General features: G+C 45.1%; 1 protein-coding gene across 6 annotated transcripts; it reads right to left on the reverse strand.

The window, feature by feature from the left end:
• Nucleotides 1-690: 690 nt before the first annotated feature.
• RAD51C (RAD51 paralog C) lies at nt 691-98428 on the reverse strand. Of its 6 annotated transcripts, none has more exons than XM_073574388.1 (9): nt 98032-98422; nt 80635-80872; nt 68836-69002; nt 64992-65120; nt 61092-61223; nt 49928-49994; nt 39222-39282; nt 14910-14970; nt 691-3272 (listed from the first exon to the last, which is right to left on the reverse strand). In XM_073574388.1, the coding sequence occupies exons 3-9, from the start codon at nt 68884-68886 to the stop codon at nt 3162-3164; spliced, it is 612 nt and encodes a 203-aa protein (XP_073430489.1). In that variant the 5' UTR covers nt 68887-69002; nt 80635-80872; nt 98032-98422; the 3' UTR covers nt 691-3161. The 6 variants fall into 6 exon arrangements, 5 of the variants coding, with proteins under 5 accessions (XP_073430489.1, XP_073430478.1, XP_073430491.1 ...); XM_073574377.1 differs by having other exon boundaries at nt 64992-65125; nt 98032-98419; XM_073574390.1 differs by lacking the exon at nt 98032-98422 and adding an exon at nt 97117-97252.
• Nucleotides 98429-144179: the final 45751 nt, after the last annotated feature.

Genomic DNA, 144179 nt, shown 5'->3' on the forward strand with positions numbered 1-144179 from the left:
TTACATTCTAATAAAAAAATAAATTGGGGTATATTTACCTTCCAACGTCCCGCGCTGCATTCCCGGGCCTCAGCGTTCCCAGTAATGCCTTGCGAGACCTGTGATGACGTTGGTCTCGCGTTGCTATAGCGATCTCACGAGACCGCTAGAGTAACGCGAGACTACGTCATCACAGGACGTTGCCGCAAGGCATTACTGGGAACGCTGAGGCCCGGGAATGCAGCACGGGACGTCGGAAGGTAAATATACCCCTATTTTTTATTCTTTTTTTTACAGGGGTATGGTACCCAGGGCCTGGAGGACAGTCTCCTCTCCTCCACACCGTGGGTACCAACCGCACGAGACGCTTAACTTCGCGCATGGTGGGCATAGCTACATGTGGGAAGCGGTTCTCATGCATTCCTATGGGTGCTGAATCGCGGCAATTCTTTGCGATTCCGCACAAAAGAATGAGCATGCTGCGATTTTTTCCGCGATGCGATTCCGCCACGGAAAAAAGCACAGCAATTGCACAGCATGTGCGGAATGCCATAGGAATGCATGGGGGGGCGTTGTGTACAAGATTTTTAAACGTTTTTGCGCCGAAAATCATGGCAAAAACGCTTAAAAATTGCATCGTGGGCACACAGCCGCAGACAGGATTGGAAGTATTTACCAAAGTATAACTTTAAAAAAAAAAACACAAAAAAATTAAAGAAAAAACATTTCATTTTGATCAAACACCTCATTTTATATATGGCCACAGTGTTTTCCTTATTTTGAATTTTCCATGTACAAAGGTTTATTAGATTAATACCCTCGAAATCTGTTCTTCGAAAATAAAAATTCTAACATCATTTTAATAAATGCGTGCTACACAGAAATAAACACTTACTCCAAAAGAACAATATTTTTAGCACAATTTTTAGACATACAACCATATTAGCGATTTTGAGCATTATTATCATTAAAAGGTTTAGATTGATGACATAACTTTCCTATTATTTGAAGAAAAAGTATCTGTTTTTTCTCCATGGTGGTATTATTGCTCACCTTCCTTCAATTAAATGAAGCTGAAGAGCAAACGTTGGTCATGAAATAGAGTGGCGCTGTATGTGTGCGAAAAAGAACTGTTTATAATCTTGTGCAATATCTTCAAAGAAAATACTGAAAGTATTAAAGGGAATCTGTCAGCAGATTTTTGTTATGTAATCTGATAGGAGAACAATGACAGGGCCAAAGACCCCGATTTCAGGGATGTGTCATTTGCTCAGCAGCTTTCTGTATTTTAAATACAATCATTGTTTTATTAATAGGAGATTACCACTGCTGGATAAGGGTCCCGTTACATTTAGCAATGTAACAGCGATCTCGACAACCAGGGCTGTGGAGTCGGAGTCGTGGAGTCGGAGTCGGTGCTCATTTTGGTGGAGTCGGAGTCGGAGTTGGAGTCGGTATAAAATGGACCGACTCCGACTCCTAAAATATATAATAAATTGGGTACATTAGTTCAATGCAGGATGTGCTGAATATTTTTTCATAGGAGTTTGGGAAAGTTATGAAATGTCCTATAAATGGCTGTTATATTCCTGATCTAAGGCTACATTCACACACAGCATTTTTCCTGTGTTTTTTGAGGATACGTTTTTCAGCTGCAAAAGCTGATCATCTTTTTAAAAAAACTGCATCACCTGAAAGGTTTTTGAGCTCATAGATAATGTTTTCAATAGCAAAAGCAGATTAGAAATCTGCTCTATCTATCCATTTATCCATATCTGTCTATCCATATCGTATCTGTACCAAAAAGAATGAAAACCGGGTAGTACACCAATATATATTCTGTTCTATCTAAATATCTTGATTATTGGATCATAAAAATGATTAAATGTCTGAGGTTCACATTGTGCTACAATAAATTTTTCACTTAAATATAAACAATATGTGTGGGAGTCGGAGTCGGAGTCGTGGAGTCGGAGTTGGAGTCGGTGTAAGGGAAATTGAGGAGTCGGAGTCGGAGTCGCAGGTTTGGCTTACCGACTCCACAGCCCTGTCGACAATGATACAACCCGGTCAGGATCGCCGATGCATCGCTAAATAGTCGCTAGTGAGCTGCCAAATAGGCAGATCTCACCAGCGACGCAGCAGCGATAAGCGATCCGTTGGCAGTTGTTGTTACCCTTCACACCGCAGCGATAATGACTTCCGCCTGCGTCCATACGTCGCTAGTCGGCGCCAGCAGGACGCCAATGACGAAAAAATGGCCCAGGACATTTGAGCGAGATCAGCGATATCAAGCAGGGGGGCCGGTCACAGGTACGCGTCACACAAAGCGAGATCGCTAGCGATATCACTATTGCGTCACAAAATCGGTGACGCTTTAACGATATCACTAGCAATCTCGCTATGTGTGAAAGGCCCTTTACATGCAAGCCAATCCAGCTAATCTATTTAACCCAGACCCCACCTCTGACAATGTACAGTGTGCAAAGTTTTACAATGCTCAGAATTCAATTCATTGCACTGCTACATCTACAGCAGAGAAAACAGGGTTTTATAAAAACTGCACCAAGCAGTACAGAAAGTGTTATATCGCTGGGTTCAGGTTCTCTGCCCCTACATCATGCAGCACTCAGATGCAAAAGGAAAAAGATTCCTTTAAGGCCCCAATACACATTAGATAACTGTCGGCCAAACGATCACTTGACTGAAAGGCATCTTCTCTGACTCCCTTATACATAGAAACGGTCGGCTGGGCTGATTTCTCCTATTTTCTCTATGAAACAGCCCCTCAGACTCATCTGTCAACGGATTATCACCACAGAGGCCAAAACAATTCCCATTGGAAATCCAATAGGCCTGATCCTTCTCTTGCCAACATCTGATGGGGGAAGAGTCAAGAAGCCCCAATACACATTAGATTGTCAGCTGATCACATCCTATAGGTGGGTTTATCCGACTTTAGACAAATGTGTACAGTGACTTTAAGATAATGTTACATTCTTTAAGTAACTGGTGATCATATATGTAAACACATCTTGGTCTTTGGTCTTTTCATTCTTCAGTAAGTGAAGAGCACAACTAAAATCTAATCAGGCAATTCATAGAATTATACAAAAATAGTCATTTGTTTATAAAGAGTGTTTGAACAAATCCAGTTGTTGCTTCGTCAATGAGATCTGAATTTAAGTCTGGAATTCCTGATCCTCTTCCCTCGGGCGCTTGCGTGGGTTTATTTCAGACTTTGATGAACTTGTCTCTTGCTCAACAGTTTGTACATCTCGAAAACCTTTGTGCTATAAAAGGCAAAAAAAAATATTCATGAAAAAATTAAATTTAACCAAAGGGTACTTTCCCATAGGGCAAATATGCATATTTTTCAATGTAGAAGAATAGCAGCATTTAAAAGAGACCTCATGACAACTGAAATTCTGGAGTATATAAATGTATAATGCAGATATCCCCCCCACAGAAAACACAATAGCATTTCTGCAACGAGATTTGTTGCAAATTAGTGGAACATACTGTTAAGAGAAACTTGTTTTTGGTTAAACAATTAAACATTTCGACTTTCAAAGACATATAAGCAATAAAATAAAAAATAAATAAAATAAAAAGACAGATTTCCTTTTCATGCAAATAATACCATAATACTAATATAAATGCACAATGTATGTCTAAAGAAAACAACACTATCTGGCAAAGGAAAGGAAGAATGAAAGAAAAGTTCACGTTGGGACTGCCAAACCTTTTTGGCACCTGCGTGTTCCCAAACAGACTTGTTGCTAGGGGTGCACTTCCTTTCAACCCCATATAAAAGGCTATAGCTAATTGGCAGTGCATTGATAGCAACCAGTCTCACATGGTGCAAAATGAGATCTGTACTATGGTGACAGGTTGGAAGGCAGAAAGTTTCTCAGGGAATGCTATTCTGACATAGTAATCTAAAAATACACATAGAGGTGTACAAAATATAAGCTTCCGTCCATTTTAGATAATAAGATAGGTTCTCCTCGTCAAGTACGCGGGGCGCGATTCTTCATAGCATTTTTGCCAGGTTTTTTTATGCGTTAATAGTTCTCAATTAGTGACTTTTCGATTAGCAACAAATTCATCCAAGGATTTGAGCCACGATTAAAGTTGTCCCTTGTGGTTCAGTTAATTTTCCAGATGATTTAGACTGATACATCCAAGGAGACTTTTTAAAAGGTTGAAAACCTCAAAAAGAGGAAAAAAATCCTCCAAAACATTCAGATACAACCAGACAGGCCTAAATGCATCTGTACTAATACAGGGTGCAGTGGACCCAAGTAAAATGGCAGCTGCACAGGTGCATAAATACCAAATGAAACAGCCAGCCTGCAGTCAGGGATTTGCCGTGTGGTACACCAGTGCAGAAGAAATAATCCGCATGTGGCAGGGTTCACACAGGGAATGCAGGGCTCTTAGTAACACCATATAGGGGGGCTGCCCAGTGCCAACTAGAATGCATCCCGTGTGAACAGAGGCCACAAGTTTGCAGAACCATTTGGGCCCAACTGCACCATGAAAGAAATATAAAACGTTCACAAAAAACATATCAATATATGTAAGGTATTGGTTGATATTGTGGCGCCCCTGAGGGTTCAGTCGCCACAGAGGTACTGCACCTCCTCCTGAGGTGTGGTACCCCACCATCCAGGTAAGATGGAGACTCCTGACCACGCTCCAACACCTGCACCCCACACCACAAAGTAGTGTAGCAAAGCACCTTCAGCGGTTCCCTGCTTGGAGTATAGCAAAGCACCCATTGGTGGCTCCCTGCTTGGAACACGAAATGTGCTGGGAGGTGGGTGGAGTTAGATTACATTTCAAGAAGCGGGAAGAGTTTAAGTTAGTCAGTCAGTAGTTGGCTGGAGAGAGAAGAAGATCCCTAGAGAGAGGGATAGATGGATGGAAGTGCTGCAGGAGATCCCAGTGATCTGGGTCTGCTGGCACAGGAAAGGGAGAGAGAGAGCAACATAGACTGAAAGCTTGACTCTCCATAGAAAGAAAGGATTAGTATGGAACGTGAGGAGTAAAAGAGAACAGAGGACGTGGGTGAGAAGAGACCCTTCCTAGAAGTTCTAAGCGCAAGGCCGGGGCCCGGTCCCCGAGGTTGTACGGATACTAATGGTCCTGCAGCAGACACCGGAGGAATAGAAGTAGTGACCACTTTATTCCCACACAAGACTTGGGGGCACAACAGCAACTGGATAGTGAGCCGGGACTTAGTAGCAAGGAGTCCCCGAAGCAGGCTACAGCTGTCTGCCGTACATGTAGAGTCCATAGGAATATCAGACAAACTTTGACGCAGTTTGCCAGCTTCCGTATTAAGGCCTTAATATCAACCAATACCTTACATATATTGATATGTTTTTGTGCACTTTTTATATTTCTTTCAGGGTGCAGTTGTGCAGTTGGGCCCAAATGGTTCTGCAAACTTATGGCCTCTGTTCACACGGGATGCATTCTAGTTGGCACTGGGCAGCCCCCCTATATGGTGTTACGAAGAGGTTGTGATCCAGAAGCCCTGCATTCCCTGTGTGAACACTGCCACATGCGGATTATTTCTTCTGCACTGGTGTACCACACGGCCAATCCCTGATTGTAGGCTGGCTGTTTCATTTGGTATTTATGCACCTGTGCAGCTGCCATTTTACTTGGGTCCGCTGCACCCTGTATTAGTGCAGATGCATTTAGGCCTGTCTGGTTTGTATTTGAATGTTTTGGAGGATTTTTTCCTCTTTTTGAGGTTTTCATGTTAGAGTAGGACTGGCAAGTGTAAGGAACTTTTTAAAAGGTTGCAACATTTTTGAAAAAAAAAAAAAATGTTCTCCAGCACCCCCTCACCCCGAGTGATTTTTTTTTTTCTCCAGTTTTACAACTTTCTGGATAGCATGAAACTTTTTGTGCCGAAAAAGGCTACAAACTAAAGCAAATGCCATTTTTTTGCACAAAATTCTTGAGACCCGTGTAGCATTTTGAATAATGTGGCTCAAAAAATGGAAATAAATACTACAAAAAAAGAAAAGGAAGTTTAAAAATACAAATGATGAATCAAGGCCTATATAGCACTTTGAACGTACTGCATTTGGCCTCATCATTACTGCCCTGACTGGCGTATGGGGCCCAATGAGCAGAGGGAGCCCACATAGGGCCCCGACTCTTCTGCTCACCGGGCCCTAGCGGCAGGATTCTGACGGTGCAGTAACTGAAACTGTGTACGAGACGGAGATTCAGTTAGACTATTGCCGTGCAGACCAGCACGGCAATAGTTAAAAGCCACCAGCCAATTGGAGGCTGACAGCTGACGTCAGCGCGCACGTCACCGGCGTATGACGTCATTGTCATTCGCCAGCGAGTCCGTGGTTGAAATGCCTGGAGGGAACATCGCCGCTGGACCATGGACCATGGGGCAGGATGTACAAACTTCACAAACAAAATAGAGACAGCGCTTCACAAGTTGGTGGATTTTACATTTCAAGGGGCTTGAGAAAGATCTTGTGTGATCGAAACGTAGCCACAGAAGGCAGAATAAAGGAGATGTAAAATCTACCAACCTGTGAAGCGCTGTCTCTATTTTGTTTGTGAAGTTTGAACGTATTCCAAGAGGGACTCCTTGCACCTGATGTACGCTCCTATTGTGGTAAAAGTTAACCCTGTGTTGCTATGAGGTGCTGTGGATGTATCTTTCTCTCTGTATGGGGCAACATGTAGTCACAGGGTGCAGGATCATGGGGCAGGATGGAGACATGAGGCAGGATGGAGACATGGGGCAAGATGGAGACATGGGGCAAAATGGAGACATGGGGCAAAATGGAGACAGATGGGGCAGGAACATGGGACGGGATGGAGACAGATATGGCAGGAACATGGGGCAGGATGGAGACAGATTGGGCAGGAACATGGGGCAGGATGGAGACAGATGGTGCAGGATCATGGGGCAGGATGGAGACAGATGGTGACGGGTCATGGGCATGATGGAGACAGATGGGGCAGGATGGAGACAGATGGGGCAGGATGGAGACAGATGGGGCAGGATCATGGGGCAGGATGCAGACATGGGGCAGGATGGAGACACATGGTGCAGGATCATGGGACAGATGGGGCAGGATAATGGAACAGATGGGACAGGATCATGGGACAGATGGAGCAAGATGGGGAAATCATAAGGGGCAGGATGGGGAGTTCACATGGGGGGAGAATGGATACTAATGAGGGCAGGATAGGAGAACATACTGTATGGCTGGAGCCAGGAATGAGACAGCCTGGGGTCAGGATGGGGGATATTATTACCATAGGGGCTAATTAATTGATATTATTACTGCAGTGATGTATTTATTCTATTTTTTAAAGATATAGTTTTAAATGGGGGCGGTCCTGTTACTGTGCAGAGCAACAATGTCGCCTTTTTTTCTTCATCTGGTGTAGTGTAGAAGTTGGGAAAAAAATAGGTAATGTGCTCTGCAAGTGTTGCTCTAGATAACTGTTATCTCCTGCAGAGACAAGCCCTGGCTGGAAGAAGTGATGGCGATATGTGCTAGATTAAGGTGAAAAGCGAAGATGAAGGACTTCGCCTAGAGACGTCACAGGTGAGTCAGTGCGTTACCTGTACACAGTCTATACAATGTATACTATATACAGAGCTCCTGTGTATAATGTCGCTGGTGATCACTGTATTACCTGTACGCTGACACTATATACAGAGCTCCTGTGTATAATGTCGCTGGTGATCACTGTATTACCTGTACGCTGACACTATATACAGAGCTCCTGTGTATAATGTCGCTGGTGATCACTGTATTACCTGTACGCTGACACTATATACAGAGCTCCTGTGTATAATGTCATCGGTGATCACTGTATTACCTGTACACTGACACTATATACAGAGCTCCTGTGTATAATGTCACCAGTGATCAATGTATTAACTGTACACTGACGCTGCATACTAAGTACAGATCTCCTGTGTATAATCCCACTTATGGTAATATTAGTTTTGTGTTTTTTTTATTACTGATCGGTATTGTAGTATTCAGTCACCATGTGGTGGTAATATGTGATCTGGACATGGTGCGGTGGTATTTGTCCCTTGTATGTGATATTATGATATTATTCGATCACTGTGGTGCTAATATGTAGTCTGGACATGGTGTGGCTGTATTTGTTCCTTGTATGTCGTATTGTATATAGGTCACTATGTGTTGGTAATATGGTGTCTGTTCATGGTGTGGTAGTATTTGTCTCTTGTATGTGATATTATTGGTCATTTTAAAAATTGAAAAATAAAAATATACCTAAATTGTATTGGATGTTTTAACAAATGTTTAATACATTAGAGTAAAGTAGGGCTTGGCCAAGAGTCTACCTTGTCGTGGTGGTGGCTTAATAACCTTTTGGCCAAAACAAAAGCTGCTGGCTATATGTGTAATCTGGTGATGGGAACTGTTAATGTGTGATTGGTGAGAAGTGGAGTTTTTCCATGAGAGCGGTGGGGCTGTGGACAGCTCAAGGGGTGGAGTCTCATGGGGGCCCCGAAATTCCTAGTGGCAGCCCTGGAGCTCATACATTAAAGCGAAAACAGGGCATGCAGCTCTGAATGGAAGGACACCGTATCAGCAGACGGGAAGCACACAAACAAGCTTTGCATGCTGATAATGACTCGTTCCTGCAGCTGAATATGCATGGTCCTCATTAATGGTCTGAAGAGACAGTATACAGTATAGTCTCATGGGATTTTGCACATATCACGTGATCTCGCTAGAAACACTGTCCACTCTAATTTCACTGTATCAGATTATGAATATATCACACCCAGTTGACACTCATGGCCAATCTGCAGCCTGTTTTAATATACACAGCATCAAAATTAAAGGGAAACTGCCACATGAAAACCACTATTAGCCTGCAGAAATGGGTTCAATCTGCAGGTTAATAGCATTCTCAAGCTGTGTAGCAGCACTGAAAGTCCAGCTACAGGGAGGATATAAATTTAATTCCTCCAGGCAGCCCTGAGATTTCAGTCATAGATGCACAGCAGGAGAGGCCGCAGTCACCGTTCAGTAATAAGTGAGCGGCGTCTGTAACCACGCCCCTGGAACTGGCTGACAGCCGACTGTGTACTGATGCATTGTAGAGCAGGGGCATTACTATTGTCAGAAAAGATCAGGGGTCCAGGTCTCAAGGCATATGTTTTACAGACCCACCAAACACAAAAATGTAACACCACTGATAACGCAGTGATAACTCTCTGAGTACAGATAATATAGCTGACACCTTCAGTCCTATGCAACACCACATTACACAATGATAAAATGTGAATTAACACATGAAGAAATGTATTATCCTGAGGTTAATTTGCAGGTTAACAACATTCTGAAACTACCGGGGCCTGCACTTAGACCCCCACTGCCGGGAGAAAATGAACTTTATTCCTCCCGGCAGCGGTTGGCTTCCAGTTACAAGGGTGACACAGTCACGGTTTCAGTCACCACTCTATGCGTAGAGAGTGGTGACAGTAACTGCGGCCCCAGCATTGACTAACAGTAGCTCAGCATTAGAGATGGCTGTCAGTCAGTGCCAAGGGGTGTGGTTACTGCTACCACTCTTTATGCACAGAGCAGTGACAAATTGTAGCAGAGCCCCCCCCCCCCATGACTGAAATCTGAACACTGCCAGGAGAAATAGTTAGTTTCCTACTGGCAGCGGGCATCTAACTACAGGCGCCAGGCAGATTCAGAATACCATAAAGCTCCAAGTTAGTAGCATTTTATGAAATTATTATTTATTTATATAGCACTATTGATTCCATGGTGCTGCACATGAGAAGGGGTTACATACAAATTACAGATATAACTTACAGTAAACAAACTAACAATCAGAGACTGATACAGGGGGAGATGACCCTGCCCTTGCGGGCTTACATTCTACAGGATAGTGGGGAAGGAGACAGTAGGTTGGCGGGTTGCAGCAGCTCTGGTGATGGTGAGGCAGTAGCTCCGGTAGTGGTGAGGAGGCAGTGGGGTCATTGCAGGCTGTAAGCTTTACTGAAGAGGTGGGTTTTCAGGTTCCATCTGAAGGATCCGAATGTGGTTGATAGTCGAATTCCAGAGGATGGGGAATATTCGGGAGAAGTTTTGGAGGCGGATGGGTGAGGAGCAAATAAGTGAGGAGGAGAGAAGGAGGTCTTGAGACGACCGGAGATTACGTGAGTGAAGATATCAGGAGATTAGTTCAGAGATATATGGAGGAGAGAGGTTATAGATGGCCTTGTAGGTCAGCATTAGTAATTTGAACTGGATATGCTGAGGGAATGGGAGCTAGTGAAGAGATTTGCAGAGAGGAGAAGAGGAGGAGTAGCGAGGAGAGAGATGAATTAGTCAGGCAGCAGAGTTAAGGATGGACTGGAGAGGTGCAAGGGTGTGAGCAGGGAGACCACAGAAAAGGATGTTGCAGTAGTTGAGGCAGGAGATGAGGGCATGCACAAGCATTTTCGGAGATTGAGGGTTGAGGAAAGGACGAATACTGAAAATATTTTTGAGCTGGAGGCGACAGGAGGCGGAAAGAGCTTGGTTGTGCAGTTTAATGGACAGGGCAGAGTCAAGGGTTACTCCGAAGCAGCGGACTTCCAGTACGGGGGGGAAAGCATGATGTCATTAATTGTGATAGATAGGTCAGGTAAGGAAGATCTGTGAGATGGAGGAAAGATTTGTACACATTGAGTTTGAGGAAGCGAGAGGAGGAGAAGGAGGATATGGCTTATCCGGGATTCTGGACAGCATAGAGGTGACGTCTGAGGTAGAGAGGTAGATCTGAGTGTCGTCAGCATACAGTCGGTACTGGACTCCATGGGACTTTATGCGTTGTCCCAGGCCAAGTGTATAGATTGAGAAGAGTAGGGGTCCTAGAACAGAGCCTTGGGAAACTCAAACAGAGAGAGGGTGGGATGAGAAGGTAGTGTGGGAGTGGGAGATGCTGAATGTGTGGTTGGAAAGGTATGAGGAGATCCAGGATAGAGTGAGGTCTTTGATGCCAAAGGAGAGGATTTGTAGTAGGAGGGAGGAGTATAGAGTATTGTCCGTTCCCTTTAAAACATTGCCGGTATTGTTTCAGTGCTATCAGCACTTGTGTTCCCGGGGCTCTCATGCAGTTGAAATGTCAGCCTAGCATCACTGGCCCCGCTTACTGACAATTCAAATATTAAGAGGAAGTCAGGGCTGCGGCTGCTCTCTCACTTCCTAATGATGTTCAATTTGTCTGAAGGCCTAGCCATGTGAAGCCAGCGCTGGATGTTGGGGAACAGCGCCGGCACGGGATGCGACTATAAGCATTTTTATTTTATAGCTGTGGAACCACCCTGCTGGTTATCAGAACACTATTCTGATATAACAGTTTGACATTTTCCGATTTATCTTATATGCATTATATGTGACTGTCACAAATTCGTTTTTATTATGTGCATGTGTATATATACAGTACAGACCAAAAGTTTGGACACACCTTCTCATTCAAAGAGTTTTCTTTATTTTCATGACTATGAAAATTGTAGATTCATTCTGAAGGCATCAAAACTATGAATTTACACATGTGGAATTATATAATTAAAAAAAAGTGTGAAACAACTGAAAATATTGTATGTCTTATATTCTAGGTTCTTCAAAGTAGCCACCTTTTGCTTTGATTACTGCTTTGCACATTCTTGATGAACTTTTTTGTTAATTATATAATTCCACATGTGTTAATTCATAGTTTTGAAGCCTTCAGAGTGAATCTACAATTTTCATTGTCATGAAAACTCTGTGAATGAGACCAAACTTTTGGTCTGTACTATATATATATATATATATATATATATATATATATATACACACATATATATATATATATATATATATATATATATATATATATATATATACATATATCCATCCCAGAAACTTTTGTTGCCACTTTCTATTACGGCTAGGAACTTGCAGCTCTCTGTCGCCCCCTCCCCTTAACCCCAGGTCAGTCAGGGAACTGCACCTAGGGTAAGTAGTCGCCAGAGAGGTTTCCTTGTCACATGCTAGCTATTGGGCACTCTACAGCGAGGACGTTTTTTAGCACGGAGTACGTGTCGGTTCGATCATAGCGCAAGGAAAACAAAACTAGGAAAATAAAACTAGTAAATTTATAAGTTTACTCCAGAAAATATTGGCAATGTTTACAAAAGTACAAAATATATTACAAAAGGAGACAAAATACAGTATATACAGACAGCTATAAAATAAAAGGAATTAAAATATGAGACTTACTACATTTTATTCACTGGTACAGTATGGTGGCAAAGTCGGGGACGGCTCTGTTTAAACTAGGGGGTATATGTAGTGACCAGAAAAACCATTACTAATGGTACTGCAGAATGCCAGTGACTGACTGTCCGCAGTCTCCAACATCATGTCCGCTCTCTATCTGAAACTTAACCTCTCAAAAATTGAATTTCTTCTGCTCCCGCCGTCTACTAACCTCCCTAAATCTGACATTTCCCTCTCCATGGGTGGCACCATAATAACACCCCGGCAGCAGGCGCGCTGTCTGGGTGTTATGTTTGACACCAATCTCTCCTTCACATCCCATATACAATCTCTTGCCGCTTACACCTAAAGAACATCTCTAGAATCTGCCATTTTATCACCATGGAAACAACAAAAACCCTCACTGTCGCATTGATCCACTCCCGCCTGGACTACTGCAATGCTCTATTAATTGGCCTCCCCATTACTCGACTTTGCCCTCTCCAGTCCATACTTAATGATTGCATTTGTGACACCGGCTCTCCGTCTTGCCTTGGGGGAGGTAAATTATTTAATACTATACTGCCCTCTCCTGCCTTGTTTTGGTATTACAACTTGTAGTACTATGCTGCCCTCTCCTGCCTTAGTTTGGCATTGCAACTTTTTTTTCTGATTTTGAAAATAAATGGCAGTTGGAGATGGTGCGTGTGGGACTGAAAAGGTCCAGTTACGGGTGGTTTTGGTGGTGAGAGGAGGTAGAAAATACAGTGCTGTGCAAATTAATTGGGACAAAGCATTTTTTTAAGTAAAATCATAAGTTGGTTGCCAGTCAGTGATTCAAACCAGTTTTAACAGGCACTCACACCTGTTCAAAGCAGTTAAAACTGGTTTAAATCACTGACTGGTAACCAACTTATGATTTTACTTAAAAGAAATGCTTTGTCCCAATTAATTTGCACAGCACTGTAGGGGCTACTCGACTGGGACAACAGGGAGTTCAAATAGCACCCTTTTCGGAGTCCCCTGCATTTACAGCAACAGGGTGCTGGGACAAGAGAAGGTACTGCAAAACTGCGCAGCAGATTTCCGGATACTCCGATCCGATTACGGTCGGCTGATCCTTCCCCTTCACACTCTTGTCCGCTGACCGGCAGTCTTTAGAAAGACTGCATGGACCACGGCTCATACCACTGAATGCCTGCTCTCTCTCTCCCCATGTGCAGAACACTACTCATACAACACAGGGTGAGGGTAAAACAGTGTGGCAATAAGTTATTGAACCACCAACACACAAAAGCACACAGAACAGATGAAGCAAATACCCAAGATGGTGCAAATTACAGAGACTCACCCTTCCGCTGACTCGCCGGGATTAGAGTTGCTTACAGTGTTGCATACTCCCACCAGTGGCTCCCCGCTTTTGGTGGGCCCCCACAGCGAGGAGGTAACAACAAGCTTAGGATGCTAACCGAGAGCAGTAAGGTATGCGGCCAGGTGACCCAATTGTCCCAACCTGAATTCTTTAAGCAGTCTCTGGGGTTTCAGTGATGGTCAATGAAGCAGTCCTGTCTTCTTCCAGCCGGGTCAGTAGTACCCTAAGCTGAGATCCTGAAGAGTCACAACGACCAGAAGAAAAAGTCTCTTTATATAGTTCTAAACTGGCATTCAACCAGCATCCAGAGGTCAGAGACAGATGTGAATGAGGCCATCATGCATTGTTCAATTATGTAATCTATTTGCATAGTTTGTCCTCCTCTGTTTGGGAATGCCAACAAACTGGCAGGCATAAACAATGTAAGAAATCAACAGATCAGCACTCATCATCGTTTAGTGGCCATGCCTTACTATTTTGCAAAGATAACAGAAGGTAAACTGTGGGACAGAATATATTAGAAAATACAGCAGAAAAAGGGGCAGCACCGCTTACCTGCCCAGGTCTCTGAACAAATATGCACTACAGGATGCAGCCAGCCCATATAGCAAAGATGTTGGCAACACAGGTGCAAAACACTAAATAGACAGCCACTCACAGACTACCCATTAATGGAGGGGGTGACTGCTTAGTATATGTTTGCACAATAGAGGCCTGTATAGGAGACCCTCTTTTGTGGCTTTGCTACCAGCTTAGTGATAGGACTCGCAAGCGTGAGGACCCTTGATGATGGGTTGCAAGCTTTCATATCTTGGCCAAAATAACAACTAATAACTCACATATTTATATGTATTTTGTCCAGTTTATTTTTCAGAGTGCAGCCAAGCCCAGCACGTTGGGTCTTGTATACAGGGGTGTTCAGATGGGATGCATTTTGATAATAAATTAGAGGTAAGTGTTCATCCAGCAAGAAGAGTTAATACTTCTGACAACAGTTTATGATTCTTGGTCTACTCAATTTACAACTGGTATAATTGAGGAGAATTGCTGTGTCGTCAAACCTTAGACTTCCCTGCAGTTTTCCTGCTGGCCTGAAATTGTAATTCAGTACAATTTAAGCTTTACATAAGACAGCATGCTTTATTTTATCAATGTAGTCAAATAGTTACGTGTAAAATTCAGCACTTCTATCTCTCTTTCTATCTTTTGATTTAAATGAAACTTATGACAGTATTTTCCTGTAATAGGATTTATAAAGAATACCTTACCGTTATTTCAAATTGTACAGTGCTAGCTTTTTGACTTGGTGACTTGCATAATGCTGCAAACCTGAAATCGCAGAAAGGTTCAATTTTAAAATATAAAAAGCTATTGTAGAGTATTTAACTTTAGAAATTGTACCATTAGGCCCAACTATAAATGATTAGTCGGCAAAGGCAAAAAATACACTTTGCAAGCATTTGCTTCTATCAATTCAGTTTTAAAAATACATTTTTATAAGTTATCCCATGGGTGCTCATGAGGGCAGCATTCTTATCTAAGTGAATAGTGGTTAAAGGGATTCTCTGGTCTAAATTGATAAGTCTGCAGACACTCTGTGTGACTGCAGACTTATGAATCCCCCCAGGATTCGCACTGTGCACTGCAGGGATTTGCCTGTTTCTGAGCTGGGAACATTGGTAATGTATGTGTTCTGCATACTCCCGGCCAGAGCCCGACTAGTGGCCGCGGCCTCGCTCGATACACTTGTATAGATCGAAGCCATGCCCACTAGTCGACCATGACCACAGGACAGCCGCATCACTACACGGCACATAGCATCGCTCCATACAGATTTATGGAGAACAAACTCTATGTTGAGGGAATTCTTAAGTCTGCAGTCACACAAAGTGACTGCAGACTTATCGATTTTGACCGAACAACCCTTTTAAGAAAACACTGCATATTTGTGTGGCCAGCTCTCCACTTAAGGTACTGTCACACTAAGCGATATCGCTAGCAATATCGCTATAACTAGTGACATTATAGCGATACTGCTAGTGATATCGCTGTGTGTGATACTTACCTACAACCCGCTCCCCCGCTGGTTATCGCTGATCGCGCGAGAACAGGCTGGACTGTTTCACGTTGTCAGCTTCCTGCGGAGAGACGAGCGACAAGCGTGGAGCCGGGCGGGAGGATGCAGGATCGCCTAGTGTGACAGGTAAGTAGCGACCCCCGTCCCCAGCGATGTCGCTGGTGAGATCTGCCTGTGTTGCAGCTCACTAGCGACCACTTAGCGATGCACCAGCGATCCTGACCGCGTGCATCGCTAAGTGTGACAGTACTTTTAGTCTCTTTTAGGATATGGCTAACGAAGTTCTTGTAGAACAGGGGTCAACAGACGATAATCTTCTAAAGGGCTGAATACCCAAATGTCGGACTTCCACCTATTAAACATTTATGTAATTTACCTTTTCATTTCTATGAAGTCATTACAGCACATTTTATAATATGAAACAAAACAGGGAAAACATAAAAGACTAATATATGCTATTTCTTTTTTAGCTACAGAGATTAATAAGGTATGGGTATTCATGACTACAGGAAATTACATAAAAGATAGTTATGTACTGCAGATTTTATTAATGAGAATTTAGAAACATTTTTACAAGCATTTCAGATTCAGATACTCACAGGACCTACACTATGAAAGCTTTGGAGATTCTGTAGAAATGCTTCCCAAGAAATAATTGTGATTATATAATAAATACACAAATTACCAACCATAGACAATTTTGCACTAATTGTCCCCAAGTGTGAAAAGTTGGTAGAGATGAAGTGAATAATAAGATCATGCAGCAATTTTTAATATTGACATAGATCATCTAAATAACACCTCTCATCAAGACTGCTGAGCCAGTATTTAGCCAATTATTTTATGCATAAGGTGCATTTATCCTTGAAATCCCACAGTGGAGTTAAACATGGGAAAATAAAATGTACACCGATGGTGGTCTGAACTTCTAGCCTGAAAGGGAATATCTATATAAAGATTTCCTATATTAGCTCATTTCTATAAATGGCACCAGAGAATAACAATACATATCTTTCTTCATACAGGGGAATCATTAGCCATGATGCTCTTGTGCCCAGGACCTGAGCATTGTAAGGCTGTGTGCCCACGTTGCGTTTTTTAAGCGTTTCCGCCGCGATTTTTCCGCTGCAGAAACGCTTAAAAAACGCTATTTAAAACGCATCCCATGCAATCCTATGGGACTCCGCAATTGCTGTGCCAATGCTGCGGATTTTTCCGCTGCGGAATCGCATAGCGGAAAAACCCGCAGCATGTCCATTAATTTTGCAGAATCACGGCGATTCCGCCGCCATAGGATTGCAGTGAAACGCTCACTTTACACATGTGAATATGCCCGCCATGTGTAAAGTGAGTGCTTCATGTGCAGATGGTACCCAGGGTCTGGAGGAGAGGAAACTCTCTTCCATGCCCTGGGTACCATATTCCTGTAAAAAATAGAATTAAAATAAAAAATAGGGACATACTTACCCTCTGTCGACCCCCGGAGTCTTCAGCGGTGTTTCCCAGGCGTGCTTTACGGCAAAATGACCTTTGATGACATAGCGGTCACGTGACCGCTACGTCATCAGAGATCAATCTCGCAAAGCATGCCTGTGAATGGAACTTGCCGGCAGCGCCGCTGAGGAGATTGGAGGCCGCCAGGAGGTAAGTATATCCATATTTTTTATTTTTTTTAATTATTTTTAACATTCTATCTTTTACTATTGATGCTGCATAGGCAGCATCAATACTAAAAAGTTGGTCACACTTTGCTTGACAAGTGTGACCAACCTGTCAATCACTTTTCCAAGCTTGGAAAAGCGCTAGCATGCTGCAAGCTAAAAACGCTTGCAAAACGCTTGTGTTTTGCGGGAAACCGCATGTGAATTCCGCATGCGTTTTACCCGCGGCGGGGAGTTGCGGAAATGCTGCGGACAATTCCGCAGCATTTCTGCAACGTGGGCACATAGCCTAACATGTTATGTAAATCAGTTACAGGGGCTGCACATGGGGAGAACACATTACCGTGCTGTGTAGCAGACCTGCATAATCTGCTTTAAAGGGAATCGGTCAGTTGAGTCATACTGCCCAAACCACAGGCAGCATGAAACATAGCCAGATTGCACATTGCAGACGGGTATGTTTTCTGTGAATCACTCTGGTATTTCAGAGAAAACTTAGTTTAAAAGTAGTCTGTAACCCCAGAAATGCAAATTAAACAGTTATATAAAGGGACAGCCCTTATAACAATTGTATAAGAAGTATATATTTCATTGCTGTAATGACTTAAAACTCATTTTACTCCATATGCAAATGAGGTGGCTTCAGTGGACCCTTCGCGAGGCCAAAGACTTGAAGCTTGGTGAACCTTTCCGTCCCCTCAATTTGTACACTAAGCAGTTCCCAGATTTTGATGGACAACGCATGCTTGGCCAGAGTCAGCGCTGCCTGAACCCTAATCGTGGCCCTACGCATGCACGCTGACTATGAAGTAGTCGCTGAAACACACACAGCGTGAGGGCAGGTTCCCCTCTCATCATTGCCTCCTGTCTGTGGTCTCTGCTTGCTCCACCCAGAAGTGTTGCTAGGGGTTTTAGAGAGGAGGAGATAATCAGTTATGTGTGCCTCTTGTCTTCAGCACATCACAGAATACATCAATATCACCGCTGACAAATTCTGTCATGCACTGATGACAGGAGGATCACTGATCCTCTCAGTCCTCTCCTGGTCTTTGAAGCCACTCGCTACACTTCAGGGTAACAGGAGGCAATGAGCAGTGTGCTCCAGAAAATTAGAATAATTGTTTAACCCTTAGGGTTCGCTCACACAAGTGTGTAACTCGGACGAGTGCTCTCCGATGTTTATTGGATATCAACCAGCTCAATGCTAGATTATAGGGCAGTACAGATTTGCAATATCTGTTCTCATGCCTATTCGGTACGAGAAAAAAATGGCAGGATGCCGCGACTGGCTCCACAAATTGGATTGTGCGCAGCCATTCAAGTCTATGGGTGCATGTAAAACATCTTGATTGATGAGGACACAGACAATGAAAAGATGGAGAAAATAAGTTCTCGATCTTTTCCGCACCTATGTCTCTCACATGGGGGAATGGGATAACAGTAAATTGACACTAGGCTCAAATTCTGATCAGTGTTTGAGCCGAGTGTCATTACCATAATCACTCCAATTCTCTCGGAAGAGAGAATCATCAATGGTGTGAACGAGCGCTTAGTCCCTTTCCAACATTGGGCGTAATAATACGTCGATGTCGGACATCCTCCCTTTGATGTGGGCTTCAGCGCTGAGCCCATATGTTTCCCGGCACATGTCAGCTGTTTTGGACAGTTGAAATGTGCTTCTAACAGCCGCGGGTGGAATCGCGATCCACCCGCTGCTATTAACCCGCTAAATGCCACTGTCAAACTCTGACAGCGACATTTAACACGAGCTTCTGATAAGCACACCGGAAATCCACCCATCTGTGACACCCATCACGTGATCGCAGGTCATCGATGGGTTGGCATGACAACCAGAGGTCTCCTGTAGACCTATATCTTTGTCACTGCCAGATTGCTATGAGCGCCGCCCGATGGTTGGCGCTCATAGCAAGTGAGCAATTCTGCTACATATAGGCAATCTGTTTATCACCTGTATTATTATTATTATGCATTTAGATAGCGCCATGTGAAAAGGGGAAATATAGACAAGTATAATAAACATGTGTAAGACAAGGGACACACAAGTACATAAGGAGAGGGGACCCTGCCCCCGAGGGCTCACAGTCTACAGGGATGGGTGAGGAAACAGTAGGAGAGGGTAGAACAGGTCATGCGGTGGTTCAGTAGACCGAGGATCATTGCAGGCTGTAGGCTTGTCGGAACAGGTGGGTCTTCAGGTTCTTCTTGAAGGTTTCCGTTGATGGTGAGAGTCTGATGTGTTGCGGCAGAGAGTTCCAGAGTATGGGGGAAGCACGGGAGAAGTCTTTTATGCGGTTGTGGGAAGAAGAGATAAGGGGGGAGTAGAGAAGGAGATCTTGAGATGATCGAAGGTTGCGTGCGGGTAGGTACCTTGAGACCATGTCACAGATGTATGGAGGAGACAGGTTGTGGATGGCTTTGTATGACATGGTTAGGGTTTTGAATTGGAGCCTCTGGGCAATAGGAAGCCAGTGAAGGGCCTGGCATAGGGGGGAGGCTGGGGAATAGCGGGGAGACAGGTGGATTAGTCGGGCAGCAGAGTGTAGGATGGACTGGAGCGGAGCCAGAGTGCTAGAGGGGAGGCCAGAGAGTAGGAGGTTGCAGTAGTCGAGGCGGGAGATAAGAGCATGCACTAGTGTTTTTGTGGTTGAGGAATGAGCGGATCCGGGAAATATTTTTGAGTTTGAGGCGGCAGGAGGAGGCGAGGGCTTGGATATGTGGTTTGAAAGAGAGCGCAGAGTCGAGGATCACTCCAAGGCACCGAGCGTGAGGGACTGGGGAAAGAAAGCAGCCGTTGACATTGATGGATAGGTCTGGTGGTGGGGTAGAGTGAGATGAGGGAAAGATGATGAATTCTGTTTTGTCCATGTTCAGTTTGAGAAAGCGAGCAGAGAAGAAGGCTGAGATAACAGACAGACATTGTGGGATTTCAGTCAGTAAGGAGGCGAGGTTGGGTCCAGATAGGTAGATCTGCGTGTCATCGGCATAGAGGTGATACTGCAAACCGAAGGATTCTATGAGCTGTCCCAAGACAAAGGTGTAGATGGAGAATAGTAGGGGTCCTAGGACAGAGCCTTGAGGAACACCAATAGACAGGGGGCGAGGTGCGGAGGTGGTGTGTGAGAGGGAGACACTAAATGTTCGGTCTGTTAGGTATGATGAGATCCAGGATAGGGCCAAGTCTGTGATGCCAAGAGATGAGAGAGTCTGTAGCAGGAGGGAATGGTCTACGATGTCGAAGGCAGAGGACAGGTCCAGGAGATGGAGGACAGAGTAGTGTCGCTTGCTCTTGGCGGTTAGTAAGTCGTTAGTGACTTTAGTTAGGGGAGTTTCAGTTGAGTGATGCGGTCGGAAGCCAGATTGTAACCAGTCAAAGAGGGAACAGGAGGAGAGGTGGGAGGACAGTTCAAGATATACATGCTGTTCCAGTAGTTTTGAGGCATAAGGGAAAAGAGATATCGGGTGATAGTTAAACACAGAGGATGGATCAAGGGAGGGCTTTTTGAGGATGGGTGTGATTGAGGCATGTTTGAAGGATGAGGGAAAGACACCATTTGTAAGTGAAAGGTTGAAGAGGTGTGTTAGAGATGGGATGAATGAGAAAATGGAAACGGTCTTAGGAGCGCAGGAAAGAGACTCAGACAAGAGATGGGGTTAAACCACAACGCGTTTCGACGGAGGATCCGTCTTCATCAGGTGGAAGTTTTTAGAGATGGGATGAAGACTGTGGCCAAGTTAGGGATGAGGTGAGACGGGAGTGGGTCGAGGGCACAAGTGGTGAGGTGTGATCTTGACAGAAGGGTGGAGAGCTGATCTTCTGTCATGGTGGAGAAGCTGGCTTTTGCAGAACAGGGCTGAGCGGCTAAGAGGGGCATTGGGGGCTGCGGGCCAAAGTTTTGTCTGATCTTGTCGATCTTCTGCTTAAAGAAGGAGGCAAAGTCTTCAGCAGAAATGAGAGGAGGGGGAGAAGGTGCTGTGGGACGGAGTAGAGAGTTGAAAGTGTTGGAAGAGTTGTTTAGGGTTGTGAGACAGGGAGGATATGAGAGATGCGAAGTTTGTTTAGCGGCAGAGAGAGTGGATTTAAAGCTGACAAGGGACTGCTTGTATGCGCTGAAGTGCTCAGTAGAATGGGTTCTCTTCCATCTCCGCTCAGCAGCCCTGGAAACCCGTCTCAGTTCTTTGGTCAGTCTGGTCAGCCAGGGCTGCCTGTTGATTGTACGAGTTTTGCTCTGCGTGAGGGGGCAGCCGAATCAAGTGTTGCTGTTATTGAGGGGTTATAAAAAGTGGCAGCAGCATCTGTGTCATGAAGGGAAGCTATGTCTGTAAGAGGGAGAAGGAACTCAGAGAGTGATTGTAAATTAAGGTGTTTGAGATTCCTGCGAGGGTGAGCGAGTTTATGGAGCGGGGGTTGCACAGTAGGAGAGGAAAGGTTGCAGGATTTGGGAATGTTTAGTTTGCAAAAGAAAAGACTGAGAGGAGACTTAATAGCTGTCTACAAATATCTAAAGGGCTGTTACACTGTAGAAGGATCAACTTTATTCTCATTTGCACAAGGAAAGACTAGAAGCAATTTGATGAAACTGAATGGGAGGAGACACAGACTAGATATTAGAAAAAACTTTTTGACAGTTAGAGTGATCAATGAGTGGAACAAGCTGCCACGAGAAGTGGTGAGTTCTCCTTCAATGGAAGTCTTCAAACAGAGGCTGGACAGACATCTGACTGGGATGATTTAGCAAATCCTGCTTTGAGCAGGGTGTTGGACCAGATGGCCCAGGAGGTCCCTTCCAACTCTACGATTCTATGATTCTATGAGAATTTCAGTAGGTTGTGGTCAGAAAGGGGGAGGGGTGAGTTATTGAGATTAGTGAGGGAACAGAGACGGGTGAAGATAAGTTCCAGTGTGTGACCATCTTTCTGAGTGGCCGCAGAGGACCATTGAGTGAGGCCAAGGGAAGCCGTGAGCGATAGAAGTTTAGAGGCAGCTGGGGTGGAAGTGTCAGTGGGGATGTTGAAGTCGCCCATGATGATGGTGGGGATGTCAGCAGAAAGGAAATGGAGTAGCCAGGTGGTGAAGTGGTCGAGAAAGGTGGAAATGGCTAGTTCTGGGGGGCGGTAGATGACAACCAGTTGGAGGTTGGAAGAGGAATAGATGCGGATGGAGTGCACCTCGAACAAGGGAAGAGTAGCAGAGGGTGGTAAAGGAATTGGGGTAAAGGAGCAGGTATCGGAGAGGAGCAAGCCAACTCCTCCACCACGTTTGTTGCTGGGGTGAGGGGTGTGAGAGATGTATATAGCAGAGGCAATAGGTTTATGGCAGCTTCTAGTCGAGACTATTCAAGCATGCCAAAAGTAAAAAAAAAAAAAAAAAAAAGTTTTTAAAAATAAAAAGAATATAAAAGTTCAAATCATCTCCCTTTCAAAATAAAACATTAAAAAACAAATATACACATATTCTGTATCGCCGCGTTCAGAATCGCCCGATCTATAAATATAAAAAAAGAAATAACCCAATCGCTAATCAGCGTAACGAGAGAAAAATTCAAAACACCAGAATTACATTTTTTTGGTCGCCACAACATTGCATTAAAATGCAACAACGGGCGATCAAAAGATAGTGTCTGCACCAAAATGGTATCATTAAAAACTTCAGCTCGGCAGCCAAAAAATAAGCCCTCACCCAACTTTTTTTTTTTTTAAGCAAGTACACCCATTTACAGTGGCCACATACTTCATATGACACCGGACTCTTGGTGATACGGCACACCACGGCCATAATTTATATAATCTCCGCAGCGGCATATTTTGTGGATTCATGCATTTCCATATTTCTGGCGACATTAATTGTACCTTCTCACAGCATGGTTCCAAGAGCAGCATTTTCTTGTATGCTGGCCCTTGGAAAACTATGTGAAGACTAACGTTCTTCTCTCTTGCGGACTTGTTGTACCACTAACGGTACAGTGATTGGCTTCTGAGTGCCGTTTTGGACTTTTACCTATTTTACTATATTTTACTTTCAACTTCCCAACAACAGGTGGTTGTTGTCACCCAAACAGACAGCTAGAACCCCCCCAAAAACCATGTGTTTAGCGCCAGTGAATTTTTTATGATTTTACTACATATAACTATGGTTTCCAGTCAAAACACAATGTTTCTACACATGACCCACAGTACATTTCTTCAATTTTTTTAGTACAAGTTCTGCACAATGTCTTTGCTTGTCCTGTTGATGGTTATCCATCCATATATTCATGCTTTATCAATGTTATTTTTTCCCCTAAATTCACCTTTGATAAACAAATGGCGAGGCAGTTCCACAAATAATTCTACGTTTCTGAATATTTTAGACATGCTGACACAATTTTACAGCATGACAGTACACATTGTGAAAAGTGCAAAAAGAAAATCTCAGCTAAGAGAATCGTGTTAAGAATGCAAAGTATTCCTGTAAATTCAATCTTGGACAGCGGCATTCTACTCAGCTGAACAAATTATGTATTGTAAAAGCATTTTCACGGCTTTCCTCTTCTGCGGACTCCAAGGCAACTTATTGCAGACAAAGACGTACTAATCCAGAATAAAGTCAGGATGAAAGATGTTTTGTACATTTCAAAGCTGACGCATTAGAAACAAACAAATAAAGGGCCAATTGTTACGTTGCCAGTGTAGCAATATGGAATCGCTGGATTTCTTAATAGTGGCCTCCAAAGAGCACTAATGTGGGTAGTGAATCTTGTTCATAGGTTCAGATTTCAGACTGTTCTGTCGTTATCCTATATACTGACATTTTTGTTTTGCAAAAAGAGACAGAATTAAAGGTAGTAGTGAATAACTTTGTGTTTGATTTAAAGGTAGCAAACAGGATGTACTTTTCTACCCCATTGTTCATGTAGGCTGCAGTAATAAACTTAAGCAACTGTAAAGCTGTTTTCCTGAGTGTCTGTTTAAGGCTGGAGTCACACTAGACGTATAAAAAAAAATGGTCTGTTTTTCACGGACGAGAATTGCACAAATGCTTCATGAACAGTGATCTGTATGTCATCCGTGTGCAATGTGCGGATGCGATTTTTTCACATGTAAGCATCCGTGTGACATCCTTTTGGTGATATTTTCTTGCCGGCTTGCAAAATGGACATATAATGGATCCATGGCCTCAAATATTCGTGAAAAAATATATACAGTATATATGCGGGGAGTCAGCGCAGCCTCAGTGACTACCGCTGATGTCACTTAGGCTGCGCAGACTCCCTGCCTGACCCGCGGTGAACTGACAGCGTGGGTAAATGTTCAGAAACTTTCCCACGCTAATCAGTTTATCTCCGGTCAGGTGGGGAGGCTGCGAAGGCAGCTTCTCAGTCATTCCTCCGTGGTTTACAGCCGGGCCGGTCGCATTAGCACCGGTCCCGGTTGTAAACTATTTAACCCCTTGAGATGGACTGCGGCGTGGGACTTGACTGTACGGCGGACATTTATGGGATATTGTTGCTTTTTTTTTGGACTTTTTACAGGAGAACGATGGCTTCGAATGGATTGGGAGTGTAATAAAGATGTAAAAAATGTGTGTTTATTTATTTCATTAAAAGTCTTTTGTCTTAATGTGTTTTTTTTAACCCCTTTCAGACTACTGGATTAATAATGGAGAGGTGTCTTATTGACACCTCTCCATTATTAACCAGGCTTAATGTCACCTTACAATAGCAAGGAGACATTAACCCCTTATTACCCCATATGCCACCCACTACAGGGCAATGGGAAGAGAGCGGGTAAGTGATGCGCCTTTTCTGGGGCGGCTGGGGGCAGATTTTTTTTAGTCAGGGGGGTCCAAAAACAATGGTCCCTCTCTAGGCTATTAATATCTGCCCTCAGTCACTGGCTTGCCCTCACTGGTAGAGAAAATTGGGCGGGAGCCCACGCCAGTTTTGCTCCGTGAATTAATCCTTTAATTTAACACCTACAGCTCCAAAAATTAACACACACACACTACTAACATTATTAGTGAGGTGACATATAAAAAAAATAATGGATATGCAATGGTTTACTGTATGTAAACCAAGTCTCATATCCTGTCGGGTTCTGTAATGATTTTACAGATGCCGACAATTGATTTTTCACCTATTCTGCTATTTATATCTCTATGAAATATAAATTATATATACGTGTGTGTGTGTGTGTCAAAACAGCTGACATGTGCCGTGAAAGACGTGGGCTCAGTGCCAGAGCCCACATCAAAGGGAGGGAGTTCGACGTGGGTGTACAATTACGCCCAATGTTGGAAAGGGGTTAATGGCATTGTGGAACAACATTGCTACACAAAATGTGAATTTCTGAGAGTACCTTGCTCCCATTGACTATATAACAGTTCTTCCTGTGCCTTTCCTGGCTAATCAAGTAGAAGTCCTTGGTTATGTGCTTAGTCAACAATTTTCACATTACATAATTACTAAGGCAATGAAGTTATTCCAAGCCGTCCATAAATATAGGATTAAAGGGAACCTGTCACCAGTTTTGGCCGATATAAGTGATGGCCATCATCTTTCAGGGCTGATATACAGCATTCTATAATGCTGTATAAAAGCCCCCAACCAGACCTATAAGAAAAGAAAAATAACTTCTATTATACTCAGCGGCGGGGCGGTCAGGTCAGAGGGGTGTTGCTCTTCTTGGTCCGGTGCCTCCCATCTTCTTGCGATGCCGCCCTCCTGCTTGTTTCGTGTGGATGACACGTCCTTACGTCATCCACACAGACTCCTTGGTACCGTGCTTCTGCGCAGGTGTACTTCTCTGCCTGGTGCTGGGACAGGTCAAAGAGTCCATGCACTTGGGGCAGATATACGGCATTATAGAATGCTGTATATCAGCCCTGAAAAGTGATGGCCATATCTCATATAGGCCAAAACTGGTGACAGGTCCCCTTTAAATTCTTCCAATTCTCTAATGTGTATGGGGACGTCTAACCTTTCAACAATAGTTGCTGGGGGGGGGGGTGGAGATAAATTATAAAGAACTGAAACAGCCCTATAACAGAGCTGAAATAAAAAAAATAAATAAAAAGACTAATAAACAGTTATGTCTAGAAATACGTGGATGGTTAGGCTATGTGCGTATGTTGAGTATTTGCTTGCAGAAATTTGTGCAAGGTTTCTGCATCTCTTGGCAGGAAAAACGCTTCGGCAAAAACACGCGTTTTTGTATGCGTTTTTGTACAGCAATGAAGGCTTTTTTGAGCTAAATAAAGATATTTAATAAAAGTTTTGTGATGTAATTTGTTGGTTCAACACCACCTTTTTCATGCTGATGCAGTATGGCATCAGTGTAATGGGATTAGGGCTTGGTGTCAGCAGCTGTCATTGACACTTAGCTCTAACTCTAGGCTCTAACCAACACACACATTGATAACCAGCCTATGCAGGAGCATTAACAGAGCAAAGGCTGTAACGAGACAGCAACTGTTAATTTTAAGGAAAGAAAAAAATTGTGTTGGCTCCCACGTAATTTTAACAACCAGCAGAGGGAAAGCCGACGGCTGAGGGCTGATGTTAATATTCTGGGAAGGAGCCAATAGCCATAAAGGTTCCCTGGCTATTAATATCAGCTCACAGCTGTTTGCTTAGTATTTACTGGCTAGTTTAGAAGGGGACCCCAGAAAAAAAAATGACGTAGGGTCCCTCTATAAAATCTAACTAACAAAGGCTAGGCAGACCTCTGATGGCTGATATTAATAGCCTAGGAAGGGGCCATGGATATTGGCCTCTCCCAGACTATAAACATCAGCTCTCAGCTGTCCCAGAAAAGGCGCATCTGTAACATGCGCCAAATCTGGCACTTAGCCTCGCTCTTCCCACTTGCCCTGTAGCGATGGAAAATGGGGTTCATATTTATGGGGTTGATGTCACCTTGGTATTGTCAGGTGACATCAAGCCCACAGATTAGTAATGGAGAGGCGTCTATTAGACACCTATCCATTAGTAAGCCCATAGTGATATTGTATAAAAACACAGACACCCAGAATAAAGTTCTTTATTTGAAATAATAGGATTTTGGATGCTTACCGTAAAATCTGTTTCTCAGAGTCTTCATTGGGGGACACAGAAACCGTGGGTGTGTGCTGTGGTCACTAGGAGGTTGACACTATGCATGAAAAAAAATGTTAACTCTGCCTCCGCAGTATACACCCCTCCGACAGGCTGTAGGACAATCAGTTAGTGAAAAAGCAGTAGGAGGAGACATTATCATGTAAGTCAGTCATATAATCATTACAGGTAACAAAATCATGGGAGGGCACTGTGTCCCCCAATGAAGACTCTGAGAAACAGATTTTACGGTAAGCAACCAAAATCCTGTTTTCTCTTTCATCTCATTGGGGGACACAGAAACCGTGGAACGTCCAAAAGCAGTCCCTGGGGTGGGAAAAGACAGAAACTTCCTTCAGGTCGGAGAACTCACCGCTGCCGCCTGCAAGATTTTTCTGCCTAGGCTGGCGTCCGCTGAAGCATAGGTATGGACCTTATAGAATCTTGAAAAGGTATGCACGGACGACCATGCGGCAACCTTGCACAACTGCATGGCTGATGCCTTGTTGTGCACCGCCCATGAGGCGCCCACTGCCCGGATTGAATGGGCCTTGACCCCAGCAGGGGACACCCTGTCCTTCACACGGTAGGCTTCCAGAATTGCCATTCTGATCCAGCGCGCAATTGTTGCCTTAGAGGCTGACAGGCCTCTTCTCACCCCATTGGGGATAACAAAAAGCGAGTCTGCCATCCTGAAGGGAGCGGTCCTGGCCAGATAGACCCTTATCGCCCTGACCAGGTCTAGCTTATTCAAAGAACGCTCCAGAGGATCGGTTGAAGCGGTACAAAATGACGGAATGATTATATCCTCGTTCAGGTGGAAGGCCGATACCACCTTGGGAAGAAAGTTAGGAGGAGGCCGCAAAACAACCTTGTCCTGGTGCATAATTAGGAATGGAGGGCGACAGGACAAAGCCGCTAATTCTGAAACCTGTCTAATAGAGGTGATGGCTACGAGAAATACCACCTTCCAGGACAGCAAAGACATCAGAGCTTCCTGGAGGGGTTCGAAGGGTGAACCTGTCAAGGCTTCCAAGACCAAGTCAAGATCCCATGGAGCCACAGGGGATCTGTAAGGAGGGGCCGCATGTGCCACTCCTTGCAGAAAGGTCCTAACCTGTAAGCGGGAGGCCAAATTCCTTTGAAAAAGAATAGAGAGAGCAGATACCTGGCCTTTCAAGAAACTTAGGGTCAGCCTGGAGAAAAGCTAGGACAGATGGCAGGGAACAGAGCATAGGTGTGATGTGATTAGACTCACACCAGCCAAAATGATAATAGACCCTGGAAGAGGATGGCCTCCTAGCCTGGATCATTGTGTTAATGACTCTGAAATGGTCCGAAAATCCTGGGATTAATGGTCCGAAATCCCGCTGCTCTCAGTATCATGGTTTCAACAGCCATGCCGTCCAATTGAGCAACCAAGAATTCGGGTGGTAAAACGGCCCCTGAGCCAGGAGATCTGGTCTGTCGGGGAGTCTCCAGGGGGTGCCTGCGAAAAGATTGATAATTTCTGCGAACCAGGCCCTCCTGGGCCAGTACAGGGCGATCAATATGACCGGCACCCCTTCCGCCTTGATCATTTTTACCAGTCTGGGCAGGAGAGGAAGGGGAGGGAACAGGTAAGGGAGTCTGAACTGTATCCAGGGAATGACCAGCACGTCGACCCCTACTGCTACAGGATTGCGGTATCTTCAGACAAACTGTTGGACCCTTCTGATCTGTTGCGATGCCAGGAGGTCCACGTCTGGAGCCCCCCATAGCTGGCATATCTGACGGAACACGTCCTGGTGTAAGGACCATTCTCCTGCCGCGAGCCCCAAGTCGGTGGCCGTGTTGTCTGTGCTGGGAATGAAAGCTGCCGAAATTGCGGTTTCTGCCCAGTCGAAGATTCTGGATACCTCAGCCAGTGCCCTGGGACTTCTGGTTCCCCCTTGTTGATTGATGTATGCCACCGTCGCGGCATTGTCCGTTTGAATCCGGACTGGCTGGTTGTTGAGGTATCTTTCCAAATGTAGAAGTGCTAGGAAGACCGCCCTCAGTTCTAGAAAGTTGATTGATAGTGAGGATTCTTGCCTCGACCATCTTCCCTGGACCGTCAGGTGACAGAATACCGCACCCCAGCCCAGGGGACTGGCATCTGTAGTTACTACCTGCCAGTGGACAGTGGGAAAAGGCCGTCCCAGATGAACGAGGGTGGAGGTCAGCCACCACTTGAGGGACTCCCTGGTCTGAATGGAAGGGAGGAAGGGGCGATCCAGCAAAGAGATGGACCTGTCCCACTGAAGGAGGATATTCCTCTGTAGTATCCTGGAATGGAACAGGGCAAAGGGTATTGCCTCTGAAGCTGCCACCATCCTTCTCAGGACTCTCATGGCAGCGCGAAAGGATAGAAGCCGGAATTTCAACAGAGAGCGAATTCCCTGCTGGAGGGTAATCCACTTTCTTTCTGAGAGAAAGACCCTCGAGCAGCGGGTGTTGATTACCATTCCTAAGAATTCTAAGCGTTGTGTTGGCGTTAGGTGAGATTTCTCCCTGTTTATGATCCAACCAAACCGGGACAGCGTGTTTAAAACTACCACTAGATTTTTCTGGGCCTGAGCGAAGGAGGGCGACTTGTCGAGATATGGTACCAATATTATGCCTCTGACCCTTAATATAGCTACCATCGCTGCCATAATCTTTGTGAAAATTCTGGGGGCTATTGCCAGCCCAAATGGCAGGGCCACAAACTGGAAATGCTGCTTTTGGACAGTAAAACGCAGAAACATCTGATGTCCTTGAAAAATGGGGACATGTAGATAGGTGTCCCGGATATCTATGGAAATAGGAATTCCTGATTCTCCATAGCCGTAATTACCGACCGAATCGATTCCATCCTGAAATGGCGTAAGCGGACCAATCTTGTTTAGCCTTTTGAGGTCTAGTATGGGACGAACTGAGCTATCCATTTTTGGTATCACAAACAGGTTTGAGTAAAAACAGGCAAAACGTTCCTGCTCGGCAACGGGGACGATTACTCCTGCGTTGAGGAGAGAGTCGATTGCCGCAGAAAACCTTGAGCCCTAGCAGCGTCCTTTGGTGGTTGCGATAGAAAGAAGCGATCTCGCGGAAGCACGTTGAAGTCTATCTTGCATCCTGTCGATACTACCTCCTTTACCCAGATATCCTCTACTGAACTCCGCCAGATATTTCTGAAGAGGAGAAGGCGGCCTAGTCTGGGAGAGGTACTGGAAAGGGAGTTGGACTCCCTGCTGGCGTCAGGCTGAAGTGGCTCTGCCCGGCCCTGACATGGTAGTTCTGCTGTTGGAACTGCGGGAATGCCATGAAGGGGTGGCCCAAAAGGATACCTTCCTCCTATCTCTCGGTGCTTGCGACCTCTGTGGGCCCTGAGCATAAGTGCCTGTCGCTGGGGTACGGCAAAAGGGCTGAGCCCTACATTTGAAAACATATCGAGGAGGCATGGCCTGAGGGAGAAGTAAGCGTGTACCCCCTTGCATCCTTAATGATTTGATCTAACATTGACCCAAAGAGCCGAATGCCCTGAAATGGCAGATTGGTCAGTGATTTCTCTGAGGACAAATCAGCCTGCCAAGCCTTTAGCCAGACCGTCCGCCGGACAGCTACCACGTTACTGGATGCTTGAGCTGCGCAAGACACGGCATCCAGGGCTGCTGATACCATATACCTTCCGGCATGGGAGATTTGATCTGCGAATTCTGCCAGTTGCGCTGGTGGTGCCCCGGCCATTATGCCCTGTCTAAGCCGTTTGGCCCATTCTGTAACAGACTTAGCTACCCAAGCTGAGGTGAAGGCTGGACACAATGTGGCGGCTGTTGCCTCAAGGCAGATTTTGCCAGGGATTCTATCCTCCTATCATTGGGATCCTTTAGGGCTGCCCCACTGGAGGGTGGGAGGACTGTATTGGTAGCGAGTCTGGACACTGGTGGATCCACCGAAGGGGAGGCGGTCCAGTTGGCGGTGAGATCTGGAGGGAAGGGATACGACCTCCTCTCTGAAATCGCCTGGTTGTGTTTTCCCTTTCCCTGGCCAACACTTCCTCAAAATCCTTGTGGGAGGTGAAAACCCTAGAGGGGGACCTATGGCGCTTAAATGAAAAAGCCTGATCATTAGGTTTTGATGTGGCGACCTCAATGTTAAAAGGTCTCATTGACTGTGGCAATGAGGCCCTGAACCATATCCTTGACCTGGGACTGTTCCGGCCCGTACTCAGAACCCTCCTCTGAGTGTGTCTCTGATAATGCCTCGCCTGATTCCGGGGATGAGGACCGGGAGGAGGCAGACAGCCAGAGGAATTCTGGCGGTGAGACCGAGTGAGAAGGGAACCTGGGTTGATGGTCCTGTCTAAACCTTTTACGGTCTCTAGAAGGCCCGAAAGGAGGCTCCTTTGGTGCTCCTATGTCCACTGGAGCCTGAAGTGGCAATCTGTTAAGCGCCGTTACCAAGGTCTCTGGTACCCTGGTAAGGTCGGCCACGGACTTGGATAAGGAAGAGGCCCATCCTGGACACTCGCTGTGTCCCGTGGCGATGCATGGCCCCTGGGCGGCAGGCAAGGTGCTTCCTCCTGCTCCAGGGGTAATGTGGGAGCTCTGATAGGCAAAACGGGGGGCTACACCTGCTCTCTATTGTAGGTGACACCGTAGGTCTACTGCAATCTGAGCAGAGTGGCGAGGACTGACTTGAAGGAGGCCTGACATTGCATTTGGTACATACAAAATATTTGACCAAGGTCACTGAAGCGGATGAAGAGGAGCGGGACTGCTCTCCCTTGGGCATACTGACAGGTTTTACCTGGTGCCGACCATCGGGGGTAAAAAGCGGAGTGAGGGAGCAACCTGTAGTGCAGTACTCACATACCCACAACCTGTGTGCCCGCCGCAGCTGCCACCTGAAGGCTGATGAGGGGGAGAGAGCGAGGTGAACAACCCTGCCAGAAACCTTATGAAATCCCCGCCCGGAAGCGGTGGGCGGGGCCCTGCTCTGGCCTCCTGGAGCACCAAGATGGTGCTGGTACAGGAAGAGGAAGACGGGGGGCGGAGTCTGCCGGAAGCCGGAATCTAGCGTCGGCCTTGCTGGGCTCCTGCTGGAGCCCAGGGCCATAACACCGCCACGGGAGGAGGCTGGAACCGTGCTGCACCGAGTGCTTGAAAGTAAGTGTTGGCTCTTAACATAAGTATAGAGCCCTGGGCTGTAAGCCCGAGTGCGGATTACAGCGGTCACATTCAGTCAGAGCGGCTGGTAAGTGGGTTACACAAAGCTGCAGCCTCTTACCTCCAGTTCACCCAGTAACAGGGGTCGGTTATCTGTATGAAAAGATTGCTGTCCCAAACCTTATCTGCAGGGCGTCTCTCTCGATCATCAGGCTCTGGTGGGCGACTGATGGGAGACGAAGGTCAGGACCAGGAGCTGCCACCTGAACACAAGTCCTGTGTTAGGGGATAGGGTCCTGCCCGTGGGATTCATGAGGATACGGGGTGGCAGTACACACCATACTCATGATCCCGGTGTGGGAGTACAGATGTAGCAGCTCTACTCTGTATCTCTCCATGGTTACCTGAAAAGGTACGATACACATTGAGGTAGGCATGGGTCTGCAAGAGACCCCTGTCCACCTCCTGCTGACACCAAGCAAAACGGATTGTCCTACAGCCTGTCAGAGGGGTGTATACTGCGGAGGCGGAATTAACATTTTTTTCATGCATAGTGTCAACCTCCTAGTGACAGCAGCACACACCCACGGTTTCTGTGTCCCCCAATGAGACGAAAGAAAATGACACAGACTCCTTTAATGAATCTTAATTAAACTATACTTACCAAACGCCTAATCCACCGAAGCCAAAATCTCTTGCAACAAAAATAAAATAATAAGCCACAATAATCCTCACCTGTCTGCAGAAAAGGTAACCCATAATGACACACAACGATCTTGATGACTTTGAGAGCAGTCACTGAGGTAATCGCTCCTGCAGTGTATCACTGTTCTGCAGTGAAAGAGGTCACCGGAGTTCATCAGCTGATAAGTTCCAGTGATCTCCTTTATGGCACCACTGCAGAGTGAGAAAGTTCTCACGCAGCTGTGCCGTAAGTGAGAGCACCAGAGCTGATCAGCTGATGAACTCTGGTGAACTTTCTCACAGCAGCTCAGTGATACACTGACAGGAGATAATCGCTCCCACAGTGTACCGCCTATGGCCTGGTAGAGCAGTCACATCTCCGGATGTGACTGTTCTACATGTTATATCGCCATGGGACACTCGGGATTCCGTGGACTAGGGCGGACAGGTGAGTATATGTTGGTTTATTATTTTGAGTATAATGGGTTTTTCTTTGAATGTGTATGTAATTATTTAACTTTTTTTTTTCAACTGTGAGACTATGTCTCCCATCAGCGGCGCCTGCTGTCACTATTATCAGTGATAGCAGACGTAGCCCGATGGGAGCAGTAATCTTATCAGCCCACGCCTGCTGACCTACGGTAAGCTGTTTACCGCAGGTCACGGCTGCGGGTCGCAGTCACGGCTGCAGGATCACGCTGACATCTGACAGCATGAACCCACAGTGCTCTAACCAACGGTCTTACCCGTGGTAGCGTTACAGCCTATAAGAAAAACCGCATCGGTGTTTCCCATGCTGTCACACAGATGACAGCGTGGGAAACACCATAAGAAGCTGGTAAACGCTAAACAAAAACTCATCAAATCGGCAAACATTTGTATACCTGCGTTTTTGCTGTGGATTTGACTGACTCAACTGAAGTCAATGGGTGAAAAACGCTGCAGAAACACAAAGCATTGGCATGCTGCAGAAAAAAACGCACTGCAAATACTTAAGGAAATTTACAGATTATGTGCACAACCCTTCAGGATTGTCATTGAATTAGCTTGCATAAGGATTCCATAGTGTTTTTGGCCCATTTCCGCATGGAACAAACACAGCGAAAATGCATTATGTGCACATAGCCTTACACAAGATTTGTAATTTTAGCTGTTTACCAAAACATATGCAAAACACAGTTATATAACCAATATGGGCTTAAAGTGCAGCTTGAATTTGAGGTTTTTCGCATACTTCGGTAATTGGAGTAAGGGTTTAGGGATTACAGCTTTTTAAACCCTTACCGATATCGGGCATAATAGTATGCCGATGTCAGACTCCCTCCATTTGATGTGGGCTCTGGCATAGTTTTGAACAGCTGACACTTGCCTGTAACAGCCGCAGATGGAATCGCGATCCACTTGCAGCTGTTAACCTGTTAAATGGAAATCCCGCCCATCGGTGACCCCGTCACGTGATCGCGGGTCACCGATGGGTTGGCATGACAACCAGAGGTCTCCAGCAGACCTCTATGGTTGTCAATGTCGGATTGCTATCAGCGCCTCCCGGTGGTCGGCGCATAATTCTTCTTTCTGGAGTGTGCTGTCTTTCCTCTCTTCAGCAAAGTAAATGAATACAAACACAGAAATGAAGAAACATTTTGGTAAAAAGATGGTGCAAATGATTATACATAGTGCATGAGTAAGGTAAGGAAGGGTTCACATCTGCATTTTGGAATTTCTTTTGTTTGTTCCTGTACAGGAAAAGGAAAATAGAATTTATGTCCAAAATGAATCAGTTGCAAACGGAAGCAGATGGATCCTCTTGATTATTATAGTCTTCATTTGACTTTGACATTAAATCTATACCAGGAATGTAGTTGTGTTGTTGCTTTTGTATTGTTCTTAAATGTGTTTAATCTTTTCGGGTGTTTTTATATGTCATTCAGTTAATATATTTATCCTTTTTTTTGCATAATTCTTCTTTCTGGAGTGCGCTACTTCCATGCATTTGCCTTTCCTCTCTCCAGCATATATCTCTTTAAGCATGGTGCAGCACCTGTTTACAATTTACTCATGTCCATTCATGTAGTGCACCCGTCACCCTTGTAGTTCCCGTTTTCATTTACTAATCACTATGGATCTTTGTACATATACAGTCATGAACCTATGTAAAATCTTATATTTGCTCTGCGTACCATCAGTTTGTCATTCACAGCCAACCATCTCTCCGTTGATGGAGATTGATATTGCAACCATAATCTGGTACATCACCCTTTTTGAAAGGTTTCCTTACTTGATATTAACTGATTCAGCACATGACATACATGTACATCACACGTCAGGTACGTATGTAGGGTAGGGGCTCAGAAGCTGATCTTGCTCCATACATGGCAGGTTGAAAGATATGTTCCACAGCCAAAACCTGCCTCTAACAGCAGCGATTGGCACCAGCTCTGGTTGCTGCTATTCAGCCACTGAGATGACACTGTCAATATTTGACAGACATTTAAGCGATTCATTCCTGAGGTGGGGGTCTCTGAAAGGGAACCTGTCAGCAGGATTGTGCAGAGTAAACTACAGACAGTGTCAGGTCGGTGCCGTTATACTGAATAAAATGATACCTGGGCTGATGAAATCCGTCTTGTGGTTGTTGTTTAATCTTTATTTGTAGTTTTCAGTTAATGAAATTCTCGTGCTCTGGGGCGGGCCTGTGAGGGGTCTTTATGTGGTGCTCTGCTTACATATTCATCTGTATGGGCTTATGATAGGTGGTGGCGCCTATGTTGAAGAAAGGTATGCATATTTTCGTTTTACTTAGACATATATTTTTGTTTAAGAACTTTAAAAAAAAAAAAAAAAAAAAAAATGGCGCCAGTGGCCACACCTGCGCAGTGGCATCTATAGCGTTCAGATAGATGCTACTGCACAGGCGCCATTTTGGTAGAGAGAAAAAACAAAGCATTTTCTTAAACAAAACTATATGGGTAAGTTCACACTAGGCATTTTTTCAGTGTTTTTTTCTGCAGCAAAACCTGATCTCTTGGCAGAAAGAATCTGTAGGAAAAAAACTTTTTCCTTGGTTTTTCTTGCGATTTTTGCTGTTTTTTTTGTGCGGTTTAGGCATGCCAGATCTGTCTCTTGTGCATGCTGATAAAGTTTAGTGTTGGAAAAAAAAAGTTCTATTCTACAGAATCAGGTTTTGGCACAAAAAAAAAAAAACAGAAAAACCTGATACCTACATTTTGGTGCGTTTTTTCACCACCCATTCAATTCAATGGGTCAAAAAAGCTGAAAGAAGTGACATGCTCCATTATGCAAAAAAATAAGCAAAGCACAAAATACTGATGAGAAAAAAACAAGCTGTGTGCATGAGATTTCTGAAAGCTCATAGACTTTGTTGGTAGTGTAAAACGCAGCTGAAAATTTGGATAAAAACGCATAAAAAAATACAAAAATGCTTAGTGTGAACTTACCCTAAGTCTAAATAAAACAAAAACATGCATATAATCCCCCGTATCATGCTGACTGATAAATGTGAAACAACATTAAATTCAGTATGTAAATTAGGAGGCAGATCAGTGAGGGATCAGTGACCTGTTATAAGCCATAATTATGAATATACAGTTAGGTCCATATATATTTGGACAGAGACAACATTTTTCTAATTTTGGTTCTAGACAATACCACAATGAATTTTAAACAAAACAATTCAGATGCAGTTGAAACTCAGACAGTTCAGACATTCAGCTTTCATTTGAGGGTATCCACATTAAAATTGGATGAAGGGTTTTAGGAGTTTCAGCTCCTTAACATATGCCACCCTGTTTTTACAGGGACCAAAAGTAATTGGACAATTTACTCCAAGGCTATTTCATGGACAGGTGTGGGCAATCCCTTCGTTATGTCATTCTCAATTAAGCAGATAAAAGGCCTGGAGTTGATTTGAGGTGTGATGCTTGCATTTGGAAGGTTTTGCTGTGAAGGAAACATGCGGTCAAAGGAGCTCTCCATGCAGGTGAAACAAGCCATCCTTAAGCTGCAAAAACAGAAAAACCTGGTACATCCTGAGAAAGAAAGCAAGCACTGGTGAACTCATCAATGCAAAAAGACCTGGGCGCCCACAGAAGACAACAGTGGTGGATGATCGCAGAATAGTCTCCATAGTGACGAGAAACCCCTTCACAACAGCCAACCAAGTGAACAACACTCTCCAGGAGGTAGGCGTATCAATATCCAATTCTACCATAAAGAGAAGACTACATGAAAGTAAATACAGAGGGTTCACTGCACGGTGCAAGCCACTCATAAGCATCAAGAATAAAAAGGACAGACTGGACTTTGCTAAAATAAAAACATCTAAAAAAGCCAGCACAGTTCTGGAAGAACATTCTTTGGACAGATGAAACCAAGATCAACCTCTACCAGAATGATGGAAAGAGAAAAGTATGGCGAAGGCGTGATACAGCTCATGATCCCAAGCATACCACATCATCTGTAAAACACGGCGGAGGCAGTGTGATGGCTTGGGCATGCATGGCTGCCAGTGGCACTGAGTCACTAGTGTTTATTGATGATGTGACACAGGACAGAAGCAGCCGAATTAATTCTGAAGTATTCAGAGCCATACTGTGTGCTCAGATCCAGCCAAATGCAGCCAAACTGATTGGTCGTCGTTTCATACTACAGATGGACAATAACCCAAAACATAAAGCCAAAGCAACCCAGGAGTTTATTAAAGCAAAGAAGTGGAATATTCTTGAATGGCCAAGTCAGTCACCTGATTTCAACCCAATTGAGCATGCATTTCACTTGTTAAAGACTAAACCAGACAGAAAGGCCCACAAACAAACAGCAACTGAAAACCACCGCAGTGAAGACCTGGCAGAGTATCAAAAAGGAGGAAACAAAGCGTCTGGTGATGTCCATGAGTTCAAGACTTCAGGCAGTCATTGCCAACAAAGGGTTTTCAACCAAGTACTAGAAATGAACATTTTATTTACAATTATTTGATCTGTCCAATTACTTTTGGTCCCTTTAAAAACAGGGTGGCACATGTTAAGGAGCTGAAACTCCTAAACCCTTCATCCAATTTTAATGTGGATACCCTCAAATGAAAGCTGAATGTCTGAACTGTCTGAGCTTCAACTGCATCTGAATTGTTTTGTTTAAAATTCATTGTGGTAAGGTCTAGAACCAAAATTAGAAAAATGTTGTCTCTGTCCAAATATATATGGACCTAACTGTATAAGCAGAGCACCACATGAAGACCCCCACAGGCTGCCCCGGAGCACAAGAATCTTATTAACTGAAAACTACAAATACAGGTTACACAACAACCACAAGAAGGATTTCATTACCCCAGGTATCATTTTAAACAGTAAAACTGTGCCAACCTGACTCTGCCTGTAGGTTATTGTGCACAATCCTGCTGGCAGGTTCACTTAAAGGTGCCCTTTGGCACCTCAAGGTGCAATTGCAAATCTCTGAAATGTTTCCATGACAGCCAGGGGCCTACGGAAAGCCCTTGTCAACTCCATCTTGCTACTACTATGAAGATCAGTATATGAGTGGGCTTCAAATGAGATTTTCACTATATGCTGTGACATTAAAGCAGGAATGACTTTGTCCTGCATGAGAATCCACACAGAATGATGCAAGTGCTTATAGAAAGTCTACACAATAGTGTTCGCACCCTTTCATAACCGACACAGTGTTGACCATTCCTATACTGCTGCATTTAGTCCCATTCAGTGATGACGTTATGTCTTCACTATATACTGCAAAAAAAACCCCTGTAAAATATGTAAATTATGAAAAAATATACTGTATGACTAAAGCAGCCTGAACCATAGCTCCATAAATCTGATCTCCACTGAGGAGTTATAGCTAGCACATATAATGTACGTCAAAGTCTGACCTCTGCAATCTTTCCCAGTGAAGAAGGATACGGTTGTTAGCTGCATGACCCCAGCTCTCACCTGCAGAAGAAGCATATTGCAAAAGAAAAACATCATAAAAAGACTTATCAAACGTTGCAATGAATCTTAGTTACTTAATGGTTATTATAAAGGAAAGTACAGTAATCCCCCTTTCTTCTGGACTACAAGATGTACATTTAGAAAGTATAGGTGTTCTAGCTCTGGGGGGCCCAGCAGTGTCAGATCCCATGACCGCGCCATTACCGACTGTGCAGAATGCTGATAGTATAGCTGCTTGTCAGGGTGTGTGCACATTATGGAACATGTGTGTGGCGAGTGGTGCCACCAAAGTTGAAAACACTGTGGCTGAACTAAAACGGGCCTGGGGGGACATTGAAGAACTGTGTTGTGTCCCCAAAAGACAGGGACCATAATCAGCAGAAGATATAAGGAGATTTTGCATATGACAAAAGCAGGAGAGCACCAGTATGAGGCATCATCACAGGTGTGTACTTGTAAAAGGAGGAATTAAATAAATATGACGGGCACAGATAAGGGCCAATATGTCTCTGAGGCAGTGCAGCTCTCTGCACGCCTCTACTGGAGTGTATGGACACTGCAAGGCCCTGATCTATACCCGTCATATTTATTTCATTTGTTCCTTTATAAGTACACTCCCCTGATGATCCCTCGCTTTAGAGGCTGAAACACGTAGGGAGGGACTTAAGGGTATTTCTTCTTCTTCCAGATATAGGTTCTATACTTGGGTACTGCCCTTGTTAGGGTGGGAGTCACTACATGGGGCACGACAGGACATATCAGTTAATCAGCATCTATCCCTAGCCTCATTTTCCTGTCGCTTAGTTGGGTCATCTCTACTGCAGCGAATGGGTGAGACGTAACCTTCAGTATGCGGCACTGCCACTCCCGGGCACCCTATCAGCATATCACCATTTTATTACCAGTCATTTTTGCATTTGTGTAGTTTTGCCTCTGTCTGAGCATAGCTGTCTGAGCATAGTTCTTTGATTATTGTTAAAAGTCAAGGTTTATTGATGCAATTTGCATTGATACAGCCCTTACACTGGTGTTCTCCTGCTTTTTGTCTATCTGAGAGAGTATTTGGTGCCACCATGAATGGTGAGGACCTATTGCTTGTATAGAGATTTTGCATATAAGTGAGGGGTATTATACAAAAGTAAAAATGGGTAGCAAAATATCTATGTAAGCTCTAAAGTGAGTCAAGATTTGTGTCTTTATAATGGACTGTAATACTATGCAGGAAATTTACTATAAATGGCTAGCTCATTACACAGTAGGACCCTGTTTGTGTAATACTGTCCAATTTGCACAAACTATCTATTTGTGAATTACAGACTATACAATGGACTGGTAAGTGCTATAGGTGTGGTAGAGCACTTAGCAAGTCTCTGCCTCCGAAAATTGATTCCCGAACCAGCACCAGGCTCTCTAGCTTGATTGATAGCTCAATGTTTGTGTAATGGCAGGTACCAGGCAAAGAAATCAGACAGTGAGCTGTCAATCAAGCTAACAAGGCTGAGAAACAATAAGGGATGACAGTGTTCCAGAAAGGCTCTGTCACTCCCATAGCACCTAACACCTCATTTGCATGTAAATGAAAATGCTAAGTAGTCAGCCATGCAGCAACAGATATAAGATATAAAGGTGTCAAGGGAATTACATTTCAAAGATGGTTGATAATCATTTGCATAACAAAGACATACACATAAAAAGAAGTGGAAATCAGACAAAATTAGTTTTGAAATTCAGTATAACAAGAAGATTAATATGCCTTTTTTTCTTACTGAATATTGGTGTAGTCAGCTCAAGGCAACCAGTGCTTTTATAATTAAAAGATTTCCACTCTTGGCAAATTAAATAAGAGACTCAAGACTAATGGTTCCTGTGGGGATTGTGCCTTCTACCTAGTCAATACAGTGTCATTCAGTGAGTAAGTAAGGAAACCCCTGAGGCCACGGTGACTGTGAATGTACTGCGAATAACTATGTTCTGCAGAGACTTGCCTATCTGTCTAAAATATATTGGCAAATGTAAGCACTTTACAAAGAAGGTCACATGCATGACAATGTCAGTATCATGAATAACCAAGCTTTATGGAAGGCGGTGGATGTACTTTCGGTCAGTGAGCTGCCGTGTGCTCAAGACACAGCATATGGCTCCAATAATAACTGGAGTGTCTGCACACACTAGTGTACTGATGGACCATGTGAAAATGCACTGACAGCATGGTTCAGACTAGTGCAAGTAAATGTAGGCAACTCCTAGAACCTGCAGTATGTGCAGGAACACAGAGCCAGTCATATCTGCAATATGCAGTTTTCCGTTATTATTTTTGTATCTATTATTTTAACAAGAATATGGATTCTACTTTATTGCTCTTAAAAAGGGGTCATTGGCAATCACATATTAAACAACACCTGTCACCAGGTCAAAAGTGGCCAGTTTTTGCTCTTCCTTTTTTCCTGTTGGACCACTGAGTATTCCCTATGTTTTTCTTTACTAATGGGACATTACTCAACGGATTCTCTGTGGGACGGGGCTTACCTTGCTCTGCATAATTACCTGTGAGCAACGCCCCCTTGGCAAAGACCTTAAAATTTAGCACTAAATAAAAATGCCCATATCTCTGGATTTAAAAAAAATAAACAAAAAGCCGGATTACTTACCGGTAATGCTCTTTTAATGAGTCCACGACAGCACCCACTGGAGGTATCGGATCCGCCCATTTGGAACAGGAAACCCTACAGGAAAGATAAAAGGGGCGGTCCGCCTTTCCTCCTCAGTTTTACGTTTCAGAGTACCAGAAGGACCGCCAAGGATTAGGCAATGTTCTCTTATTTTAACATCTTTCTTATCCATTATTTGGTTGATATACTTTAACTATTGATATCTTTAGGGAGGGAAGTGAGCGGGTGCTGTCGTGGACTCATTAAAAGAGCATTACCGGTAAGTAATCCGGCTTTTTACTCTTCGCCACGACAGCACCCACTGGAGAGATTCCAGAGACCATCACCTGGGTGGGACCACCGTGCCAAGGACAGTCCTGCCAAAGCTTAAGTCAGAGGTTGATGAAAGATCAAGTCTATAGTGGTTATAGAAGGTAGAAGGGGATGACCAAACTGCCGCCTTACATATAGTTTCAATCGGAACATCTCCCTTTTCCGCCCAAGAAGTTGCCATTGCCCTGGTGGAATGCGCCCTGATGTTCCCTGGAGGATCTTCGTTTTTTGCGGAGTAGGCTAAACGAATGGCCTCTCTGATCCACCGGGAAATGGTGCTCTTCGTGACTCCATACCCCTTCTTACAGCCCTGAAATGAAACAAATAGGGCCCTACTCTGCCTCCAACTGTTGGACCTCTCAATATATTTTAGGACAGTTCTTTTGACGTCCAGAGTATGGAACTTCTGCTCTTCCGGAGTAGAGGGATTTTTATAGAAGGTTGGGAGGAGTATCTCCTGAGATCTATGGTATTTTGTTGCCACTTTTGGCAGGTAGGCAGGGTCTGGTTTTAACACCAATCTGTCTTGGTATTCTTGAAAAAAAGGTGGATCTATTGACAAGGCCTGGATATCACCCACTCTTCTAGCTGAGGTCAGTGCTACCAAGAGGGCCATTTTAAGTGCTAAGTATTTGAAGGGTATTGTGTCGATCGGCTCAAAGGGGTCTACCGTTAGGGCGTCTAAGACCAGATTTAGATCCCATGTAGGGACGGAGGGTATGTGGATTGGAGCTATTCGTTCACAAGCTGTAATGAATCGAGTTATCCACTTGTTGCCTGCTATATTATGGCCATATAGTGCTCCTAATGCCGATATTTGTACTCTTAGCGTATTTACTGCTAAGCCTAAGTCTTTCCCTTTCTGCAGAAATTCCAAGATTGGGATTATCGGAACTTCTGCTGTATGAGGTACTGTATGGAATTGAAGAAATTTTTTCCATATTCTAGTGTAAATTTGGGTTGTGGACTGTTTTCTACTTTGTAGTAGTGTAGTAATTAAAGACTCAGAGAATGCTCTTGTCCTCAATAACTGCCTCTCAAATTCCACGCCGTCAAGTGCAAGCTGACCACTTGAGGGTGGAAAAAGGGGCCTTGGGAGAGTAGGTTGGGAGTCGAAGGAAGGACCCAAGGATCTGTTATTGACATAATTTGCAGCCACGAAAACCACGGTCTTTTTGGCCAGAACGGTGCTATTAAGATTATCCTTGCTTTGTCGTGTCTGATCTTCCGAATTACTTGAGGTAGGAGGATCAATGGAGGGAATGCATACGCCAGGTTGAAATTCCATGGAGCTAGAAGGGCGTCTAGTATGTCTGGGTGATCTGATGGAGATAGGGAGGCAAATGTTTTTATCTGCCTGTTCTCCTTTGTGGCGAAAAGGTCCACCTCGGGTTGTCCCCATAGGGCTACTATGTCCCTGAAGACCTTCTGATTGAGGCACCACTCTCCTTGCCGTAGAGTGTGTCGGCTTAGGAAGTCTGCCTTTTGATTGCTCTCGCCTCTGATATGAAGGGCCGAGAGGGACAAAAAATAGTTTTCTGCTAAGTTTAAAATTCTTGCCGCTGAAGACATCAGAGTCTCTGATCGAGTCCCTCCTTGTCTGTTTATATAGGCCACTGTGGTGGTGTTGTCCAATAGGATCCTGACATGCTTCTGTAGGAGCTGCGGAAGGAAGCTGTATAGCGCATAGAACACTGCAGTCAGTTCTTTTAAATTGGATGAGTACTCGCATTCCTCTCTATTCCACCTTCCCTGATGAAACCCATTCTCCATGTGGGCTCCCCAGCCCTGGGGACTGGCATCGGTGGTTACGATACAGGATGGAACTATAACCCATGGAACTCCTGAACATAAATGGTCATCATCTAACCACCACTCTAGAGAAGTCAAGACTTCTTGTGACAGGGTTATTTTGCTCTGTAAATGACCACTATGTCGCTTATCCTCTTGGAGGATCTGGTGTTGTAGTGTACGGACATGGTACTGGGCCCACCGGACTGCCGGGGTGCAAGAATTTAGTGATCCTAATAGTGACATTGCTCCTCTCAAGGACACACGTGGTCTATCTATAGCTGCTCGTATTTTTTGTTTCGTGAGGGTGATTTTTACCTGAGGTAGTAGACATCTCTGGGTCAAGGAATCTAGTTGAAATCCTAGAAATGTCTGGAGAGATTGTGGATCGAGTCTGGACTTTTGGATATTGATGATCCAGCCAAGGCTCTGAAAAGAGGAGATTGCGTCAGTCACGCGTTCGGTACATTGTTTGACTGAATTCCCAATTATTAGGAAGTCGTCTAAATACGGCACGATCAGTGTGTCCTTTTGGCGAAGGTAGGCCATCACTTCTGCCATCACCTTGGTAAATATTCTTGGTGCCGTGGAAAGCCCGAAGGGCATGGCCGCGTATTGGAAATGACGAATCCTGCCCTCGACTTCCACTGCGACTCTTAGGTATTTCTGGAATCTATTGTGAATAGGGAGATGATAATAAGCATCTTTTAAATCAATCCCTGCCATTACGCAATTTGGGAAAAGAAGCTTTATAGTGGATCTAATTGATTCCATTTTGAAGTTATAATTTTTTATAAATGAATTAAGCTTCTTTAAATTAATAATGGTTCTAAACGTACCGTCTGGTTTAGAAACCAAAAACAGGGGAGAGTAAAAGCCTCTACCCTCTTGTTCCTCAGGGACGTCAACTAAAACTTTTTTAGCTAGTAGGACTCGAATCTCGTCTTCGAGAGCCTTTTGCTGAACTGAGGAATTAAGGTGAGTTATAACAAAGAACTCATAAGGGATCTGAAGGAATTCAATCTTTATTCCTTCCTTGATTATGTTCAAAATCCATGGGCTTAACGTAATTTGTTCCCATTAGGTAACAAAAAATTTTAATCTACCCCCAACTGGTGGGTCTAAACTCTTAATTTTTATCTCTCCTATATGTTGGCCCTCTGAAGATGGTACCCTTCTGCTTTTCGTCTTTCGTGGCCCATCTATTCGTTCTGTCCGACTGTCTTCTTCTCCCGAATGGCCGTCTCTTAAAGGTTTTTCTATAAAATGGAATGGGAGAATCACTGAAGGCCTTTTTCCTCTCTTTTGCCTTGGCGAGAATTTCGTCTAAGGCTTTCCCGAAGAGGAACTCACCCTCGCATGGGGTTGCACTAATTTTGGATTTTGATTGTGCGTCCCCTTTCCAGCTTTTTATCCACAGCGCGCGTCTGGCGTTATTCACCAGGGCTGCCAACCTCGCTGCCAGTCTTAGGGTGTCCGCTGAAGCATCTGCCATAAAGGCAGCTGCACCTCTTATCAACGGGATGGCTGCACGCAGTTTCTCCCTTGACACTCTTTGCTCGATCTGCTGATCTAATTGATCTAGCCATACCAGCATTGATCTAGCAGTACATGTGCTGGCTATTGCGGGTTTGAATACCCCGGTGGTGGACTCCCAGGACCTTTTGAGCGAAGATTCTGCCTTTCGGTCTAATGGGTCTGCTAACAATCCTGCGTCCTCGACCGGGATCGAGGTCTGTTTGGAAGTGGAGGCTATGACGGCATCCACCTTTGGTATTTTAGTCCATTTCAATAGGTCTTCATCAGTGAAAGGATACTTCCGTTTTGAGGCTGATGGGAGAAAACCCCTCTGGTCGTGTTTTTCCCACTCTCTTTTGATGAGGTCCTTAATTGCCGGTATCACCGGAAATGATCTCCTCTTTTTTTCTGCCAATCCCGCAAACATAATGTCCTGCGCGGTTTGGGCTCCCCTTTCCTCTTCAAACCCCATAGTATTTCTAACCGCTTTTACTAGGTTATCTACGCTGTCCAGTGGAAAACATGCACGTCCTTCCATCTCCGAGGATGACGATGAGGACGTGAATGCGGAGCCTGAATTTAACTCCTGTTCTTCCTCTGACTCTGAACTAACAACGACCTGTTTCTTATGACTGGACTCTGAGGGAGTGCTGGCGCGGTTGATGGCTTGTATCTCCTCCCTAATTATGGCTCGGATATCTTTAGAAGATATCGTCGACCCCTGCCTGGTCTCTTTCATGCATTGTTTGCAGAGTTTTTTGGGGTAGGAGTCAGGGAGAGGCTCTGAACATAATGCGCATTCTTTATGTTTAGTTTTTTTCTTTTTTCTTTGACTGAAGTGGGAGGTCAAAGGTAAAGAGGGGGGGGGGGGAGGAGGTTAGCTTAATAGGTAGAGTATATACTTTGCACACTCACCCAGTGAAGCTTAATACCGGGTCGGATGGCTGAGACGGTCTGGATCTGGTTTCTGCTGCCTCGCTCCTGCGGGCAGTCTCTGTCCTGGCGCTGCGGTCCCTGGTGGAATTGCCCCCAGCTGAATCCCCTGCTGGGGCCTGCGACTCCGTGGGGGACGACATGGTTCCATCGTTGCAGCGCTGCAGCGCTGTTTTATCTTCACTCCTGTCGTGCCCCCGGAAGTCGCCCTGTGTCAGGGCGCATGCGCCGCGTCATCGCCATCCTACCCCGGAAGTTCAACCATTACTTCCGGGGTATAGGAGCGTCGGGCGCCGGCCGGCTCCTGCGCCACCGCTACTCACACGCGCGGTTCGCACGCTCATGGCTTCACCTCCCACGCTGTATCCCCACCGATGGGGGGGGGGGGGGTGTTCTGCCTCCGGATGCCAGACCGGCCCGCTCCCTGGTAAGACCGGGCGGCCCTCCCCGGACCCGGTCATCACCGTTATGCCACCAGACGAGGGGGGAGCCGTCAAACGGAATCTCCCCCCACGCTGCTTCCGGACCGCAGCCCCTGCCGTTCCCGAGGAGACCGCACAGGCGGATGCATGGCCCAGGTAAGATCCTGCAGGATCCTGCTCCATTTGGAACAGGAAACCAAAACTGAGGAGGAAAGGCGGACCGCCCCTTTTATCTTTCCTGTAGGGTTTCCTGTTCCAAATGGGCGGATCCGATACCTCCAGTGGGTGCTGTCGTGGCGAAGAGTAAAAAATAGAATGAGAGTATAACATAAGAGTAGAATCTGGCCACTTTTGACCTGGCGACAGGTCCTCTTTAACATTAGTATCCTGTATCCACCACTTGTCTTACACATTAAACATTTTCTCATCATAACATGTACCAATATTCCTTTAACACGATTTGTGTGAAAACATTTGGCAATTTCACCCATGATGGTAATGGTCAGATTCTTGTAGGAATGCACGGACCTGACCCCATGTGGTGGTGCACCATCTTGCTGGAAAAACTCAGGGACGTGCCATCTTCAGTGTATAAAGACGGCAACACATCATCATGTAGCAATTTCAGATATCCAGTGGATTGAGGTTTCCATTGATGAACAATGGCCCCACTATCTTTGTACCCCATATACCACACCATACCATCAATTATGGGTGTCAGGTCGGAGCATTCCTACATGAACAGTTTCCTGGAATGGTCATCGTGGGCCAGTTCAATGGCCACCAAGGTCTCCCGATCTGACCCCCTTAGACTTTTATATTTGGGGTTATCTGAAGGCAATTGTCTGTGCTGTGAAGATACGAGGTGTGCAGCATCTGAAACAACGGATACAGGAAACCTGTGCTAGCATTTCTTCTGAGGTGTTGCTATCAGTGTGTCAAGAGTGGGAGAAGAGGGTTGCAGTGACAATCCAACACAATGGGCAGCACTTTGAACACATTTTATAAGTGGTCATAAACTTGTAAATAACTCATGAAAGAATAAAGTTACACCATTGTTTTTCATGTGAAATAAGTTTGATGTGTCACATGACCTTCTTCCCATTGAAAAAAATAAAGTTGGATCCAAAATGGTTGACTTCAAAATGGCCGCCACGGTCATCGCCCATCTTGAAAAGTTTCCCCCATCCATATACTAATGTGCCACAAACAGAAAGTTGATATCACCAACCATTCCCATTTTATTTAGGTGTGTCCATATAAATGGCCCACCCTGTATATATCAATCTACCCCGCCCTATAACATGATGCCTGCAGATTGGACTGAAATTCCATGGTGAAAAGTGCTCTTTAAGAAGCTTCATGATAGATCAACGCTTTATTCATCTCATTTTACAAAGAAATCCAAAACGGTGGTATAATTTTGTATGATGTCAAACAAGGGTGAAGCGTTTGTTACGATGAGAAAGCATGATTGATATTGATGTTCCAAAAATACAGCCATGTTCTATGTTGAGAACAATGTGAAATACTGCACGATATAAGCGATTCTCACGCCTACAAAGTGTCCTTGGTTTACTATGAAAGCATTCAGATGGGAGTGTCATGCTGACATTTACATTCTCTACAAGAGGCTCTGTGGTTTATGATTGGCAAGTGTCGTGGTACGTGACGATGCACCATTAGCACTATATTTTCTAATAATATGTGATGTGTACACACCAATATATAGTTGTAGGGAAAATTAAATTATCCTTAGGAATTACCTAAAGCACAAGTAACACTGCCTTTCCCAATCCGTCACTGCAACCTAGTTCCTCTGTGTATTAAGGCGCAGTGTATTGCTATGACAGTGGATTGAGATCTCAGCTACCAAAAAGCTAATTCTTTACTGGCCATAAGCTTAATGATACATTGGACTGATGCATACACTCAGAGAGGAACCATTGGGGTTATAATGTGTCGTCTTCCAAGTATCTTTATTGTTGCAAATGAATAATACATGTAGATATTTTATGTAGAGACACATAGGACATTTGTTGCACTTGTGGTACCTAGTAATCTAATTGGAAACATTGCCTAATAGCCACATTAGGTTACAATTTTGAAGATGACATTTCACTAGGTCACGGCACTAAGCTGCTTTTTTTATCCGCCATATGGTTCCAGAGATACGGATCTTTTTATCTAGTGCTAATTTTTATGGTTTTACAAAAGCTGCGTTGCATTACCTTGTGAGAATGCACCATTCATAAAAAAGAAACAAACATTAGCAGCAAATTGAAAGACACAGCATATATTGGGAACGGTTCGGGAGTCTCAAAAAAAAAAAGTAAAGCTTAAAGGAAATCAATCAGCAGGTCTTTGTTCTGTAATCTGACAGCAGCATGATGTAAGAGCGGAGACCCTGATTTCGATGATGTATCACAGAGAGCTGATAATGAGTGATGGGGGCATGGTTAGGCCAGCAAGCACGAGGCAGCCAGTCCAGAAGTGATCATTCCCTGCTGATTAAACACTGAATTTATTGAAATGGGAACACACAGCCTAGTAAGTAACACATCACTGGAATCAGGGTCTCAGCTACTACACCTTGCTACAATCAGAACACATAGCAAAACCCTGCTGACAGATTCTCTTTATAGTATTAAGAACATCAGGAACAATAATATAACTGTCTCCTCCTGACCTGGTGATGGTTTCATACAAAACAATGGTTGCTTGATCCAATGTATAAACTATTCTCTTCAACAAGCTGTTTCTAGGGAAGAATGCATGGTCTCACAGAGGGGCCACACGGGCCCATAGGCACTCTCGTGTTTTGCTATCTAGGACCTGTACACATCATTATGTGTCAGTCCTTAAGCTGAACATACGAAAATCTATTTGTCTTTGATTGGTTTAATAACAAAATTTCCTGCTATCGGGACACCAATATTACTATATATAGCTAATAAGTTATGCTGTAAAATAGAGCTGCTGTTGAAGATTTTATCATACCCAAAGCTGGTACCAGAAGAGATTCACTCAATCCAATTCTTGTGGTCATTTGATTCGTTAAGACTACCTAGAAAAGTAAAGCAAACAATAATTTAGAAGTCAATTATGGTTCACGGTTGCAGACCTAGGTTCATGCATTAGTACAGTGTGAATTCAGGCATGGACATCTTCATTTTACACCATAGCCAGATATCACTATAGCAAATTGTCTGTCATAACACCACTCAGTAGACTTCACTGAACGAATAGTTAAAGCAACAAAACCAGCAATATGATGAAACAATATTAAGCTCTAAATCAAATCAATATTTGGTGGGGCACCCTTTGGCTTCAAAATTGCATCAATTCTTCTACAGTATCTACAGATCAGATAAATTCTATATCTGCCATGATTAATTTAACATATACTAATGAGCTGAGATTTTGTATTATTTAGTTTGGACTTGTTGCACTTGTGCTGCACCAGTGTCTAGTAGCCTTTAGGATCGACTTTGAGAGGTTGCTCACACGAGCGATGATTCTCTCTTCCAAGAGAATAGGATCGATTATAGTAATGACACTCGGGTCAATCACTGATCAGAGTTTGACTTGAGCATGAGTTTACTGTGATCCAATTCTCTCACATGAGAGAATTGTATCACAGCTGCGGAGAAGACGGAAAACATAATTTCTCCATCTTCTCCATTGTCTGTGTCCTCGTGAACCAGACTGCACTTGGATGTCATCCGAGCGCAGTCCAATGATTTGCAGGCACCCATAAACTTCAATGCTGATTCAGTATGAGAAAAAAAACACAGATCTGCACTGCCCCGTGGTATAACATTGGTCCGAGTGCTATTTGATAAAAAATCGAATTGCACTCATCCGAATTATATGTTCGTGTGAGAGATCCCTAAATCTGATAGCAACACGCGCTACTGTTGCCTCAGTGCAGTTTATTCTTTTGATGCGTTGGTACCCATCATTGGACTGTTTTAACAGATTATATAATATTGACATTTTATGTGGCAGATTGTATTCATCATAGTTAGAGCAAGTGCAGACAGTTGTAGATTCTCTGATCCGGGAGAATCGGGATGATTGTGCAAAAGGCACTTTGATCAGAGTTTGATCACAGTGTGATCAGATTCTCTTGGATGAGAAGATGGAAGAAGAAAATGCTCCATCTTCTCCATTGTGTCAGTCCGTGGAAATTGGACTGCACTCAATGGACCATGGACTCATTGACTTGCATAGCCAAATGTGAACTGAATATTGAATCCTAAATTGGGCATGCAGTGATTTTTTTTTCCTCAGATAGACTCTGTGAGAGTAAAAAAAAAAATTGGATGTGCGAGTCACCCCCTAGAATAACATTGGTCCGAGTGCGATCTGATGTTTTGTCGGATGACACTCGGACCAATACGGTTGTCTGCACGAGCCCCAAGTTCAAAGGCATATTCAGCGCCTATGAATCTCAGCGTACATACAGTGGGTACAGAAAGTATTCAGACCCCTTTACATTTTTCAGGCTTTGTTTCATTGTAGCCATTTGATAAATTCAAAAAAAGTTCATTTTTTTTTCTCATTAATGTACACTCTGCACCCCATCTTGACTGAAAAAAAACAGAAATGTAGAACTTTTTGCAAATTTATTAAAAAGGATAAACTGAAATATCACATGACCATAAGTATTCAGACCCTTTGCTTAGTATTGAGTAGAAGCACCCTTTTGAGCTAGTACAGCCATGAGTCTTCTTGGGAATGATGCAGAAAGTTTTACACACCTGGGGATTTGGGGATCCTCTGCCATTCTTCCTTGCAGATCCTCTCCAGTTTCATCAGACCAGAGAATCTTATTTCTCATAGTCTGGGAGTCCTTCATGTGTTTCTTAGCAAACTCTATGCAGGCTTTCATATGTCTGGCACTGAGGAGAGGCTTCCGTCAGGCCACTCCGCCATAAGGGCCGGATGGGGGAGGGCTGCAGTGATAGTTGACTTTGTGGAACTTTCTCCCATCTCCCTACTGCATCTGTGGAGCTCAGCCACAGTGATCTTGGGGTTCTTCTTTACCTCTTTCACCAAGACTTTTCTCCCACGATTGCTCAGTTTGGCTGGACGACCACGTCAAGGAAGACTTCTGGTGGTCCCAAACTTCTTCCACTTAAGGATTATGGAGGCCACTGTGCTCTTAGGAACATTGAGTACTGCAGAAATTCTTTGTAACCTTGGCCAGATCTGTACCTTGCCACAATTCTGTCTCTGAGCTCCTTGGCCAGATCCTTTGACCTCATGATTCTCATTTGGTCTGACATGCACTGTAAGCTCTTATATAGACAGGTGTGTGCCTTTACAAATCAAGTCATATCAGTGTAATTAAACACATCTGGACTCCAATGAAGGAGTAGAACCATCTCAAAGAGGATCACAAGGAAATGGACAGCATGTGACTTAAATATGAGTGTCTGAGCAAAGGGTCTGAATACTTATTACCATGTGATATTTCAGTTTTTCCTTTTTAATAAATTTCTGTCTACATTTCTGTTTTTTTTTCTGTCAAGATGGGGTGCAGAGTGTACATTAATGAGAAAAAAATGAACTTTTTGGAATTTACCAAATGGCTGCAATGAAACAGAGTGAAACATTTAAAGGGGTCTGAATACTTTCTGTACCCCCTGTACTTCATTTTCGCACTATTTTCTATCACATAGATAGTATTTGGGTGACAGTTGATACTTATTAAATGGATATCAAGATGACCTGGTGGTGGATAGGGCAGGTGACATGTAGAATCTATATGTTATTGTTTATGTTCCCGAATTCTGTTTTTTATGTATTTTTCTGTATGTGGGATGGAACTAGACACAATGATGTACATAAAAGGTCACTTGACTTCACCATCTTCCTCTTGAGGTAGCCATATTGGCATGGCAAAACACATGAGATAGTATTACTCACTTGGTATTATATGTGGTTCCATGACAATTGTGTACAAGATAATTGTGTACGGACAATTGTGTACAGAAAATTGTGTACAGGCCAATTGTGTCCAAGGACAATTGTGTACAAGGACAATTGTGTACAGGGCAATCGCCTCGTACACAATTGCCTTGTACACAATTGTCATTGTACACAATTGGCCTGTACACAATTGTCTGTACACAATAGTCCGTACACAATTATCTTGTACACAATTGTCCTGTCACCATTATATGTATATAGACACCGTCCTTTGTTTTCTCTAGTTAGCTTCATTATGGATTTGTAATCTGATGAGGTAATTATTTTTTAACTCTTGGTGTTATTCATAGATGTAGGTGTAGTACAACTAGGGTAATAACCATTAAACATATTATTTATCAAATTTTTCTGGCATGTATGTGTGTCCATCCATCCTTGTCCAGTTTGGGGGTTGGACCAGGACACCTTTTGCCTTTAGACAGTTTTTTTTTTATTTAGATGGTCATATTATCAAAGTATTAATTGTCTTACATTGGACAGACAGCTATTTGTGCGCATTTTTGGAATTTTTTACCTTGTGTTCATACATCTGCTGGCACTCAGATTTATTAGTTGTGCAGTACACACTTACTCTTCTACTTCTATAGATTCCCTTTAAATATTCTTTTTTTGTAGCCTTAGCAAAGTGTCCAATGATAATGATATCAATGACAATAAATCTCCACAGGCCCATGCAGACATTTATCTAGATGTATCATACGCACCAAGCAGAGGGTACGCAGACCACGATAGGAAGCCATTAGCCGTGTGATCATACTGATGATTTAATGCTAGCACTGTGTGAGTAATTGTCTCTGAGCAGCATGTCAATCACACAAACCTTTTCTTATGAGCAAATAACATGCACTATATTGAGGCAAGGGGGTGTGCGGTTCTTTCGGCACATGGCAATATCAGAATGCAATTTTGCATTATTTCTTCGATTCGCAGCTAAAACAGCTAAGACCTCAGCACTATTCAATTGAAAACTTGCCAGGTTATTATCTCTGGAATAATAAATATATTATACAAATAAAATAGAATCTGAGCGTTGAAGAGTAATGGAATAAAGCAGGCATCTGCTGGATCCAAAAGGCCCAATCAGCCGAGGCGATTTACGTGTTGTTTCCAGCTAAAATGTATTTGAACTGGCGCAATGACAGAAGCTATGCATAAGCATGGCCCTTTTTATATCTTCCACATTAGCTAGCTAATCAGGCATATCATGCTGTTAACTCCTCCAGCTCTGAAGCCATTACGCTGCCTGCTGGTATAGCTTGGCTATATTTAGGAGCTGTTAGAACAGCAATTCAGAGTAGAAGAGCTTAGGAGGCTTTGACGAGGGCAGAAAGTACATTTTATTTATACTTCTACAATGCTGCAGCGGGGACACACAGGAGAGCTTTATTTGATGCTATGTGCTTCAAAGAAGGGATTCCTAATTTCATGGTACAAACCCCACACTATTTTATTAGGTCAAATCCGCTTTCTAATTTTAAAGCGGTTTCAAGAGAAAAGTAGAAAACGCTCTTCCATCAGAAAATGCCCAGCGTGAGAAATAAGGGCATAAGATCGTGATATTTCAGATCTCATCCTGTGATTAAACTCAAGTACCTGTAGAATCTGTACCAGCACCAGCTGTACTTTTGGTTCCCCAAAATCCGCTTAAGTAATCCAGCAATAAAAGGTGCTTCAATTATGTAAAACATTTATTCTGAGAATTCAGATTTCAGGAATAGTGGTTTTATAGGGGTGCTGTGCCTATATAATAAGAGGTCAACGGATGGATATGTACAGATGTGAGCGTATGAGCAAACATATGGGGATGATTTACTGAGCAACATGTAACAGAATTTTGCCTTAATTTGAGCCCAATAAATTATCTGACATGCCTTGTCCTAAATTTACTATGTGTTTTATACAAGGTTTTCCAGTTGTGGAAGTGATGAAGAAAGGGAAATGGTCTACATTGTCTTCCTTTGCCCCAACATTGCCTGATTTAACATACTTGTGGACTAACGTAACCCAAGTCATGGATATGCAATATCTATCAAATAGAATGCGTCAATTTAATAAACTTAACACATTTTAAGATTGTCTAGTATAATTTTGCAATTTCTGAAAGATAGGCAGTTTTAGGAAATAAGTCCTGTTAGGCTCATACAACTGAGGTCTCAAGATTTTAGCTCATAGACGAAACAGCAGTATAGTTCTGACCATCTGCAATAGTTAGTAACAGAGAACCCTTGGGACAGAAAATCTTAAAGGTGTGATCCAAAACGAACATGTTAATCCTAAACGTCTGTCACAATCAGTGACATCTGTTTCATAGGATAGGCTAGTCCTAGATCTACTGAGTATGCGTTGGTTGTCAGTATTCAGTATTTATTTTCATGCACAATTCGTCACTTCTCATGAGAGATAGCGAGGGAGCAAACTGTATCTGTGCACTGAGAAGAAAATTGCAGTTACAGGATCCCACCGATTATCCATTGGAATTGATAACCAAGTCATGCTCAGTAGAGAAGGGACTAGCCCAGTCCACGAAATGAACATCACTGATGACGCATTGTTTTAGGGTGGGGAGCAGAGGCTGCGGCAATGACGACTCATTTAAGTCCGATGTTTTCTACGCACTCATAGACTTGAATGGCAAGAGGGAGTGGTGTTGTGAATTCTCTCTCTGGCTTCCCTCTGGTGATTACTGAAGATAGTGGAGCTGGTCAGATTGAGAGCTCTCTTTCTGGGCTCCCTCTGGTGGTTACTGGAGGTAGTGGAGCTGATCTGATTGACAGAGGCTTGCCACCTGATAATGATGAAGACGATTGGAGATCTGGGGTTTCTGATTGGGATTTAAGACAGCTGACTCCCTCGATCCCTGCTGATTTTTTTCCTGTGCCTCCTGAGGTCTGATGTCTCCTGCACTTTCCCTGCATGTTCAGCTAAGTGTTCATTTGCTATTCTGTTTGCATTTGATCTGATTTTGTTTATCTCTGCTTTGTGCGGGTCAGCTTGCTCCGGCTGGGGCTGTGCTGAATCACCGCCCATATGTTACTGCATGTGCCAGTTTGTTTTGTCCCCTTTTATACTGGTCTCTTTTTGCTTTGCTTTCAGAATATACCAGAGTGCTGATATAGTGGGGGGCGAAGTCGTGTGACTTCAGTGTTTTTTGCATCAGACGTGTTGGACTTTTGCAAGGTTTTTTTGCGTGACTGCAGACAGTGTCTTTCCTTTCCTATCCTGTCTAGTCAGTGTGGGCCCCATCATTTGCTCAGTCTATTTTTCTGCCTGGGTTTGTGTTTTCATCTTGTCTCACCGACAAAATATGTTTGGGGGCTATTACTTTGGGGTCTGCTCTGGGGCAGTTTAGATTTCCCCTTTCTTGCTTTAGGCTTAGTTAGCTCTCCGGCTGTGCCGAGGAGTCTAGGATCATCGTAGGTACGCTCCACGTCTACTGCTAATTGTGTGGACAGGATCAGGGGTCTGCATCCGCTTAGTTACCAACCTCTCTGGTTTTCTGTGGCTTAGCCTGGGCCTGCTTTCCTCCTCGGTGACCCATTCATAACAGTGAGGCCACAGTGAGGCAGCAATCTGAAGACAACCTAAGGGTAAAGGCCCCGTCACACACAGCGAGATCGCTGATTTTGTGATGCTACAGCGATCTCGCTCGAACGTCCTGGGCCGTTTTTTGATCGTTGGTCTCCCGCTGGCCAGCGAGCATCACTGCGTGTAACAGCGAGAGACCAACGATCAGCGACGCTGGGAAATGGTTTCCAATGTAAACAGCGGGTATCTAAGAGCCGTGCATACTGGTTTCCAGGGTAAACAGGTAAACATCAGGAATCTATGTGACAGCTCACCAGCGATCAGCTAACTATGTCCCAGCGATCCCATCCACGTCGGATCGTTGGTGGGATCGCTGGGACATTGATGCGTGTAACGGGGCCTTTAGGACAGAGAGAGTGGCCACAAGACAGCAGTAACATGGACAAAAACTACAGTAGCAAGCAGCTGCTGCATTTTTTTTATTTGAATATACATGCAGGAGATTATTCTTAAACTGTGTTCAGATAACAGAACAGTGGCCCTCATTTTTTTTTTTACAATTTGAACCTGAAAGTCCGGATTTTTCTCAGCCCATTTATTGATGATTGAAGAAACCACTGTACTTTAGGCAAATGTCATGCTTTTTCTACCTTTAAGTTGGAGCTCTAATGATGACAAACTGTATATTCTGTGCCTAGCCCATCAACAATAAAAATAAGAATAAGCTCACCACTGCCAGTCCAATATATTCGCTCACTATATGAAGTTTAAATCCATAGGTGGCTTGTCAGCTTCAGCAAGTAATTCAAAGTGAAGAAGGTGCTACTGGATCTTAAAATCATTGGAATCCTGTATTAAATGTTCATTAAAATTAATATAAAAGCATAAACCACAACCCCTGAAGTGATGCAAAAAATATTAACAGAATTATTAATTTAAAATAATTAGTGTAAAATATATCTCAGGCTTTTGCCACAAATCTATCCATAATAAATATGCGGAAAAAGCCAGAGATAATTTGAAATAACAAATCTATAATAAATTGCTGCAGAAATTCAGTCCGTTAGGAGAACAGATATTGAGTTGAAAAATCCAAAATAGTCCTCTATTGTGCAGAGCTTTACACCAGTTTCCGCCCCATCTGATTTTGTTAACCCATAGTTAACCTTAACCTGATAATCCACAAAATACCTGTTTTTCTCAGATAGTCCAGATGTCTTACTGGCTTTAAATGTTTTCACATGGACAAAGAACTCATCATATCTTTTGTGTGATATTGTTCATTCATATTCTTGCACTCCCCATGAGCTTGCTCTTACGTCAGTTGAGTACAATATTGTCCACTGCAGGATAAAGACACAACAGTTTCTTCTAATTGCAACTGAATTCTTACATCATCATAATTATTTAATTTTTGATGACACATATTTACAGATCAAGGACACCCCAATGGGGTCAAAATTTTCTCCTTCACAGTGCTGTACTTGGCATGATGGGAATTTTTTTTTATTTTTTCTCCTGATAATCCATTTTACGATTGTATACTCTGGTACGGTTGTTACATTGACGATATCCTTCTGGTGTGGATCGGCAATGAAGCGGTCATACCAAATTTTTGTAAATACGTGAATAGGAATGAGCTAAATTTAAGATTCACTAACCCAAGTTCAGTGGATCATATTTCATTTTTAGACTTATTATTGAGAGATGTTAGGTCATCAAAAACAACAACTACTATTTATAGAAACCAAACTCTGGTAATTCCACTCTGGAAGCGACTAGTTGCTATCCAAAGCACTATCAAGTCTAATCCATATGGTGAAACGCATAGAGCAAAATGCATTTGTTCCAAAGATCAGTTCTTTGATCAATAAGGCAAGATTATTAACAACAGGCTGCAGAATAGGGGCAGAAATAAAGTTAAAAAATATCCATGAACAACCCTTTTGAATAAAAAGAATACAAAAGAAAAACAAAAAGAATTACAACTCATCTAAACATCTACCATTTTTTTCCACAAGTTATTGCTTGCAATTTAATGAAATCAAAAGGGATTGTTCTCATATACTATTCTTAATCAAAATACCTTGCTTTAAAAAAAAGAAAAAAAAAGAAGACTGACAAAATGGAATTAGTGGTTTTTCTAAGGGTTCGCTTACACGAGTGTATGTGGCGCCCCTGAGGCTCAGTCGCCACAGAGGCACTGCACCTCCTCCTGAGGTATGGTGCCCCACCATCCAGGTAAGGTGGAGGCTCCTGACCACACTCCAACACCTGCACCCCACACCACAAAGTAGTGTAGCAAAGCACCTTCGGCAGCTCCCTGCTTGGAGTGTAGCAAAGCACCCATTGGTGGCTCCCTGCTTGGAACACGAAACGTGCTGGGTGGTGGGTGGAGTTAGATTACATTAAAGAGAGCAAGAAGAGTTTAGGTACAGAGTTGTTGTTCAGTTGGAGAGAGAAGAAGATCCCCAGAGAGAGGGATAGATGGATGGAAGTGCTGCAGCAGATCCCAGTGACCTGGGTCTGCTGGCACAGGAAAGGAAGAGAGAGAGAGTGACATAGACTGAAAGCCTGATTTTCCATAGAAAGAAAGATTAGTACGGAACGTGAGGAGTAAAAGAGAATAGAGGACGTGGGTTAGAAGAGAACCCTTCCTAGAAGGTCTAAGCGCAAGGCCGGGGCCCGGTCCCCGAGGTTGTATGGACACTAATGGTCCTGCAGCAGACACCGGAGGAATAGAAATAGTGACCACTTTATTCCCACACAAGACTTGGGGGCACAACAGCAACTGGATAGTGAGCCGGGACTTAGTAGCAAGAAGTCCCCGAAGCAGGCTACAGCTGTCTGCTGTACAAGTAGAGTTCATAAGAACATCACACAGGAGGAACTCCAGTGTAAATCAGTACTAGGAGTACTTCATTTAAAGGCGCTATAAGAGGAGACGTTCAGAAAAGGTACTTATGTTGGCGGAGTGTTGGAAAGGAGTATTCCATCTGGCCTGGAGGTTGACTGAGTCCCTAACCCGGAGGACACGGCACGGAGGCAGGCACCTGTTTGTACAACAGACTGTGAGTAAAGCTTTGGAACTATATGCCCTGGTGTCCTCCACTCATTCCTGCGCCACACACCTGGCACCACTACATCCCTGTGCCTACACTGCACCATTCCTGCAACACTTATCTACACTGCCCTGGGACTACAGCTTCACCTGTGGGGAGCTATAACATCTTTGCTGCGCCATACCATCAGTCCCAGAGGATCTGCATGCAGCGTCGGGCTAACACCCCCCTTGCCGAACACCACAGGTGGCGTCATGAACCATTCAACTTTATTCCACCATTCAATACCCCCCTTTTACATGGGCGCCCAGCGCCATGGACCGGGTCACCGCTGCTGTGACAATCCCCTCTGAGAGACCGGCCCGGTACCGAGTACCCCACGGCCCTGGGAGGGCGACCCATGTATAACACGGCCGAATGTTATCTGATGTTTTATTGAACAGCACTTGGATGAATGTTATACTATGGGGAAATGCAGATCTGCGATTATTTTCTCAGGCAGATTCAGCATAAGAAAACAATCGCAGCATGCTGCGGGTGCATCCGATGATCAGATCGTGCGCACCCATACAAGTCTATGGGTGCATGTGAAACATCGGACTGCACTCAGATGTTATCAGAGTGCAGTCCAACATCCACAGACACAGAACGGAGAAGTTAATTTCTCCATCTTTTCCGCACCAGTGCTGCGATTCTCTTGTGCGAGAGAATTGGATTAGATGACACTCGGATCACACTCTGGCAGAGTTTGAGCTGAGTGACAATAGCATAATCAGCCTAATTCTCTGGCATGGATGAATTTACGGCAGTGTGAGTGAATTCTAAAAAGGTGGGTTCCAAAGGTGATGCATTGTTTCTAAACTATTTTGTTCCCAATACAACAATACTTGGCTTGCATTACGTGTTATTTTTTAGATGTGGTGTCAATAAATGTAACACTTGCAAATATGTTAACAAAACAAATACATTTTCTGCTAATAATGGCATTACGAATGGAATCCGCTCCTCAATTGTGACACCACATATGTGTTTATATCATGGGATGCATTTGTTGCAGGTCGCAATATGTTGGCTGTACAATACAAAACAATTAAGTCCAGAATTGCTGAATATATTGCTGATATACATAAAATGAAAACTGAACATCTCAGGTGCCGCTAGATATTTTTTAGATGAACAAACTGGCAATTTAAACTTTTTTGGAATTGAAAGGGTTGACGAACGGCGTAAAGCCCTGCTCAATAGAGAAGCCCTTTGGATTTTGCAACTCAATACCCATTCTCCTAACGAGAGGTCGAAATGCGTCAACATTATCATCTTCTCTCCCTTTCACATGCACATGGAATTTAAATGAATTTAATAACGGATTCCAATGATTTTAAGAAAATCCAGCAGTACTTTCTGAACAATTAACTTGGAGACCCACAGATAACAGCGACTGAAGCTCACTGACTCCTATAGGTGAAAACTTTAAATATTTCATACATTTTAAAAAAATAAAATAAAAAGAGGTGTTCTTCAAAAAGATCCATTTTGTTTCTACTTTATAGCATGAATGCTGTTATGGATGCACTTACTGCTAGTTTTTGCTGATTAGCAATGTTTATTAACTGCTGTGCCAACATATTTAGGAGTCGCGTCCGTAAGGAGAGGTCATCAATGGAATGTCGAAAAGGAAAGGCAATGCTATCAATGATAACCAGTTTAATCTGTACAAAAGAAAAAAAGGTATAAAACAGTTACATATAATAACTTTATTCTATTGATAATAGAACAACTTTATGTAGTAGAGGATAGTCAGGATGCTGCCTACACGGTCTTGCCAGCATTGGTGTGTTTGACAACATTTTGTCTAAAAACCTTTTGAAAGTTTACTTTTTGCAGTTTTCAGAGTAGTTCCAAAACAAAAATGTTATATTTTCCAGAAAAGAAAATACTAATCCATGTTGTGTGAACTGGTTCCAGATCATTTTTGTACTTTGTCTGATATCGGCAATTTCCTGTATTTTTCTGGCAGTTTTATCCATTCGTGTTAAAAGGAATCTTTCTGCAGGTTTTTGCTACCTCATCTATGAGAAGCATGATGTAGGCAAAGAGACCCTGAATGCAGTGATGTATCACTTCATTTACTGGCTGCAGCGGTTCTGACACAATCAGCAATTTTGGATTTAGCAATGCAGCAGTGCTTAAAAGCTAACCCTGCCCACACCAGGCTCTCTGTGTACATACTCTATAGACAGTGAGCTGCTTATCACAGGAGGGGTCGGACTAGCATGCATGTAAGGCTGTAGTCTGCACAATGATAATCACCAGGTGACAAAATCTTCATTGTAAGTACAACAGCACACATCTTGAAATGTGGCACATCATTGCATTCAGTGTTTTAACCTCTACTTCATGAGGTGCTCAGATTACACAGCAAAAGCCTGCTTACAGATTCCCTTTAATGTGAAAAACATAAACATGGCAGTATATATGGGCAAGCTCATACGTCGGCCTGTGTGTTTCTATGGTAACAGACTACAAATTCTGTCAAGTCTTCCTATTACCCGCCATCTGTATTCTTGTGAACATACCAAATGTTTGTACATATTAGTAAGGCCACATGTCAGTAGTGATTACTCTGGTCTGTAAAAACATGACTTTTTTTAATTGGTAGGCTGGATTTGTTTTTCTGGTCACTGTGTTAATTTTTTTCTGTGTGTCATCAATTTTTCTCGTATGCAAAAGGAAAAAAAGAAATTGGTTGACATTTCTCAAGCTTCTCCAAGATATTGGTAAGTGAAAGGCTGAGTTCACATGACTGTATAAAAAAATCATCAGTTTCATCCAGAAAATGCAATTTCTCACTTGACATCTGTGTACAATCCATACACAATCTGGTTTTTTTTTTACAGCAGCAGCTATCATTTACAAGACCCTTTACAGTTTCCTTTGGTAAAGAATCGCAATGTATCTGGGAAATAAAGAACAATGTATGCTATACTGTGGCGGGGTATGGCATCTGGTTTTTTTTTGCACACCCACAGACTTGAATGGTGAGTCTCATCTGACACATGGAAGAAGCTAGCGCACACTGTGACATGTGCGCTGCCCCATTCAATAACATTATCTTGGGTGAACACTGACAGCACTAGACTGTCATCAGCGTGCCGTCCCATTTACTTGTACTGGTGAGTTCTGCCTGCTAAAGAGCACAAAGACATGTCTCTTTTTTCTATGTTGTGGGTTACAATTAGTAAGCGGAAAAAAAAACACTGAACATGTGAAAGGACTGAGACATTATATTCTATCCGTTAGCTCTCTTTGAAAGACACATGTATGACAAACACTGGCTAATGACAAAAAGCCTAAAAAGAAGGGGGTGGATGAAAGGAGGGGTGAGTGTCGAATCAGACTACGTAGGGTTTGTTTGTAGTCAAGTGTCATGGAGACACACAAGTTTGTATAGAAGCTGTGAACACAAAACAATAGGGGCTTAATGGGGTTGTCCTGTCTTAAACTACAAGTCTGCAGTCACTCTATGAGTCTGCAGACTTGTGAATCATCACACTGTGTACACTGCATGCTGTGAGGATTCTCCGGTAACGGCATCGGCGGTCATGTGACCACAAATATGTGACATGCATAGTCTAGACCATGGCCCCGATCAATGCAAGTGTATTAAGCAAGGCCAGAAACTGTCTAGTCGGGATGTGACCAAAAGTATGTATATTGCATACTTGTGGTCACATGACTGCCTCTGTCACTGGAGAAGCCCCACAGAGTGACTGCAGGCTTGTAGTTTAGCCCTTTAATAATTAGGACCTTTTTCCAAGTTGCTTCATTTTTTCATTGTAAATACAGTGCAACAATAAAAGGTCTACAAAGTTGTAATTAAGTAGTTATATAGTAATATAAGGTAGCCATTACGGTTTACTATAAGAATGTTAGCAGCCACTAAATTCACCTTTGCGAATACCCTAGGTTAATGTCTGCCTAATCCAAATCTGGGAACTATTAGACCCAACTTCACATAACGACATAACCCTTAAAAACACATGTCATTGCTGTGCTGGTTGAAGTCATCGGCCTATTTTTATCGTCCCTGTCAGCACCGTCCCATGGTGCAGAATTTTTGGGCAACCACTGTTTAATCACTATAGGGCGCTAAGACTTATGTTAGCGCTTTGAAAATCAGCCTTGTGAGAGTGAATTTCCCGCTGTTTGCTGCCGTCACTGACAGTGCTGAAGACTGCAGATTGGGAGGCAGCGATTCGGAATTACAGTGCACAATAAGAAATCATGAAATACATTACGTAAACTGAAAGAAGATCTATTGTCCGATTTGGCTATTTAATGGGGATACATTGATGACTTAAACAGAATTCAGGGATGGGACTCTTGTCCAAGAGTATACCGTTTACTAACTGTGAAGGATTTCTAACTAATAGATTAACATTACTGAGTAGTCCGGTAACACCTCCTCCCCCTGCGATAAGTAGACTTTGTACATAGAGAGCCTGATGTGGCTTGCTTTCTCTGCTCTGCTTCATTGCTAAATCTAAAAGCTCTGATTGTGTCAGAACAGCTGCACCCATAATCTAAGTGATATATCGTTGAATTCAGCTTCTCTTTGCCTACATCAGGCTGTTCACAGATGAGGTAGCAAAAACCTGCAGACAGATTTCCTTAAAACATGTTTGTACTTCATCTTTAAGGTTTTTTTTTCTAAGGATATGTGAATAAGTTCTCACATTTATATAGTCTAGGGACGAACAACTCTACAAAACATCAAAACAAGCAAATTGATAAGTCCATCTTGAATCCTGACCAGATAAGAACACAAAGCCCTTTCTAGAATGCAGATGCTTTAGGAAGTCATCCTCCACCCTCACAATTGGTATCTCCTAGAGAACAGAATCTCACCAAATTGTGAGATTACTTGGTAAACATAAGTAGAATCTACATTTCTCTAATATGGTGGAAAAAAACATATAATTTGCCAATGATATGTATTTGGTAAACATCTTTAAAAAATGTATTTACTATCACATTTGGTGTTTTTTTCAGAAGTGATAGGTACTCTTTAAAAATCGCAAAATTACCGTAATAGCTACATTTTTAGATGACGCATAACATTTGCAAATACAATGGCCAGAGGAGTCAGAAAAATACCTTAGTGGAAAGATGCCTGTTGCATTAGCGCCCTCTGCTGGTGAATATAAAAAGTTCAGTAGAAGAATAGGGGAATCCTACATACCTGCCCTTCACATTGATCCCATTACTGTTTTAAGTAAAATATTGATCTCCTTTGTGTGTATAAACTGGGCAAAAAATAATGCCTGAAAAAATGACACTACTGTAAGAAGACATTGACATACTACGTAGAAATCGAACACTACAATGTGTGATTAAATAAAAATCCCCATTGACTCAATGATTGACAATGATTGACAGTATTGTATATTCTTTACGTTTACACTTGGACACCTTACCTTTGAATGCTGGGCTATAAAGTCTGGAAGGACAAGTATTTGCGCAAGAAGCTCAGAATAGGTATGGCAGCTGAAGTAATGAATGTTTGACAGTATGTTGCTGAGAGTGAACCTCTGCATAGCTAATTTCTGATCTGACAAAATAGAAATAAAAAAAATAAATTGTTCATTATAGACATGCTCTGTCTTCATGAAGTAGAATATGATGCACTTCTATCTGGAAAGGCTCAAATTAGGGGAAGATCAGATGGGTTACTGCCGGGAGTTTTTAAATGCAAGTAAATAAGCTTTATGAGCTCAAGCAGTTTAATGCTATTTTTCATGCTTTTTTTGTGACATCATATTTAGTTTTTCTATTCACTTTTTTTTTTTTTTTTCTATAGTACAACCCATGGAGAAAAATGCCTGAAAATAACTAACTGTCCTATTTTAAGAGGTTTTTGGAGTCTACTAGACAACGATGAAAGGAGTTCTGGTTTGCACATTATGTGCTTGATTCAGACTGTAATTCAGAGTCCTTTGAAGTAGAATCTCCACATATACCCACTTGAGAGCTTATAAAAATTCAGTAGTCCTCAATTTAAAGAGGTATTTTATAATTATCATGCCAAAAACATATGCAATATTCTTTTCTAATGGGAATCTGACATCAGGTTTTTTCCAAGTAGGAGCAGAGACCCCGATTCCAGTACTGAATTACTTACTGCCGTGATACTTTCAGGATTTTTTCTTTTAAATATCACTATTTTATCTGCTGCAAATCTACCAGCAGTTCTCTGAATTCTGAACTCTTAATAATCCCATCCACACCACTGATTGGAAGATTTCTGTGTACACTGTGCATATGTAATGGGGGTGGGAATCCAAATATGTGGTTCATCAGTGTTCTATGGCACGTGTGACCAAATGTCACCATCTGCTGAGCGAACCGAGTAAGGTAGAACCAGAAGATGGAGGAGGCGTTTCTGGAGGGATGAGCCTGAAGAGAGCACCAGGTTGGGTGGTAGCTGTGGCACAATTATCAAATATAAAACGCCAAAGTGCCAAGGCGGGAAGTCAGTTGGCGCCAATCAGTGAAAGCGGGAGGGCTCATGAATGTAGAGGTACAGCGACCGAAAAGTGGTAGAAGACCGAGACAAGCGGAACACCGGGGGCCAAGCACCGAAGCCCAGACTGCGCCGGTCAAGACCCAAAGTCCAGTCTTCGCCAGTTAAGACCAGATACCCAGACGCCGCTGGTCAAACACCACAGAAAAAACGTTGATCATTGTATGGGGTAGAATGTCTGTCGTAGTGACCAAGGGATGTGAATGAATCGAGTAGTTACTTTCAGCGTAGATGTAATGTACAGGGCGAAGGCCGGGTTGATTAAGGGACGGGGATGGCCAGATTGTGGAACACACATAGGGCATTAAGTGACTCGTTACTAAGGACTTGCGGCCTAGCGAGAAATATTGGTGACCCCCGTTAGTGCCAGTATAATAATTAGAAGCGCCTGAAGGATTCATTGGAACCAACGTTTTCGAGAGACGTTCGTGTAGTTACAGGAGAAGAACATAAAAAGCCGTCCACACTGAGAGATAGCTAGATATAACATAGAATAGGATACTGAAATTGTTGTTATCGCTGTTATTGCTACTATTGTGTGGATTGTCCCCCTGTACTCGAACTACTGACTGTTTCCATAATTAACACTTTAATTTCTGTGGTAAAAAGAAATAATTTTAGTTGGTTACTTCTGCTTCATCCTTAACTGCGTGTTGCATCTCAGTAACCTGTTCACACATAGGCAGGAAGCTGTCAATCAGTGGTGGGACTCAGTTATAAAGAGCTCATGAATAAGCTTGACTTCTCGGCTTCAGGTTTACTGGTCCTTCAGTGATAATATACTGCTGATAAAACAGCACAGACTAAGGGCCCCGTCACACACAGCGAGATCGCTGATATTGTGACGCATCAGCGATCTCTCCAGCGATCTCGCTGTGTGTGGCGGGGATCAGTGACCGACCCCCCCGCCAGGTATCGCTGATCGTGCAGGATCGTCCTGAGCCATTTTTTGATCGTTGGTCTCCCGCTGGCCAGCACGCATCGCTGCGTGTGGCAGCGGGAGACCAAAGATCAGCGACGCTGCACGCTGGTATCTAGGGTAAACAGCAGCTAACTAAGAGCCGCGCGGCTCTTGGATACCCGCTGTTTACCCTAGATACCAGCTTGCTCGCTGGTCCTGATCACTGGTGAGTCTGTCTATGTTCCAGCGATCCCATCCATGTCGGATCGTTGGTGGGATCACTGGGACATCGTTGTGTGTAACGAGGCCTTTAGGCACTATTTACCTGCAGATTACCACTATATCTGGAAATGATGGGCTTCCTTCAATGAGAGTGAAACTACCGTATTTTCAGACTTTAAGACGCACTTTTTCCTCCAAAAATGTGGATGAAAATGGGGGATGCGTCTAATAGTTCGAATGTACCTGCTTTGGCTGTGGTGGGGAGGTAGGGGAGTGGTATCGGCGGAGCAGCGGGTCACAGGAGGCTGGAGCCGGCTGCTACGGCTAACTACTGTGCCCGTTGCTAAAGAGAAATGAATATTCATTTCTCTTTAATTGCGGACACGCTGTTAGCCACAGGCTTCCAGCAGCTGCCAGTCGTTTGCGTGTTCCCGCTACTTATGACAATGAATATTCACTGCTCTCCATTCCTATTGGAGTTAACAGCAGTGAATATTCATTCCATTTAGTAGCGGCACACGTGAACGCCTGGCAGCTGCAGGAAGCCGGTAGCTGCCGCTAACATAGTACCGGTGTGGAGAGCAGTGAGTATTCCGACAGCTGTCCTCAGCTTGTAAGCAGCGCATGATGTCCCTGCCATGCGCTGCTTGCAAGCATAAAGCAGCTGCTGCCATTGGAACAAGACGCTAGAAAGGAGCGCAGGAAGGCAAGTATAATGGGTTTATTTTTTTTAATGTTTTTCTGATGGGGGTCATGCATACCAAGATGGGAATGGAGGTCAATTACAACAGGATAAGGATGGGGCCATGCATACCAGGAAGGAGATGGGGTCCCTGCATACCAGGATGGTGATGCTGGCCAATCATATCAGGATAAGGATGGGGCCATACATACCAGGACGGAGATGGGGGCCCTGCATACCAGAATAGGGATGAGGGGGACCATGCCTACCAGGATAGGGATGAGGAGTCCATGCATGCCAGGATGGGGATGAGGGGGCTATGCCTACCAGGATAGGGATGAAGGGGCCAAGCATGCCAGGATGGGGATGAGGGGGCCAAGCATGCCAGGATGGGGATGAGGGGGGCCATGCATACGAGGAAAGGGATAAGCGGACCGTGCATACCAGGATATGGATGAGGGGGCCATGCATACCAGGATGGGGATGAGGAGGCCATGCATAACAGGATAGGGATGAGGGGACCATGCATACCAGGTTGGGGGTGAGGGGACTATATATACCAGGATAGGGGATATTAAGTACAGAATTGACCACGAATTTGCTTCAATTTTTTTTCTTATTTCCTCCTCTAAAACCTAGGTGTTTCTTATGGTTCTTTGCGTCTTATAGTCTGAACAATACGGCAGTTATTTGCATGACCATTCTGTGCAAAGCTATTTTTTATTTCAATGGTATACATATCTATAATTATCCAGAGATCCCATAGTTTCTACAGTGCAGCACTGACTTTGTGCATTTCTATGTCACCACATTTCAGATATAACAGGACTTAAAAAAACAACTATACTACATTAAAAGAAAAAAAAAAACAAACATTCATAGAACTGTCTTTCTTGATTTGCCCTTGAATGTTTCTTTTTCTCTCACACCTACCATCTTGCTGATGAGCCTGTGTAATAAGGCTGCAGTGCAGAACACAAGCATTGGCAATGTCCACCACCCTCTCTACTATGAAGCAGCCCTCTGTGTCAATGTACACCGTTTCTCCATCAACACCTCCAAAGCACTCGGGGATCTGTACATCCACGGCAAGCTGCATGCTGAAAAAGACGAGTGATTAGGACAAAAAGAGAAACCCTAATTGGCTTAGACAATTTGTTTTTTGCTTTTTTTTTTACTGCCGTTCTTGCAGGAAATATACAGTACATTTTTTATTTTTCTGTCTATGGAGCCATTTTTTAAAGGACGAGTTGTAGTTTTGAATGACGCATTCATTTTACTATTCAACGGTCTGAAAAATTTGAAAAATAAAATCCAAGTGTGGTGAAATTAGAAAGAAAATGCAATTCCACCATGGTTTCCTGTTTTTTGTTCTTGTGGTTTAAATTTTGTGGTAAAAGTTACTTTGAATCAGGACTCTCCAAGGAAGTACAATTCTAAACTTGTATGAATTTTTATATTTAACGGAGAAAAAAAACCTCGAAATTTGTAAAAATAAATAAATAAAAAAAATCGGGTTTGTGACAACATATTCTGAGACCTCCAAGTCATTTTTGTTTTTCCATTGACTGAACTAAGTGAGGTCTGTTTTTTTGCGTGACACGCTAATGGTTTTAATGATACCATTTTTTTATCTGTTTTAATTTTATTTTTTAGGGAGAAGTGGTGACTATTGCTGAACAAACATGCTCAAAAAAGGTGTTATCTGAGCAAGCTTGGGTGCTAACTGTCTTTGGTGTGCTTGAAACATGGATTTTTGTGATAAACTCATCGTAAAATCCTTTTCTCCGAGACGCTCATTGGGGGACACAGGACTGTGGGTGTGTGCTACTGCCGCCTGGAGGCTGACACTAAGTGAATGAAAAAAAGGTTAGCTCCTCCTACGCAGTATACACCCTTGCCTCGGTTGCAGGCGAAACCAGTTCGGTGCAAAAGCAGTAGATCATCACAAAAGACAAAAATCAACCTTAATGTAGGTGACAACATGTCTAGAAAACCCACCTAGTATTATAAATACATATTAATAAACAAAGTAAACAAAGAGCCAATTGGCTATCAGGGTGGGTGCTGTGTCCCCCAATGAGCGTCTCGGAGAAAAGGATTTTACGGTGAGTTTATCCCAAAAATCCATGTTTCTCCTTCGCCTCATTGGGGGACACAGGACTGTGGGAAGTCCTAAAGCAGTCCCTGGGTGGGGAGACGACGCACCGATCCAAGCTACATGCACCTCCTGTCCTAGAGGTGCTCCATCGCTGCTTGGAGAATCCTTCTACCCAGGCTCGCATCTGCCGAAGCCTGAGTATGGATATTGTAGTGCTTAGCGAATGTGTACAAGCTGGACCAGGTTGCAGCCTTGCAAACCTGTTCCGCCGATGCCTGATGCCGAAGAGCCCAAGAGGCGCCCACTGCCCGAGTAGAGTGCGCTCTGATCCCTGCTGGAAATGGTGTGCCTCTGATGCGGTAAGACTCCTGAATAGTCAAACGAATCCACCTGGCTATGGTCGATTTTGAGGCAGCGAGTCCCTTCCTACGCCCCTCGGGAAGCACGAACAGCGTGTCTGTCTGACGGAAGGGTGCCGTCCGTGATACATACCTCCTGAGAGCTCTCACCAGGTCCAACGTATGAAAAGCCTTTTCCACACGGTGTACCGGTGCTGGACAAAAAGAGGGCAAGACAATATCCTCATTAATGTGAAACGAGGAAACGACCTTCGGCAGAAAGGGAGGGGATGGTCTGAGAACCACCATATCCTTGTGGAAGACCAGAAACGGGGCTCAGCAGGATAGAGAGACCCACCTGATCGATGTTATCGCCACAAGAAACACTACCTTCCAGGAAAGGTATGATAACGAGACATCCTGTAGCGGTTCAAATGAAGCTTCCTGCAGAGCATTTAGGACCAGGTTAAAGTCCCAGACGTCCAGGGGCGCCTTATAGGGAGGTACCAAGTGGGAGTCTCCCTGAATGAAAGTCTTTACCTGCAGATTGGTAGCAATCCTGTGCTGGAACAGGACAGATAAGGCCGATATTTGTCTCCTGAGGGAACTTGGGGCCAAGCCTGAGTCTAGGCCAGACTGGAGAAAGGCCAAGATGTTGGGAATAGAAAATTTCAGTGGAGAACAACCGTGGTCCTGACACCATGTGACGAAAACCTTCCAGGTGTGGTGATAAATACGTGCCGAGGCAGGCTTCCGAGCGCTAACCATTGTAGCAACCACATCGCGGCCGAACCCAGCCTGGGTTAGAATCCAAGATTCAACGGCCAAGCCATCAAACACAGGGCCCCTGAGTTCGGGTGGAAGATCGGGCCCTGAGAAAGTATGTCTGGGCGCTCTGGCAGGCACCAGGGAACATCGGCGAGTATCTGTACCAGGTCTGCGTACCATGCTCGATGAGGCCAATCTGGGGCCAGCAGAATCACTGGAACCCCTTCTACCTTGATCTTCTTGATGGCCCTCGGAAGTAGTGGCAGCGGGGGAAATAGGTATGGGAGGCGAAACTGGTTCCGTGGCAGAACCTACGCATCCACGGCAATTGCCTGCGGGTCCCGGGACCCTGCGAGAAACATTGGCACCTTGGCGTTCACCCTGGAGGCCATCAGTTTCACATCCAGCATTCCCCATCGCTGGCAAATTTCCCGGAAGACCTCAGGGTGTAGTGACCATTCTCCAGACGCGAGACCCTGTTGGCTGAGGAAGTCTGCCGCCCAGTTCTCTACGCCCGGGATGTGGACTGCTGATATCGCCGAGTGGTTTCTCTCGGCCCACTAAAGAACGTGCCCTACCTCGCGCATGGCTGCTCTGCTGCGGGTGCCCCCCTGAAGATTTATGTAAGCCACAGCCGTGGCGTTGTCTGATTGAATCCGAACGGGGCGGCCTGCTAGAAGGTGGTAAAACTGATGCAGAGCTAGCCGGATCGCCCATATTCCCAACAAGTTGATCGGGAGGCATGCCTCTTGCGGCGACCAACGTACCTGGGTAGTGTGATGGTGAAAAAACGCTCCCCAGCCGAGGAGGCTGGCGTCGGTTGTGACCACCAGCCAATGGTCTGGGGGAAAAGTCTTGCCCCGGACAAGTGAGGAACTGGTTGTCCACCACCCGAGTGCCTGTCTGACCCGCGTGGACAACTGGCACCGGCGATCGAGAGAGAATGGGTTTTTGTCCCAGGCTGACAAGAGGGCGAGCTGCAGGGGGCGAAGATGGAGCTGGTCAAACGGAATTGCTTCCATTGCTGCCACCAATCTTCCTAGGATCCTCATGCAGAAACGGATGGTATGAGGGACTGGTTGGCGAAATCTCCGGACTCCCTGTCGGAGACCTAGGGCCTTGTCCCAAGGGAGAATTACCAACCCTCGGGAAGTGTCGAAGATCATTCCAAAGATGGAAATCCTCTGAGCTTGAACAGGGGATGACTTTTTCAGATTGACCAACCACCCTAAGCGTGAGAGTATCTAGCGTGATGCTGACACTCTCCTCGCATGCCAGCAATGAAGGGCCCTTGACCAAGAGGTGGTCTAAATAACGAAAGACGACTATGCCCCGGTAGTGCAGGGTGGCCATGACGACCGCCATGACCTTTGTGAATACTCTGGGAGCGGTGGCCAGCCCGAAGGGCAGTGCTGCGTACTGGAAATGTAGGCCGTTGATGGCGAAGCGCAGAAACCTTTGGTGTAGGGGAAAAATGGGGATGTGTAAGTAGGCGTCTTGGATGTCGATAGAGGCCAAGTATTCTCCCCGCCCCATGGCAGATATGACTGAACGGAGAGACTCCTTACGGAAAATTACCTTGGGAGGACGTGAAAGAAAAAAACGCCTTGGGGGGTACCTGACAAATTCTATCTTGTACCCTGAGGACACCAGTTCTCTTACCCATGTGTCGTGTATGACAGATAGCCAAGCATGGCAAAACCAAAGCAGGCGGCCGCCTACCTTGCCAGTGTCGCCCTGAAATTGCCTTGAGTCATTTGGCTGAAGATCTCTGGGACCTAGGTCCCCTTGATCTGGGCTGGTGGGTACGCATTCTCCCCAATGGGTTAGTTCTATAAGAAATCTGCCGATCCCTGTCCTGGCTGGGATGACCTGAAGCGGCGGGATTTGTCGCTGCAGCCCACCCGGGGTTGCGAAAGGATCGAAACCGTGTCTGAAGTTGGTGACGAAACGGCTGTTTGACCCTTTGATGAGGGAGAATATTGCTTTTTCCACCCGTGGAGTGAGAGATGAGTTGATCTAACTTCTCTCCGAATAGGCGACCGATCTGATAAGGCAAGGAAGTCAGGAATTTCTTGGAGGTTGAGTCTGCCCGCCATGTCCTCAACCATAAAGCCCTCCTAATGGAGATCGCATTTGCCGCAGCGAGTGCCGCGCAGTTGGCCGCATCCAAAGATGCATTGATTAAGTAGTCTCCGGCCAAAGTGATTTGATTTGCGATCTCTGATACCTCTGCTGGTAGGTCCATACCCTGCAAGGCTCTGTTCAATGATTCTGACCAAGCAATCATGGCCTTTGCTACCCAAGTTGCCGCGAATGAGGGGGAGAGTGCTGAACCTGTTGCCTCAAACACTGAGCGAGCCAAGCTCGCTATGAGACGGTCAGTGGGATCCTTGATAGAGGATGCACGAAGTATGGATAACAGGGTTTTAGAGGCCAAGCGCAACACGGGTGGATCTACCATTGGGGACTCTGCCCATTTCTTACGGAGATCAGGGGCGAATGGGTACCTCGCCTCAAGCGCCTTTTGGCCTGAGAAAGGCTTGTCAAGCCATTCCCTGTGTTGTTGCACTATGCCCTCAAACTCTGGGTGAGAGCTAAATACTCTATGAGGCCGCTTTACTCGCTTAAATGACACCTTGTGACCTGAGGCCAAGGTGGAATCATCTTCAATCCCAAGAGTCTGGTTGACGGCCTCAATGAGACTGTCAACTGTTTCCCGGTACTCTGGAGTACCCGAATCAAGCGGCTCATCCAAGTCGCAATCTGAGCTTTGCTCGTTAACGACCACTGGTGAGGGTGAGTGAGAGGCAGAGTTTATGAATGCTGAAGCACCAGATGGACCGGGAGACGCTGTGTGGGTTCGTTTCCCCCGCGTCTGCCTAGGCCGGAGGCTTCTGTGAGGTGGAGGACCCCTCTAAGACAGGCGAGCCGCTATCCCTGCCCCTATCTGGGGCTCGAAGGGACTCGATTGCTCTCGTAAGAGATGCCATCGACTGCGACAGAGATAGAGCCCATTTCGGGGGACTAGGTGGTAATAATAATAATTATTATTATTTATATAGTGCCAACATATTCCGCAGCGCTTTACAGTTTAACAGTTTCATAACACAAGTCATAAGTAACAACGTTAACAATACAATAACTAAAGCGAAATAAGACGACCCTGCTTGTGAGAGCTTACAATCTACAATGAGGTGGGGGAGATACAAAGAACAGGTGTGTATTTACAATTGTATATTTACAATGAAGGTCCAGCCATCTTAAGGGAGTGAAGGATGGATGGAGATAGTGAATGGGCTATACACGCACACTTACTCATAGAATGACTTTGATTAGTGAACGTGATAAGCCACTCTGAACAAATGTGGTTTGAGGGAGCACCTAAAACTATGCAAATTGTGGTTAGTCCTAATTTCTTGGGGTAGAGCATTCCAGAGGATAGGAGCAGCACGGGAGAAGTCTTGGAGTCGGGAGTGGGGGGTATGGAATAGTGCAGAGGTTAGTCGAGAGTCGTTTGTAGAGCGCAGCAATCGGCTAAGCCAATAGACAGAAATGAGGGAGTAGATGTAGGGGGGTGCCGCACCGTGGAAAGCTTTGTGGGTGAGAACAAGTACTTTGAATTGGATTCTATAATGAATGGGCAGCCAGTGTAATGACTGACGAAGAGCGGACACGTCCGAGTACCGATTAGCCAGATGGACGACCCTGGCTGCTGCATTAAGTATGGACTGGAGAGGGGATAGTCGAGTGACGGGGAGGCCAATTAATAGAGCGTTGCAGTAATCCAGGCGGGAGTGGATCAATGCTACAGTGAGGGTTTATGTTGTTTCCATGGTGAGAAAACGGCGGATTCTAGAGATGTTTTTTAGGTGTAAGTGGCAAGAGCAGGCAAGAGATTGTATATGGGATGTGAAGGAGAGATTGGTGTCAAACATAACATGGATCTGCACCATGCCCCCCCCATCCACCTTCCCTATGCCATGGACTTCTATAGTCCCCAAGCTGGATCTGCCCCATCCCCCCCATCGACCTTCCCTATGCCATGGACTTCTATATCCCCATCCCCCTTCCACCTTCCCTATGCCATGAACTTCTATAGCCCCATCCTGGATCTGCCCCCATCCATTGCTCTTACTAGCCCCCACCCTGGATCTGCCCCATCCCCCCACCCACCTTCCCTATGCCATGAACTTCTATAGCCCCATCCTAGATCTGCCCCTATCCATTGCTCTTACTAGCCCCCACCCTGGATCTGCCACCATCCACCTTCCCTATGCCATGGACTTCTATAGCCCCATCCTGGATCTGCCTCCAACCACCATTCCTACAGCCCCTACCCAACATCCCTACAGTCCCTATCCCTATTCCCTTTTGTACACTTGCTTTGGCAAAACTAATGTGTATTTAGTCCTGCCAATAAAGCTTCTTTGAATTTGAATATGTACAGCAGTCAGTGTGCCGGCATTTTGGTGGGTGGTGCTGTAGTGCTCGCTTCCAATAGCGGCGTGTGTGGGCATGGCTACAAGACACATGTCACAAGGCGGCTCCGGTACCACTGGTGTGCAGTTCTGGTAGTGCTGCTCCGTAGGCGGCGGGCGCAGGCAGGTGATTTCTGCAGGTAGAGGCGCACTAACCTCTAGCGAGCTCACTGGCACTCACGTCCACTACGTCTTGCAGAGTATGGAAGCCAGAAGCGATGAGTCTCGTCCTTACAGAAGGCGCCAACGGAAAGCTGCCGACCTCACGCTGCATACTACAGGCGGTCACTCTGTTATCCGTCAGCTGGCGGGAAGAAAATTGGTAGCTGTGCACGCTGCCGGGAAGCCGCCTGAGCGCTGACTGCACGCGACCAAGCTGCTCTCCTGTGGCAGCGAGGCCCACCTGCTGGCTCCTCGCTTGTAGTGCAGCAGCAGCTTTACCATCGGAACGATGTGATCCGTGCAGCCTGCATCAGCACTGGGCTCGGTCGCAGAGGAGGGCTCCTGGGCACATCCGGAATCACAAGATTCACAAATCTGCTTACTTTGTGCATGTGGGAAGGCGGACTGACAGGAGGTGCACGCAACGTACAGAAACGTGTGCGCCTTACCTTTTCTGGACATGGTGGCCCTGCTAAGTGGCATGCTGGGGACAAAAAACTGCTTAGCCTCTGGTAAAAACAGAGGGTGGCCTTCCTCCTTCAGGGGTAGCACTTACCCCAGTCCTGTGTCCCCAGTCCTGGGTCCCCTTAGGAGTCCAGCCTGCCGACCAGCTGCTCCCTTTTCAAACAAAGCGCGCCTCGGCGGGCCTTCGGAAGAAGAGGCGACTGCCGGGACGTCATGGGGACGGGACTGTCCGCGGCCTAGCGCCGGCTAAAGCCGAGGACTAAATTTTCAGTGTCCGCCCGAGGCCCCGGGGGCGGTTCCGCCGGAAGTGGATGCGTCACGGGAGGCGGGACTTCTGCCGGCGGCCTAGCTCCAGCAGAAGTCGGGGACTAAATTTTCGGCGTGCGCCCGGACCCGGGGCGGGGTCGCTATAAACAGGAGCCTGGGCCGGAAAATGCGCTGCCGACTGCCACGCTGTGTGGCGCACCCTGTATCACGCGGAAGCCAGAGGTTATGGCCAGAAAAAGCGAAGCCACCAGCAATGCCGACCCCGGGGGTCTACAGGAGCCCTCCCAGATCACCTCCTTCCGCGCCTCAGCCAGGACGTCCAGTTGATCCTCAGGTTAGGGGGACTGCAAAAAAGCTTAAGGACGGTGCAGGCACCCTAACTCCATCTTCCCTATAGGGGATCAGGAGAGGGACCGTCCGCCACCTTCCATAACTGCTGTCTGGCAAAGGTGATGCAGTGGGGGCCGCACGGACTATTCGTAGGCCTCTGTACAGCCTAGGGTTTCAATACCTAAGAGGTGGATCACACATCCGTTTTTAGACGGAAAAACGGATCCGCCATAGACTTGCATTAGTGGCTAAAGCAGATCCGTTTTTTCACACTTTGGCGGACGCCAAAAAACGGATGTGTGAAACAGGCCTTAGGGTGGTCAGGGCCCAGTCCGGCATGATGTCCCACGTTGCGGGAGAGGATATGCGGAGGCAACACTCGCATGTGCTCGCCTGTTGTTGGTTTGGGGAGATCGGACCCTTTCAATAGGGTCCGTCGCCCCTGTCTCATCTTCATGGAAAAAGGAAAAAAAATGACAGAGTCTGGAAAAAAAGACCAGACGTGTGCCTCCAACGGACACTAAGCAAGAACTGGTTTCGCCTGCAACCGAGGCGAGGGTGTATACTGCGGAGGAGGAGCTAACCTTTTTTTCATTCACTTAGTGTCAGCCTCCAGGCGGCAGTAGCATACACCCACAGTCCTGTGTCCCCCAATGAGGTGAAGGAGAAAAATATGTTCGAGTCCACGCGCCTTCATGTCTCGCAGCTATTCGACAGCCATAACACAGAGATTCCCTGTTTGTTAAGCAGGGGAGTGATGTAAACTTTTATATTTTTACAAACTTTTTTGTTTACTTTATTTTTTAGTCTCCTCAGGGAACCTTAATCTGCAATCATCCCATCGGTTATACTATATATTGCAATACCACAGTAAAGTATATAGTGTAAATTTCAGTCTTCTTTGAAACCTCAGCATATGGCTGAGCTTCAAAGGAGTACCAAGATGGCGGAAATAGCAATAGCAACCCATCGGCGGGCCCCCGTGATTGCGTGAAAGGGTGCCAATAGGAGCCGGTAAGAGCGAGCAGCAGCACATTCCATTTAAATGCCACTGTCACTGATTGACAGCATTGTTAAATGGTTAATAGCTGCGACTGGAGCTCATCTCCGATCATAGCTGTCAGCGATAGATGCCAACTATTTAATATCGCTGATATCTGCCACATGAGGGAGTCCAACTCCTAATCTCCACATAAGATCACCCCTTTAGCTACGTACATGCACATGATATTGCATTAAGGGGTTAAAGAACGCGTATCATTTCATTATTTTCAAGGGAACCACGTATGAATAGAGAGAGACCTGTCAGTCTATAGGAGCTGGGGGGGAGAAGCTGCCTGGGACCAGTCTTTTGGACTGATGGGCAGAGGTGCATAGTGCCTCGCTGGCTTCTCCAAGTATCTCTCTGAAATGCCATGGAGTTTCAGAGTAAAACATACATATCTGCATTAACATGTTTAATTCATGCTGCCCATGGTTCGAGTAGCATGAATTATTGATCAAGTTTTCTTTAAATGATAAGTACTGCCTAACACTTGTAGCAGAAAACGCTGAGCAGTGTGTTTCTTAGCAGGCTAGTCACTAAGGTTCTGCAAGTCTATGATCCCTTATTCCACTCTTTATACCAGTTCATAAGCCTTTCTGTTGAGCCCATGCCCTGTGAATGTACTCAGCGTCCATCCTACTGAGTAATGGGCTACGGGGTGACTTTTAGAGCAATAGGTGGGATGATCAGGATCTTGACCTCCAACAATCTGCTACTTGTTAAGTGTTACATAAAAAAAATGAATGGTAGATAATCATTAAAAGAGAAAGTCACAGAGCTTCTAGTAGATACAGTGTTAAACAGTGACTCCAATCACAACTTCTTTGTTCCAATGGTGCTTCAAGAGATGTCCATGCAAGTCTCTGGAGAACGAGTCCTACTCACCATCTTTTACTGCCTTTGTGAGAGCATCTCGTGCTGCTGAGCTGGATGATCATTGTACTTATAGACTCATCCACAATGAAATTGGTCCAAGAAGGAAAAGTTGTGGAAGTTGTGGAATTCTGGAAATCACAGGATCCATAGATATGATAATGATTTGAAAATGATGAATAAATAGAAACAATTTTTTAAAACAACTCAATTTATTCAGTATCAAGTATAAGCACAATGTGCAGACATACAGTTACTGTAGGCTTTAATTGTCTCCAAGACAAAAGTGGGACTCATTGCTGAAGAGGATAGACATTTAATCCAGCCTCCAATGCCTTATTACAGCCTTCATTGCTTCATTATAGTCTTCGATCGGCATCTGGACATCACGTGGACAACAACATTGGGGAGACCGCCACATACTAATGTCATACTGGTTCAACTCCAACAATTAAGGTGTGTGGTGGCATAATGTATGGCAATCAGACCACTCTAGCCTTCATTCCAGGTCCACTAACAGCTTGGCGATACATTGATAGTAACTCCTCCAAAGTGTCCCAGGAGCAGTTTCTCAAAACAGCAATGCCATGCAGCAGGTTGCTTGTGCTTCTGTGAGCAGCCTGGGGGCTTTATCATGCTACCATGGCTTACAGTATCTCTGGACTTGTCTCTCATTAAGCACTTCTGGGACGGCATTTGTTGGCAACTCTAACGGGAGCTGTCAGCAGCGGATCTTGATGATTGTGTGCCCAAGTGAAAATCAGTGAGGCAGAACATCCCTTAGACAACCATTAGTAATCTCATTCACTTCATGCCAAGGCGTGTAATAGTGTGCATTTCTACACATGGCGTACTCGGTACGGAATAAATTGAGATGTTTTGTAAATGTTGTGTCCATTTTCTCATCATTTTCAGATTAACATGTCTATTGATCTGGTGATTTGCATAATGCTTTTCCTTCTTGGTGTTCCAATTTCAATGTTGCGGAGTGTATTTACACACATACAGTATACTCGCTGTACAGTAATTTTATTGGGGAAGATATACCAACAAAAAAGGCTCAAACTGAGACAGAATTCTGAATTACACATCATATGCCCCTTTTATTAAAGGTTTTAGACATTTTAGCACCTCACTAGTCACTTTTAGAAAGTGTCTAGATAAAAGGGTGTGCTTGTAAAATACACCATATTTAATAAAGGTATGCTCGTGGTTTTTGGCCTAAAAAGTGATCTAAAAGGAAGCTGGAGTAAACTTAAACTAGGCTGGCTAAAAATGCACTAGATGTAAAAAATATTATGAGACTCTTTGATAAATGTGTTGTGTTTTATGCATTCTAGTCTAGGTTTACACTATCTACGTACAGGCAGGATTAGTAAATATGTTCTATTGATCTACTTGGTGATTTCACAAATTCTCACGACAGGATTTCAACTGACAGAAGCAAATGTTATCATCAGTATCACTCAGTGTGTGGCCTAATGCTGTGGGCTGCAATCTTCAGATAATCCCAGCTTATTATAGAACATAGCTTAATAGTATTTACATTTTGCTGCAAGGTCACTTTTAAAGAGGAGCCAGCTCTTTTGCCATTTGATTACCGCTGCTCACCTGAATATATTCCTTTTTAAAATCCACCATGTGGTCACAGAAATACGGTTCACATTATTTATTACTAATTTTTATGGTCTTTTCCAAGAGGATGTAGCTCACAGATTAATAATGCAGAACAGCCTAAAGATGCATCCCCAAGAATTATGTGCACAACACGCCTTTGGGAAATACTATAAAAATTAGAACTAAATAAAAAGGCCCACATCTCTGGGTCTATGGGGTGTGTCAGAGTTAAATATATACATATAAGTAGAAAATACTGATTTATACAATTTCCACTCAACTCACCATAGTTGTGTTTTTCCTATACCAGGAGGCCCACAAATTTCGGTGACTTTAGTCAATGGCACACCTCCTCCGAGAAGGTCATCTAATGCTGAGCAGAATGTTATGATGGACGCTTGGGCTTGTTCCTGTTCTAGTAACTCCAAAGCTGTATGTTTCAGGGATGTGGATGTGTCTTTATGGTTCTCTCTCCTCAGAATCTGTAGGACTTTCACAGCATTGTCCTCAGATAATCCGGCCTCTGCAGCAATGGAAATGTACATATCAAACATCCTCCTGCAGTTTCTGAAAACTGAAATGGAGCTGGGAACAGCACAAGTATGTAAACCATGTTCATGAAAGAGGTTGGCCACTGCTTTTTCTCATTGATGGTCTACTCTTAAGGTACCGTTACACTAAGCGACGCTCCAGCGATCCCGACAACGATACGACCTGGTAAGGATCGCTGGTACGTCGCTACTCAACGACGCAGCAACAATCCAGCAATCCGCATAACGAACTCGGCGGTCGTTGGGACCTTGTCACACAGCAGCTTTTCTGACGACTCACGCCTGCGTCCCTGAGTTCTGAGTCGCCAACGAGGTCGGCGTCAAACACAAAAATGCATGCTGGCCAGCGGGACACCAGCGACCAAAAATTGGCCCAGGACATTCGAGCACGATCAGCGACATCGCAGCGGGGGCCCGGTCGCCGCTATGTGTCACATGTAGAGAGATCGCTGGCGAGGTCGCTGTTGCGTCACAAAATCGGTGACGTTTCAGCGATCTCGCTAACGATCTCGCTATGTGAGACGGAGCCTTTAGAATATCAGTGGGGGTGCGACACCTGGCACCCCCACCGATCAGTTGCCAGCCAGAAGTTCTCAAATGCTGCCGAAACGCAACAGCTATAAAAAAAAAAAAAAAACCTATAGTGGCTGCAGCCAGGTACTACTGATCCATCCCCTATTCATTTTAATGGGGGTGGATCTATAGTACCCTGACCAGACTATGGAATTGACAGAGCTGCTGTGTTCTGGCAGCTTCCCTTGAATTTCCTTAAGGACCTCTCTAAAATTAGGAAACACATGGGTTCTGATTTATCAGAAAACTGTTGTAAAACACTTTTGAAAAATGTTGTGACATTTGGGGTTTATACACCAGTTTGGGCAGCTTTGCCCCAAACTGATCAGTAGTGGCGGTGTTTCTTATGCTAGAAATGTTACTCCAGTCTGTGCCTGGAGTAACTCTTCTGGTGATGGGCACATCACTGATAAGATGCACCTCTTAATATATTTGATGCATTAAATCCTGCACGCCAATCAGGAGTACAAAATGCATGTCTTAATGAATTGGCGTCAGGATGACTATAGTAAAGAATAACACATCTACAATGATGAACACATTTTAAGGGGGCATGGGAAAATGGTCTGGCCTGATTTGCCATACCACAGAAAATAACTGGAGAATCATTTGCCCATTTGGGAATATTCACAAGGTAGATTTGTAACAAAAAGTTCTGAGGCTGAAAATCCATCCACATGGCATAATAGGGAGTTTTATTCGGATTTTTATATTTTTATTACTTTTTAGAGTAAAGTATTGCAGTGCGCAGGCAAGGTCATAGAGATCCAACTCCTGCACACTGCAGTACTTTGCTCTGCCCCTAGTCAAGGCAAAGAAGTAAACCTGCACAGGAGCGCGATGCCAGGAAGACTGCGTGGATCATGTAGGGACGCATCATTCTCAAGAAGAAAGAAGGAGGACAGCATCACAAGAAGACGGGAGGCGCAGGACCAGCGACACTCCTCAGACTGGACCGCACCCTCCCTAGGTGAGTATAATAAGAGCCTTTATTCTCTTACAGATTGGGTTAGGGGCTTATATACAGCATTATTGAATGCTGTATATCAAATCTAAAAAGTGGTGGCCGTATCTCATATCAGTCAAACCTAGTGACAGGTTCCCGTTACGTGGTTAAAGAAAGAGTCTTGTGACAAAGCTTGATAACAGCATCCAAAAAGAAACAGATTTATGAATTCAGCTCTGGCCATAATCCAGGCTCACTAGAAGTTGCATAACACATTGTTACATACAGAGTTACAGGGGCGTAACGAAGACCGCGACTGGTCCCATGCGTGAGGGGGGCCTGCAAAACCCAGCTAGATGTACACATCACCGGCCAATCAGATGCCAGCAGCAGACATTGAACTACCATGTGGCACCAATGCCAGGCACGCCGGTCAGTTGCCGACCTCTAATTGGCCTGTGGCGTGTATTGTTGTTGTTTTTACTTTACTATACATGCAGAACGGGTAACATATATACAAGGAAGGGGCCCAGGAAGGGGGACATATGCCAGTACAAGGGACATATATACCAGGATGGGACAAGGATAAGAGACATATAAAGTATGCATATACACCAGGAAGGGGCTCAGGAAATGTGACATACAGTTGAAACCAGAAGTTTACATACACTATATAAAAAGACACATATACATGTTTTTCTCAATACCTGACATGAAATCAGTATAAACCTTTCCATTTTTAGATCAATTAGAATTACCACAATTATTAACATTTGCCAAATGCCAGAATAAGGAGAGAGCAAATGTTTGAAAGTTATAAGGCATTTTTATTACTTACTGCAAAGTCAAAAGTTTACAATCTTAGTGTATCTAAAACTTTTGACTTTGCAGTAAGTAATACAAATGCCTTAAAACATTCTCTCTCATTCTGGCATTTCACAAATATTAATAATTATGGTAATCCTAATTAACCTAAAACAGGAAAGGTTTATGTAAACTTCTGATTTCAACTATATACCAGGATGGGCTCAGGATAAGGGATATATATATATATATATATATATATATATATATATATATATATATATATATATATATATACATACACATACAGTGGGGTAAAAAAGTATTTAGTCAGTCAGCAATAGTGCAAGTTCCACCACTTAAAAAGATGAGAGGTGTCTGTAATTTACATCATAGGTAGACCTCAACTATGGGAGACAAACTGAGAAAAAAAAATCCAGAAAATCACAATGTCTGTTTTTTTTTCATTTTATTTGCATATTATGGTGGAAAATAAGTATTTGGTCAGAAACAAAATTTCATCTCAATACTTTGTGATATATCCTTTGTTGGCAATGACAGAGGTCAAACGTTTTCTGTAAGTCTTCACAAGGTTGCCACACACTGTTGTTGGTATGTTGGCCCATTCCTCCATGCAGATCTCCTCTAGAGCAGTGATGTTTTTGGCTTTTCGCTTGGCAACACGCACTTTCAACTCCCTCCAAAGGTTTTCTATAGGGTTGAGATCTGGAGACTGGCTAGGCCACTCCAGGACCTTGAAATGCTTGTTACGAAGCCACTCCTTCGTTGCCCTGGCGGTGTGCTTTGGATCATTGTCATGTTGAAAGACCCAGCCACGTTTCATCTTCAATGCCCTTGCTGATGGAAGGAGGTTTGCACTCAAAATCTCACGATACATGGCCCCATTCATTCTTTCATGTACCCGGATCAGTCGTCCTGGCCCCTTTGCAGAGAAACAGCCCCAAAGCATGATGTTTCCACCACCATGCTTTACAGTAGGTATGGTGTTTGATGGATGCAACTCAGTATTCTTTTTCCTCCAAACACGACAAGTTGTGTTTCTACCAAACAGTTCCAGTTTGGTTTCATCAGACCATAGGACATTCTCCCAAAACTCCTCTGGATCATCCAAATGCTCTCTAGCAAACTTCAGACGGGCCCGGACATGTACAGGCTTAAGCAGTGGGACACGTCTGGCACTGCAGGATCTGAGTCCATGGTGGCGTAGTGTGTTACTTATGGTAGGCCTTGTTACATTGGTCCCAGCTCTCTGCAGTTCATTCACTAGGTCCCCCCGCGTGGTTCTGGGATTTTTGCTCACCGTTCTTGTGATCATTCTGACCCCACGGGGTGGTATTTTGCGTGGAGCACCAGATCGAGGGAGATTATCAGTGGTCTTGTATGTCTTCCATTTTCTAATTATTGCTCCCACAGTTGATTTCTTCACTCCAAGCTGGTTGGCTATTGCAGATTCAGTCTTCCCAGCCTGGTGCAGGGCTACAATTTTGTTTCTGGTGTCCTTTGACAGCTCTTTGGTCTTCACCATAGTGGAGTTTGGAGTCAGACTGTTTGAGGGTGTGCACAGGTGTCTTTTTAGACTGATAACAAGTTTAAACAGGTGCCATTACTACAGGTAATGAGTGGAGGAAAGAGGAGACTCTTAAAGAAGAAGTTACAGGTCTGTGAGAGCCAGAAATCTTGATTGCTTGTTTCTGACCAAATACTTATTTCCACCATAATATGCAAATAAAATGAAAAAAAAACAGACAATGTGATTTTCTGGATTTTTTTTTCTCAGTTTGTCTCCCATAGTTGAGGTCTACCTATGATGTAAATTACAGACGCCTCTCATCTTTTTAAGTGGTGGAACTTGCACTATTGCTGACTGACTAAATACCGTATATACTCGAATATAAGTCGAGATTTTCAGCCCAAAAAATTGGGCTGAAAGTCCCCCTCTCGACTTATATTCGAGTCATATACAAAGGGGTCGGAGGGGGCGGATGTGTCAGGTCATACTTACCCGTCCTGACGCTGTCTTGAGCCCCCAGCTTCTCCCCGTGCTCTCTCTTCCTGCCTTCAGCGGTCACGTGGTGCCGCTCATTAAAACTCATCAATATGCGCATATTGATGAGTTTTAATAAGCGGCACCACGTGACCGCTGAAGGCAGGAAGAGAGAGCGCGGAGAAGCTGGGGGCTCAAGACAGCGTCGGGACGGGTAAGTATAGCGATACTCACCTGTCCTGCGTCCATGGCTGCTTGCTGCTGTCTGTCATCGGTCAGTGACTTCAGACAGCAGAGGGCGCGGTGACGTGGTTAGTGCGCGCCGCGCCCCCTGCAGTCTGAACGTCACTGACTGATGACGTGCAGATAGCGGTGAGCAGCCATGGACGCAGGACAGGTGAGTATCTGACACCCAGCGACGAAGAGGTGAGTATGTCATTTTTTTTATTTTTATATGCAGCAGCGGCAGCACATGGGGGAATAATCTAAGGAGCTTCTTATGGGGGCAGCATATGGGGGAACAATATGGAGCTTCTTGTGGGGGCAGCATATGAGGGAACAGTATGGAGCTTCTTATGGGGGCAGCATATGGGGGAATAATCTGGAGCTTCTTGTGGGGGCAGCATATGGGGGAATAATCTGTAGCTTCTTGTGGGGGCAGCATATGGGGGAATAATCTGGAGCTTCTTGTGGGGGCAGCATATGGGGGAATAATCTGGAGCTTCTTGTGGGGGCAGCATATGAGGGAACAATCTATGGAGCTTCTTATGGGAGCAGCATATGGGGGAATAATCTATGGAGTTTCTTCTGAGGACACCATATGGGGGAATAATCTATGGAGCATTTCCCACCCTAGACTTATACTCGAGTCAATAAGTTCCCCCAGTTTTTTGTGGCAAAATTAGGGGGGTCGACTTATACTCGGATCGACTTATACTCGAGTATATACGGTACTTTTTTGCACCACTGTACAAAGAGATGTTCAACAAACTGAATAGCGGGGGGCGACCGCTAATACAAACCAATCCAGCAGTAATATGACACAGGAGTGCACACGGCACTTAAACATGGAAGTCCAGCAATAATATGAGTGAGACTGCACACAGCACTTAATCTGGGAGCCCAGCAATACACAGGTGGAGCGTTAGCAGGAGAAGGTCTCTAGATATACCTTTTGGGCTGAAAAGTCTCACTGAAGTACAGTACCGCAGCCTAACACACACACAGTCCAGGAAGAAATAATGGTGTCAGAATATCTAACTGACCACAGCAGTTTCAGAGGCGAGTAGCTCCACACCAGAAGTCCAGACAATAGGAAATCCCAGACAGGATCAAGGAGCAGCACTGAGGACTGAAGGCAGCAGACTGTGGAGAGGTAGAGCACCGAGTAACAAGCCGAAGTAGTGGCAGCAAGGAGTCCAGAAGAAATAGGCAGAAGCTCAGGAGCCAACAGCAACAAAATACTCAGGCAAGGAGGATCTCCCGACCGGGACTTAAATAGCAGGACAGACAAGAAGTTCCAGGACAGGGTACCAGACTCCATCTTGGACAAGGGCAAAACAGGCTCCAAGCAACATCCGGAATCCTTACAGGCGTCATCATGCGTTTCCTGCCAAAACACAAACAAGCTTCTGGCGGCCTCCAGTTTTACCTATTGAGCCACTTGTCCACTAATCCATAGCACCGAAAAGGGTAACACCGTGAAAGTCTCTAACTGGTGCGTGCTCAGCTGCACGCCTGTCCACACAGAGGGATACAGCACACGATCTGGAACCCGTTCCTTACTGCGAGCACCTCACACTGCCTGGCGGTGCATGCAATGCTCTGCGTGCTCCCTGTTCCCATGGGGCCCTCAAGCAACCCCGAATGGGTCTCAGCTCCGCGCTCTCTCAGTGTCTGCAGAACACGGCGCACACCTGTCTCCACTCTCTGCCGGCGGGAAACTTCTGACTTTTCCTGTGCTTCCTGTTCTTTCCTCCCTCTGTTCACCATGCCTGCTTTCACCAGGTCATTAGTCCTGTCCGGTTCCCCATTCTTTCCCCTCGGACCCGGCATCATACAGGTACCCACAGCCCAGTCTTCCATGATTAAGCCCTTTCAGGGTGAAACGCGTAGGAAATTGCTCCCCTCCATACGCCTCTTTATGTCGTTTTTACCTGATGGTATGAAGATTTTATATTCTCAATAAAGCAATTATTATTTTATCTCCTGGAGACGCTGGAAAAATCCTTCTTTATGTTGTACAGCCCAGTCTTCCTCCTTACATTGGGACCACCGTAACAAAGGTTACCATCAGTAACACACTACGCCACCAGGGACTCAGATCCTGCAGTACCCCTGCTTAAGCCAGTACATGTCTGGGCCCATCTGAAGTTTTCTAGAGGGCATTTGGATTATCCAGAAGAATACTGGGAGAATGTCATATGGTCTGATGGTAACAAAGTAGAACTGTTTAGTAGAAACAAAACTCGTTGTGTTTGGAGGAGACAGAATGCTGAGTTGCATCCAAAGAACACCATACCTACTGTGAAGCATGGGGGTGGCATCATGCTTTGGGGCCATTTCTCTGCAAAGGGACCAGGACGACTGATCTGTGTACATGAAAGAATGAATGGGGCCGTGTATCGTGAGATTTTGAGTGCAAACCTGTTTCCAACAGCAAGGGCATTCAAGATGAAACGTGGATGGGTCTTTCAGCATGATAATGATCCCAATCACACCACCAGGGCAACGAAGGAGTGGCTTCATAAGAAGCATATGAAGGTCCTGGAGTGGCTTAGCCAGTCTCCAGATCTCAACCCCACAGAAAATCTTTGGAGGGATTTGAAAGTCTGTGTTGTCCAGCGACAGGCCCAAAACATCACTGCTCTAGAGGAGATCTGCATGGAGGAATGGGCCAACATACCACCAACAGTGTGTGCCAACCTTGTGAAGACTTAGAGAAAACGTTTGACCTCTGTCATTAATAGAAAAGATAACCCCGGCACACTCGTTTGAATTACGAGAAAACAATGCACATAGCTGCTCTTAATTTTTATTTGAAGCGGACCAAAAATGAAAAATACAGACAAAATTATCCAACGTTTCGGCTCGCAGGCCTTTATCAAGGAATTATCTGTAATGATAAACAAATCTTTCAAAACCATGCAAATATTCTTATGCACTCAAAAAATAAAATAATAAAAAAATAATAATAAAAGGTCCATATAGTACATCCAAGTATCAAAATCAATTACACATTATAACATAAAAATTGTCAAAATACAATATAATATTGTGAAACATTTCCACAAGAGAAGGTGTACATATACAAATATATTTTTTTCTCCACCCCAATATATAAGTATCTCATAAGACAAGATTAATGCAAATTGTATTCAATGCCTGTAAATAGATAGAAGACAAACGGGTCCTAAATGCTGACTGGATCAACGTTCAATAGTGACCCATAAGAGTCACCTACTATAAAGCAAAAAGACATAGAGAAAGTAGAGAAAGTATATATACCTGTGCCACAAAGAAAGGACAAAACGATCCAAGATTGTAACATACCTATTCCATAAGTGCATATCGCAAACGTCAGGAGAAAGTGCGGTAGCGTGGTGCGCTGTGGACGCCCTGAGCTAACACCGTCCCTTAAATACACACAAACAAAATACTTCCGGGTGGAGAGCGGCGTTACCCGCTGAGTACTGCGCACGCGCCACCAAGACGTCCATCACCAGACGGAAAAAAGACCGGGCAGAAGAGGGCAGTGGAGAGCGGCGTTACCCGCAATGTACTGCGCACGCGCCACCAAGCCGTCCATCACCAGACGGAAAAGAGACAGGGCAGAAGAGGGCAGTGTGGCCTGTTATAAACTGCGCACGCGCCGCCCACAGACAGCATGAGCAGCCAAAAGAAATGAATCCTCCCAGAAGTGCAGTGACGTGATGGACAGTGTTGGAACCTTTTGCACCAAAACGCTGTGACCGGATACTATTATTAGGTTATCTGAAAGATAAAAATAAATGTATATAAAATAGAATAACAATCTTTGATAAAAGACTAATTAGTATATAGAGTTTACCAAACAAAGAAATAAAAGGATAAAAAATAAACCAAAATACAAAAAACAAAAAATACCTGCACCTACAAAAAAATATATAAAATCCCTATTATTAGATTTTAAATTTATAAATGTTGATAAATGTAGTCTCATATACGGGACCTTTCCGTGTTTGGGGTGTTTGCAGTGCTCTAATGTTGTTAAAGGGAATTCTTTTACTCACCCTAGGACAGGACGACACTATCCCATTAAGGGATATTTCACGTGTGAGTCATCATATGTAGTCTATCTCATTAAGTGCCCGTGCGGTCTCGGATATGTTGGGGAAACTACCCAGCATGTCCGGGACCGCATTTCACAGCATAAGTCTACTATCAGGTGCGGACGTACTTTATTACCCATTCCGTCTCATTTCTTATCATGCGGCCACTCTGTTGCCCAGTTGAGGTACCAGGTTATTGACCAAGTTCAAATGTCAAGAAGGGGTGGTGACAGGTTAAAGAGATTGAAGGAGCGTGAATCCTTTTGGATTTATACGCTTCAAACATTAGCACCATTAGGTCTAAATAGAGAATATGAGGTCTCTTATCATTGATTATTTTTCAGGTTAATATTGTCCCTCTTCTCTCTGTATTAGTATGTATTAACATTTACTAACATTTATCAACATTTATAAATTTAAAATCTAATAATAGGGATTTTATATATTTTTTTGTAGGTGCAGGTATTTTTTGTTTTTTGTATTTTGGTTTATTTTTTATCCTTTTATTTCTTTGTTTGGTAAACTCTATATACTAATTAGTCTTTTATCAAAGATTGTTATTCTATTTTATATACATTTATTTTTATCTTTCAGATAACCTAATAATAGTATCCGGTCACAGCGTTTTGGTGCAAAAGGTTCCAACACTGTCCATCACGTCACTGCACTTCTGGGAGGATTCATTCCTTTTGGCTGCTCATGCTGTCTGTGGGCGGCACGTGCGCAGTTTATAACAGGCCACACTGCCCTCTTCTGCCCTGTCTCTTTTCCGTCTGGTGATGGACGGCTTGGTGGCGCGTGCGCAGTACATTGCGGGTAACGCCGCTCTCCACTGCCCTCTTCTGCCCGGTCTTTTTTCCGTCTGGTGATGGACGTCTTGGTGGCGCGTGCGCAGTACTCAGCGGGTAACGCCGCTCTCCACCCGGAAGTATTTTGTTTGTGTGTATTTAAGGGACGGTGTTAGCTCAGGGCGTCCACAGCGCACCACGCTACCGCACTTTCTCCTGACGTTTGCGATATGCACTTATGGAATAGGTATGTTACAATCTTGGATCGTTTTGTCCTTTCTTTGTGGCACAGGTATATATACTTTCTCTACTTTCTCTATGTCTTTTTGCTTTATAGTAGGTGACTCTTATGGGTCACTATTGAACGTTGATCCAGTCAGCATTTAGGACCCGTTTGTCTTCTATCTATTTACAGGTATTGAATACAATTTGCATTAATCTTGTCTTATGAGATACTTATATATTGGGGTGGAGAAAAAAATATATTTGTATATGTACACCTTCTCTTGTGGAAATGTTTCACAATATTATATTGTATTTTGACAATTTTTATGTTATAATGTGTAATTGATTTTGATACTTGGATGTACTATATGGACCTTTTATTATTATTTTTTTATTATTTTATTTTTTGAGTGCATAAGAATATTTGCATGGTTTTGAAAGATTTGTTTATCATTACAGATAATTCCTTGATAAAGGCCTGCGAGCCGAAACGTTGGATAATTTTGTCTGTATTTTTCATTTTTGGTCCGCTTCAAATAAAAATTAAGAGCAGCTATGTGCATTGTTTTCTCGTAATTCAAACGAGTGTGCCGGGGTTATCTTTTCTATTAGTATCTTCCTTACCCCTGAGCACCCACTTTATTGTGGTGAGCACCCGATTACCTATATTATTGACCTCTGTCATTGCCAACAAAGGATATATAACAAAATATTGAGATGAACTTTTGTTAATGACCAAATACTTATTTTCCACCATAATTTGCAAAATAAATCTTGCCAAATCAGACAAGGTGATTTTCTGGATTTGTTTTCTCATTTTGACTCTCATAGTTGTGGTCTATCTATGATATCAATTACAGGCCTATCTCATCTATTTAAGTGGGAGAACTTGCACAATTGGTGGCTGATTAAATACTTTTTTCCCCCACTGTATATACCAGGATGGGACCCAGGATAAGGGACATATAAATACCAGGGTAAGGGTCATATATACTAGGATGGGACCCAGGATAAGGGATATAGACCAGGATTGGAGGGGAGGGGCACCCATCGGCACTCAGTTAGGCCACTGCAGAGTTACCTTCTATGTAGGGCCGGCGTTTGGGGAAGGCCGAGGGCCCCCCGCTCCCCCAGCTAGCGGAACATCATGCAGCCGCTATGGGGCCCGTAAGGCCGGGGGGCCCACCTGCCGCCAGCGCCGACTCCTCCCGCCGCATTGAACTATATTGGCGTCTGCCAGTACAGTTCAAAGCAATGATGGAGGAGACAGCGTCACCTGACGCTCCCTCTCCCATCATTCCCCGCTCTGCCTCTGAAACTGCGGGTGCGTGATGACGTCATCGTGCACACAGTGTGCCAGGCAGTGCAGCCGCTGAGACAGGAGCAGCACAAGCACGAGGAGAGGTGAGAATTGGAATTTTTTTTTTAATATAACAGTGAGTACTGGACTGTGGGGCCATTCGCGGGGGAGGGGGGAAGATGTGGGCTGTGCTATATACTATGTGGCCTGTGTTATATACTATGAGGCTGCGTTATATACTATGTGGGCTGTGTTATATACTATGAGGCTGCGTTGTATACTATGTGGGCTGTGTTATATACTATATGAGCTGCGTTGTATACTATGTGGGCTGCGTTATATACTATGAGGCTACGTTATATACTATGTGGGCTGTGTTATATACTATGTGGGCTATACTATATACTATGTGGGCTGTGTTATATAATATTGGGGGTATATTATATTCTATGGGGGAGGCTGTGTTATATACTATGGGGGTATATTATATTCTATGGGGGAGGCTGTGTTATATACTATGTGGCTGTGTTATATATTATTGGGGGGTATATTATATTCTATGGGGGAGGCTGTGTTATATACTATGGGGGTATATTATATTCTATGGGGGAGGCTGTGTTATATACTATGGGGGATATATTATATTATATGGGGAAGGCTGTGTTATATACTATTGGGGGTATGTTATATTCTATGGGGGAGGCTGTGTTATATACTATGGGGGGTATATTATATTCTATGGGAGAGGCTGTGTTATATACTATGGGGAGTACATTATACATCATATTCTATGGGGAGGCTGTGTTATATACTATGGGGTTACATTATATTCTATGGGGGAAGCTGTATTATATACTATGGGGGCTACATTATATTCTATGAGGGGCTGTATTAGATTTTATGAGAGAGGATTGCATCATACTCTTTGATGGGTCACATTATATTCTATGGGGAGATGGGCTGTGTTATATTCTATTTGGGGCTACATTATATTCTATGGGGGGCTTATTATATTTATTTTATTCTATGAGGGGTGATTGCATCATACTCTATGAGGGGGCTACATTATACTATATGAGGGGGGTTGCATTATATTCTATGGGGGTTACATTATACTTTGTGGGGTGGTTGCATTATACTGTATGGAGGACTATGGGGGAATACATTATACTATATGAAGAACTATGGGGTGCATTATACTATGGGAAGTGAATTGTACTACTTGGATGTATTATACTGTATGGAGTACTGAGTAGTGTATTTTAATATATGGATGACTATGGGAAGTGTATTATACTATATGGAGGACTATGGGGCACATTATATTGAGGACTGAGTAGTGTATTTTAATATATGGAGGACTATGAGGAGTGTATTATACTATATGGAGGACTATGGGAAGTGTATAATACTATATGCAGGACTGAGGAGTGTATTTTAACATATGGAGGAGTGTATTATATTATATGGAGGACTATGGGGTGTGCATTTTACAATATGGAGGACTATGGGGTGTGCATTTTACAATATGGAGGACTATGGGGTGTGCATTTTACAATATGGAGGACTGTGGTACACATTATACTTTGTGGAGGACTATGGGGTGTATTATACTAAACAAGCAAAATGCTGCATATTCATCGACTGATTGTATTGCTTATGCCGGAACAGAAATCATTGTTCTCAGCAGCACATTGCCAGTGTAAACTGCAGATGTGCTGCTGATAACATGATTTTATATGGGGACAGATTGATCCATTAGTGATTGTTCTGTCCCCATCAATCTTTCTCAGACGGTGGAAAGAGGCCGGGAAACAGAAAGAGAATTGGAGGGATCCAATGGCTGGATATCCTTAAAGACAAAAATGTCCAGGAAGGATGGAAAATCTTGAAAAATGAAATTCTCAAAGCACAGTTGTTAACAATTCCGAAAAGAGGGAAGAATAGGAAGCATTTAAGGAAACCAGGATGGATGAACACAGAACTTAAGCACATGCTAAAAAGGAAGAAAAAAATGTTTATAAAATGGAAAGAGGGAGGCATATCTAAAGAAGAATATAATGCTGTATGCAGAACCTGCAGGGCACAAATCAGATTATCTAAAGCTGAAAATGAATTGAGGCTTGCAAGAGATGTCAAAAGCAATAATAAAGGATTTTGGGGATATGTCAAAAGTAAAAGAAAAGTCAAAGATGCTATAGGATTTTTACAGGATGAAAATTATGAAATGGTAAGACAGGATGTTGAGAAGGCTGAACTTTTAAATTCCTATTTTGCATCTGTTTTCTCTCAGAAAGGAAATGCAACATCAACTGTTATTCACTGTCCTATTAAGGGAATAGAAGAATCCAGGATATCTATAAACAGAAAGATAGTGAGGAAACACTTAGCTAACCTAAATGAATTCAAGTCTCCAGGTCCAGATGAATTACACCCCAGAGTACTGAAGGAGATAGCAGAAGAAATTTTTGAACCCCTCTCCATAATCTTTGAAAATTCTTGGAGAACAGAAGTGCCAGAAGACTGGAGAAGAGCAAATGTTGTTCCTATCTTCAAAAAGGGGAAGAAGGTGGGCCCAGGCAACTATAGGCCGGTGAGTCTGACTTCTATACCAGGAAAGATCTTTGAACAAATTATTAAACAACATGTATGTCAATACCTGGATAAGAATGAAGTGATTAAACAGAGTCAGCATGGGTTTGTAACTAATAAGTCATGTCAGACTAACTTAATTTCCTTCTATGACGGTATCACTGATTGGGTGGATCAAGGAAATGCTGTAGATATAGTATATCTTGACTTCAGCAAAGCATTTGACAAAGTCTCTCATACAATCCTTATTGAAAAAATGACTAAGTATGGAATGGACAAGGCAACTGTTAGGTGGATTCATAACTGGCTTAGTGATCGGACCCAAAGAGTGGTCGTAAATGGCTGCACATCCAGTTGGAAGAATGTCTCAAGTGGGGTACCACAGGGCTCTGTCCTGGGCCCTGTATTGTTCAACATCTTTATCAACGATTTAGATGAAGGAATTGAGGGTAAACTGATTAAATTTGCTGATGACACAAAGCTAGGAGGGATAGCTAATACTAGAGAAGAGAGAGAGAGGATTCAAAAAGATTTAAATAAACTGGAGAAGTGGGCAGCAACTAACAGAATGGTTTTTAACAGGGAGAAATGCAAAGTACTACATCGGGGCAATAAAAATGAAAAAAGCATATATAGAATGGGAGGAATAGGGCTAAGTGACAGCACATGTGAAAAAGACTTGGGTATACTAATAGATCACAGACTGAATATGAGTCAACAGTGTGATGCAGCAGCAAAAAAGGCAAATGCAATTCTAGGATGTATTAACAGAAGCATACAGTCTAGATCACGTGAAGTCATTATTTCCCTCTACTCCTCTTTGGTCAGACCTAATCTGGAATATTGTGTCCAGTTTTGGGCACCACATTTTAAAAAAGACATCAACAAACTGGAGCAAGTTCAGAAAAGAGCGACCAGAATGGTGACCGGTCTGCAAACCCTGTCTTATGAGGAAAGGTTGCAGGATTTGGGAATGTTTAGCTTGCAAAAGAGAAGACTGAGAGGAGACTTAATAGCTGTCTACAAATATCTCAAGGGCTGTCACATTGTAGAAGGATCAACTTTATTCTCATTTGCACAAGGAAAGACTAGAAGCAATGGGATGAAACTGAATGGGAGGAGACACAGATTAGATATTAGAAAAAACTTTTTGACAGTTAGAGTGATCAATGAGTGGAACAGGCTGCCACGAGAAGTGGTGAGTTCTCCTTCAATGGAAGTCTTCAAACAGAGGCTGGACAGACATCTGACTGGGATGATTTAGCGAATCCTGCTTTGAGCAGGGGGTTGGACCAGATGGCCCAGGAGGTCCCTTCCAACTCTACGATTCTATGATTCTAACACTCATTTAGGCTGAGTTCACACGTAGCGCTTTTTTCGTTTCCGCGGCGGTTTTTAACGCGCGGTAAAAAACGCAGCATGCTCATTAATTTAGCGGAATCGCAGCGATCCCGCACCCATAGGAATGCATTGTTCTGCTTACTTTCCGCATGTGGCTGTGCACACCATGCGAAAAGTAAGCAGAACATTTGCGGATGGTACCCACGGTCCGGAGGAGAGGAGACTGTCCTCCGGGCACCATATCCCTGTAAAAAGTAGAATTTAAAATAAAAAATATTGTTATTCTTACCTTCCGGCGTCCCACGCAGCCTTCCCGCCTCTCTCCACGCTCCCGGTCCCAGTAATCCTTTGCAAGAATGACCGTAATGGCGTCCATTCTCGCGGGATCGCGACGTCTCGCGGTCATTCACGCAAAGGCTCACTGGGACGGGGAGCATGGAGAGAGGCGGGAAGGCTGCGCGGGACGCCGGAAGGTAAGAATAACAATATTTTTTATTTTTTTTATTATTTTTTACATCCTATCTTTTACTACTGATGCTGCATAGGCAGCATCAGTAGTACAGTAGTAAAAAGTTGGTCACACTCGTCAAACACTATGTTTGAGGAGTGTGACCAACTTGTGAATCAGTTCTCCAAGCGGTGCTACAGATCGCCTGGAAAACGCTAGCATTCTGCAAGCTAATTGCGCTTGCAAAACACTAGTTTTTCCGCGGGAATTTAAAATGCGATTTTCCAGCGGAATGGAATCCGGAATTCTGGCGGTAATTTCCGCGAGAGTTCCGCTACGTGTGAACGTAGCCTTAGCGTCCTGAACTCAGCCCATGTAACTACAACAGAAATGATTCTGTGTGATGTGCAATATGTTAGCATTTGGGGCCCCATTTTGCCTAAAACCGGCCCTGCTCCTATGAGGCTCAGGCCTAAATGTACACAGAACGATAGAGTGCAGAGGTGACAGAAGCCTTTGTGCCTAGTGCCCGACTCTACAGGCTAGAACTCCCGGCCACTGACTGCAGCCAGTTCATATGTAGTAACTACACCTAACGGTTCTAAAGAGGGCATTGTCATTCTGGGCTCACCTACATAGGAGCAATCCAAGCTCCCATCAACATAAAGCCCTGACACATGTAGGTGAAACAGAAAAACCAGGACCCTCGGAACAGCTCACCCAAACCCAACCTGACCAGTCTGGCCATCGAATCCGTCCGACACAGGCAGAGCTACAAGCCCAGGGATGAAAGACTGTGCCAACACTGTGACCAGGAGGCCCTGGAGGATGAGACCCACTTCCTGCTACACTGCCCCAAATACTCAGCAGTGAGGGACACTCACTTCAGGAGACTCTCACATCTGTTCCCGGATTTCATCACCATGAAGGAGGAAGAGAAAACATATATCCTGCTGGGGGAAGAAGAGAGAGCAGTGGAGATAGCAGCGCATGCCATAGGCTGCGAGAAAGAGAACTATGATATGCCATGGACTTCTATAGCCCCCACCCTGTATCTGCCCCAGGCCCCCCATCCATCTTCCCTATGCCATGGACTTCTATGGCCCCCACCCTGGATCTGCCCCATCCCCCCGTCCACCTTCCCTATGCCATGGACTTCTATGGCCCCCACCCTGGATCTGCCCCATGCCCCCCATCCACCTTCCCTATGCCATGGACTTCTATAGCGCCACCCTGGATCTGCCCCATCCACCTTCCCTATGCCATGGATTCTATAGCCCCCACCCTGGATCTGCCCCATGCCCCCCATCCACCTTCCCTATGCCATGGACTTCTATAGCCCCCACCCTGGATCTGCCCCATGCCCCCCATCCACCTTCCCTATGCCATGGACTTCTATGGCCCCCACCCTGGATATGTCCCATGCCCCCCCATCCACCTTCCCTATGCCATGGACTTCTATAGCCCCATCCTGGATCTGCCCCCATCCACCTTTCCTACAGCCCCTACCCAACATCCCTACAGTCCCTATCCCTATTCCCTAATCCCTTTTGTACACTTGCTTTGGCAAAACTAATGTGTATTTAGTCCTGCTGCCAATAAAGCTGCTTTGAATTTGAATATGTATAGCAGTCAGTGTGCCGGCATTTTGGTGGGCGGTGCTGTAGTGCTCGCCTCCAATAGCGGCGTGTGTGGGCGTGGCTACAAGACATGTCACAAGGCGGCTCCGGTACCACTGCTGTTCTGTAGGCGGCGGGCGCTGGCAGGTGATTGCTGCAGGTAGCGGCGCACTGACTCACCTCTAGCGAGCTCACTGGCACTCACGTCCACTACGTCTTGCAGAGTATGGAAGCCGGAAGCGACGAGTCTCGTCCTTACAGAAGGCGCCAACGGAAAGCTGCCGACCTCACGCTGCATACTACAGGCGGTCACTCTGTTACCCATCAGCTGGCGGGAAGCCGCCTGAGCGCTGACTGCACGCGACCAAGCTGCTCTCCTGTGGCAGCGAGCCCCACCTGCTGGCTCCTCGCTTGTAGTGCAGCAGCTTTACCATCGGAACGATGTGATCCGTGCAGCCTGCATCAGCCGCAGCCCGCCGCCTACTCACAGCGCCCCCCTGTGCTCTGTAGGCATTGCAGCACCTGTAGCAGAGCAGCAGTCCCGCCGTTCTCCCCAGTGCCCGCTGGCCTCTTCTGTGGTGGCATGCTCTTCTTCTTTCTGATGCTTCTCAGGAAATCTGCGTTCTGTAATGAAATGCCACAGAGAAGCCCCCACCTCCCTACACAGAGGTGACGGGGTGTAATAAGCTACATATTACATTATCTCACATCACTATTTCTGGCTCTATTAAAAAAAAAAAAACATTTTTTATGGAGACATTTATGGAGATTTTCTTGCCGTCTTCTGGTCACAGCAATGTTGCCGCAGCCATTACATCGCACAATTCGTGGCCTCACATCGGGGCGTTTTATTAGAACTACCAAATTGTTTCTGGGCCAAGATTGTGCAGTCTAATGTAAAGATGGCAGAGTCCTCCGTGGTCCATACTGTTACCTCTATGAAAGACTGCGCTACGTTTACACCCACTATTGATTTCTGCAGCTTGGGCCTCATGGTAAGCTATAACATACCTGTCTAAAAACTGTAAATCTATGGGAACAGCATGGGGAAGACCCCTGGAAGCATTTCTGACGCCCAGGTCACTGCTGTGAACAATGTTGCATTTGAAATGTAGCAGAGATGTCTGCCTGTGTGTGTGCGGCCAGCGTCGGACTGACCCACTGGAGAACCAGAGGATTCTCCGGTGGACCCTGGCACCTACTGGCATACAGGGCCAGCAGTTGCCTAGGGCCCCCACTGCTCCAGGGGCCCCCAGCCAGTGGTGTGTCGCATACCATGCAGCTGCTATAACAGCGGGGACAGGAGGCAGGAGCCCCTGTCCCCGCTACTAAAGAGAAATGAATTTTCAAGGTCTCCACTCCCCCAGAGGCCCTGCCCTCCAGCCTAGTAAGCCCCTATGCGGCTGTAAATCAGGGCCAGCACCGCCCTCAATTGTAATGGGAGAGCGCGTCAGATGACATTCTCGCTCCCATCAGTCCCCTCTGCTGACTCACAGCTGGTGCACGATGACGTCACTTCATCGCGCACCCGCTGTGTGGCAGAAGGGGCAGCTCCTGACACTGAAGCCGGTTGCCGGAATCAGCGTTGGAGCGAGGAGGATAGGTGAGTATTGTGTTTTGTTTTTTTATATCTCTCTATTTTTCTTTATCTATATCTAGCTATCTATCTCTCTATATCTATCTCTCTGTCTATATATATCTCATCTATCTCTATATTTATCTCTCTGTCTCTAAATCTATCTCTATCTAACTCTCTATATCTGTCTCTCTATATCTATCTATCTATGTATCTGTCTATCTCTCTATCTATCTCTAGCTATCTGTCTCCCTATATATATCTATCTCTATATCTAACTATCTATCTCTATATCTATCTATAGCTACCTATCTCTATATCTATTTATCCATTACCTATCTTCTATATATCCATATATCTATCTATTTATCCCATATCTATCTAACTCTATATCTATATATATATATATATATATATATAGCATTATACCCTTTGAGGGGGGCAGCATTATATTCTATGAGGGGGCAGCATTATACCCTATGAGGGGGCTATATTATATTCTATGTGGAGGCTGCATTATACTATATGAGGGGGCTGCTTTATATTCTTTGAGGGAGGCTACCCCAACTCCTGCTACATAATTAAGATTTGTACTACCTTATACCTGGATATTAGCGTGTTTTACCGCACAATTGGTCTTGTATTTATCTCTATGTAGCTACATAGTGGGCCCCAAGAATGATTTTCTCTGGTGGGCCCAAGGTGTTTCAGTCCGACACTGTGTGTGCGCGCGGCTGCCTGCGTGTGTGTGTGTGCGCGCGCGGCTGCCTGCGTGTGTGTGTGTGCGCGCGGCTGTCTGCATGTGTGTGTGCGCGCGGCTGTCTGCATGTGTGTGTGCGCGCGGCTGTCTGCATGTGTGTGTGCGCGCGGCTGTCTGCATGTGTGTGTGTGTGTGCGCGCGGCTGTCTGCGTGTGTGTGTGTGTGCGCGCGGCTGTCTGCGTGTGTGTGTGCGCGCGCGGCTGTCTGCGTGTGTGTGTGTGCGCGCGCGGCTGTCTGCGTGTGTGTGTGCACGCGCGGCTGTCTGCGTGTGTGTGTGCGCGCGCGGCTGCCTGTGTGTGTGTGCGGGCGCGCGGCTGCCTGCGTGTGTGCGCGCGGCCGTCTGCGTATGTGTGCGGCTTTCTATGTGTTTGTGTGGCTGTCTGTACGTGGCTATCTGCTTGTGTGTGCGGATGTCTGTGTGTGCCTGCAGGTGTGTGCGCAGCTGTGTGCGGCAACACTACTGTTGGTCACAGAGCTGCGGAATCATACTGTCAGAAGTCAGCGTGATTCCGAAGCTGACTGTGACCCGCAGTGGTGAAGCAGGCTTGGCCCAATAAGACTACAGTATTGCTCCCATCAGGCTATCTCTGGTGTCACTGATAACAGTGACAGCAGGTGCCGCTGATGGGAGCAGTATCATCTGCCGGCACCTGGGCCGATGAGACTACTGCTCCCAGGTACGGACTGGGCCTGAAATTCAGTCCTAGCATTTGAAATCACACAGGCCTATGTTGTCCTCGTCCCCATGAACCAGATGGGATATATTACTAATATTATCCTGGATGAAGGAAAGCAAGGTTTTATACAAGACCAATATTTCTAATGATACCCATGGCTTGCTGGAGTAAGTGACGGAGTCAGCAACTTTGTGCTCCATCATAACTTCTGTTAACAACATAGCAGACAAGGCAGCCCATGACCAGACAGGGCCTTCTGGCATTTACCAGATGGCCAGTCCGGCCCTGCCCTCCCCATATAAGACCCCCCCATAAGAACCTCCCCATATAAGACCCACTCCATAAGACCTCCCATGTAAGGCCCCATAAGATCCCCCATATAGCAGACCCCCCCTATATCAGTCCCCCCTATCTGGCCCACACCCAATCAGGCCCCCCGTCCCTATCAGACCCCCCCTTCGGACCCCCCCTCCCTATCAGACCCCCCTTTCGGACCTCCCTCCCTATCAGACTCCCTCTCCCTATCGGACCCCCTTCCCTATCAGATCCTCCCTATCAGACCCCCTTTTGGACCCCTGTCCCTATCAGACTCTCCTTCTGAACCCCTTCCCTTTGGACTTCCCATCAGACTGACCCCCCTTCCCTATCAGAACCCCTTTCTGACCCCCCTCCCTATCAGACCCCCTTCTGACCCCCCCTTCCTGTCAGACCCTCCCTTCGGACCCCCTCATCAGACTGACCCCCACTTCGGACCCCTATCAGACCCCCTTCGGACCCCCCCAATCAGACCCCCCTTCGGACCTCCCCTATCAAACCCTGACCCCATTCGGAAGCCCCCTATCAGACTCCCCCTATCAAACTCCCCCTTTGAACCCACCCTATCAGACCCCCCCTTTTCGGACCCCCCTATATGACCCCCCATCTATCAGACCCATTATTGAGACCCCCCCTCAGACCCTCCCTTCGGACCCCCATTAGACGCCCCTTCGGACCCCCCCATCAGACCCCCCGTTCGGACCCCCCATCAGACCTCCCCTTCGGACCCCCCTATCAGACCCCCCTTCGGAACCCCCTATCAGACCCCCCATCAGAATCCTCCCCTCCTTTGGACCCCCATCAGATCCCCTTATCAGACCCCCCTATCAGACCCCCATCAGACCCCCCTTCGGACCCCCAAACAGACCCCCCCCTTTCAGACCCCCTATCAGATCCCCCTTCGGACCCACCATCAAACCCCCCCTTTTCGGACCCCCTATCAGACCCACCTATTGGACCCCCCATCAAACCCCCCCATCAGATCCCCCCCATCCGACCCCCCTATCAGACCCCTTCCCCATCAGACCCCCCATTAAACCCCCACTTTGGACCCCCTCTTCAGAGCCCCTTTATCAGACCCACCCCATCAGACCCCCACTTTGGACCCCCCTCGGACGCCCCTCCTCATCAGACCTCCTTCAGACCCTCCCCCTTAACAGACCCCCCTTATAAGACCCCCCTTCGGACCTCTCACTCCGACCCCTCAACCTTCAGACCCCTTTCTATCAGACCCCCTATCAGTCCCCCCTATCAGACCCCATTTGGACCCCCCCTTTAGACACCCCTATAAGACCCCCCTTTCGGACGCCCCTATTAGACTCCCCCTTCCCTGTCAGACCCCCTATCAGATCCCCCTTTGGATCCCTCTTATCAGATCCCCCTTTGGATCCCTCTTATCAGACCCCCCTTTGGACCCCCATATCAGTCCCCCCTTCGGAACCCCCCATCAGACCCCCTTCTATTTGGACCCCCCTTCAGATGCCCCACTTTCAAACCCCTCCCCCCCTTCGGACCTCCCCATCAGACCCCCCTAACAGACCAATCCCCCTTCGGACCCCCCCATTCAGACCCCCCCTAACTGACCCCCCATCAGACACCCTTCGGACCCCCCTATCAGACCCCCCTTTTGAACCCCCCTAACTGACCCCCCCATCAGACCCCCTTCGTACCCTCCCCTTCAGACCCCACTATCAGAACTCCATCAGACCCCCCTATCAGGCTCCCCTATCAGACCCCATCAAAACCCCCATCAGACCCCCCTATCAGGCTCCCCTATCAGACCCCATCAAAACCCCCATCAGACCCCCCCTTCGGACCCCTTTATCAGACTCATCCCTTACCAGACCTCCTTGGACCCCCCTCCCCATCAGACCCCTCCCTCCTTCGGACCTCCTCCTTTCAGACCCCCTATCAGTCCCACCCATCAAACCCCTCTTTCGGAACCCCCCTTTGGACCCCTATCAGAACCCCCCTTTCAGACCCTCCCCTTCGGACCCCCATCAGACCCCCCTATTCCGACCCCCCCTTTGGACCTCCCTATCAGAACCCTCCCCCTTCGGACCCCCTATCAGACCCCCCCTATCAGTTCCCCCTATCAGACCCCCCATCGGACCCCCTATCAGACCTGGTCAGACCCCTTTTTGGAAGGCCCTATCAGACCCCCCTTCCCTTTCAGACCCCCCTTCACTATCAGACCCCCCATCAGACCCCCTATCAGACCCCCCTTTCGGTCACCCCTATCAGACCCCCTCCTTTGGACCCCCTATCAGACCCCTCCTTTGGAACCCCTATCAGAACCCCCCTTTCAGACCCTCCCGTTCGGAACCCCCTATCAGACCCTTCCATTGGACCCCCATCAGACCTCCCTATCAGAATCCTCCCCTCCTTTGGACCCCCATCAGATCCCCTTATCAGACCCCTCCCCCTTTGAACCCCACCTATCAGACCCCCTATCAAACCCCCCCATCGGACCCCCCTATCAGAGCCCCCTTCGGACCCCCAAACAGACCCCCCTTTCAGACCCCCCTTTGGACCCCCAAACAGACCCCCCCCTTTCAGACCCCCCTTCGTACCACCCTATCAGATCCCCCCCTTCGGACCCCCTATCAGACCCCCCTTTGAATCCCTCTTATCAGACCCCCCTTTGGACCCCCCTATCAGAACCCTCTATCAGACCCTCCCCTTCGGAACCCCCCATGAGACCCCCTATCAGACCCCCTCACTTTCAAACCCCTCCCCCCTTCGGACCCCCCATCAGACCCCCTAACAGACCACTCCCCCTTCGGACCCCCCATTCAGACCCCCTTTCAACCCCCCCATCAGGCCCCCCTATCAGACCCCATCCTCATCAAAACCCCCATCAGACCCCCCCATCAGACTCCCCCATCAGACCCCCCCTTTGGACCCCCTTTATCATACCCACCCCTTATCAGACCCCTTTGGACCCCCCTCCCCATCAGACCCCCCTTCGGACCCTCCCCCCTATCAGACCCCCTTCGGACCCCTCCCTCAGACCCCTCCTCCCCTTCGGACCCCCCATCTAACCCCCCCTTTTGAACCCTCCCTATTAGACCCCCCTTTGGACCCTCCAACCTTTCAGACCCCCCTATATCAGGCCCCCTCTCAATCAGGCCCCCTATCAGGCCCCATCCCAATCAGACCCCCCTATGATGCCCCCTCCCAATCAGACCCCCCTATGATGCCCCCTCCCAATCAGACCCCCCTTCGGACCCCCATCAGATCCCCCTTCGGATCCCACTATCAGACCCCCTCCCCCTTCGGACCCTCCCTATCAGACCCATTATTCAGACCCCCCTTCGGACCCCCTATCAGACCACCCCTTTGGACCCCCCTATCAGACCCCTCCTTTGGAACCCCTATCAAAACCCCCCTTTCAGCCCCTCCCCTTCAAACCCCCATCAGACCCCCCTATTCCAACCCCCCCTTTGTACCCCCCTTCAGACCCCCCCATCGGACCACCCCTCGGACCCTCCATCTGACCCCCCTATCTGACCCCTTCTCAATCAGACCCCCCTATCAGACCCCAACTTTGGAACCCCCCATCAGACCCCCTTGGACCCCCTTTGTTAGACCCCCACTTTGAACCCCCCCTTCGGACCCCTCCTCCTCATCAGACCCCCTTCAGACCCTCCCCCCGACCCCTCCCCATTCAGACTTCTTCCTATCAGACCCCCTATCAATCCCATATATATATATATATATATATATATATATATACATACACACTTTGTATCGCACCTTAAATCTGGCTGGTATTTTTATACTTATATTGGTGTTTCATGAATGGTTTATCAATATTTGCATTATTGTTATAGTCATAATTGTTATGGTTATATATGATATACATGGATTTCATTAATTAATTTATACCGACCTGGTCTCGGTGTGGCATTCAGCTGCTGTATTATATACTAATTTTATTCCTTATATGAAATAATAAAATTTACATATTTTTTATATTGCTCCTTGGCCCTATTTCTTTTGTTTGTTTGTTCTTCACAGGAATAGGCCACAAAGATATAACGGGACGAGCAGCCCAGTGAAAACGCCACTTGAATATATCTCCCTGGACCCGACTTCAGACCAGACTCAGAAATATCATCTATTGGGTCATCCACCCCTTTTGGTTATCTTGCCTGCGCACTCGCTGGTGGCCCACTCTACTACTTCTGTTCCCAAACCTCTTCTGTAACTTCTTGACTACGTTTCTGCGGATACCGTGTACTTAACTCTTTTCTTCCTTCCTTTCTTTCTATTCACTCCTTTCCATGGATGGCTAGGCTTCTACTTCAGTACGCTGCATGGTAGCCAGGCAGCTCAGACCAGGAGCCACCTGAGCAGCACCCAGGGGTCTACCCCCGACTGACTATGAACAGGAAATCTGTCTCACTTATTCCCCAGCTACCACTCCTACCATTAGCCTCTAAGGGTTGCATTTCACTTAGCAACGCACCAGCGATCCTGACAACAATACGACCTGGTAGGCATCGCTGGTGCATTGCTAAATGGTGGCTAGTAAGCTGCCAAACAGGCAGATCTCTTCAGCGACGCCGCAACGATGCAGCGATAAAACAGTGATGCATGCTGGCCAGCGGGATGCCGACGACGAAAAAAATGGCCCAGGACATTCCTGCATGATCAGTGATATCCAGCAGGGGGGCGGTCGCTGCTGCGTGTCACATGTAGCGAGATCGCAGGCTGTTATGAACGGGTAGCCGAGGAGAAAATAAAAAACAACACAAGTTAAGTCTCAGAAAACCAAAGAGGTTGGTAACTATGCAGACTGCAGATCCCTGATTCTAACCACACAACTAGTAGCAGTTGTGGAGCGTTCCTACGTTGGTCCTAGATGCCTCGTCACAACCAGAGTGCTACATAAGCCTAAAGCTGGAAAAGAGGAAAACTAACTGCCCCAGAGCAGACCCCAAAGGAAAGACAGCCCCCCACATGTATTGACGGTGAAACAACATGAAAACACACACAAAGGCAGTAAAATAGGCTTAGCAAACGATGGGGCCTGACTAACTAGAAAGGAAAGGAAAGACACTGTCTGCAGTCTGCCAAAAAACCCTACAAAATGTCCAACACAACTGATAGCAAAATTAACCCTGAAGTCACTAGACTTCTCCCACTATATCAGCACTCTGAAATATTCTGAGACAGAGCAAAAAGAGGCCAATCTAACAAGGGACAATAAAAGGCAATTGGCAAATAAGAGTGGAAATTCAGCACAGCCCAGCCGGGCTGGCTGACCACACAAAAAACTGAAAAGACCAACAAGAGCAAGTGTGAACATTAGCAAAAAAACAAACTTATCTTGAAAGGCTGGAACAGAGCTGAGTCCTAGACCTGAGAAGCAGACTGAATCACCAGCAACAGGATAGGGCGTCGGCTGTCTTATATCCAGTCTGATACTCCAGAGATCCAATCATTATCTTCCTCACCAGGTGGCAGATCACTACCACTTAAACCAACCTCACTACCTCCCGTCACCACCAGAGGGAGAACGGAAGGGGAACTCTCAACTGGTGGAGCAGAAAATGAGCTCATAACAGTACCCCCCCTTGAGGAGGGGTCACCGAAGCCTCATCCATGCCACCAGGCCGATCAGGATGGGCCCGGTGAAAAGCACAAACCAATTTATTGGCATGAATATCAGAGGCAGAGACCCAAGAATTATCCTCCTGGCCATAACCCTTCCATTTGACCAAATACTGGAGTCTCCGTCTAATCAAACGAGAATCCAATATTTTCTCTACCTCATATTCCATATTGCCTTTAACCAACACAGGGTCAGGAGGTGCCGCCACAGGAACTACTGGTTCAACAAACCTCTTCAACAGTGATTTGTGAAATACGTTATGGATTTTGAACGTAACTGGAAGAGCCAATCGAAAGGAAACAGGATTAAGACTCTCCAAAATCCTATAAGGTCCAATAAATCTTGGCTTAAATTTTGGAGATGCAACCTTCATAGGAATATTCTTAGACGACAACCAAACCATATCACCCACTTTAAACCGGGGACCAATGGTCCTATGCCAGTTGGAAAAACGCTGGGCCTTTTCCTGAGAGAGAGACAATTTATCCACAACTTGGTCCCATATCTGCTGCATTCTCACAACCACAGTGTCCACACCTGGGCAGGACGAAGATTCTACTTGCCCAGAAGAGAATCGAGGATGAAACCCAAAATTACAGAAAAAGGGTGACATCAAGGTGGCAGAACTAGCTCTATTGTTCAGCGCAAATTCAGCCAAGGGCAAAAATGAGACCCAATCATCTTGATCAGCAGATATAAAACATCTTAAATAAAGGCCCCGTCTCACTATGCGATCTCGGTAGCAAGATCGCTGTTGAGTCACAACTTTTGTGACGTAACAGCGATCTCACCAGCGAGATCGCTGTGTGTGACAGCGATCAGCGAGCGGCCCCCCTGCCGGTATCGCTGATCGCTGGAAGAAACCTCTGGACATTTCTTTGGTCGCTGGTCTCCCGCTGGCCAGCAAGCATCGCTGCGTGTGACAGGCGGGAGACCAGCGATCAGGTGTAAAAAATAATAAAAAAAATAAAAAATATAGTTATTCTCACCTTCTGACGTCTCGTTCAGCCATCCTGCCTCTCTCCATGCTCCGGTCCCAGTAATCCTTTGCACGAATGACCGCGAGACTTTGTTATCCCTCGAGACCTCGCGGTCATTCTTGCAAAGGATCACTGGGACCGGAGCATGGAGAGAGGCAGGATGGCTGAACGGGACGTCGGAAGGTGAGAATAACTATATTTTTTATTTTGATTCTATTTTTTACAGGGATGGCCAGCGATGCCGGGCGCTCGGCATCGCTGTGCTGATCGCTGGTGAAGCTGTCTGTGTGACAGCTCACCAGCGATCACATAGCGACTTACTAGTGATCCTGACACCTTGATATCGGTGTCGGGATCGCTGGTAAGTCGCTTAGTGTAACGGGGCCTTAAGACTCCAAGGTCTGGTTTGTTCTCTCAGTCTGCCCATTGGTCTGGGGATGAAACGTGGAGGAGAAGGATAACTGAATTCTCAAATTGGAACAAAAGGCTTTCTAAAATCTGGAAACAAACTGGACCCCTCTATCAGACACAATGTTCTCAGGAATCCCGTGTAACCGAACCACCTGTTGTAAAAACAAGGGTACCAACTCAGCGGAAGATGGCAACTTTGGGAGTGGTACAAGATGGACCATCTTCGAAAATCTATCACAAATTGCCCAGATAACAGTCATTCTCTGAGAGACAGGAAGATCAGAAATAAAATCTGTTGAGATACGGGTCCATGGCCTCTTGGGCACCGGCAGGGGCATCAGTAACCCACTAGAACGAGAACAGGGTTTAGACCGAGAACAAGTCCCACAGGACTGTACAAAATTCCTGACATCACGAGATAAGGCAGGCCACCAAAATGACCGACTCACCAAATCTCTGGTACCAAAAATACCTGGATGACCAGCCAATGCGGAGCAATGGACTTCAGACATCACTCTCTTTCTCCACTGGTCTGGAACATACAATGTTCCCATAGGGCAACGCTCAGGTTTATCCTCCTGAAATTCCTCCAGGGCGCGTCTCAAATCGGGCGAAATGGCAGAAAGAACTACCCCCTCACCTAGGATAGTAGTATGCTCGGTCACATTAAGAGAATCAGCAAAGAAACTCCTAGAAAGGGCGTCTGCCTTAACATTCTTAGTGCCCAGAAGAAAAGAGACCACAAAATTAAAATGCGTGAAAAACAAAGCCCATCTAGCCTGTCTAGGATTCAAGCGTTTAGCCGACTCCAGATAAGTCAGATTCTTGTAATCGGTGAGGACCACAAATTAATGTCTAGCTCCCTCCAACCAATGTCTCCACTCCTCAAATGCCGATTTCAATTCCCGATTCCCTACGTCATAGTTGCGTTCAGATGGGGAGAACTTTCGAGAAAAGAAGGCACAGGGACTCATCTTAGAAGTCACAGGGTCTTTTTGGGACAAACAGCTCCTGCACCAATCTCAGAAGCGTCTACCTCCACTTGAAATGGAAGTGAGACATCAGGTTGCCGTAAAACTGGAGCTGAAGTAAACCTCTGCTTAAGGTCCTGAAATGCTGAGACAGCCTCAGGAGACCAATTCAGCACATCAGCTCCCTTCTTGGTCAGATCAGTCAGTGGTTTGACAATACTAGAAAAATTACCTATAAATTTACGATAGAAATTAGCAAAACCCAAAAACTTCTGAAGAGCCTTCAAAGAAGTAGGCTGAACCCAATCTTAAATGGCCTGTACCTTGGCCGGGTCCATTTCAATAGTCGATGGAGATAAGATAAATCCCAAAAATGAAATCCTCTGTACACAAAAGAGACATTTCGATCCCTTAACAAACAGGGAATTCTCCCTCAAAATCCGAAACACAGTCCGGACATGTTCCACATGGGAATCCCAATCATTAGAAAAGATCAAAATATCATCCAGATAGATGATCAAAAACTTATCCACAAAGTCTCGGAAAATATCATTCATAAAGGACTGGAAGACAGAAGGGGCATTAGAGAGCCCAAAAGGCATCACCAGGTACTCAAAATGTCCCTCCGGAGTATTAAACGCCGTCTTCCATTCATCTCCGTGCTTGATGCGAATAAAGCCCCCGTTACACACTGCGATATCGCTAGCAATATCGCTGTAAAGTCACTGATTTTGTGACGTTACAGCGATATTACTAGCGATATCGCTGCATGTGATACTTACCTCCGACCGGCTCCCCCGCTGGTAATCGCTGATCACGCGAGAAGCTGCTGGACCATTCCTCGTCGGTCACTTCCTGTGGCGCATCCTGCTGTGACGACGAGCGACGCGTGGAGCCGGGCGGGAGGACGCAGGATCGTAACGGTACCCTTAGATTATAAGCCCCCCTGAGGTCAAGCTTAGTAAACCAGCAGGCACTCTTAACTCTGGAGAATAAATCAGACATCAGAGGTAACGGGTACTGATATTTAACCGTCATCTTGTTAAGGGAACGATAATCAATACACGGTCTTAATGAACCATCTTTCTTGGCCACAAAAAAAAACCCAGCACCTAAAGGTGACGAGGATGGTCTAATAGGACCCTTCTCCAACAACTCCTTAATATAGGATCGCATAGCATCATGTTCGGGTACAGATAAGCTAAAAAGCAGACCCTTGGGAAATTTACACCCAGGCATCAACTCAATTGCACAGTCATGAGGGGGCAAAGACGCAGACTTACTCTCGCTAAATACATCAGAGAATTCAGCCAGATAATCAGGAATATCATGAAACTGAGGAGAGGTGGAGAAAACAGGAGCGTCCCTAAGAACACACTGACAACCCCAACTCACCACAGACACAGATCTCCAATCCAAAACCGGGTTATGAGTTTGCAACCAGGGGAACCCCAGAACAATAGTGTCATGCAAATTATGCAGCAACAAAAATTTACAATTTTCCTGGTGGTCAGGGGCAACTCGCATTATCACCTGGGTCCAAAACTGAGGTTTATTCTCCGCCAACAGAGTGGCATCAATACCCCTCAAAGGAATAGGCGTCTGCAGAGGAGTCATGGACAAACCACAACGTTTAGCAAAGTCCAAATCCATCAGATTCAGAGCTGCTCCTGAATCCACAAAAGCCTTAGTGGAAAATGTAGTAAGGACCGCCCACTTTTGGAATTTTTGACATTATAACTCTGCAGGATCCTGACCCTGGTTTAATGCCAACAGGGTTCTCTCAGCTTGATCAACGAAATTAGGTTCATCATACAACAACCCCAAGGCCTGAAAAAATGCATCCACATTAGTCAGAATAGGATTTTCAGGTGTCAGAGAAAACGCCCAATCCTGGGGATCGCCGCTCAGCAAGGAGATGACAATTTTAGCTTCCCGATGAGTTAGGCTTCAAGGCAAGATATAATTTACAATTATTCTTAAAATTCAAAAATTTAGACCGATCCCCAGAAAATACATCAGGAGTGGGGATTTTGGGTTCAACAGCATGTGATTGAGCGCGATAGGCGGAAATTCCCTGAACTTCAGCAGCGAGCTGCTCCACATGATCAGACAATTGCTTAATCTACATTAAGGAAAAAATCCTCCTACAGCCCCAGAGAAAAAGAGGAAAAAATGCATATAAAAAAAAAATTCTGACACTTTTCTTTTCTTTTTTTTTTTCTTCTTTTCCTCCTGTTTTTGAGTACCCTAGAATCTGCGGTATGGCTGGTGATTCTGTTATGAACGGGTAGCCGAGGAGAAAATAAAAAACAACACAAGCTAAGTCTCAGAAAACCAAAGAGGTTGGTAACTATGCAGACTGCAGATCCCTGATTCTAACCACACAACAAGTAGCAGTCGTGGAGCGTTCCTACGTTGGTCCTAGACGCCTCGTCACAACCGGAGAGCTAAATAAGCCTAAAGCAGGAAAAGAGGAAAACTAACTGCCCCAGAGCAGACCCCAAAGGAAAGACAGTCCCCCACATGTATTGATGGTGAAACAAAATGAAAACATACACAAAGGCAGGAAAATAGGCTGAGCAAACAATGGGGCCCAACTAACTAGAAAGGACAGGAAAGGAAAGACACTGTCTGCAGTCTGCCAAAAAACCCTACAAAATGTCCAACACAACTGATAGCAAAATTAACCCTGAAGTCACTAGACTTCTCCCACTATATCAGCACTCTGAAATATTCTGAGACAGAGCAAAAAGAGGCCAATCTAACAAGGGACAAAAAAAAGGCAATTGGCAAATAAGAGTGGAAATTCAGCACAGCCCAGCCGGGCTGGCTGACCACACAAAAAACTGAAAAGACCAACAAGAGCAAGTGTGAACATTAGCAAAAAAACAAACTTATCTTGAAAGGCTGGAACAGAGCGAAGTCCTAGACCTGAGAAGCAGACTGAATCACCAGCAATAAGATAGGGCGTCGGCTGTCTTATATCCAGTCTGATACTCCAGAGATCCAATCATTATCTTCCTCACCAGGTGGCAGATCACTACCACTTAAACCAACCTCACTACCTCCCGTCAACACCAGAGGGAGAATGGAAGGGGAACTCTCAACTGGTGGAGCAGAAAATGAGCTCATAACAGCAGGCGATATCGCTGTTGTGTCACACAATCGGTGACGCATTAGCGATCTCGCTAGCGATCTCGCTATGTGAGACGGGGCCTTTAGTGTCCTCAGGAACACAAGCTTTTTTTTTTCTCTCACATAAAAACCAGCCATTCCTTCCCCCAACACATCCCTCCTGATGAAGTAAAATACGAAACGTGCGTTGGGGCGATTGGACACCCACTGGCTGCTACTGTAAGTTTCCCCTCTTGTTATGCAATTTGACTGTCACTTGGATCCATGAGATAGCGCTGTTTTCCTTTGGCTATCTTTACTTATGGGTTTTTAACCCCATTAATGATATAAGCCCTTGTAGGAAACACTAAGCATTAGTCTTTTTGGTATTGACCCATGTACACAATAGGGGATATATGGCGCTTCATTTCACATTGAATTTGCACTGATGCATTTGATATAATTGTAGGAATGTTTACATCTATTTGTGCTATTTTTGCACATGGATTGTTTACACAGATTTGCACTTAGCACTTTTATGCATCAGTAATTGTTCCTAGCCAGTGTGTTTCCTTCTTTGTAGCTTGGCAGCCTCTTCATTTTAAATTATGTTGCTATGTTATTTTGCTATTTATATTAATAAAATTCATATTTTGGATTATACTCTGATTCTATTCATTGATTATGATATTACATATATTATATGTATATATATTACATATATAGATTATACGTATATACAGTATAGAAATTAAATATATATATATATAATTACATATATATATTATATTATATGTATATATTATATATGTATATATTATATGTACCTGAAATCTTCAGAGAAACCATCCACTCAAAAGCCTCAGCAAAGCGGCCTCTTCAACCTGCCTCTATCCTTTAAATGGCACAAAATGTCGGCATTAAAGTATAAAGAGGCTCCCAGCAGACCTGAAATACAGCGGATGCTCCACCACTTCTACAACTATGAGTATCAGCCTAACCCAAAGGGAGTGAGTCAAGCTGCAAAAGACCTCAGCAATATATTCTATGCAATGGCCAGACTGTCTGACCTTATAAAAGTCAACTACAAGAGACCAAAAGAAAAACAGATCAACGGATGGTTTGACAGAGAATGTAAAGCCGTACGGAAGACCCTGAGAACAGCCTCAAACAAGAAACACAGAGACCCCAACCACCCAGGTCTAAGGGAAGCCTATGAATCCATATAAAGGCAGTACAAAACCATCCTCAGGAGGAAGAAGCAGAGTTACATCTCCACCAAACTTATCCAACTCCAAGATGCCCTCCAAGACAACTCCTTCTGGGAACTATGGAACCACATGGGCACAAGAGACAGAAAAACAACATCCATATCCAAAATGGCAACATCTGGCTCCAGTACTTCAGAGACCTCTATAAAGACATCCCGAAGGAAGAACTAAGCCAAGAACAGGAAAGCATAATGGCAAAACTAAAAGCAATGGAGGAAAAAGTAAAAAACTTCCAAAACCCCGTGGATACACATATTACATTACAGGAAGTAGCAGAGAGAATCTCTTCCATAAGATGTAGAAAAGGCGGTGGCCTGGATAGATTCCTACCAGAAATGCTGAAGTACAGCCCACCAGAAATACAGGCCGCAATGGTTAAACTCTTCAATATTGTGCTAAGTGCCGGCTACATCCCTCATACCTGGAACCAAGGCCTCATCACACCCATCCACAAGAATAGGGACAGGTATGACCCAGCCAACTACAGAGGAATATGTGTCAGCAGCAACCTGGGAAAACTGTTCAACAGCATCCTGAACAAGAGGATCCTCAGATTCCTCACCGAGCACAACGTCCTCAGCAAGAGCCAAGCAGGGTTCATGCCAAACCACCGCACTACTGACCACATCTACACCCTGTACAGCCTCATTCAGAGACACCTCCACAATACAAAGAATGGGAAGATATACGCCTGTTTCGTGGACTTTAAAAAGGCCTTTGATTCGGTGTGGCACCAAGGCTTATTCCTGAAACTGCTGGAGAGCAGAATAGGAGGAAAGACCTACGATGTTATCAAAAGCTCCTACACCGAGAACCTCTGCAGTGTGAGTGAGAACGGCAGAAGAACGGCCTATTTCCAGCAGAGCCGGGGAGTCAGACAAGGCTGCAGCCTAAGCCCAACGCTCTTCAACATTTACATCAACGAGCTGGCTACCGCTCTGGAATCTTCCACAGCAACAGGTCTCACCCTCCACGATGCGCAGGTGAAATTCCTGCTGTATGCAGATGACCTGCTGCTTCTGTCACCAACTGAGAAAGGCCTCCAAGACAACCTGAAAATCTTAGAGAAATTCAGCTCCACCTGGGCACTACCGGTCAACCTAAAGAAAACTAACATCATGGTGTTCCAGAAGAGAAAGAGAAAATCAGACCAGCATCCTTCATTTGTCCTCAACAACTGCGCCCTTACAGGAATGGACAAATATATCTACCTGGGCCTAGAGATTCACCGGTCAGGGAGCTTCAAACAAGCCATAGAGTCCCTGAAAGACAAAGCATGCAAAACCTTCTATGCCATCCGAAGGAAACTCTACCATCTGAAGCCACCAGTGAAGGTCTGGTTAATCTATCATCGCCCCATTCCTCCTGTATGGCATCGAAGTTTGGGGTCCTCACACCTACCCAGACTGGTCAAGGTGGGATTCCAGCCCAACAGAAATATTCCATCTGGAATTCTGCAAGCACCTTCTCCAAGTCCATCGGAGTACCTCCAACAGTGCTTGCCTGGCCGAGCTGGGCAGATTCCCTCTACTCCTAACGGTTCTAAAGAGGGCACTGTCATTCTGGGCTCACCTACGTAGGAGCAATCCAAGCTCCCATCACCATAAAGCCCTGACACATGTAGGTGAAACAGAAAAACAAGGATCCTCGGAACAGCCCACCCAAACCCAACCTGACCAGAACACCAATCACAACAACCTGACGAAAGCCAGAATCAGGAAGATGGTAGACGAAGGCAAGGAGAGGTACGTAAGTGACTGGAAGAACGACACCATCAGCTCACAGAAACTGACCATGTACCGGAGTCTACAGAGAGACTACAGACTGGCCCCATACCTGGAGAAACTCACGGACCCCAGAGACCGCAAGATCCTGAGCCGGTATAGACTCAGTGCCCACAGTCTGGCCATCGAATCTGGCCGACACAGGCAGAGATACAAGCCCAGGGAGGAAAGACTGTGCCAACACTGTGACCAGGAGGCCCTGGAGGATGAGACCCACTTCTTGCTACACTGCCCCAAATACTTAGCAGTGAGGGACACTCACTTCAGGAGACTCTCACATCTCTTCCCGGATTACATCACAATGAAGGAGGAAGAGAAAACATATATCCTGCTGGGGGAAGAAGAGAGAGCAGTGTAGATAGCAGCGCAATATGTGAGCGAATGTCATAGACTGCGAGAAAGAGAACTATGATATGCCATGGACTTCTATGGCCCCCACCCTGTATCTGCCCCATGCCCCACATTCACCTTCCCTATGCCATGGACTTCTATAGCCCCACCCTGGATCTGCCCCATCCCCCCATCCACCTTCCCTATGCCATGGACTTCTATTGCCCCATCCTGGATCTGCCCCCATCCACCTTTCCTACAGCCCCTACCCAACATCCCTACAGTCCCTATCCCTATTCCCTTTTGTACACTTGCTTTGGCAAAACTAACGTGTATTTAGTCCTGCCAATAAAGCTTCTTTGAATTTGAATTTATATGTGTGTCACTGACATGTATATATATATATATATATATATATATGTATTTTATGTTTATATATGTAATGTTTTGTGAGTTGTCAGTGTGATTTATAGTAGCCGCACGTGAATTTCCGGCTTTTCAAAGGACACCGGGGCGTAAAAATCAGACAGCACTTGCATGGTGCGAGTGCTGTCTGATTTTTTTCTCGCACCCATTGACTTGCATTGGCGAGTCTCGTCCGAGATACGCAGCAATACGCAGCATGCTGCAATTTTTTTCTCAGTCCATTTCAGCTGAGAAAAAAAATCACATATGAGATGTCACCCATTGAATAACATTGTTCTGAGTGTAATCCGATTTTTTATCGGATTGCACTCGTCCGTATTTCTCGCAAGTGAGTATAAGCCCTGATAGCAGAACACGGACAGAAGAATAAACAGCAGCACAGAGGTATTATACTAGTGATCGACGGCTGGTTCTAGTCTCCTAGTGGGACTAAAAAAATAAACAGAATTAGTATTGTTATATATGAAAATGTAAGAACTTGTAAAATATGCTGAAAAACAAACAAACAAACAAACAAAAAAAACCCCAACAACCTAAAAGTGCCAAGATTCCTGGTTTTGGTCACCTCCCAATGAATGGAATAGAAAGTCATCAGAAACTCATATATACCACAAAGTATCAAAATCTATGCTGTAAAAGTGGAAGCCAAGCAACAATGGTAGACTTACTTTTTCCCCATTCCTTTCCGCAGGGAAATGTTCTATTTTTCAGTATATTATGTGATTAATTAAATTGTAGCATTTAACATGTCTACCCAAAAAGAAACTGACCTCTAATAGCTATGATGTCAGAGAAAAACATATTGAACTTAGAAGACAAAACATTAAAGAGCTATTCAGTAGCACAGTACTTCAAGGCAGGCCCATAGAGAATAAATGGCGCGGAGCACTGCAGATCCTTTGTAATGGAATAAAATGCCCAGTATTGGGGCTATAAAGGAGGGGAAGGGATAAAGGGAGAGGGGAAGGGATAAAGGGGGAGGGGAAGGGATAATGCGGGAAGAGAGAAAGGGGTTGTCCGATGAAAACCAGTTATCACCCACATATAGGATCGGTGATAACGTGCTGATTGGCAGAACTGGACACTTTTATCCCTAATAGAATGCAGTGACAGAGCGCACATGCGACCGCGGCTCCATTCATTCCCTAAAAGGGCTGTGAAGTGCTACCCATGGAGAATGGATGGTGCGTCTGCCTGCCATGTCAGTCTACCAGTGATGAAAGCTCTCTGTTCTGCCCATAGATGCAGGTCACAGTGGTCGAGCTGCCACCAATCAATACGCTATCACCATGGGAGAACATACAGTTAGGTCCATATATATTTGGACAGAGACAACATTTTTCTAATTTTGGTTCTAGACATTACCACAATGAATTTTAAACAAAACAATTCAGATGCAGTTGAAGTTCAGACTTTCAGCTTTCATTTCAGGGTATCCACATTAAAATTGGATGAAGGGTTTAGGCGTTTCAGCTCCTTAACATGCGCCACCCTGTTTTTAAAGGGGCCAAAAGTAATTGGACAGTTGACTCCAAGGCTATTTCATGGACAGGTGTGGGCAATCCCTTCGTTATGTCATTCTCAATTAAGGAGATAAAAGGCCTGGAGTTGATTTGAGGTGTGGAGCTTGCATTTGGAAGGTTTTGCTGTGAAGGAAACATGCGGTCAAAGGAGCTCTCCGTGCAGGTGAAACAAGCCATCCTTAAGCAGCAAAAACAGAAAAAACCCATCCGAGAAATTGCTACAACATTAGGAGTGGCAAAATCTACAGTTTGGTACATCCTGAGAAAGAAAGAAGGCACTGGTGAACTCATCAATGCAAAAAGACCTGGGCGCCCACGGAAGACAACAGTGGTGGATGATCGCAGAATAATCTCCATGGTGAAGAGAAACCCCTTCACAACAGCCAACCAAGTGAACAACACTCTCCAGGATGTAGGTGTATCAATATCCATATCTACCATAAAGAGAAGACTGCATTAAAGTAAATACAGAGGGTTCACTGCACGGTGCAAGCCACTCATTAGCATCAAGAATCAAAAGGCTAGACTGGACTTTGCTGAAAAACATCTAAAAAAGCCAGCACAGTTCTGGAAGAACATTCTTTGGACAGATGATACCAAGATCAACCTCTACCAGAATGATGGAAAGAGAAAAGTATGGTGAAGGCGTGGTACAGATCATGATCCAAAGCTTACCACATCATCTGTAAAACACGGCGGAGGCAGTGTGATGGCTTGGGCATGCATGGCTGCCAGTGGCACTGGGTCACTAGTGTTTATTGATGATGTGACACAGGACAGAAACAGCCGAATGAATTCTGAGGTATTCAGAGCCATACTGTGTGCTCAGATCCAGCCAAATGCGAGCCAAACTGATTGGTCGTCGTTTCATACTACAGATGGACAGTGACCCAAAACATAAAGCCAAACCACCGCAGTGAAGGCCTGGCAGAGCATCAAAAAGGAGGAAACACAGCGTCTGGTGATGTCCATGTGTTCAAGACTTCAGGCAGTCATTGCCAACAAAGGGTTTTCAACCAAGTACTAGAAATGAACATTTTATTTACAATTATTTAATCTGTCCAATTACTTTTGGTCCCTTAAAAACAGGGTGGCACATGTTAAGGAGCTGAAACTCCTAAACCCTTCATCCAATTTAAGGCTATGTTCACACGTAGCTTTTTTTCGTGGTTTTTACCACGGATTTTCCAATAAATCCGCTATAAAACCGTGAAAAATAAGCTTCCCATTCATTTCTATACATTTTCCACTTTTTGTGCACATTGATGTGTTTTTTTACCGCGAAAAAACCGCATTGCGGTAAAAAACACAGCATGCTCATTAATTTCGCGTATTTTTCCGCGTTTCTGATCATTTCTATGCGTTTAGAAAAAACGTGGAAAAAACACATAAAAAACCCGCAAAAATTGCGGTAAAAACGCGCAGAAACGTGCAGAAAAAACCGCGCGGTTTCTGGGAAAGGAGTCAGGTTTTCCAGCAGAAATGAAATGAAAGCTGAAAGTCTGAACTTCAACTGCATCTGAATTGTTTTGTTTAAAATTCATTGTGGTAATGTATAGAACCAAAATTAGAAAAATGTTGTCTCTGTCCAAATATATATGGACCTAACTGTACCACATGTGCAGCCTGTGCGGCTGCACCGGGGTCCAGATGCTCCGGGGGGCCCCTGCAGGGCGGCTAATAATGAGGGCAATCTGGCCTGTGCATCTGGCTCCGAAGCTCCGGGGGGCCCCTGGCCAGATTGCCTTCATGTGCGGTGGGCAGGAAGCGATCCCTGCAGATCCGCTGCCTACAAGAGAAAATAGCAGCCGTGCGGAGCTGCAGGCATCCATCCTGCCCGGCGCCCGTGCTTCCTCTCACATAGACAGCAGTGCCAATGGATGACATCATTCAGCGGCCGGCTATGGCAGAGAGAGGAAGTGCGGGCATCGGTGATGCTGCTGGAGTGTATGCGGTGCGGACAGGTGAGAGGTGCTACCTGTGTGTGTGTGGAGATGAGTGGTGGTGTGTGGAGAAGTCAATGATGGGGGTGATGGAGAGGGCAATGATGGAGGTGATGGGGAGAAGGCCATGATGGGGGTGATGGGAAGACAGCCTTGATGGGGGTGATGGGGACAAGGCAATGATGGGGGTGATGGGGAGAAGGCCATGATGGGGGGGTGATGGGAAGAAGGCCATGATGGGGGTGATGGAGAAGGCCATGATGGGGGTGACGGGGAGAAGGCAATGATGGGGTGATGGGGAGAAGGCAATGATGGGGTGATGGGGAGAAGGCAATGATGGGGGTGATGGAGAGGGCAATGATGGAGATGGCGGGGGAGGAGGAAATGATGGAAGTGGTGGTAATGTCAATGATGGGGGTGGGGGATAAGGCAATGATGGAGATGGAGGAGAAGGCAAGGATGGTGGTAGTGGAAAAGACAATGATGGGAGTGATGGGGAAGGAGGCAATGATGGAGGTGGTAGAAGGGGCAATGGTGGGGGAAAAAGCAATGATGATGGATATTGTTCTGCCGATTCTGTACAGCTATATATTTTTGGGTGCAGTTCCAGCTGTTGCCAGTAGGTGTCAGAAGTTGCCCTTCTCTTTCTTATTCATGTGTTTGGAATTTTCTGTTCCCCTAATGGTTAATTGTTCAGAACCACCCCTTTTTACTGCCCTGGTTTTGCAGCACGTAACAATTCCTGTCAAACTCCTGAGTAGCCCATATGTGTTTAGCTCAGCTCTCTGCAAAACCATTGCTTATAACAAGCGGATTCCAGTAAGGATAATGCAATTATGAGTTATGCATCTGTGCTAGTAGCCATAATACAGCCCCCCATGATGTTTGCAATGCATGTTCAGCTTCTGTAATTCTATTTCACTGCATGATTAGTTATATGCATCCTCTGGATATGCATCCTCTTGTCAGTGAGTGCAAAGATGGCAACCATTATTTGTGTTAGATAGCTTTCTCTTTTGCTGCTGTGTATGTTATATTGCTCAGCTCTTATATAATGCATGATAACAGCTTCCTGTATCATTGTTACTGTTGTGATAATACCTTGCATTGTTGTATATTACCTACCAGTACTAACATGCTGCATTGTATCTGTCTCTTATAGTTTTTACCTGAATCATCCACATTTTGTACAACAATCTGCTGAATCATCTATAACTGTGTGCAACAACCCCTGATCTCATCTACTCTACTATACCATCTGTTATCATCTCCCATTGTTGTCCATATCATCCCAATAAATAATAGACTTAAGCACCCATACAGTCTTATTTCTAGGGGTGGATGAAAGGTTAAGCCGTATGCTGGAATCCACACAGCGTCATACGTGGAAGAAGGCAGAACAGTAAAAATGGAACCGCCGGTCGCAGGTGGTGGTTACCCAGGCTATACAGCACCACTATCACCCAGACTGCACAGCATACAGGTACTACAGCAGCCGCCATACTGCCACAGGGAAAGAGAGCCCAGGGCTCAGTAAAGGACCCCCGGTCGCATGTGGTGATTGCATAGACTGTACGTGACCGGTAACACCCACACTGCTCCGCATACGGGTATCACAGCAGCCACAATACAGTCGCAGAACGCTACTGCAGCCCACCAAGAAGTGCTGCATCTTTCCCGCCACGCAGAAGCCCACCATACACAGACTGTTTCCCTCCAATATACTCTGCAGTACTCAGCTAAACGCACAATGTCTCGGAAAAGCACATCCTCACTCAAAACGAGGTCACGAGCAAGTTCCAGCAGATCGTCATTAGCAGAGCTAGCTGCTGTCGCTCGCGCAAAGGCCGAAGCAGCCAAAGCGAGATCCTCCTTTGCCGAATGAGAGATGCATCTAAAGCTGAGACAAGCAGAGCATGAGGCAGAGAGAGAGGCCGAAACCGTATGTTTGCGGGCAGAGAGAGAAGCGGAAAACACACGTTTGCAGGCAAAGACAGAAGCGGAAACCGCACGTTTGCAGGCGAAGAGAGAAGTGGAAACTGCACGTTTGCAAGCAGAGTTATAGAAACTTGCGACAGACAAAGAAATCAGCTGCAATAGCTAAAGCAGAATATTTGGAAGCTATGAAAGATCTTGATTCTGAGAGACGCAGCAGCAGCATTCTCGGACCAGATCTAGAGCAGCAAGATCCAGCGTAGCGTGCTGCAGAGTACGTCCGTCAACATTCTGGCACGGATGACAGCCCTGAAGCATCATATCGATCAGCCCATGCTGATTACCAGTGATCCAATCCCGAGCTTCACTACCATAGGCGAGGAGACGAGTGGTATTCGACTCAAGCGCCAAATACGACGATGTTTCACTGAATGACGTCCTACTGTCAGGTCCAGATATCAACAACAGACTTCTGGAGGTACTACTCTCTTTCCGCAGAGATATGGTGGCATTTATGGCTGACATACAACAGATGTTCCACTGTTTTCTGGTCAAAAAGGAACACAGAAACTACTTGAGGTTCTTTTAGTACCGTGACAACAATCCGGACAAAGACATCACGGAATACCGGATGAGGGTACGCATCTTCGGGAACAGCACTTCCCCAGCAGTCGCTATCTATGGCCTCCGAAATTCCACCAAAGAGGGTGAAGAAAAGTATGGGTCATATGTCAGATCCTTCGTAGAAAAGGACTTCTACGTAGACGACTGTTTGAAGTCCACACCAACAAATGATGCTGCAATCAGTCTACTGAAAAGGGCTCAAGAACTGCTCACCCAGTCTAGCCTAAGGTTACACAAGATTTCCTCCAATAGCCGGGAGTTGATGGAAGCCTTTCCCTCTCAAAACTATTCCAGCAATCTAAAGGAGCTAGACCTAAGCATCGACTCCCTTCCCATGCAGCGGAGCCTTGGATTGCTTTGGGATCTGAAGACAGATGCATTCACCTTACAGATCAGCAAAGAGGAGAAAGCCTTCACGCGCAGAGGCATCCTCTCTTTTGTGAATAGTCTATACGACCCCGTGGGATTCGTAGCTCCACTAACAATCCAAGGGAAAATGATGCTAAGAGACTTCACCCAAGACACGCATGATTGGGATGATCCACTTCCACCAGAAAAGGCAGACCTGTGGGAAGAGTGGAGGAGTTCTCTCGAGGCCTTGACCGACCTTTGTGTGAAACGACCGTATGCTCCTGTGCCATCCACAGAAGTCAAGACACAAAGACTATGTATCTTCTGTGATGCATCAGTCAAAGCAATCGCAGCAGTAGCATACCTCAAAACCATAGACATGGATAAACAGAGCCACATCGGGTTTGTGATGAGCCGGACTAAATTGGCACCACTCCGTGAACACACGATACCCAGACTAGAACTCTGTGCTACTGTCCTCGCACTCGAGTTGGCCGAGCTTATCTCGGATGCTATGAATCTGAAGATCAAAGACGCAGAGTTCTACACTGACAGCAAGGTGGTACTAGGATACATCTGCAACGAAACTCGACGCTTTTATGCCTACGACGGCAACCGGATACTGAGGAAAAGAAGATCCACCTGCCCTAATCAGTGGCACTATGTGCCTACTCACCTCAATCCTGCGGACCATGCGACTCGATCCATTGCTCCAAGTCATCTTAAGGACACTACATGGTTCACAGGCCCTGCTTCCTTGTACAGTTCGAAGCCCCACATCGACAGGCCCGATACTTTCGGACTAGTGGATCCAGATGCCGACGAAGAGCTCCATCCTCAGGAGTCTGCTCTGATTACAGGGATTTCAAGCCATCATCTGGAATCTCATTGATTCAGCAGGTTTTCAACCTGGAAGTCACTTGTTCGAGCCATAGCCTGTCTACTTCATGTGGCCCAGTTCTACAAGTCATCATCACCTGCAAGCCAGGGATCCTGTAAAGGATGGCATCACTGCAAGCATGCGTTTACCGCCCTCAACCTGGAGAGAGCCAAAGTCACAATACTTTGTGCTGTACAAAAGGAAACCTACCCCAGAGAAATAGACAACCTCAACAAGGGACAACCTATTCCCGGAGACAGCGTGCTAAAGAAACGCGGTCCAATTGTTGACCAAGACGGGCTGCTGAGAGTAGGTGGCCGTCTTCTAGAAGCAGAGGTAGAAGTTTCAGAAAAACACCCGGTAATGATTCCTGGACGTCATCACATCACAACCCTGCTCATTCAGCATCATCATGACTTAGTGAGACACCAAGGCCGTTTGTTCACCGAAGGGAATCTGCGGGCGGCTGGTCTTTGGATAGTCGGCACAAAGAGAAGCGTTAGGAAACTCATCTTCAACTGTGTTACGAGTCGCATACTCCGTGGCTCGTTCCAAAATCCGAAGATAGCCAATCTTCCATCCAACAGACTTAGTACCGAACCCCCCTTCCCCCCTTCATCAACATTGGACTAGACATATTCGGTCCTTGATTTGTGGCTACTCGACGCACTAGGAAAGCTAATACTGAAGCAAGGTGTTGGGCAGTTCTATTCACTTGTCTGTCCATCAGAGCTGTTCATATCAAAGTAATCGAGTCTATGGACACTTCAATTTTCATAAATACGTTTCAACACTTCACCGCAATCATAGTAACATAGTAACATAGTTATTAAGGTTGAAGGAAGACTTTAAGTCCATTTAGTTCAACCCATATCCTATCCTAACCTGCCCTAACATGTTGATCCAGAGAAAGGCAAAAAAAACCCATGTGGCAAACAGTAAGCTTCACATTGCGGACAAAAATTCCTTCCCGACTCCACATACGGCAATCAGACTAGCTCCCTGGATCAACGCAATATTAAGGAAACTAGTGTATATACCCTGTAATATTATACTTTTCAAGAAAGGCATCCAGTCCCTTCTTAAATTTTAGTAGGGAATCACTCATTACAACATCATATGGCAGAGAGTTCCATAGTCTCACTGCTCTTACAGTAAAGAATCCGCGTCTGTGAGTATGCTTAAACCGTCTTCCCTCCAGACGTAGAGAATGCCCCCTTGTCCCCGTCACAGGTCTAAGAGTAAAAAGATCATTAGAAAGGTCTTTGTACTGTCCACGCATATATTTATACATTGTAATAAGATCACCCCTAAGCCTTCGATTCTCCAAACTAAATAACCCCAAGTGTAATAACCTGTCTTGGTATTGCAGACCCCCTAGTTCCCTAATAACCTTGGTCGCTCTTCTCTGCACCCGCTCCAGTTCAGCTATGTCTTTCTTATACACCGGAGACCAGAACTGTGCACTGTATTCTAAGTGCGGTCGCACTAGTGACTTATATAGAGATAAAATTATGTTCTCCTCATGAGCATCTATGCCTCTTTTAATGCATCTCATTATTTTATTTGCCTTTGCAGCAGCTGCCTGACACTGGCCACTAAATGTGAGTTTGTCGTCTACCCATACACCCAAGTCTTTTTCAGTGACAGTTTTGCCCAGTGTTTTACAATTAAGCACATAATTATACATCTTGTTCGTTCTACCCAAGTGCATGACCTTACATTTATCCCCATTAAAGCTCATTTGCCATTTATCAGCCCAAGCTTCTAGTTTACATAAATCCTCCTGTAATATAAAATTGTCCTCCTCTGTATTGATTACCCTGCAGAGTTTAGTGTCATCTGCAAATATTGAAATTCTACTCTCTATGCCCCCTACAAGGTCATTAATAAATATGTTAAAAAGAAGCGGGCCCAAAACTGACCCCTGTGGTACCCCACTGCTAACCGTGACACAGTCTGAGTGTGCTCCATTAATAACCACCCTTTGTTTCCTATCCCTGAGCCAGCTCTTAACCCACCTACACATATTTTCCCCTATCCCCATTGTTCTCATTTTATGTATCAACCTTTTGTGTGGCACCGTATCAAAAGCTTTTGAAAAATCCATGTACACCACATCCACTGCATTCCCTTGGTCCAGTCCGGAACTTACCTCTTCATAAAAGCTTATCAGATTAGTCGGACAGGAACGGTCCCTTGTAAACCCATGTTGATATTGGGTCATAAGGTTATTCCTCTCCAGATACTCCAGTATAGTATCTCTTAGAAAACCCTCCAGGATTTTACCCACAGTTGAGGTTAAACTTACTGGCCTATAATTTCCAAGTTCAGTTTTTGTCCCCTTTTTGAATATTGGCACCACATTTGCTTTACGCCAGTCCTGTGGTACAGACCCTGTTATTATGGAATCTTTAAAGATTAAAAATAATGGTCTATCTATGACTGTGCTTAATTCCTGCAGTACTCGGGGGTGTATCCCATCCGGGCCCGGGGATTTGTCAATTTTAGTGATTTTTAGACGCCGCCGTACTTCCTGCTGGGTTAAGCAGGTGACATTTAATGGAGAATTTTTATCCCTGATCATGTTTTCCGTCATGGGATTTTCTTGTGTAAATACTGTTGAAAGGCCCTGTGAAGCATATTCGCTCCGACAGAGGTACGAATTTCATTGGAGCGGCAAGAGAACTCCAAATTCCTTCCAATTCAGACATCGCTAATGTTGAAAGGTACCTAGGCGAGCAAGGATGCACCTGGACTTTCAATCCACCACACTCTTCGCACATTGGAGGTGCCTGGGAGAGAATGATAGGCATAGCACGCAAGATACTGGACTCTATCATCTTGCAAACGAACACCAGACTCACACTTGAGAGTTTAACTATGTTCTTGGCTGAGGTATTGGCTATCATGAACGCCAGGCCACTGTCAGCACTTCCCAGTGATTCCAGAGACCTGACAGTCCTTACTCCAGCAATGCTACTCACGCAGAAAACCTGTGTCCCGAGAGCTCCACTTGGAGAATTCAACGACAAAGATCTCTTCAGACGCCAGTGGAGGCAAGTGCAAAGTGTGTCCAATGTCTTCTGGGACAGATGGAAGAAGCAATATCTCTCCAGTCTACAAACCAGGACAAAGTGGCAAAAAGACCACCCAAACATCCCATCAGGCGATGTGGTACTTGTCAAAGACACTCAGTCACATCGTAATGAGTGGCCACTCGGCCTAGTCACCAAGCCTCTTCCCAGCAAAGATGGGAAGTGCTCAAGGTAGAGGCGAAAGCGAGCTAACTTGGGGAGAACAAACTGTTCCTCAGACCAGTTACTGAACTTGTATTGTTATTATCGCCAAAAGAGCCAAATAGTGGCATCCGTTGATGCCAAGCGGGGAGTGTTCTGCCCATTCTGTACAGCTAGATATTTTTGGGTGCTGTTCCAGCTGTCTCCAGTAGGTGTCATAAGTTGCCCTTCTCTTTCTTATTCATGTGTTTGCAATTTTCTGTTCCCCTAATGGTTAATTGATCAAAACTGCCCCTTCTTCCTGCCCGGGTTTTGCAGCATGTAACAATTCCTGTCAAACTCCTGAGTAGCCCACATGTGTTTAGCTCAGCTCTCTGCAAAACCATTGCTTATAACAAGTGGATTCCGGTAAGGATAATGCAATTATGAGTTATTGCTCAGTATTAGTAGCCATAATACAGCCCCCCATGATGTTTGCAATGCATGTTCAGGTTCTGTAATTCTATTTCACTGCATGATTAGTTACATGCATCCTCTGGATATGCATCCTCGTCAGTGAGTGCAAAGCTGGGGCAGCCATTATTTGTGTTAGATAGCTTTCTCTTTTGCTGTGGTGTATGTTATATTGCTCAGCTCTTATATAATGCATGATAACAGCATCCTGTATCATTGTTACTGTGGTGATAATACCTTGTATTGCTGTATATTACCTACCAGTACTGACATCATCTATAACTGTGTACAACAACCCCTGATCTACTCTACTATACCATCTGTTATCATATCCCATTGTTGTCCATATCATCCCAATAAATAATAGACTTAAGCATCCATACACCTCTCCAGTCCATCCTTAACTCTGCCGCCCGACTAATTCATCTCTCTCCTCGCTACTCCTCCGCTTCTCCCCTCTGCAAATCTCTTCACTGGCTCCCATTCCCTCAACGTATCCAGTTCAAATTTCTAATACTGACCTACAAGGCCATCTATAACCTGTCTCCCCCATATGTCTCTGAACTAATCTCCCGATACCTTCCCTCACGTAATCTCCGGTCCTCCCAAGACCTCCTTCTCTCCTCCACACTTATTCGCTCCTCACCCAACCACCTCCAAGACTTCTCCCGAATAGCCCCTATTCTCTGGAATTCTTTGCCCCAACAAGTCCGACTATCAACCACATTTGGATCCTTCAGACGGAACCTGAAAACCCACCTCTTCAAGAAAGCCTACAGCCTGCAATGACCCCGCTACCTCCTTCTCTCTCACCACTACCGGTGATATCACCTCAACCAACACCGGAACTGCTGCAACCCACCAACCTACTGTCTCCTTCCCCACCATCCTGTAGCATGTAAGCACGAAAGGGCAGTTTCCTCTCTCCACTCTGGATCAGTCTGTCATTGTTAGTTTGTTTACTGTAAGTGATATCTGTAATTTGTATGTAACCCCTTCTCATGTACAGCACCATGGAATCAATGGTGCTATATAAATAAATAATAATAATACAGTCTTGTTTCTGGGAGTGGATGAAAGGTTAAGCTGTATGCTGGAATCCACACAGCGTCACATGTGGAAGAAGGCAGAACAGATATGGTGGGGGAGAATGCAATGATGGTGGTGGTGGAAAGGGCAATAACGGGGGTAGTGGGGGAGGAGGAAATGATGGAGGTGGTGGAATGGGCAATGATGGGGCAGCAGGGGAGAAAGCAATGATAGTGGTAGGGGAGACGGCAATGATGGAGGTGGTGAGGAGGGCAATGATGGGGACACATTTCTTGTACAGGGGTCCCAAGCTGTCAGTGTCCGCCCCTGGCTGTCACTTATCCCGTGAAGAGATGACGTGATTTAACCGGAGAACCCTTTAGGCTGTGTGCCCACGTTGTGTTTTTTAAGCGTTTCCACTGCGTTTTTGCCGCTATGGAAACGCTTAAAAAACGCTAGATAAAACGCATCCCATGCAAACCTATGGGATTCCGCAAATGCTGTGCCAATGCTGCGAATTTTTCCGCTGCAGAATTGCATAGCGGAAAAATCCGCAGCATGTCCATTTATTTGGCGGAATCGCAGCGATTCCGCCGCCATAGGATTGCATTGAAACGCTCACTTTACGCATGTGGCTATGCCCACCATGCGTAAAGTGAGCACTTCATGTGCCGATGATACCCAGGGTTTGGAGGAGAGGAGACTCTCTTCCAGGCCCTGGGTACCATATTCCTGTTAAAAATAAAAGTAAAAATAGAGCTATACCCTATGTCAGCTCCTGGAGTCCTCAGCGGTGCATGCGGCGCTGCCGCAACTTCCTTCCCAGGGATGCATTGTGAGAATCACCCCAGATGACATCGCTGTCGCGTAACCGCTACGTCATCAGAGGTCATTTGCGCAATGCATCCCTGGAAACGGAAGTTGTCGGAAGCTCCATGAGGGCCGGGAGCACTCCGGGGGCTGACAGAGGGTAAGTATATCTCTATTTTTTATTTTTAACATTCTATCTTTTACTATTGATGCAGCATAGGCAGATAGGGTTAGGGTTAGGGTTGGGCTAGGGTTAGGGTAGGGTTAGGGCTAGGGTTAGGGATAGGGTAGGGCTAGGGTTAGGGTTAGGGTAGGGTTAGGGCTAGGGTTAGGGTAGGGTTAGGGTTAGGGTTAGGCTAGGGTTAGGGTTAGGGTTGTGCTAAGGCTAGGGTTAGGGCTCGGGTCACGACTAGGGTTAGAATTAGGGTTAGGGCGAACTAGAATTAGGGTTAGAATTAGGATTAGGGATTAGGGTTGGGATTAGGGTTAGGATTGGGATTAGGGTTAGGGGTGTGTTGGGGTTAGGGTTGGAGCAAGAATTGAGGGGTTTCCACTATTTGCCAACTTTGGGGGTCTAAAAATTGGGGTCTAAAAAATCACTTTTGTGGAAATAAAAAAATACTTTTTATTTTCACGGCTCTGCGTTTATAAACTTTTGTGAAGCGCTTGGGGGTTCAAAGTGCTCACCACACATCTAGATAAGTTCATTAGGGGGTCTAATTTCCCAAATGGGGTCACTTGTGGGGGGTTTCCACTGTTTAGGCCCATCAGGGGCTCTGCAAGCGCAACATGATGCCCGCAGACCATTCCATCAAAGTCTGCATTCCAAAATGGCACTCCTTCCCTTCCGAGCTCTCCCATGCGCCCAAACAGTGGTTCCCCCCCACATATGGGGTATCGGCGTACTCAGGACAAATCGCATAACAACTGTGCGGGTATGATTTCTCCTGTTACCCTTGTAAAAATAAAAATTTGGGGGAGAAAAGATCATTTTTGTGGAAAAGAAATGGATCTTTTATTTTCACGGCTCTACGTTATAAACTTCTGTGAAGCACTTGAAGGTTCAAAGTGCTCACCACACATCTAGATACGTTCCTTAATGGGTCTAGTTTCCAAAATGGGGTCAGTTGTGGGGGTTTCCACTGTTTAGGCCCATCAGGGGCTCTGCAAGCGCAACATGATGCCCGCAGACCATTCCATCAAAGTCTGCATTCCAAAATGGCACTCCTTCCCCTCCGAGCTCTCCCATGCGCCCAGTGGTTCTCCCCCACATATGGGGTATCAGCGTACTCAGGACAAATCGCATAACAACTGTGCGGGTATGATTTCTCCTGTTACCCTTGCAAAAATAAAAATTTGGGGGCGAAAAGATCATTTTTGTGGAAAAAAAATTGATTTTTTATTTTCACGGCTCTACGTTATAAACTTCTGTGAAGCACTTGAAGGTTCAAAGTGCTCACCACACATCTAGATAAGTTCCTTAATGGGTCTAGTTTCCAAAATGGGGTCACTTGTGGGGGGTTTCCACTGTTTAGGCCCATCAGGGGCTCTGCAAGCGCAACATGATGTCCGCAGACCATTCCATCAAAGTCTGCATTCCAAAATGGCACTCCTTCCCTTCCGAGCTCTCCCATGCGCCCAAACAGTGGTTCCCCCCCACATATGGGGTATCGGCATACTCAGGACAAATCGCATAACAACTGTGCGGGTATGATTTCTCCTGTTACCCTTGTAAAAAATAAAAATTTGGGGGCGAAAAGATCATCTTTGTGGAAAAAAATAGATTTCCTATTTTCACGGCTCTACGTTATAAACTTCTGTGAAGCCCTTGGGGGTTCAAAGTGCTCACCACACATCTAGATAAGTTCCTTAATGGGTCTAGTTTCCAAAATGGGGTCACTTGTTGGAGGTTTCCACTGTTTAGGCACATTAAGGGCTCTCTGAACGCAACATGGCATCCGATCTCAATTCCAGCCAATTCTGCGTTGAAAAAGTCAAATGGCGCTCCATCCCTTGCGAGCTCTGCCGTGTGCTGAAATAGTGGTTTACTCCCACATATAGGGTATCGGCGTATTCAGGAGAAATTGTACAACAAATTTTGTGGTTGATTTTCTCTTTTAACACTTGTGAAAATAAAAAAAATTGGTTCTGAAGTAAATTTTTTGCAAAAAAAAGTTAAATATTAATTTTTTCCTTCCACATTGCTTTAGTTCCTGTGAAGCACTTAAAGGGTTAATAAACTTCTTGAATGTGGTTTTGAGCACCTTGAGGGGTCTAGTGTTTAGAATGGTGCCACTTTTGGGTATTTTCTGTCATGTACACCCCTCAAAATGACTTTAAATATGATGTGGTCCCTAAAAGAAATGGTTTTGTAAATTTTGTTGTAAAAATGAGAAATCGCTGGTCAACTTTTAACCCTTATAACATCCTAACAAAAAAAAATTTTGCTTCCAAAATTGTGCTGATGTAAAGTAGACATGTGGGAAATGTTATTTATTAAGAAATTTGTGTGACACATCTCTCTGATTTGAGGGCATAAAAATTTAAAGTTTTAAAATTGCAAAATTTTCGCCATATTTCCATTTTTTTCATAAACACAAGACTTATCGAAGAAATTTTACCACTAATATGAAGTACAATATGTCACGAAAAAACAGTCTTAGAATCAGCGGGATCCATTAAAGCGTTCCAGAGTTATAACCTCATAAAGGGACAGTGGTCAGAATTGTAAAAATTGGCCCGGTCATTAAGCTGCAAACTGGCTCTGTCGCTAAGGGGTTAAGGTGTCACATATAAGGGTATGTGCACACGTTGCAGAAAATTTCTGCACAAAAACCTGAACCCCTTCCCAGAAACCGCACCTATTTTTCTGCGGCGTTTTTTGTGCGTTTTTTGCGCAGTTTTGATGCGTTTTTTACCGCAGCGGTTTCTAAAAGCATGGGAGAAGCCTAAACCGCGGAAAAAAACGCAAAATTAATGTGCATGCTGCGGTTTTTACCGCGATGCGGTTTTTTCGCGGTAAAAAGCGCATCAATGTGCACAGAAAGTGCAAAATGCATAGAAATGAATGGGAAGCTTATTTTTAGCGGTTTTATAGCGGTTTTATAGTGAAAACCGCGGTAAAAACCGCTAAAAAAACGCTGTGTGTGAACACAGCCTAAGGCCTCTTTCACACTTCAGTTTTTTGCATCAGTTCAAATCCGCCAAAAAGTCAGACAAGCGGATCCGTTCTCAACTGATGTGAACGGATGCCACAGGATCTGTTTTCAGACGGATCCTGAAAATGAGGAAATTTAAAGGAAAAGAGAGAGAGAAAGATCGAGAGAGATCGAGAGAGAGATCGAGAGAGATAGAGAGAGAGAGAGAGATCGAGAGAGATCGAGAGAGAGATCGAGAGAGATAGAGAGAGAGAGATCGAGAGAGAGATCGAGAGAGAGATCGAGAGAGATAGAGAGAGAGATCGAGAGAGATCGAGAGACAGATCGAGAGAGAGATAGAGAGAGAGAGAGATCGAGAGAAATCGAGAGAGAGATCGAGAGAGAGATCGAGAGAGAGAGATCGAGAGAGAGAGAGATCGAGAGAGATAGAGAGAGAGAGATCGAGAGAGAGATCGAGAGAGAGATCGAGAGAGATAGAGAGAGATTGAGAGAGATAGAGAGATCGAGAGAGATAGAGAGATAGAGAGAGAGATCGAGAGAGAGATAGAGAGAGAGATCGAGAGAAATCGAGAGAGATCGAGAGAGAGAGAGAGATAGAGATCGAGAGAGATAGAGAGATCGAGAGAGAGAGATCGAGAGAGATAGAGAGAGAGAGATCGAGAGAAATCGAGAGAGATCGAGAGAGATAGAGAGAGATCGAGAGAGAGAGAGATAGAGAGATCGAGAGAGAGATAGAGAGAGAGAGATCGAGAGAGATAGAGAGAGATCGAGAGAGAGAGATCGAGAGAGATCGAGAGAGATAGAGAGATAGAGAGAGAGATCGAGAGAGAGAGAGATAGAGAGAGAGATCGAGAGAGAGAGATAGAGAGATCGAGAGAGAGATAGAGAGAGAGAGATCGAGAGATCGAGAGAGATAGAGATCGAGAGAGATAGAGAGATAGAGAGATCGAGAGAGAGATAGAGATCGAGAAATCGAGAGAGAGATCGAGAGAGAGATCGAGAGAGAGCGAGATCGAGAGAAATCGAGAGAGAGATCGAGAGAGAGATCGAGAGAGAGAGAGATCGAGAGAGAGAGATCGAGAGAGAGATCGAGAGAGAGAGAGAGAGAGAATTTGTTTGGTCCGGCACCCAGAAAGAATTTCGGGTTAAATGAGTGTCTGGAGGATCCGCCAGAGAAAAAAAAACGTTACAAGCTCCGTTTTGAAATCTTTGAGGATGGTGACGGACAGGAACTTTTGGCGGATCCTCAAAAAAAACGGATGCAACGGACGGCAATCCGTCACAATCCGCCAGTAATGGAAGTCAATGGGGAAAAAAACGGCTCTTCAAAAAAAATTGAGGATCCGTTTTTTTCAAAACCTGGCGGATTGTGACTGATTGTAAAAAACTGAAGTGTGAAAGAGGCCTAAGGAATACTACAGGGTTGGCAGATGTTATATGTTATCATCCTTCCTGCTAAAGCTATGTCTTTACAAAGTCAGGACTTCTATGAATGGCTCACACTCCGTCAGCACTGTCATTGTGTGAGGGGCACAGAAAGAGACCCCAGAAGAGGACCCCAGCAATGTGATGCACTGCTCCGCTCCGCCATGACACACACTATGTTCAGTCAGCATCTGCACTAGAGCGCCCTCTGCCGGTTCCCAGCGTGTATCCCATGTGCCTGTAGATAACGCCAGAACTCATGACTTCGCAATAGCCTAGTCTTCCACAAAATGGCGGCCGCCACATCTCGTGCCATAGCCTGCCCTCACACGACAGTGCTCCTCCCCCAGCTGGAGGAGGGTAACAGTGACAGTGGCACAGTAGTGAGTCGCCATTTGCGGTAGAGAAACACAGGTGCGGATCACGTACAAGAAGGCTCCCGTTACTCGTGTTATGACTGCACTTGGGGTCAGTGATGCTCCCCATGTTCGCCGGCCATTAGGATAAGGTTCTGTCGTCAGTCAGTTAAGTCGTGACACATGTTGTTCCCCTGGGGCAGAGACGTTGTGTGTGCAGTGATGAGCTGGTCTGCACCCTCCTGCCCTGGGAGGACCCTTGCTCTATCTCCACCATTCCTATGGAGGTGTGATGGTCGTACCAGCTCCATAACGCGCCGATTATCGCGATAATCGCCATCATCGATCTTGATGTGTCACTAATGACATTTTCATGACCAATTGCCAAACGAATTGTTCTCCTGAGATTTGTTGCTAGGTAACAGGCTTATTGGGGAGGCTCTCTACACAACAGTGCTCTTCAGATCTCTACCTAATTCTTCAAAAAATTCATCTGCCATGTAGGCCGCGGAGTCCGGAATGGGGAGTTTTTTGTTAAAAAGATGTTTTCCCACATAAGGCGTTAAAGGGACCCTGTCATCATGATTCACCCTGTTACAGTACAGGTGTGACCGTAATGGCGCCGTTCTACTGCTATAATGGACACCTGCTGTAGTGGAATAATCCGTAGCCCGTCTCATGTTTAATTCACTTTAGAAGTTTTGATGCTTTGGGGCGGGACTGTGGGGGATCTTACAAATGCGGAGGGGCCAGGGCACAGCCGAAGACCCCATCGACAGTCCTACCCCAACTCATGGAGCCGTGCTACAGGCGTCCATTATATCAGTATAACAGCGCCATACTGGCCACACCTTTACTGTAACAGGTTACATCGTGAGGACAGGTTCGCTATAATGTCTGATGAGTGAGGGTCTGCTAACTAGGCAGACCCTTGGATTTCTGCTACGGATGTGCTTTGAATTGGCCTTAATTAAATGGGTTGTCTCAAGTTCATAAAGGGCTAAAATGACAGTTTATAAAAACAAGCATCTTTGCTCATTATCTCATTAAAAAATCCTTTCCACTCTCAAGAAGGGATTTTTCATTTTATAGTGTACAGCTCGTTGCCTAGGTTACCGGCCACCCTACAGTCCCGACATGGCCGTTTACCTAGGTACAAGCAGGCTCTAAGCTTTACAGCCTGATCGCTGGATCTGACCAATCTCACTCCCCCTGGCGTCTTCCATGCTGCAGAGGGTCAGTTGTCTGCCAGCACACGGGTCAGACCAGTATTGTGGCCTGTGCTGTCAATCTTCAGGAGTGCACCACTCCACACAAAGTCAAGCACCGGACGCAGTGCGCATCTATAGATTCATCTTGAGAAAACCCCAAATGGAGCCATTCCGTGTGTGGCGTCCACCAGCTTCACTGCACAGAATCTTTTATTTATTATTATTTACTTTTAAAAAAAAAAATCAACAAATCGTACATTTTTCACACTGATCAATAGGTATAATAGTAAATTGGTTCAGACTCCTAGTTTTATAGAGATAACTTACTATCGCAGACCCATCTTTCTGCCAACAATCCCCAACACAATTCTAAAAATCCAATGAAAATCCACAAGAGAAGTTTTAATACATGAACGGTATATCAAATGAAATAAAAAATTTTGTGGATGTTATTTGCTGAAATGCCACCCACATGCCTACTGTTGTGTATGTTACAGGAAACCTGTCATGGAGAAGGACGCTATTAACCTGCAGATCTGGGGTTAATCTTCAGGCTAATAGCCTTCTGACTCTGCAGCACACTGAGGGCCCCGCTGACTGGAGGAAATTAACTTTATTCTGCCCGGCAGGCTCTCTGTTTCAGTCATAAAAGTGGCACTGGCGCTGGTCAAGTTACCACTCTGTGTATAGAACACAGCAGCTGATTACTGTTATTGGCACTGTTCCCATTGGCTCACTATCTAAATGCCCTATCAGTATGTCTTGGAGTGTGGGAAGAAACCCACGCAAACATGGGGAGAACATACAAACTCCTTGCACATGTTGTTCTTGGTATTTTAGCCCGGGACTCCATTGCAGCAAAGCAACATTGCTAACCACTGAGCCACCGCGACAGTCCCTGCTCTCTATGCACGGAGTGGTGACTGAAATTGTGCCACAACTGTGACTGAAAAACTGAGCCGCACGGTGTTAAAACGCTATTAAAGGGACTCACGTGTCATAACGACCTGGCTTGAGCACCGGGAACACGAGTGGAATAGCGCCAGCTCGGGAGGTGAGTGTAAGGCTGCGTGCACACGTAAGCAGTTTTCTCACTTTTTTAAAGCGTTTTTACCAGCAAAAACTCTTAAAAAACGCTTCCAAGAAACATCCCATTCATTTTAATGAATTCCGCACTTTTTGTGCATATTGATGTGTTTTTCCCGCAAAAAAAACGCATCACGGTAAAAAACGCAGCATGCTCATTAATTTCGCAGAAAAATCTGCATTTCTAACTATATTCTATGAGACTGGGGATGCTCCGGAAAAAAACCACAAAAAACGCGCAGAAAAAAACGCGCGTTTCCTGGGAAGTAGTCCGGTTTTTAGTCAGGGATTTTCTGCATACGTTGGTACATAACCTAAGGCTATGTGCACACGTTGCGGATTAGTCTGCGGATTTTTCCGCGCGGATTTGCCAAATCCGCAACATGTGCACAGCGTTTATTGTTTTTCATTGATTATAATGGTACTGTACAACGCAGCAGAAACTGCTGCAGATCCGCAGGACCAAAACCGCTCCGGACCCGCAGCTGAATCCGCAGCGTGTGCACACACCCTTAGGTTAAGTGCACACGCTGCGGATTAGGCTGCGGTTTATCACCTCTACAATGGAGGAGATGGTAAACCGCAGCAGAATCCGCAGAAAAGAAGTGACATGTCATTTCTTTCTGCGGATTCAAAACCGCAGCTTTTCCGCAGTTAAAAATCCGCAGCATGTGCACAGCAGATTGTAAATCCCATAGACTTACATGGTACTGTACACTGTCTGCAGAACTGCTGCAGATCCGCAGCAGCCAAAACCGCAGCGTGTGCGAGAAAACCGGACTCCCCAGAAAACGCGCGTTTTTTCTGCGAGTTTTCCCATGCGGTTTCTGCGCAAAAAATGCACATTTTTAATGCGTTTTTTTCCGGAGCGGTCCCAGCCTCATAGAAAATAGCTAGAAATGCGGAATTTTTCGCGAAATTAATGAGCATGCTGCGTTTTTTGCCGCGATGCTTTTTCTCACGGAAAAAAACGCATCAATATGCACAAAAAGTGCAGAATTCATTAAGATGAATAGGATGTTTCTTTTAAGCGTTTTATTTGGTAAAGCCGTGAAAAAAAAACACATACATGTGCACATACTCTTAGTGTTGTTATTTTCAAGGGGGCAGCTCTTCAGATCGAGAAGGGGCTGTCCTACTGCTAGGCAACCCCTTTACCCTTCAGATTAACGCCATATCTGCAGGTTGATAGCATTATTTTACATGACAGGTTCTGGGGCCTGGGTCCCGATTGGTCAAAACACCCCTATGAAATCCGCAGTGCGTACAAGAGCGGTGTACATACTCAATAGTACATCTATGGGTCTGTGCAATGATCCTCACCAAGCTATGTATGGACTATAGATGTACTATTGAGCCAATACACTGCTCTGTGCGTGCAGCGTATGCAGTAGCTACAGACATCAGAGCCGTGTATTAAGCGATTGGGGGCTCTGGACCAAACAGAAACACATATAGTGCCTATAACCTAGAAATACTTTTACAACATGATAGTTGCACTTTTACAACATGATAGTTGCATTTTAACTGCACTAATCTAAAGTAAATTCTCTGCTTTTCCATCCTGTGTGGACATTTACAATGAAAGGGAATGTATTCGTTATAAAGGCAGAAGCAGAAATCTCAGGATCCTTCAGTGACAATATGTGATGGCCACAGCTCACCTCCTCCGCCTCCCTGTACACATGCCTCAAACACACTCCTATGGAAGTATATTCAGATGACATTTTTGTTACACAGATTAAATCGTGGCATTTGCCACTAAATCTGCTTTTCTTCTAAATCCAGTGTAAGTAAATTGGGGTCCCGCAACCCCGCTTCCATGCAGCGATTTCACAATTTTGTTTGCCAAAATTTTTGTAACCGAAATCACTGTAGGCAAAGTTATGGGTTCCTGGTAAATTTTTCTGAACAGCAGCATGCATTTGTTTCAGCATTTTTTCAAGCCATTGACTTCATGGGAATTAAAAAAGTCTGAAAAAAGATGTTGGGAATTGAAAAAAAAACCCTGAATACAGTCCAAGGCATTTTTACCGTGTGTGAAGCTGCTCCTGATGAGCTGGCATTACAGATCACTATTGTTTCTTCTTTTGTAGAGCGATGTCCCACTCAAAGGTGACGTTACCCCCATATCCAGTACAGATTGGTTCAGTTAGACACTGTTTTCCTGAGAAACATCTCCAAGAGTACGTGCAATGCGCAAACTATGCGAAAGTGAAGAAAATGCTGAAGAAAGGTAAGGACATCGCTCATGTAGTAAGGTGCTGATAGAAAAACGTTATTGGGGGAGACTGAATTGGGGTAACCATAAGGCCTCATTCAGACATGCAGGTTTCTCATACACGATTTAGTTGTATCTTTCACAGATGGCGAGAGACATGTCAGGAACTCCATTGCCAGCTATTGGGGCCAGCAATCCTAAAAAGTCAATATCGAGGGTCTTGTCACAAAACTTAGGATAAGAAGCCAAACCAGACAGTCCATTGGCAGACACGTGTTTCGGGGTGTTTGCTCCTCATCTTATCCAAGTCATGTGACAAGGCCCTTTAACGGGTGGATATTGACTTTTGGGACTGCCACTACCAATAGAGGGCACTAGAGTTTAGTCCTCTTTCATTTTGAAGAGGCTATTTTCATATTTAAAGGGAACCAGACAGCTGACACATGCCTGATCTACGGGCAGCATGTATCAGAGAGTGGCTGCACAATTTCAGCCTCTTATGTTTAACTCGTGAAACATTGTCGTGTATATAAGAAAAAAGAAAAAAATATAGTGCAGACCAGGCCACACAGGACACTAGTCTCCCTACGTGCATATATAGGGAGAGACCTATCACTCAAGGGCAGCAGACTGGGAGAAGCTGCCGAGGATCCACCTCTCTGACTAGTCTATCATGTGGCTGTGTCCCCAGTCGATAAAAAACTCTGTTTAGAAAACATATATGGCTAAAATTGTCCAAAAGCGGTCTGACATATGCTTCCCATTGATCACACAGCAAATTTCAGCTGTCAGATTCCATTTTCCCAGATGAGCACTACATGGCCTATAAGTCTCCTTTCACAGCAGACAGAGAAATGTTACCTCTTGGAGCCCCTGCCAGAAGCTTACACTATTGAAAAGCAAAAATCCTGAAACACAATGGCTGTAAATGGAGTTTCTGTCTCGCCTTCCTTTCCAAACTCATATTGCAAGGCTTGTTAAAGGTTGGAGGTGGCCTTTTAGGATTGCAACAGTCAATAGGTGGCACTAGACTAGTCCAAGTCCTCTTCTCTGAAGGTCGTTACATGGCGTGTAACACTTCTTAAACCTACTTGGCACGCTCCACAAGGAGAACCTTTGCCTTTTTAATTTCCCTTTCTCAGATAGACCATGTACCCATTAATCTGCATTCACCATTTGTTATGGACGGCGGGTCTCCTGACCTGAACTCAGCAGCCTCATAGCCTGTCAGATTTGTGTCAGAAGACCAACAGAGAGTCCATGCGTTATGGTCCATGGATGTGTGACCAGCATCGTAGTCATTCACATGTCCATGGGCCTTTGTGGACCTAGTATTTGTAAAAAAAAATTAAAAAAAATGGATCGAATTTTCCAATGCAAGGCTAAAGATCTACTTAAAAAGGAATTTAGTGATTGCATGATAGAAGACATTATTTCTCACGTTTTTGTGTCTGTAATGAGGGTTTTTATTTGCAAAAATTGTATTTTCTGCTGATTATAATGATTTTTGGGTGGCACTGAAATTTAAACACAGCTTTTTGGGATTCATTTTTATGGTGTTTACTATGTGGTGTCAATGACTTGATCACTTTATTCTATGGGTTGTTGTGATTATGATACATTTGTCTGATTTTGTTGTTGTGTTTTATTACTTTTCTATAGTTAGACTTTTGCATGCAGACTTTGTTTTGCGGGATGACTAGTCACGAGTACCATTCTATGGGCCAAAAAATTTTAAACAGCCATAATGGAGGCAACGATTCCAATTTCATGATATTTTATTCAATTGTTTTTCCTACCAATTAAAATATAATAATAATAATCTTTATTTATATAGCGCCAACATATTCCGCAGCGCTTTACAGTTTACCAGTTTCAAAACACAAGTCATAAGTAACAACGTCAACAATACAATCATTAAAGCGAAATAAGACGACCCTGCTTGTGAGAGCTTCCAATCTACAATGAGGTGGGGGAGATACAGAGTACAGGTGTGTATTTACAATGGTGTATTTACAATGAGGGTCCAGCCATCTTGACGGAGTGGGGGTCCCCAGCTGCCAAGGCAATTGATCAGTATAAAGCCCCCTACATCTGTAAGACAAGTATAGTTCTGAGGTCAGCATTGACGCTACCATCTGAGGCGTCAAATGGCCAGGATCAGAGTCACCGCCAAACCTGGCAGCAGGGTACAAAGTTGTACGTACAGGTGGCATAGTTATGCTGCAAAAGAAAAAAATGCACGATTCAACAGAACGTAAGCATCTGTCGTGAAGAGGTCCTTACTGTGCTGGCGACACTCATGGAGTTGTGAAACATGCCTGTATACAGTGCCTACAAGTAGTATTCAAGCCCCTGCAGATTTAGCAGGTTTACACATTCGGAATTAACTTGGCATTGTGACATTTGGACTGTAGATAAGCCTGGAAGTGTGAAATGCACTGCAGCAAAAAAGAATGTTATTTCTTTGTTTAATTTTTTTTTTAAATTGTGAAAAGTTTATTCAGAGGGTCATTTATTATTCAACCCCTCAAACCACCAGAATTCTGTTTGGTTCCCCTAAAGTATTAAGAAGTATTTCAGGCACAAAGAACAATGAGCTTCACATGTTTGGATTAATTATCTCTTTTTCCAGCCTTTTCTGACTATTTAAGACCCTCGCCAAACTTGTGAACAGCACTCATACATGGTCAACATGGGAAAGACAAAGGAGCATTCCAAGGCCATCAGAGACAAGATTGTGGAGGGTCACAAGGCTGGCAAGGGGTACAAAACCCTTTCCAAGGAGTTGGGCCTACCTGTCTCCACTGTTGGGAGCATCATCCGGAAGTGGAAGGCTTATGGAACTACTGTTAGCCTTCCACGGCCTGGACAGCCTTTGAAAGTTTCCTCCCGTGCCGAGGCCAGGCTTGTCCGAAGAGTCAAGGCTAACCCAAGGACAACAAGGAAGGAGCTCCGGGAAGATCTCATGGCAGTGGGGACATTGGTTTCAGTCAATACCATAAGTAACGTACTCCACCGCAATGGTCTCCGTTCCAGACGAGCCCGTAAGGTACCTTTACTTTCAAAGCGTCATGTCAAGGCTCGTCTACAGTTTGCTCATGATCACTTGGAGGACTCTGAGACAGACTGGTTCAAGGTTCTCTGGTCTGATGAGACCAAGATCGAGATCTTTGGTGCCAACCACACACGTGACGTTTGGAGACTGGATGGCACTGCATACGACCCCAAGAATACCATCCCTACAGTCAAGCATGGGGGTGGCAGCATCATGCTGTGGGGCTGTTTCTCAGCCAAGGGGCCTGGCCATCTGGTCCGCATCCATAGGAAGATGGATAGCACGGCCTACCTGGAGATTTTGGCCAAGAACCTCCGCTCCTCCATCAAGGATCTTAAGATGGGTCGTCATTTCATCTTCCAACAAGACAACGACCCAAAGCACACAGCCAAGTAAACCAAGGCCTGGTTCAAGAGGCAAAAAATCAAGGTGTTGGAGTGGCCTAGTCAGTCTCCTGACCTTAACCCAATTGAAAACTTGTGGAAGGAGCTCAAGATTAAAGTCCACATGAGACACCCAAAGAACCTAGATAACTTGGAGAAGATCTGCATGGAGGAGTGGGCCAAGATAACTCCAGAGACCTGTGCCGGCCTGATCAGGTCTTATAAAAGACGATTATTAGCTGTAATTGCAAACAAGGGTTATTCCACAAAATATTAAACCTAGGGGTTGAATAATAATTGACCCACACTTGTATGTTTAAAATTTATTAAAATTTAACTGAGCAACATAACTTTTTGGTTTGTAAGATTTATGCATCTGTTAATAAATCCTGCTCTTGTGTGAAGTTTGAAGGCTCTAACTTATTTGCATCTTATCAGACCTGCTAAATCTGCAGGGGGTTGAATACTACTTGTAGGCAGTGTATATGTACAGTTCAGGATTCAGTAGTCAAGGTGTTTGATCTTTATGTTCTCATTCCCACACATGACAAGTGAGCCTCTGATGTGTAGGAGGAGCTACAGGCTCAGGATGTTTCTCATTGGCTGGTTGATGTGAAACATGTAGATTAGGACCAGAGACCTCTGTGATCTGGAGGATTATGGGGCCATTGTACAAATGCAGAAGCTTCTATAGTAACTACACTGTGACCAGGAGGCCCTGGAGGATGAGACCCACTTCCTGCTACACTGCCCCAAATACTCAGCAGTGAGGGACACTCACTTCAGGAGACTCTCACATCTCTTCCTGGATTTCATCACCATGAAGGAGGAAGAGAAAACATATATCCTGAAGAAGAGAAAGCAGTGGAGATAGCAGCGAATGTCATAGACTGCGCAAAAGAGAACTATGATATGCCATGGACTTCTATAGCCCCCACCCTGGATCTGCCCCATGCCCCCCATCCACCTTCCCTATGCCATGGACTTCTATAGCCCCCACCCTGGATCTGCCCCATCCCCCCATCCACCTTCCCTATGCCATGGATTCTATAGCCCCCACCCTGGATCTGCCCCATGCCCCCCATCCACCTTCCCTATGCCATGGACTTCTATAGCCCCCACCCTGGATCTGCCCCATGCCCCCCATCCACCTTCCCTATGCCATGGACTTCTATAGCGCCACCCTGGATCTGCTCCATCCCCCCATCCACCTTCCCTATGCCATGGACTTCTATAGCCCCATCCTGGATCTGCCCCCATCCCCCCATCCACCTTCCCTATGCCATGGACTTCTATAGCCCCCACCCTGGATCTGCCCCATCTCCCCATCCACCTTCCCTATGCCATGGACTTCTATAGCCCCCACCCTGGATCTGCCCCATGCCCCCCATCCACCTTCCCTATGCCATGGACTTCTATAGCCCCCACCCTGGATCTGCCCCATGACCCCATCCACCTTCCCTATGCCATGGACTTCTATAGCCCCCACCCTGGATCTGCTCCATCCCCCCATCCACCTTCCCTATAGAATCATAGAATCATAGAATCGTAGAGTTGGAAGGGACCTCCTGGGCCATCTGGTCCAACCCCCTGCTCAAAGCAGGATTCGCTAAATCATCCCAGTCAGATGTCTGTCCAGCCTCTGTTTGAAGACTTCCATTGAAGGAGAACTCACCACTTCTCGTGGCAGCCTGTTCCACTCATTAATCACTCTAACTATCAAAAAGTTTTTTCTAATATCTAATCTGTGTCTCTTCCCATTCAGTTTCATCCCATTGCTTCTAGTCTTTCCTTGTGCAAATGAGAATAAAGTTGATCCTTCTACAATGTGACAGCCCTTTAGATATTTGTAGACAGCTATTAAGTCTCCTCTCAGTCTTCTCTTTTGCAAACTAAACATTCCCAAATCCTGCAACCTTTCCTCATAAGACAGGGTTTGCAGACCGGTCACCATTCTGGTCGCTCTTTTCTGAACTTGCTCCAGTTTGTTGATGTCTTTTTTAAAATGTGGTGCCCAAAACTGGACACAATATTCCAGATGAGGTCTGACCAAAGAGGAGTAGAGGGAAATAATGACTTCACGTGATCTAGACTGTATGCTTCTGTTAATAGATCCTAGAATTGCATTTGCCTTTTTTGCTGCTGCATCACACTGTTGACTCATATTCAGTCTGTGATCTATTAGTATACCCAAGTCTTTTTCACATGTGCTGTCACTTAGCCCTATTCCTCCCATTCTATATATGCTTTTTTCATTTTTATTGCCCAGATGTAGTACTTTGCATTTCTCCCTGTTAAAAACCATTCTGTTAGTTGCTGCCCACTTCTCCAGTTTATTTAAATCTTTTTGAATCCTCTCTCTCTCTTCTCTAGTATTCGCTATCCCTCCTAGCTTTGTGTCA

The sequence above is a fragment of the Dendrobates tinctorius genome, unplaced genomic scaffold (genome assembly GCF_039654945.1).
Source record: "Dendrobates tinctorius isolate UK_male_01 unplaced genomic scaffold, ASM3965494v1 ptg000007l, whole genome shotgun sequence".
In the NCBI taxonomy this organism is placed as follows: Eukaryota; Metazoa; Chordata; class Amphibia; order Anura; family Dendrobatidae; genus Dendrobates; species Dendrobates tinctorius.

Excerpts from the sequence above, each read along its gene's own strand:
- RAD51C (XM_073574377.1), bottom strand. The coding sequence starts at position 98,176 with ATGGGTAACAGAGTGACCGCCTGTAGTATGCAGCGTGAGGTCGGCAGC. Across the intron at positions 49,995-61,091 it reads CTAATCAGCAAAAACTAGCA|GTAGTCTTAACGAATCAAAT; the intron begins GTAAGTGCATCC and ends TTACTTTTCTAG. Across the intron at positions 39,283-49,927 it reads TCTTCTGGTACCAGCTTTGG|GTGAGAGCTGGGGTCATGCA; the intron begins GTATGATAAAAT and ends CTTCTTCTGCAG.